Consider the following 144179-nt stretch of genomic DNA (forward strand, 5'->3'; position numbering starts at 1 on the left):
TTAGGGTATAGAACATTTCTAATAATGTACATGCAAATTTTCATATCTTTGACCATGTACTCCGTCCATCAACTTATTCGGCACGTTTAAAGAAATAAATCTATATGCAATGTTTTAAAATTACAGTAAGTCTAAATTACAGCGTCGTACCGTTTTTTTTCTGCACATTATTGCCATGCTAAAATGGTTTTTCTCATAACTTTATCAGTATTAGGAAGAATACAAGTTTGTTGTCAGGTTTTTTAATTATTTACATAGAAATTAATAAATAAAATTTAAGAAAAAAGTATGTATTTGCAGTATTATATTATTGCAAGTAATCTGTAAGAAGTTTGATGATTTTGTCAAACTGTGGACGACCTCGTTGTAATCAACATTTATGTCATTCTCAAAATTCATCAAAATAAGTGATTTGAGGTGTTCTTCACCCAAAAGACTACGATGGAGATTTTTCACAACCTTCAACTTTGAAAAAAACTCGCTCACACTTGACTTGTGTGCAAGGGAGACAATGCCATTTTTTATGCAACATACATATTGGAATATGCAGAACAATGTAAACTGTAGCAATGGAGAAAACGAAAAACGTAACTCCAACATCTGTTGCAGTCTTTTTTGGAGGAGCATTTCTCTGATTCAGTTTAATCAGCCTTACTAACTAATTGAAAATTAGTTGCAAGTGATGTCATCTCTATGCACAGTGTTTCCCTCTGTATACCAGCAAGATTAACTAAATCATGAAACATATAGTCGTTAAAATGGTCACGTAAAGATGGAAAGTTTTGAGGATCCAGACAAGCAATATCTCTAAAGATACCAACATTATTTTCTTTGAAAAGGTCTTTGATTGCTGTAGTGGCAGTATTCACAATAAAATAAAATACATTAATTTTAAACCGCTTTACTGGATCTTGAAATTCTTGCCTGTATTCATCATTAGCATTTTTACCAGGCATCTGCTTTTTTTGTCGAGCTAATGTTTGTGAGAGCTCAATTTCAAAAGATTTTTTTTTGTTAGCTTTAGATATGATATTATTAGCTAATTTTGCAAATGATTCAGCTTTCATTAGAATATCAGTAAATTTTTTACGGACTGCATTGAAGCGGTTTGATCTGGAAACTACCATCTTCATGGCAACTAGAAGATCTAAGCTATTCTTTTGTAAATATTTTAAAACAGATGTGCATATATTGAAAATCTGCGAATAAACAATTGCAGTCAATACCGTTTCAAATTTCATCCAGTTTTTCATTAAACTCAAAAACTCGTAATCAAATTTGGTCTCAAATTCGTTGCATAATGCAATAAGATGCAATAAACGAATCAGAAGTACAAATTGATTTTTATGTAACAATATAAACTTCCTATTACACCTTCCAGAACTTTATCCTTTGATGTCCATTGTGTATCACCGATCATCTGCAACCTCCTGACTTTATCTTCTCCAAAACCTTTTTGCTTCCATTAACCCATCGATGTTCCTAGACTGAATAGTGCAACATATTGAATTCGTTGTCAGTAGGTTGAATCTGTGTGCATAACAGTCTAAAAATAGGCAAAAGAGCATCTTTTTTAAAAAAGTCTGGACTCCTTTATACTGTCCTGCTATATTTTCAGCACCATCATTTAATTGACCAATGGCAATCTTCAACTCTAAACCGAGTGCAACTAGTTCAGAAGATATTTTATTATGTAAATTTTTACAAATGGATGAAGTGGAGTCAACCATGCTTACAAATCTCTGTATTACAACTCCATTTTTTACATAGTAAAATGACATTGCTAGCTAATAAACAACACCAACACCCTGGCTTGAGTCAACTTGAATTCCAAACTTTCCAGACTCTTGAACTTTTTTAACAATAGATTTCTTAATAAGTTCTCCAATAATAAGAATGATTCTGTTAACAGTTGTCTTGCTCAGATAAGTAACCAGTGAACCCTTTTATTCATGCTTTTTCTACTAACTTCTTCTAGATGAGTTTTTATGATAAAATCATGTTTGCTGAGTAACATCACAAGTGCCATTATATCAAATTCAGTGTTTCAAATAAATTTAAAATTAAAATTACTTTTATCTATATTAATTTTAACAATATTTTTTTTTAACCCAACTTTTAAATTTAATTCAAACTACTTAAATATCATACCATCTCATCAGTAGGTATGCAAGAAGTGAACTTGAGTCAAGTTCAACTTAAACTTTACATTGTAACCAATAGCGGCAGAGTATGGGTTTCCCCTCAAAAATTACTATGCCGCTATTGGTTACAATGTAAAGTTCAAGTCGAACTTGACTCAAGTTCGCTTCTTGCATTCCACCCTTAGTCATAATGTATTTGAATGTATCTACATTATCAAATAATTCATTATTATTGCAAGCAGCCGTGGCGCAGAAGTAAGAGTTCTTATTCGGAACCCAGAGATCCGAGGTTCGACCGAGGTGTTAGTCGAGACCGAGGTTTTAGTCCAGAATAAACGGAGGGGAGGGGGGTTAATAAAGGGGGGTGGGGGTGAGAATTTTTTTCAAAACACGCATAAAACTATTTAATTTTAGAGTGGCTTGCAGTAAAATGCGTAATTTCTAACAGCAATTTCGATAGGATTTAATATGCTGATATAGGTTTTATACTATGGTGAGAAATAAACCAAAAGCTCATTTTTGACAAATCAAGATTTACTAAGTTGGCGATTTTTTTATTAAGGACCCTTTTTATTAAGGACTCGAGAGTAGTTTATGAAGATTCGTATAGTATTGGCACCAAACCTTTTTTAACAGCATCTAAAAGTTGAAGAATGTGTTCCAAAAAGCCGGTAGACATATAAGCTGAAATTGATTTCCATAGAAAGTATAAGTTTCAAAAAGTTTTTCTACTTTATAGATGATTAGTAAAAATTAAAAATACAAAAGTAGTTCAACCTCTCACGCCATTCAATTAATGTACCCACCTTTTTTTGTTTGTATTTTTTTTTTTACCCACATAATTTATTTTATATTTTTAAAGTGTTTTTGTCAATGTCTTCATATCTTACTTATTTCGACCGAAATAAAATGCCGTGAAAATCAACGCTTTGTTTTATAATTATCTAAATATAAACAAACGCAAAAACGCGGAAAGTATAAATATGAAATCTGCTAAGTCTGATGGTAAACTTTTTTTTTCTAAAGTTATACTTTAAAGCAACAACTAAATAATACTCATAAGGTTCATGTTAGAATGATATTTTACATTTTTTACGTCTAGAAGAAAAAAAGAGAAATTCGATCTTTGAAAATATATCTGCAGAAAAAAATGTATTTGCTGCAAATCTATCAAGCACAAAAACAAAACATTTAATCACTGTCATCGAAAAAGAAAGAAGATTTTATGTTGGAGGTCATAATGGTAAACAGATGTACGAGTTTAATTATTAACCTGAATTAATTAGAACCAGAATTATCAACCAATTTTTATGCTTCTCTAATTTTACCACTTTATATTTAATTAACAAACAAATTTTAAGTTGTAAATATATATATATATATATATATATATATATTTAAAATCCTGCAGTGTTAAATAAGGTGTGTAAAATAATTTTGTTTTTCGCTATTGTGCTCTTGTCAGTGGAGGTTTTTTAAATACATAAAAGAAAAAAGATTGCTGCCACATGCCAAACCCTCTGTCGATGTAGCAGGACTTTCTTGTAGCATCAGGATATAAGATAGTCGATGTAGCAACACTCCCTTGTAGCAGCAGGCTAATAGATAGTCGATGTATGTACTGTAGCCAATAAATATTCTTTATTTTTATATTAAAAACTTTAAGCAAGTCTCCACATGAGATTGCAACAAGCGAAAAAATAAAACTATTTTACACCTTGTAACTGCAGGTTTACCACCATTTTTTTTATAAACACTTAAATTTTAATGATCTGAGAAAAATCTAAAGAAGTGTCTTGAAAAGAAATGTTTATCTGTTATCCGGGACTACTATAACAGTAGTAAAGTAAAGTAGCAGTTTTGATGAACCCACTAGCAGATCTTGAACTCAACCAGAGGCAGAACTGGGTTTTTGGTGCCCTTTTGATGTAACATTGTCAAATTTCAGCCTTACAAAATTTTCAATTGTTAGAATTCTAAGGCATGAGAACTTTCAAAGGTTGTAAAACATTTGATTCTTTATTAAGTATTTTCCTATTCAGAATGATTTCTGATTGCATAATTAAGTGTGAAATAAGTGTGAAAAGAAATTGGATTAAGTGTGTTTAGCACTTAAGTAGTGCTAATATTTCTTAGCATTTGTATCAGAGACATTTTCTCTGTTAAAAACATTAGGTGATTTCCTTTAAATTTTTGCTAATATCAATATATTGCTCAAGTATTTATCATATTGATATATAGATTCTTTAATATTTAATCACCTAAAATTTGAACTAAATTAAATGCTTAAATAATGTTTTAGCTGGGAGTTTAAAGTTGATAATGATTAGGAAAAACTTGGAACTTCCTGAAAACAACAATTTTAGCAAGTAAATAACTTCCAATAATGCGCAACTGCAAATCTTGGATAAATAATTGCCTTGCTAGGTGATTTGCTAGATTAAAGTTCTTTAATTTTTACAGTCAAAAATTCAATAAAAGCAGATACACAATGGTGCATTAGAGCTTTTCAAGTTTTTAAAAAGACAAGCGTTGGCTTTTATTGTTTATGTTAATTAAAATTGTTTTGGTTAAGTTTTATTAAGGTAGCTATAAAAAGATTCCCCTGATGGTATTTAGACATTTTAGGATTATGATGACCTTCCTTATATTTATTGGACCTCAGTTTAGAAGACATTTAGTAAAATTGCTTATTTAGTAAGTTGATAAACTTGTGAAGATGTTGAAAATTTTTGTTTATTATGTTTCCATGCATTAGTAGAGAATGTTCCTTTTCCAAACCTTTTTTATCTTTACTTTTACTGATAATATGTTTTATTAAATAGTGTTATTTTGTAGGAATTCCATTTTATGAGAGCATATGCTGCTTGATATTTCCAAAGATGAACTTATGTGAGCTTTTATTTGTTTTTCATCTTTTTTGGTCATTCATCTTTTTTGACTCTTTTTCTGATTGTTTGATTTTCATTGCAGTAAAAAAATACTTTGCTTTGTTTTAGAATTTGTTTTCCTTATGGTACACAAAATTTTAACCAGCATCTTTATGATTTGCAGATTTATTCTGAATATTTAAAAAAATATGTAGTATTAAACAATCTGTTTACAAAAGCATATAAAAATGTTAAAATTAAAGAATTGACCTGTCAAAAAAAAAAGCACTGCTTATTGGTAGCAGTAAGTTTTTATACATAGGATTATGCTTGCTAAAATCTATTAGTTTTAACTGTAAGTTAGTAGATCATTGGTCTTCTAATCTGAAAGATCTCGGTGTAAATCTGGATTCTCGCCTTAATTTTTTTGTTTTTTTTTGTTATTCATCTCCTTAAGGCCGATAAAGCCACTACAGATGAGGAGGTTACTTAATAGTGGTTATAACCCTCTCTCAACTCTATAACTCCGAAATACAAACCTTGACAAACAAGGCCGCTGCACGGAGAAACAATTATAAAAACATATTTCAAACATTATCCATGCAGGTTATACTAGAGCATATATTATGTTGGATAGCATATATAAATGGTAGCATAATGATAGCATGTATAAATGATAGCATATATAAATGGTAATGATAGTATATATAAATGATAGCATTAATGATAACAAACAAAATGATAGCATATGATAGCATAGCATATGATAGCATTAATGATAACAAACAAAATGATAACAAACAAAATGATAGCATATATAAATGGTCTCTTAATCTTAGTAGGAATCTTAGTATTTTTGTAGGTGTCTTCACTACATATTAGAGAAAGTGTATTCACTGCATATTATAGTAGGTGTCTTCACTACATATCGTAGTAGGTGTCTTCACAATTTTGTCTAGATATTCACAAATAATGTTACTCCTACTAAGTTATTAACATTTTGAATCAGTTGCTTTTTGATTTTGTAAATGTCAATAATATCAACATCTTCGAGAGTAAAATTAACTCATACAATTTAGTTATATATAATCATAACTTAATCTTAATGTTAATCTAGTCTGTAATTTCAATTTAATTTCATATTTTATTTAACTTAATTTGAAACAACTTTTTATTAAACAGATTAATTAATTTTAATTTCAACAGATTTGTGACCTTTAAATTAAATTTTTTAAGGATCTGCAATTTTTTTCTTTTACTTGTTTTTTAATTTTAAATTTTTTGTGAGATTCGAGTCAATCAGATATTATAATTAAAATTATTGCATATAAAAATAAAAATAAAAGTATTTGTCAATTAAAATAAAGTCAGGTCAAAGCTAAAATAAACTATGAGTTTTTTTTAGTTTTTCAAAATAATCTCAATGAGAAATGAAATTAAAAATTCATTCAGACTATTTGCAAATTCTTAAGTATAGATAAATGAAAAATCAGTAAATAAAAAAGTTGAATTTTAAAACACAAAATGGAAAAAGACTGCTTCAAGAAAGAAGAAAAAGAATTGCTTCAAAAAGCTTTATCAAAAGCTGCTTCAATAGAGCTTTTTCAAAAAATAAAAACAACTGAAAAGTATGATTATGCAAAGAAGATCAATAATGAAGTCAGGAAAGAGTGAAGAAGAGAGAAGAATAATGAAATAAAGAATTTAGATAAGTGGGTTCTATTAGGTTATGGTTGGTTTATGCTATAAAATTAATAAGAAATAGTTTAGTTGAGGTTTTTAGTGTGATTTAACAGTTTTTTCTTTTATAAAATATTTTAGCAAATGATTGCTAAAACTTTGTGATTTAGCTTTTTTCAAGCAAAACCTGATGACTTAAAGCTTATTGAAGAAGTATGTGGATCAAAAAATCTAGTCAAAAATTATCTGAAATTGCAAATAAAACACTCAGGATGAGGGTAAATTATTCAGGACTTTCCAATAGTGGAATTTCAATCAATTGCTTAATAAACAATTACTTCAAAAAAATTTTAGATGGAGATTTATTTTGTAAAGTAGTAGAAGAAAAAGTTGCCAACAAACAAATAAAGATAAAGCTATTTTTATAGTTGTAAAGCAAATAGTAGCAAGAACCAGCCTACAATATAACTGAATATTATCTTCCCATTTAATGTTTAAATTGTGTACTAAAAATAAAAGTGTTATTAAAACATATCAGATGATTTTTGTTTTTACAATAGTTAATGCAACTAATAATGAACAAGACTGAACTTCAGACCACAAAGTTGATTTGTATGCTGGAATATATTTTGCATATGTGCATGGTTATAAGTTATGTAAGTAACACTATGACGGCCATTTCATAAAAATTTTTATTAACACTAGTTAATAAAAATTTTTCGAAATTTTGAAGTTCAATTGTTGAATTTACTATTTCACTTGATAATTTATTACATTTGATAAATTATTTTAAATTTAAATTTATTTTGGAGTTCAACTTTATATATTTCTCTTAAATCGTATTTATATAATATATCAATACATATTTCTCTTAAATCATACTGCAATTATTATTATGATTTTTTTTAGTTTTTATTGAAATTTTTAACAAAAAAAAAAAAAAAACAGGTTTTAAAAACAAAATTTCAACAGAAAAGATTACTATTATTTTGAGGAAAATGATCTTATTTTTGTTTTTTTTGTAATTGAGATTTATTTCAACATTGCTTGAGTTAAAAATTTATATAGTAGAAACTGTAAACTTTTTTATATAAAAATTTAGTTGTTTTAAGTTTGATTTTTAACTTCTTTATTTCAAAAAACATAAAAATGCAAAGGTTTTAGAGATGTTAGGGGTCATCTACAAATTACGTCATGTAACTTTTGATCGCACTTTTAGACCCCTTTCTCCCCCCTCATCACAACATCGTAACTCTTTAGTAACAAGTTCCATATGAGTCGTCACAAAATCACTACTCCCATCCTTCCCCCTAAAGCACGACATAATTTATGGAAGGCCCTCTTAGCTATATAAAAAATTTAAATTGGTAGATTTTGAGATCGGAAATATTTTGATAGAAAGTTTAAGTTTAATTAGCTCAGCAACCACAAATTTCTTATTTCTTCTTAAAAAAAAAAGATGCTTCTCAAAGATTAAAAATTTAATAAATATACTATTCATTAGGGCAATTTTTGGTTCTTAATAGAACTAAAATAGACCTAATTTTAATATTTGGAGACTAGAGTTTTTTTTAGAGAATTCTAACTTCTATAATTTTTATTATTTTAGTTTTAATTGGGTCAATTGTTACAAAATTAGTGGGAAATAATGTCTACCATCCATCTTTTTATGCAATAGTTTTTAATTTTTATTCTGTAGTCTACCTTGATTGATGTATCCATGAAGTACATATATATATATGTATATATGTAATACAAGGGAGGAGGGTTAGCCAAAAACAAACAATATTATACAAGGGGAGGTGGGGAGGGGTGTTTAAAACAATGAGTAAGATTTAATTATATTTCTCATGAATTTTTCATGAAATGGTTTCTTTTTTCATTCATTTTTTTTTTAATTATTTTTTTTTCCCCTGATAATATTCTATTTAACTTTTTTTGTGCAAATTATGCCATTAAAAAAGTTTTCATGCAATTCATTGATCTATTAACAACAAGCAATTTAGACCAAAATTTTTCTCCTTCACTACTCTATTACAATACATACAACTCAGCACTAGAAATGATTATTTAAATTTTAATTATTTTTGCTGATCAACACTGATCGACTGAAATGAAAAATATCGAAAAATAGACGATCCACTTTAATTGTTGTAATTTTTACCTAACTTTTGTAACCATAACACTTAATGCATCACACCTTTTGAGTTTTGAATTTTATAGGGTCATATTGTTGAAAAGTCTGATAATGCACAAAAAAACTCTGATTTAAAAAACAATTAAAGTGGATCGTCTATTTTTCGATATTTTTCATTTCAGTTGATCAGTGTTGATCAGCAAAAATAATTAAAATTTAAATAATCATTTCTAGTGCTGAGTTGTACGTATTGTAATAGAGTAGTGAAGAAGAAAAATTTTGGTCTAAATTGCTTGTTGTTAATAGATCAATGAATTGCATGAAAACTTTTTTAAACGGCATAATCTGATTTAAAAAAAAATTATTATTTATTATTTATAAATATTTAAGATTAATCTTTTAATAAAATACAATATAAATTTTTACATTTTGATTTTAACTCTCTCTATATTTTTTCACTTACAACCATACAGCTGTTTTAATATATTATTTTTAATTGCCCAAAACAAATGATAGTTTTTTAACCACCCCTTAAATAAAAACTATGGTTTACTTTTTTCTTAAAAAAATCTTTACTTTTGACTAAAACACTTTGTTTTTTCTCAGCTGGTGGTTTAGTTACTGATTTCTTATTAAAACTTTTTTTCTGGCGGGTCTTCTCTTTGTGAAAGAAAATTGGAATTAAAAAGAGCTATTAGATGAAAGTATCATTTTTGCTAAACAACTATCATTTGTTTTGGGTGATTTGAAATAATATGAAGAGATGATTATCATACTGAGAACAAAGTTAAAAGTTTTACTTTTTCTTTGTGGGTGATTCAGATACTAATGTCTTATTAAATGAAATAATTGTCAGTTGTATTTTTAATTTATATATAATTTTATCTTTATTTTATGATTTTAATTATTTTATACTTTCTATTTAATTAATTTTAATACTTAAAACAAAGACTATTACATTGTTTTGACATTTAATGATCTCAAACTATTGAGATTATTCAAAAATTTAAGTAAATAACTATTTTTCTTAAATTTTTATGATTGCTATATTTATTATTCGGACTTTAAAAGAAAACATTAATAGTTATTATTTCAAGTTAATCTCATTCAAAAATATTCAAATCATTCATAAAAGTTCATTAATATTTAATTAACTAATTAAGTTTTTTTGTCAGACTTTTAAGTCTGATAAAAAAATAAAATTCAAACTCCGTTTATCAAAAATATGTTGTAATTTTTATCATTCTGTTTTTTTGCTTATTCAATAATATTTTTTACGTTTTTTTTATAATGTAAACTAAAGATTGTTATGGTCTCAAAACTATTTTTATTCCAATAATACAAAAATTTCAACTTTCTGTTTTTGAAAATATTTAAATTTTTTATTATTAAGTTTGCCTTGCAATACTTGTTGATCGATTTTAATCAGCCAGAATTGTAAGATCAAAATATCATTTTTTTTCAAAAGTAGACACTCATTGATTGTTAATTACAATCAGTCATTATTTCCAGTGCTGCTACATGAACCTGATTTGATGAATGTTGTCAGACATTCAGCTTTATTAAAGTATCCCAGTCTTTTAAATTAAGAGTTTTTTTAATTACCAGCCTTTTAAAGTCTCTTTGTTTTAACAATATATTGTTAAAACAATAGACTTTTAAAGTTTATTGTTTTAAAAATAGCTTTGCTTGAACTCTGAGTCAGCACAACTTTTAAAATTCTCTTCACTCTTAGCAAACTTAGTCGATATTATAAAGTTATATTTAAAACGTGCATTTTTGTTCCTATTAATATTCTTCTATTCAAAAATCTTTTTAGAACTGTTATTCACAAGAGAAACCAGATGATATTATATAATAGAATATCTTTTGCTATTATAATATTTATATTGTAATAGCAGAAGATATTCCAAATTGTGATGGCTTTAGTCATGAGCATGTCTTTTTGAATATTTTCTGAAAAAAAGTGAAATAGTATCTGTTTTAACTTTACTAAAAAACTAGAGAGTATCTTTGAGGAATTATTTAATTTTGCAATTTAGGATTTAGTATGTTTAGCTGCCAATGAGTTAATAGCGTTGTACTGAAACAGCCATCAGCAGGAGTTACAGTACATCAACTGAGGAATTGGTTTGGAGCACTCTTGAAAGAGTGAAGCAAAATATTTTTGTCTGGGATTGAAGTCACCATTTCAAAAATTAAAAGCAGCAGAGTATATAAGTACCATGAAAGTATTAATAACAATAATAATAATAATAATAATAATAATTATTATTATTATTATAACAACAACAGCAACAATAATGACAAATAATAATTAATAATTATCTGGTTAATATTTTAGATTAGAAAATGCATTAACAAAACTTGGGATGAAGTTAACTGATGATAGTAATAATTTCTTCATTAAATGGGTTGAATGCAAAAAATCTATTAACTACGATAAATTTAAAGAAGGTAAAATATTTTACAATGCACATATTTATTCTTACATCAAAATTCGTTCTTACTCAACCAATTTACATCCAAACTCATTCTTACATCCAAACTCATTCTTACATCCAAACTCATTCTTACATCCAAACTCATTCTTACATCCAAAATCATTCTTACATCCAAACTCATTCTTACATCCAAACTCATTCTTATATCCAAACTCATTCTTACATCCAAGCTCATTCTTACATAAGCTTGGGGTGGGTGGAAAAATTTTCCAAAAAGTAATAAACGTCCCCTCCTGTGTATTAAGCAGTAACAAGTACTTTTCAAATACTGAGAAAATGACATCCATAAAATGCAGATCCAAGTCCATTTTTCTTTAACCAATTCAAATTTATATCCATTTATATTCGACTAATGCACATATAATCCAATTCTAATGGAACTAAAATAGTTTATTTTCCTTTTATTCTTATAACCTTTATTTTTTATTTCAGGGTATCAAATTGTTAATCATATCCAAAATGCATCTTGTTTAACAACAAAAATTGGATTGTTAAAAACATTAAGAGATTATGAAAAACATCAAAAGTTACTTAGGTAATGTTTTATTTTAAACTTGTGTTTAATTATAAAAAATAGCAAAGTTTTGCAAGTATTTTATAGAAATTTATAGTTCACTTATATTTTCTTTTTGTTTAATTATTAAATTCACCTCTCCTGCATTCAGAGAACTAGGAGGCTACCTTTTTTTTCAATTTTATTTGAAACTCTTTCTCAAACTTAAATTCTGAAACAGGAATCTTGTTAAATATTGCTACTGCAAGTAAAAGCAGGTTGATATTTAATTGATTTATGATATTTAGACATTCAAATGAATATTCACTTCAGATTCAGACATTCACTTGAATGTGAATTCAGTGAATTGAAATGATTCATCAAGTGTAATGATAGGGAGGGTCCAAAATTAACTTTTTTTGGATTTTGTGTAGGTTGATCACTATTTTTAACCACTATAGTTATGCTAATTTCAAATTACTTAATACTTTTTTTCATTATAAATATTTGGCCTTCTACTTCAATTTCAATAAAAGTGATTATTTTGACAAAACAGTCAATTGTTAAATTTAATTTTTTTTGGGAAGAGGATGTTTTTTACCTTTAAACATTTTTTCACCTTTTTACCACCCTTTTAACATATAACGATTCATTTGTAACAAATACTAGTGAAATTGCAAAATAACTTCATTGCAACTGTGGTACAGTGATTTGATTTCTTTCTTAGAATCAAGAGGTCTGAGGTTCGATGTTGGCTCTGACCATATAAGTGACATTGGTAAGGAAGGAGGTGCAAACTTAATTAGTTAAATTCTCTTCCGCGGTGCTTTGTGATAAGACACTTAGTTCTTCTTGGAGCAGCTTAACAACTAAAATAAAAGAATCATTGTAGGTTATTGTAGGTTGTTGTGAGGACTTTCCAAGTTAAGTAGAAACTTTAAAATATTGGTTTATTTTTCTGTAAACATAAGACAGTGTTTTTTTGTATTTTTATCAACAATTGTGGTTTTAAATAAAGTGGAACTTTGCTGCATTGATCCACTATTTTTTGATTATTACTAAAGTAAAATTCCCATTCATCAATCATTTTTGACATTTAACAGATCTTTCTCTTTTTCAATATATTTGTTGACATCTACAAGTAAATGCCTTGTAATTTTAAACAAGTTAAGATATAATATTTCTTGGACGCCTAACGTAAATTGCAGTTATTGCATCATTGTATCTTTTTCCAAACCCATAATACTTTCTTATTTTCTGTCAAAGAAATATAGCTAAATTTTGCTAAACTATTTGCAAGGATGATATAATCATCCAAGTTTTTTGATGCGTATATACGAACTGCTTCTGTGACTACTGAGTAGTCAATCTTATTTAATGAAAATTTCCAAAAGATAATTTATTGTTGACTTTATTAAAGACAAGTACAAAAACAACCCTGTGTAACTTTGTATGATAAAATTTGTCAATTACTGGGAGATTTCTAAAAAAGTTTATTAGTTCTGATTTAATTGTTTACGAGCTGATGATTTTAATTGTCGAGAAGATGAAGATACTGCAAAAAACTCTTAGAGCTGCTAATTCCAATGGAGTTCATGAAGGGCAAACCTAATATGCCTGTAATCACACTGTCTACAACACAATCATATGATATATTTATTAGCGGTTTGGATATTAGTACCCATAATAAATAATTTTAAATACTTTAAACCTTAAAATACTTTTATACTTTTCTGAATTATCATAAAATTCTCAATCATATTAATCATGACAAATATAAGGGAATGGAGGAGAAACTCCAGTAGCTCCTATAGTTGGTCCTGCAAAACTAAAATTTTCTGAAAAAAGGTCGCAAAAACCGGTACAAACTTGCTGAATTCCGCCACTAAAAAAAGCATAAAAAATAGTGTTTGCGATTTTGGTGTTATGTTTATTAAAAAAAAGTTTAATTTTATTGCAACAGTTAGAAGTGTTTTTATTTTTTGTTTAATATATTCAATAGGGTAAAACTGCTGACGCCAAGCAGACAGATTCTGTCAGATAATTGGGTAAAACCAATCAATTTTAAAACTTTAGACAACTTTAAATATAAAAAAGTTTTACAAATATAGTACAAAATAGATTTTTTACTTGCAATACAGAAATAAAAATAGATTTAAGTTCTGTATTTTTTACATCCAAATAATCCAGAATTAAAAATCTTTTTGGCAAACACCTTTTTTTACAGAGTCAATTATTTGGAATTTCATTGTTTACTCTTTCAAGTGTGTCATTTTGACAATGACACATTTGGAAGAGCAGAAGTGATGTAACAGGTCTATATGATGACAGTAATAGCTAAGTGATTGACAATGAGTTTGACAATGTCGATGGATTAAATGTTTTTGAGATAACTGTTGCTTGATCATTGATGCTGTTTTTGTTGAGTTAAATATTGTTGATAACCAGAAGCATAGTAGTCTTAAATAAAAATTAATTGGTAATAATAATAATGGAAAGTCCATTAAGTTTATACATATCTAATTATAGAAAATTAAACTGGTTAAAAATTGTTAATTGAGTGAATGGTTTTATTAGAAAATAATAGTTTTTAGAATATTTAAACTTATAAACTAATATGTTAGATTAGTTGTAGATATGTTGTAGATATATACTCAAACAATCAAAAAATCCACTTTATAAACAATCAAAAGGTTCAAGATTCCACCTTATGTCTCTGGAAGTACAGCTCTTAATCTGTAAGCTTGCACAGCTTGTTTAACAAGTTTTTTATGTCAAGGTATGTGTTTTAGAGCTTAATGTTGAGAGTTACAAATAGTAAAAAAATTAGCTCAGCCTCCTCAGCTGAAGTGACTGTTGACTGTACTATGGAGCTTGGAAAGGTGAATAAAAAAAACATTTATAAAAAAAAATTTTATTTTATAAAAAAGTCAAAAGTTAAGTTTTGATAATAATTTATAAAATTTCATTCTCAGTTTCTTTCACATCTTTGTCATCACTTTGATTATCTCAAAGTTCACTGTCACTTTATCAATAATATCTGGGTCTTTCCACCAGCTAATTTTAACTAATGGATGTTTTTTCCCTAGAATGTGAAAAGTACATGGTTATTAGGCAAAAAAAGAAAAATATAAATTGTTTCATGACATAAAGTATTGCATTTTTTATATGTCATGAAACTGTAATGTAATAATCTTGTAAAAGTAAAAGTTGTAAAAAGTATATATATATATATATATATTTAAAATAAATTATTTTCACACTCTTTAATATTTAATCAATTAGTTTAGATATCATCCGGCAAAACATTTTTATATCATTTTGTAATAAATTGTTTTTACATTATTGATGAGTTCTTTTAAGGTCACCAGCAGATTTAAGACTGGTAATTGGTGTAATTGTTGGCTGTTTTGTTTTCAATCAGCTAACAATTTATTAAAATCTTTATGTAGCTGTTTTTCTGTTAATTTTATTGACATTAAATATATTTCATCATGTGGAAATTTTATAATGCTTTCTTAGATTTTTTTTCACAGGATCTTCAGCGTCAAGAGTAATGTTGATAGAAGAGAACTGGTCCATATCGAAACTCTTTAAATTGGTGAATTGTACTAGTTTCAGATTAAAAATATCAACTTCTCTAAATTGCAAAAAACTTTGGATGATAATATCTTTTGGATGAGAACATATTTCAACAACATTATTAAAGTAATATTCAAAGATATTATTATTCAAACTCAAAGTTGAGGATATCTCTTTAATATCTTTATGAGCTATCTAACTTTTATCTTAAGATTTTATTATAATTTTTTCCTTATTTCTACTGAGTTAATGAGCACCTCCATTCATCATGAAAACCATCATTCAACAAGCAAATCCTACTGAGGTTCATACTTAAATAACAAAATAATATCCAAAAACATAGAACTTAAAGCATTAAATAATCTTGCCACTTTGAAAAAAGATATATACTTTGTTATTTATACTTTTAAGTATAAACAACAAAGTTAAGTATAACTTTGTTGGTTATACTTTGTTAAACTTGTTAAATTATGTTATATTAAGTTATTTTACAGAACTATGGAGTACTGTATACTAAATTGGTAGTGGTGTAATAATAGATTTGACATTAGTGACAGTGCTTGACTGCATCATCTGCATTACTTTTTTTCAAAAGTTTCTCATTGGTTTTAATTTAAACAGCTTTTGAGGACAATGTTTCATCATTGCTGTCACCTAAAGTGCCACTTTTTCTGGACACATTAGTACAATCAGGGACAGAGGTTTCTTTTTTGCACAATATAAATGTTTGCAACTGATTTAAAAGACAAAATATATTTTGAACATTTTAGTAGCAAGATCTATATACAGCTGTAGAATGTGGTGTATAGGGTAGGTGCTGGTTTCTGAAACATAAAATGATCTTTGTCATGATTCTGATGAGAGAATAAGGAGACTAGTGCTAACCTCTTTGAAACAACAATGTGACAATCATACTCTTGAGGAGAAAATCACTTTTGACATTTATTTAAGATATTTGATTTCAGCACCTTTGTATTTTTACATTTTTGTTATCTAATCTATCTTATTTCCTTTTCCTTTTTTTTTCTGCATTATGATTATTCCAAAAAGGATAGTGATGATTTAAAGTAACAAACTATTTGAATAAAAACAGTAGAACCCATAGATGTTACAAAATGATTCAACTTCTTTTTAATATGCTTGTTATAAAATAATTAAACTTTTTTATTAAGTCAAGTTTTTATAATTAAGTAAAAAAGATATATATTTTTTAAATATATTTAGTTTTAAATATGTTTAGTTTGAAAAAATGCTTCTGTCAAGAGTTTTAAGCTTCTTTTTTTTTTGCTGATCATAAAACCACTAATTATGGCTTCTTGTTGATATCCTAAAAATTTTCTTTAATATAGATTATGCTACTCAAATTAGCTTAAATTTAGTTTGTTTCTTTAAAAATACAATATATTTAGGCTAATATTTAAAAGCTATAACCAACCTTATATTTTTTAAAAGCTTATGGCAAATTTTTTATTAATTAAATTCTAATCTTGGCTATATTTGATAATTTGTTCTCACATTTAATAATATTTAGAGGTATATTTAGTTTTTATTGTTAGGATATGTAAGTTTTTAATGGTATGAATTCCATAATTTTAATGGTAACATTTGTAAAAATTTTATTGCTAGGCAATAAAATAATAAATAATATAAAGTCATAAAAAAATAAAATTCAGATATAAAACCGATTTCTTTTTTTCAGGAAAAGATTTTCAGTTAATAACTTTTATATGGAAACTTATTTAGTTGATTCTTCACATGAGAGTCAGATGTTTTTTCAAATATTTAAAAGTAAGTCTAATATTTATTTAACATAATAACAATATATATATATATATATATATATATATATATATATATATATATATATATATATATATATATATATATATATATATATATATATATATATATATATTAATTTGGTCTATAAATAACTTTTTTTTTAAATGTCTGCTCTCACCCTCTAAATGTGTTCTATATAATAAAATAATATTAAAATTAAAAAATTTTCGGAAAAAATTTTTATTAGGGGTAGCACAAGACCCTTAAACATCAGACAGGTCCATAATTATCAAAAAAAAGTTTAATCAAAAGTATATTATGTTGGTTCTCATAAGAAGCGAAATTATATTAAAAATTCAAAAATAATCATCATTTTGTAAAAAAAATTATTATTTTAGATTTCACTGCCTATAAAATGACACTTTTAAGCTTAATACTAATATATGCATTTTTACAAAAAATTTTTGTTATAATTTTTTTCTTAATGTTTTTTATAAAAAAATGATTATTATTAAAATTTTTATATAATTTAGCTTCTTTTACACATACACATACACACACATATATATATATGCATGTATATATATACATATATGTATGCACACACATACACACACACACACACACACGCACACACACATATAGTTTTTTTTTTTTTTTTTTGTAAATGCAAAACTCTTGTAAGTATAGAGTGCTCAATAATAAATAAATATGATTTAATTTATCTAACAACGCATTATATATTATTATTATAAAAAACTAATACTCACTCTCGAAACCCTGTTTAAATAAAAAAAATCAAAGTTTATTGTTGTTCATGTGCTGTAGTTACCCTATGCAAATAATTTAAACCCAATTTTATATTAGTTGTCCAGCATTTAGTTTATGCTTTAGTCTGTTTCCTATTTAGTTGTATTGAGGAGTAGAGGCTGCTTAATTCTGTATTTTAAAAACAGATAATACACATTATTAATCTTCTTATGAAAGATAGAGTAAGAGTTTACATTTAAATAGAAATATGTTGCGGTACAAAACGGTTACATTATCAACCATCATTAATTGTGTTGGTAAACTTATGTTTATAAATCAAAGATTTGAAAAATGTTGCTAAAACAAATTGAAGTATATAAAGTAGTTTTTAAGTTTTTAGCAACAATTCATCAACTTTGTCACATGATTGCTACACATAAATGTACCAAAATCTTTGAAATATGTTGCAGTACAAAAAGGTTACATTATCATTATCTTATATCATTATCATTATATCGTTATCATCATTAATTATCATAATTAACTCATAGTTTACAAAAAAAGTTTGCATTCCAGTTTCTTTTGTGGCATTTACAATTCACAGTGAAATTCTAAAAATTGTCATCAAGAAGATGTCACCAAGATCTTGACTGTTAATCTCTACATCAACTTTTATTGTTTAATAGAAATCATAACTTAAAATTGACCAGATTTTTTGTGTCAACCTGATATGTATATTATTATATTATAAATTTTAAAATTTGATAACCATATATATACAGTATCACCCAAAGATTTGCGGACAGGCTAAATAAAAATGAATTTTACTAATATTTCAGCACTTAGTTCACTAAATCTAATATATTATGTACCAAATGAAAGATTTTCATGTTTATTGTTATGTTTTGAAAGAATAATGATAATTTAATTTAATTGTACTTTATTTGATTTAAAAATTAATAATTTTTAATTTTTAATTAGTGTACATACTGAAGCATTTTTCATTTTTTTCAAAAAATTACTAGTTTATTGATGTTATAAACACTTTATAGAAATAATTAAAAAGTTTCATTTATAAGTGATTGAGGTCACGTGATACAAGAAAAGTATAATATCTCCAGTGAAACAATTGATTGTGAGTTCAAATGGAGCATCAGTTTAAATGGAAATTCGTTTCGTAAGACATCGCAATTTTAAGGAGCCGGTAAGTCTACTGATAGACAAATTCTAAAATAATATGAACTTGCGGGATTCACAAAGATTCCAAATAAATCAGGAAGACCATGCAAAATAACATAATATCAGGAAAAAATGCTTGTGATACTAAGCATTAAAAACCCCCATTTAACAGATATTGATTTAAATGAACAATAGAAATATTTTTATAAAATGAATTATAACATTTCTACTACAAAATATTGTTTGCAACATGCAAATGTGTTTGGAAAATGCCCAGCCATTAATTTACCTGAAAAACTGAAACACCAAAGAAGAAGACATCTAAACTGGAGTAGTCAACATTTGGTCAATGAATCTTTTTAGGGATGTAAACAAGTTTACGCAGTTTAGATCAGATGGAATCAAGTTTGTTTGACATCCATTAGTTACAAATACAATCCCAAATTCTAACTGCTTACTGCAAAACATGGAGGAGCTAATGTAATAGTTTTTGGGTGTTTTAGTCAGGATGGTGTTGATACACTCCATTAATGAACTATTGATCAAGAAATATACAAAGAAATGTAAGAGCATTGTTACCTCATGTGAAGGACAAAATATATCATGGATGGATTTGACATTAGGCAAAATGATCCAAACCATATGGGCAAATCAATTCAAGAATTCTTCAAAAATAGTTTGATATCCTAATCAACTGAAATAAGATGCCATTGATTATTTATGGCAATATGTTGATTGTCAAATATTAGACATCAAGCTTTCAAATTAATTTATTTAGAAAAATCAAAGAAATATTGCACTCAATTACCATTGATGTTTTCATTAAATTATTTGACTTTACACCTTGTGGATACAAAGCCGTTCCTGATTGTAAAGATTGTCCTACAAAATATTAATGTGATTTTGCATTTCTAATAAATTTTGATCAAATATCGTTAAAAAGTTTTTTAACAATATTTGATCAAAATTTATTAGAAATGCAAAATCACATTAATATTTTGCTTTTTTGAATATAAATTTTGATGAATTTAAAAAATTTGCTTTGTCTGCAAATTTTTGAACTCATCAAAAATTGTTTTTATTTTAATCAATTAAAATGCGCTGATTAAATTATTAATATTCATTCAAAACATATCAGTAAAGATAAAATTCTTTTAATTGGTATATAATATGTTGACTTTAGTAAAGTATGTGCTGAAATATTGGTAAAACTTAAATTTTTTTACCAAGTTTGCAGTTTGCTACTTAAAAACCACTAAAATTTTTTAATTTAATAAATAGTTTTTTATATTTTTGAATATTCAATTAATTTACTTTAAGTTTTACTTAAGTAAAACCTTTATATCTTTCAAGAATACCTTTTAAAATGCTGTAATCTCAAGAATAGATAAGTTATATTCCTAAAATCCTGGTATTGAAATTATATTAGAGAGTAAACAGAGTAGATAAAATACAGAAAATAACATAATAAAAACAAAATATATGGGAAGTGATGCACATATTCAAATTATGAAAAATAAAAAAAATACAGAGTAGCAAAATTTGATAATGATAAAAAAGTTGTTATTTTTGAAATCATAAATAAAGAATTTTGTCAAAATGTATTTTTTAAATAGTTTTCAAACAATTTGTTTTTCTGTTATAATATTTTTTGACTAAAACATATTAGGGGTATAAAAAGGCTTTACACTGTCATTACCCATGTTAGAAACTTTAGGAAAAAAGTTTCAAATTATTGATGGTAGGTCTTATTTAAGTTACTTATTAATTATTGTTTAGTTATTTATTCTAGAAAAATCTCAAAAATGTGCCTCAATAAAGTCAACATTGTAAAAGACCAAATCATCATCAATTCAGAAAAATATGGATATAAACTTATGGAACTTTTATTTTGAAACTAAAATTTTATTTCTTATTAAGCTTTATTTGTAGCTTAAAACTTTGAAAGTTACTTTTATGTACTCAAGTTAGGTTATATATATCAATTATAGCATGATATACTTAAAATCTAAGGTTCAATACTTAAAATATAGCATTATATACTGAAAACATATAGTATAGAAAATATTATCAAAATATAAAATAGATAATTAGAATTTGTTAAGGTGGGTTTAATTTTCAAGATTCTAATTTTCTTTCATAAAAATTCAGTTATAAAAATTAAAAAAGTTATAAAAAGTGTGTATTATTCTCAATGAGTTTTACCTTCAATTAAAAGTACATATCAGATGCAATTTTTCATTGTTTCATTATTTTTTTATTTTTTTATTATTATTTATATAAGTAGTAAGAGGTTTTTTCCATTAAAAGATTATGTAAAATAATTTATAATAGCTATAATTTATGCTATAAAATATCTCTGGATCTGGACAGGTCTAGAATTATAGAAATAAGTTCAGCATAATTGTTAAGTTTGGTGGGTTTAGACCCAGTGATACCAAGTTTATTAGCATAATATTAAATCAAGCTATGCTTTGCTTTTAATGTAGATTACAATATATAAATAGTTTATAATTACAGAAGGTGAGTTATGGATATGCAAACCTTCATCCAGAAATCAAGGAAAAGGAATCTTTTTAGTGGATGACTTAAGTGAGTTTAAGAAAAAAATCATTAATGAAAAACTTTCATCAGTTTTTTCTAAACCATGTTGGATTATTCAGAGGTAAATAAAAAAGAGAATGAATAAATTCAATGTCTTTTTTTTCTTTAATTAAAAAAATTGTCAATTGACTTGTTTTCAATAAATGCAGTTAACTTGTTTTTAAGAGAAGTCTTATTAACTTGTTTCAGAAAAAAGAAATTTTTTTATTATTATTACCAGATACCTCATGAACCCTCTTTTAATTCATGGCTGTAAATTTGATGTTCGTGTGTACATGCTTATTGCTAGTGTTCAACCTTGTCTTGCATTTTACCACACAGGATATGCACGTGTTACTTGTGTACCTTACACTAATGAAAACTTAGATCTTAATGTACATTTGACAAATCAGGTATTTTTCATTAATTTATAAATTTTATTCTCTTGTTAAGTTTCTTTGCTTTTTTTTGTTTGCAATAAATATAATAAAGTCAGGCTTGAGTGTTTTAGTACATCTATATTATGATATTATATTTTTAATTTAACATTTATGTTATTAGGGGTATTAAGGGGTAAACAGATTCTATCTATTGACTCAGTTGGCACCACTTCTTCTTCTATTAGGCTGGCGTAGATGTATTTATAATATATTATTTCCAGATAAGGATGTTGAATGTTGAATCTTCTTGACTCAATGCATGCTTTCTGCTTGTGTCTTTGTTTTTATGACTTGGCAACTCATTCTATTATTTCTTAACAAGGGTACAGCTCTAAAACTCAGTTTTATGGTTCTGAGGCCGGCTGGTAATCAGGTTTCCCAAACTCTGTGGTAGCTCTTAGAGAGGTTAAGTATCAGAGTACTATTAGTGCCATGTTGCGCATGGGTAGTGTTCCTGTTTGTTCTTTTCGTATTCATTGTTGAGGCCACATTTGGAGCCCTTTGTTATTGCTTAGGGTTTATTAATAGTAATGAGGCAATTGCTTGGACTATTAAATAGTGTACTGAGTGCTATCTATGCTTTAAGTCAAGTTCTTTAACAAGTTTAAACATGACCAAATATTTTTGCTTTTCTCAATCTCTAATACAAAAAGTCAACTTTCCAACTCGCTTTCCAGACAATCTGAATCATTTACCTTCTCTAGTTAACTTATATCTTGTTTCTGATCCTAATCAGCGCTCAGTTTCTCCACATTCACCCTTAATGCTTCTGAGCACAGTTTGATCTCTCTAGAACTATTATCTCATTCTTCTTCATAATCAGAATCCCCCAATCATTATACCTCTTACAACTACCTCAAAGCTGACTGGGATTCTTTTTGTGATTTTCTTTGCGATGGCCTTTGGGTAGAAATCTTCCATCTTCCTGCTGAAAAATGTGCTTCTTATGTAACTTCTTGGATTCAGGCTGTTTGGAACATTTTATTCCCTCTCAACAATTTCAAGTCAAGCCTCACTCTTCTCCATAGTTTTTCACTCATTGTGCTGCTACAATTTTCAATCATAACCATTACTTTCATATCTATTGCCAAAACAGTTCTCCAGAAAACAGATGTCTGTTTACTATTGCTAAAAACCATTGTTTTCAAGCATTGGTAACAGTAAACAGTAAAAATTAGGCTCCTGAGACTTCTGGAGAATCTTTAACAGTGTCTATAATAAAGGCAAATCTGTTATTTCACCTCTCATGCATGGCGAGATTTTGTTACCTCACCTAAAGACAAAGCTGAATTGTTTGATAAGAACTTTCCATCAATCTCATCCTTGATTCCTCTTATCACATCTTACCCGATTGATCCATTACTTGATATTTGTATTACTCCAGCTTCTGTATCTAAAGTGATTTCCTGCTTTTACAGCTTGTGGTCCGGACAACATACCAGTTATAGTCTTACAGTGTTCTTCAGAGTTGTCGTCTATACTTTCAAAGCTATTTAACAAGTGCTTATCAGAGTCTTGTTTTTCTGCTGGAAAGTGGCATCTGGTATCCTTATTTTAAATTTTTTAAAATTTGGTACCCCAATAGATTTTTAATAGAGGAATCCAAAAATAGCACCCTCAAGACTTGATTGTCTCAAGAAATGCCTCGTTTATCAAATTTTGTTCAAAATTATTGGCTTGTAAATTAATGATTTTTGGAGGTGAAACGAAGAATGTGGCCCAAAATCCCAAGTAATAAGTTTAATTGTATATCATTATTTCATCTTAGGTCTACTGAAAAAAATTAAATTCATCAATTGTCTCTCTAATACTTGATCAAAATTTGTATTTAAAAATGGTATCTTTAAACAAAAATTTAAATTTTGCAAGGAAACCAATTGAAATGTTATTTAAAACATTTATTTAAATAAAACACCAAATAGTGTTATTTAGTGACTATTTTAGGACATTTATATTCATATGTAAAAGAAGGGCCAGGGGGACAAACAATTTATTTTTATTATTTCAAATGGGTGAATGCTTACATCCTATAATATCAAAAACAGGCATAATTTTGTTTTGTTCTTTTTAAAGGTTATACTTTCCTTGTTTGTATTTTCTTAAAGAATGTGAATTTTATTGTTTTTATATTTTTTGGCAGGTAATAGTATAAATAATAAACATATTCAATATGGAGAAATGTGACATTAGAAAAAGTCTTAACATTCATTGCCACAAAACTGGATTTTCTAGAAAACAAGGTTTTGTTCAATTCAAAGATCTTTCTTGTGAAAAACAAGAAAAAATAATATGGCAAGCAAATTTCAGGGGAAAATATTGTTCAATAAGAACTATATGTTATCATGAGCAGTTCCATGGGAAATATTTTGAGAGAAAAATTACAATGTTTTGCAATCCTTTTGGAACACACAAGGAAAGTAAAAAAATTGCTATAAAAGGTAATCTAACATTAATTACAACAGAATTGATATGAAAATTAAAAGAAATAGAATTTATTATTTATAACAGTTTTTTTATTTTTAGTTATTTAAAAAACTCAAAACTAAATTTATTTCTTAGGTAATATAAAGATTTCCCTAGACTTGGCAAAATTTTTGCAAGAAAATAATGTTAGTGTAACCCCAGGTTGGAAATTCTGCAGTAAATGTTACAAAAAAGCAGTAGAAACTGATAAAGATTTAAATTCACAAGAAGAATGGTAATCAAAAAGTGAGAAAAATTAAGTTAGATTCTATTATAGAATTGCTTGGAATTTCACCAGTCAAACTAAAAAGTCTTTCAAAACACAGCAAATTGCCTGCAGCAAGACAAAAGTTTGAGAACACTATTGACAGAGTTTCAAAAATGGTCTCAATAGCATATAATATTAAAGAAACTTCTTTAACAACAGAAATAAAAAGCCCAATTTCAAACAAAAACATTAACCATGACCATGATCTAGACATTTTAATGTATGAAATAAAATAAAAAATTTCAGAAACTGACTCTTATCGCCATAAAGTGCAAATGTTAACACTCGCACCAAAATCATGGGCGCATACAAAGATATCAAGCTACTTTGAAGTATCTGAGCATCTTGTTCAAATTGCAAGAAAAGTTAAACATGAGCATGAAATTCTATCATTGCCCGAAAAAAAAACTGGAAACCCACTTTTACCAGAAACAGTTAATTTAGTGATTAACTTTTATTAAAGTAATGAATTTTCAAGAATGATGCCAGGAAAAAAAGATTTTGTAAGTGTTAAGAAAAATGTTCAAAAAAGATTATTGCTACTTAATCATAATGACTTTGATTTAAGTGCTGAATGGGTATTTTTTGCTACCAGTCATGGTAAATCCCCCTGTGATGGTATTGGTGGGGCTGTTAAAAGCGTAGTATGTCAAGAAAGTCTAAAACAAATAACTACTGGGTAGATTTTAGATGTTAATTTAATGTACTCCTTTTGTAAAGCCAAGATAAATGAAATTTGTTTTAGATTATTTTCCAAAGATGAAATCGACCAAACAAGAGTTCAATTAGAAAAAAGATACTTAGGTGGAAGAACAGTTCCCAACACAAGGATGTATCATCACTTTATTCCAATTGCTTTAAACAATATAAGTTATAAAAAAACAAGTATTGATAAATGTATTGGAACATTTGATATCATTCGAACAAGCAAACATAATAGAGAGATTTCATTAAACATAAAAAAAAAGGATTATATTGCATGTTTTTATGATGGATTTTGGTGGGTAGGGAATGCTGAAGATGTAAGTGACCTTCATATAAAAGTCAGATTCATGCATCCACATGGACCAGGTAAAAACTTCTTTTGGCCAATGAGAAATGACGAGTGTTGGATGCTCAATTCTGAAGTTTTATGCCTAATTTCTACACCCACAACAATATCAGGTCATACGTACAACATATCTGATTTAGATTTGGAGAATATATGCAGTTAGTTACAAAAAAAAATTAACTGCATTTAAAATTATTTTGTTGTAATTTTATTTACCTGTTTTGCATTTAAAATTTGTCTTTTTTTTTTCTTTTTTTCAAATCCTTGGATGTAAGGCTGAAAAGGAGGGGAAGTTTAAATAATTCCCTCATAATGTCAATGACTATATTAGTCTTAAACTACTAAATAATACCATAAAAATATTAATATAAATAAAAATGTTTAAAAACATTTCAGTATCTTTGGTTTTAAAATTAAAGGTTTTTAAAATTGTGAAAAGATCTCAGTTTTGAGTGCTTATTTTGAAATAAGAGGTAAGTATTTATCGATTTGAAATAATGAAAATAAATTATAGAGTTTATAAAGTTTCTCAAACTTAAACTAAAAAAAAAATATATCTATGTTTTTAAATTATATTTTAATAATTATTAATTCAGTTTATGTAAAAAAAAATATAGGGAGATTGGGGGGAGAGTCAGAGTCTCCTTGGCCCTCCCTTGGCATATGAATATAAATGTCCTAAAATAGTCACTAAATAACACTATTTGGTGTTTTATTTAAATAAATGTTTTAAAAAACATTTCAATTGTTTTTGTTACAATATTTAAATTTTTCTAAATAGATACCATTTTTAAATGCAAATTTTGATCAAGTATTAAAGAGACAATAGATAAATCTAATTTTTTTCAGTAGACCTAAGATAAAATAATGATATACAATTAAACTTTTTACTCGGGATTTTGGGCCACATTCTTCATTTCACCTCCAAAAATCATTAATTTACAAGCCAATAATTTTGAACAAGTTTGGATAAATGAAGCATTTCTTGAGACAATCAAGTTTTGAGGGTGCTATTTTTGGATTTCTATAATAAAAATCTATTGGGGTACCAAATTTTAAGAAATTTCCCCAAGCCATTAGGAAGATACTATATGTCAAAGTTGCTTTGTAGTTGCTTCAGATAATCACTCAAATGATAAGTCAGCATTATTTCATGTGATCATATCTCTGGAAGATATGTGTATTTTTAACTAAAATTTTTACAGTTGTTATTTTTTTAATATGGACTGCAAGTGAGGTAAAAATGAACAAATTCTGAGATGTAAGGGTGTCGAGAATGTTTTTTTTGGATGATTTCATATAGATTTACCCTCATGGTTCTCTCCTTGGCTCTATACTTTTTTCAATTAACATTAACCATCTCCCTAAAATTCTCACTTCTAAGGTTTGTTTGTTGATGATACTACCTTTTATTCTTGTCTTGATATAAAGCCAACACTCTCTGATTGCTTGGAGAAAGCATTTGAGTTTGAATTGAATCTCACTTCTGCTAGAGCATGGGGCTCTTAGTGGCCGCTGAACTTTAGCTCAGATATTTATTTTGGCTAGTTGTTATCGCAACAGTCTAGACCTTCCTATATTTATGAACAGTAATGTACTCAATGAGTCATCTTTCCTTCGTCTTCTAGGATTAACTCTTACTTCTGATCTTTCTTTGAAACCATATATCAAATCTATTGCAAAATTAGCATCTGCTAAAGTTACATCTCTTCATTGTGCTCACCACTTTCTTACTCCGGATTCTATTCTTCATCTCTATCTCAAATCTTGTATGGAATACTGTTACCATATCTGGGGCCGATCTTCCAATGATGTCCTTTCTCTCTTATACGATGCCCTTTCTCTCTTAAGTGCAAAAACGCATTGTAAATATAGTTGGACCTGCTCTTGCAGCTAACCTCCAACCATTATCTCATCGTCATAATGTTGCTTCTCTTTCTCTTTTCTATAAATACTATAATTGGCACGAGCTAGTGTCTCTTGTACCATCTACTAAAGTTTATTCTTGTGTTACTTATCATTCTATTAAGTCTCATCCTTTTTCTGTGACAGTGCTCTAAAAGTTCTTTTTTGTCTAGTTTTTTTCTTTGAACATCAGTTCTTTGGAATTCACTCCATTTATCTTGTTTTCTTGGTTTATATAATTTGCATCCTACACTTTATCTTATCTCTTCCAATAACTTTCAACTCTAATAGTGGTTGCTTTTATTTTTAAACATCTTTAATTTGCCAATAATTTGCCAACCCTAATCTTTTAGAGGTCAGCATCTGGTTGGCTACAAAAAATTTGATACAAAGGTTTTACCATAAAACAAGTTTGGCAATTTTTTTCCAACCTCAAACACTTCTAGTTTGGCAGTTAGGTCGACATTGCCAAATGCTGACTCTAATTTCAAGGACTGTATATGTATGTGCATATATAAATATAGTCATTCAGGCTTCAATAAAAATAAATGACTTTATTTAAAATTAATCTAAAACAGACTTTGAGGGCTAGGTGAGCTGTCCACCCTGATAGATTTTTTGTATTGCTTATCAACATTTGCACAGATTTTTTTATATATTTTTGATAAAGGTTTTTGATAAATAAAATGTTTTTGATTAGGTTCTAATAATAGTTTTTCATAGTTGCAATCAACAAACATGCAAATGTTTCAAAAAACAATTACTAACTTTTCTATTTCAATTTTATATATTTTTATACTTTTGTTTGATAAAATTAATGGATTAAATTATAATTTTTTATTATACTCACACAATTATTTATCCTGTACTCACGCAATTGTTTTGCATTTATCCTGTACTCACGCAATTATTTTGCTTCTCTAATTTTTTGTGAATAAAAATTTTACTGAATTTTCAAAATCTGACTGAAATAACTCCAAGAGAAAACAAATTATTCAAATCATGGCTCTAATTGAGTGTATTGTGATTTTTCTCAGCTTCGCAATTTTGCTTTTTCTCAAACAATTTTCGCATTTTGAAACAAAGAAATGCTTTTGGAACGCAATGGATTGATCATAAGTATAAATCAATGAAAATTTCTTTAAAAAATTATAGAGTATTTATGACACAAATTGAATCATTGGCTACAATAGACAGTTAAAGTTTATTTTGTCCCTATTTATCTTGATGTTTTATCTTCCCTTAGGCATTTGAGTTTAAGTTTTCAAACGAATATTCACGAATATCCAGTAAAAATAGTAAAAAGAATTCAAGAATTGACAAATGGACAAAGTCCTAACTGCAAATTCTTCTTGACGATTCCGTTGAAAATTTGCTTGATGGCAGAAGTTTCATGTCTTACCATAGAAACCTGTAAAAAGATATTGTTATATAAACGTTCCCAAATATTTCACTCACTTTTCCAAAAAAAAAACATTCCCAATATACAAGTTATGCTTGAACAGTACAAAATTAAAAATATTCCCATAAGTTTGGAATTGTACTTTCAATTACTCCAAAAATCACTATTATTCTTGCATTTATCTTTACTTGATGTTTTTAAATGGCCATTAAATGCAAACAATGGTACTTTTAGCAAAAAAGCTATTGGTAAAATCATTGATCATTTGTTGATCAAAAGGTTTTAAAGATTTAATTATAGTTGGTGATTTTAATATTCCTGGAAACTAGTTGGTCCGATGGTCTAATAAACTTCATTAAAGGATCATCAGACATTATGCATGTTTTCTAGCAAATAAAAAATGGCAATTACCCAAGCTTGTAAACCTACCAACAATTCAAACAACAAATCTGCTGAAAATATTTTATATTTAATTTTCACCACTCAGTCATCAAATAAAATTGTTATTAAATTTGTTAGTAAATTTGCCAGTCATTGTTAATAAATTTGTCAGTCATCAAATATAAGTGCTGTTATACTGAAAGAGTATGTAACTCATATGTACCTATAAATACCTCATGCATAAGTTTATCATCAAAGAAACTGTTGCTTAACAAAGACCTTATCTCACTTATTGGAGAAAGACAGAATTTATGGTTTAGAAATTGTTCAAGAAAATTGAAAATTGAAATCTTTGTAGCCAATATAAACAGTTATCAAAGAGTTTCATTTGAAATTTTGATATCAAGACAAAAATATGAATTAATGATTGTGGATAAAGTTAAAAAGAACTCAAATATGATATATGAGTTCACAACAATATGTAAAAGACTCTATAAAAGTTCTGGAACAACCATGTGGTAAAATAACTTAAGATCCAGATGAGCTGTTCTACAAAATACAAATTTTCAAAAATTTTTGTTGAAGAAGATGAAAAATGCACTCCATTTTTAAAGTTCTGAAAATGTTCTTGAAAGGCTAAATAATCTTGATCAAAACAAAACATATGGAGTTGACAAGTTACATCCATTTAAAAACTGTGTTACTATTAAGTAACCCTGATGAAGTCAATAAAAAAAAGTAAGTGAGGGAGTAACCCAGAGAGTCAATAGAAAAAAGTCAACTACCAAATCAATTTATTCCAAAAATATAAGTGCAACATCTAAAAAAGTTGACAAGATTGATTTTGTAAATTATAGCCTCCATGTATTATTTTTTAAATACTTCAAGGCATAATAAAAAACAAGTTTGAAAAATGTCTTTTATAATATTATTTTCATAAAAATATTATAAAAATAGTATTATAGCTAATCAACAGTAGGGGTTAAAAACAGGTATGATGAATTTACTTAAAACTCTGGATTATATTACAAGAAATGTTGCCTAAAGAATTTCTGTTGATGTAGTTTTATTTGATTTTGAAAAAGTATTTGATTTATATTCACTCCACATCAAAGGCTTATCCCAAAATTTGAAGCATATGGTGTTAGTGGCTTGGCACTTAATTGGTTTAAAGCTTTCTTATCTAATAGAAATCAGAAAGTAGTTATGGAAGATTATGTTTTAACTTGGACTGAGGTGTACAGTGGAGTTCCTCAAGGCTTTGTATTGGGTCCACTACTTTTTATAATATATAAACAATCTTCTTGAGTCTCTAAAATATATTTCAAAATTGTATACTGATGACAAAATCAATTAGTTCTTCTGATGATTTGCATAATAAGCTATAAGTTTAGTTTTTTGATTTAATCTTACTTGTTTGATTGGTTTGATTGTTTGTGTTTTTGCCAAAAATGTTATCATCATCAAGTTTATTTTAAATAGTGAAAATGATACCACCATTTTTTTTTAAACATTAAATTATTGTGTTTTTATATTTAATTTTTTGAGTGATAACAATTTGACAGAAGGATTTTAAAAACATGTTATAACTACAAATATGACATATTTTAGACTACAGCCAAAAGATAATCTCCAAAAACTGTCTTAATCCATTGTCATTACAGTTAAAATGCTGAATGTTTAATTTACATTTTGTTAATTATTAATCGTTTTAGAGTGTTTAATGATATTACTTCATTTTGGATAGAACTTTATGTATAAATATATTATTCTAATGAGTTGGTTACAAAAAAAATCAATTAATAAGTAATTATGATATTTTAGATAAGAATGAAACTATTCAAAGGGAATGTGACCATCATATGGAATGTGACCATCAAATGGAAATATGTGACCATCAAATTGCCTCATCTTTTTTTGAAAATTTTTCTGAATTAGTATGCAATACTAATTCAATAGTCTGAAATACAATTAAAATATTAGGAAAAAGACTGATTTTAAAATGATTACATTAAAGATTTATTTTAGTGGATTCTATTAAAAAAGACATTTGAAAGACAAAAAAATTGCAAAAAAAAGTTCAAATAGTTTAAGCAAAGATAGTTTTGAAAACAAACTTGTTTTTACATTAATTGGATATTGACAGTGCTAATAATATTGTTATGGTTACAGTTAATTGTAATGAACCTGCAGAACCTTGGCGACCAATAAATTTTTATAGAGAATAGATAGCTAATAATGGTTTAAGTTAAAATACTCAAACATTTATATAAGTAATTTTTTTTTTATAATTTTAATCAACATTTGATGAACAAAACACAGTTTACAGTTAAAACATTCTATGCAACAAACCACTAAAAAATTGAATGTTATACAAAGATCATAGTGTTTATAATATAAAAAAATCTTGTCATAACTTAGCTTAAAAATTTTCTAAAAGTATAGAATGTTCCAAGACACTCAAAGCTGAATGTTCATACTTTAGAGAATTTTTATGCAAACAAACTTATTAGAAAGTTGTAATATATCACCTGTATGTCTTATGATGAAGTTTATCAAAAATGAAACTTTAGAAGAGTGTTTCTAATTTTAGAATGAGAAGTTATTTATTTGTTGCTTTGGCAAATTGTACTTGGAAGCATTTCTTTTCTGTTCAAAAAGTAAAAAATTACATTAGCTGTCAAATGTTTCTATATATAATAATACAAAGATTATTAGCTTCGTCAAATATTGAAAAATATCTTTCAAAATCTTAAAATATGAAAAAAATTATGTATTTGCTAAAACAAAAATCTAAAAAAAAAACCTTTTATAGTATGACTGTATGTTTTAATACAAAAAATGATTATTTTATTTTAACTGTTTATTTTACATATTTTAGTACAAAAAATTTTTTATTCAAACCTTATGTTTATTTTACATGTTTTATTTTACAAATATTTTTTTATTCAAACTTAAACTTTGATAAAGGTGTTAATTTTATTTGAATGTGTAAAAAAAATGTTTTATTAAACAAGCTGATGCTTCTGCATTTGGGGGTTCCTGGAATATCATGCCTATTTTAAAATTTTAATTTAATCTGGTCTTGATGCTAATTGTTCAACTCATATTACTGTTTCTCAAATCTGAGGAACTTATAATGATTTTCAAGTTAGTAAAGGGAGCAACAATACAGACTGATATTTATGTTTGAAAAAGCTGTTTAAAAAAATAAAAGCTTTGTGATACACTAAGTGTTATTTGCTGTTACAGTGTAACACTCAGAGTTATATGCTGTTATTGTTTCTAAGCTCATTATGCTCAACTCCATTTGTTTTTGTTATACTTTGCTGTTCTGATACATTTTTAATTTTAATGTGTTAATCAATGTAATTCAATGCTTTGGTTCTCATTCTCTGAGGAATGAGAACCAAAGCATAACTAACAATTTTCAAGTTAGTAAGGGGAACAATAATACAGACTGACAATTGCCATTTGAAAAAACTGTTAAATTTTATTCTCTATTATATACATTGTATAGTTGCATTTTATCAAGTTTACTTTTTTTAAATACATTTCTTTAAAAATATAAAAGTACTTTTAGGCTATGTTAAAATAAATATTAATATAAAAAATAAATTAATATATTGCACATTCAATTTTTTGTTGTTCATTCAAAGTTTGTTGTTTTTAAATTAAATTGTAAAACAGTTAAAAAAAATTTTAATTTGAAAAATTATTTCAAAATTTTATTTTAAAGCTCTTTTAAAAGAATTTTATTTTGAAAAGTCTGTCTTAGTGGTCTTTTCTGGAGATTCAGAAAAAGACATATAAGACAGACCAGAAAAAATCTATTGTACTGTTTTCTATTCATTGCTTTTCTATTCATTTTATGTTGTAGTTCTGTGGGTTATTCTAAATGTTCATTTTTTTTTAATTTTTTATTTTATTCTGATTCACTCCCAACAGAGCTGCAAGCAACTACAATTAAGTTGAGAGTTACTAGAAAAAAAAGAATAGAGTTATAGAGTGAGAAAATGGTTGCAGAAGACTTAAAAAGATGAAGGTTGTATGAGTTATGAAAACATGAAGGTGTGAGAAAATTCCAAAGGGTTGAAGTGTGGGGAAAAAGCTAGGCGAATAAAAGTCTTTGGAGCATGCAGGGACAGATACAATAAATGAATGAGACTTTGATGAATGACAAGTCAAGCGAGAATGAGTTTTGGTTGATGGAACTAAAATGATGGAGATAAAAGCTCCTTTGAGCAGCAGCCATGGTAGTATTTCTAGAAAAGAGAAAGAGATGCAACTTTACGACGATGGGAAAGAGGCTCAAACTTAGCAGATAAACCGGGTCCAACTACGTTTACAATGCGTTTTTGGACTTTGTCTAGAATAGAAAGAGCATCATTAGAAGAACCAGCCCAAATATCATAACAGTATTCCATACAGGAATGATTAAGAGATTTGTAGAGGTAGAGAATTGAGAGAAAGAAAATGATGAGCACAATAAAGAGAAACAACCTAAGCAGATGCTAATTTAGCAATCGATTGTATATATGGTTTCCATGAAGGGTCAGTAGTAAATGATAATCCAAGAAGACGTAAAGAAGAGGACTCTGTAAGAGGGTTGCTATTTATCAATATAGGAATGTCGACAGTACTGCGATAGTTATTTGCAGTAAATAACTGAGTTTTGTTGGAGTTAAAATTTACAAGTCACTGAGCCCCAATCAGTTATAGAAGTGAGATCAGATTCAAGATCGGCTGCCTGTTCTAAGCAATTGAAAAGAGAAGACTTTTTGACGAAACAAGCTTATGGAGAAGACCAAAATGCCAAACTTTGTCAAAAGCCTTAGATATGTCAAGAGCAATAGCCCTAAACTCTCTCTCTCCATCTAATGCGCGCTAGAATCTTTCAGTCACAGCAGTTAGCAAGTCAGCCGTAGAGCGAGAGGATCGAAAACCGTATTGATTGTCTGACAGCAAGTTATTTGACTTAAGATGGGATGTGAGAAATTTCTTGATCAAAGACTCAAAGGCCTTGCTAATAACCAAAAGAAGACTGATTGGACGATAATTGGAGGGGTCTGAATGTTCACCAGAGTTTTTAAAAATTGGAACAACAGATGACATTTTCCAGCAGGCAGGAAAACAAAACAAGCCTGTTTAATTGGAATGGAAAGAAGAGAATGAGCATAAGATTCCAGAGTTGAATTATAGAAATTCTTTGCAAATAGTTCAGTCTTATCATTGGGAGAGATAATAAGATCAGTCTCATGAATGAAAGATGGTATGTTGGACCATCCTTTGTTAACACTGTTGAAGATTTTCCAAAAGTCTCTAGAGCATAACTTCTGAGAAATACAAGATTTAGTGAACTGAGAATAATGGAACTTAACATTTGACAGCACCTTTTTACATCGATTTCTTGCAATAATAAATAGCTTTTTGTTCTCAAGAGAGTTGTTCTTTTGAAAAAGATTTTAAAAATGATTACGATTAGATATAGCAGCTGCACAAGAGGGTGAAAACCATGGAGTAGAATGAGGCTTGACTTGGAACCGACAAAGAAATAAAAGCATCCATTCCTGCCTGAATCCAGGAGGTTATGTAGGAGGCACACTTTTCAGCTGAGAGGGAAAAGACATCAGCCCAAGGACCATCACAATGAAAATCACAAAAAGAGTCCCAATCAGCTTTAGGGTAGTTGTAAGTAGTGTGATGATAGAGTGAGTCCAAAAATGAAGTACGAGATGAAAGATTAGAGATCATTGCATGGTCAGAGCCACCTAAGGGAAAAAAAGGAGAAGCTGAACACAAGCTAGAATCAGAGACCAGACATAAATCAAGGAGTGAAGGTAAATGATTAGGGTTGACAGTAAAACAAGTCACAAAGTTAACTATCTGACTAAGAGATTGAGAATGCAGAAGTTATAGGCTTTTGTGCCGGCAGGTTCAGTGGCATTAGAGCCAAGCTATTCAGTGTGATGAGCATTAAAGTCACCAATAACAATAATATTAGCAGAGGGGTAAAGAGAGAGAGCATGGTCAATTATATCAGTAGTTATATCTAAAAGAGTGCAGTCTTGATAAGAAGGAGAATGATAAAGAAGAAAGAGAAAGGTGATAGAGTGAAGAGGTGCTAAGTGGAAGCACATAAAGCAATGGTAAAAGGAATTGAACCTGATTTCATAACAAATAGGTGAATTGATGCGTATGTATACCCCTAAGCCAAGCATGTGACTATTGGAATCTTTGCGAATCAAAGGGTAGTACCTATCAACATTTAGATCAGAAGAAGGAATAGCAAAATTTAGATTAGTCTTACTAAGAGCTAGCAAGTCTAGTGAATTTTGCAAGAGGTAAGATTGATGACGTAAGGTTGCTTCGCAGACCACGAATATTAGTAAAAGATATATTAAAACAGTTAGCTGATGGGGATGGTTTTTTATGTTTAATATTTTGATTTAGTTTTGACATATTTAAGTTTAAAGAGAACTTGACTCATTTATAGATAGAGCACGGCCTCCCAAGCAATGAGCTATGCAATTTTCTCAATCTTGTTAATTAACCTTAAGTCATAACATAGGACTCCTTATGCGGCCTCAACAATGCGTACCAAAAGCATTAACAAGGACACCTTCCATGTGCAACATGGAACTGTTAATACTCTGATATTTTGCAGCTGTTGAAGGAATCAGCCTCTCTGAGAGCTACCACAGAGTTCGGGAAACCTTACTACCAGCCGGCCTCAGAACCATTAAACTAAGTTTAAGAGCTGTACCCTCATTAGGAGATAACAGGAAGAGTTGGATAGCCACTATCAAGGAGGCACAAACAAAACCCTATGAGAAAAGTCAAAAAGGAAACAGTGTAACACTGGTTTACATCTATGCCAGCCTAATAGATGAAGAAGGGGTTCAAGGCTGGTCAACAGAATTATTTTGCTTACCCCTAAGCAAAATAATTCTGCAGGGTGATCATGATGATCCTGAACCTGACCAGACCAGAAGTAATTAAAAGGAACTACTTTTTGCAAACAGTACCTTAAAGCATTGGGTATGATATTTTGGAAATGCACTAAAAATATTACACCCAACAAAATACTAGAGATAAGAGTGAGCGTAAGTTTAATGGTCTAGTTAGTTAATGAGCTCACACTGAATCAAAACAGATTTAAACATTTAAATAGAACATTTAAACATTTAAACAGAAAACATGCATACATAAAGTAACTTATGAGTGAGTAAACACCGCACCAGAGGTCAGACAGAACACAAACATACAGATAGAAACTTATGGGTGAGTCAACACTGCACCAGAGGTTTAGGCAGAACACAAACATACATATAAAGTAGATTACAAGTGAGCTAAAACAGTAACTAAGGCACCTCATACATAAGACACACACACACGAAAATATATATATATATATATATATATATATATATATATATATATATATATATATATATATATATATATATATATATGTAGTTCTGTAGAATATTTTTTCATTTTTTTTAAATTCTGATTCACTCCCAACAAGGCTGCAAACAACCACTATTAAGTTGAGAGTTACTAGAAAAAAAGAATAGAATTATAGAGCAAAAAAAAAGGTTGCAGAAGATATATATATATATATAATATATATAATATATATATATAATATATATATATATATATATATATATATATATATATATATATATATATATATATATATATATATATATATATATATATATATATATATATGATATATATAATTCTTAGTACATACACTTTTATTACATTGGTTTCTATAATTGAATAAATTTATTTAATTTTAATTCATTTTCTCAAGAAAAATTAAACCAATTAACTTTTTCAAAAGTGCTTACATAAAATTTTATAATCAAAATTTTTTCTAGGTTTCAATAAAAAACAAAATTTTCAATAAAAAAAGATGAAATTTTAGTTTGGTTAGGGTTAAAGCATGTGGCTAATTTTGGTCTTGGGGCTAATTTAGTCTTGACTTATGATTATTATTATAACTGATTTAGGTTATATCATGAATAAACTTACATTATTATTAATAAAGTTACATATCACAAATAAACTTAAAAACTTACAAATTTTAAAATTAAAAAAAGTACAAATATCAGGGTAAATTATCTATTTTATGGCCGGATCTATTAATGAGTCATATTTTATATATATCAGAAACAATTTTTCCCAATAAAAACTGATGTACCCTTATACCATTTTCGTATCATTAATGTCAAGTTGATAAAGTGAGTACAACCAAATAACAGATTATTTACTTAATATGCATAACACTTAATTGGTTATAACACTTTTTAAATATAAATTAAAGAATCATTTTACAGAACTTGAAGTTGTATTTAGGATAAGTAATGCTGAATATAAAATTAATTTTGACAAAAGTACAGTATCTTAATAAAATTATTAAAAACAAGCATTATATGTTAAAGTTCTGTGGATAGTTTTAGAAGTTCATTTCATTTGAAAAATATAAAGCATCTCAATTTTTTTTAAGCATGAAGTATATCTATGTAATCTATTGTCTATCTATGTAAAAATTTTATCATGTGATGTAAATTTGACAAGTTTCTACATAATAACTAAATAAACAAAATATATAACTTAATAAATAAATCAACAAAATATATAACTTTTTTTACAAAAACTGGCTTTTATTTGACTGCGTAAATTAGCTTACACTGGCATGGAGGCAGGCATGTTGGTTAATAATTTTTTTTTCTTTAAATCCTTTTTTTTTTTTCCTACAATTTTTGTTTCTTCCCATTTTATCTTAAAACCAAAGTGGACTATTTGTTTGTCTATATCATAGTTGTACTGTTTTAAAAATATATATTTAATATATATATATTTTTTGTTTATACAATTCTTTTTTTTTTTCAGTATGTTCAAAAAAAGAATCTTTTGTATAAAGAAATGAAGGAGCAGACTGTTCTAAGCTTTGATCAGCTCAATAAATATATCAATGAAAATGTAAAAGAAAGCAAACAATTGCCAAATGACTGGGTACTAAGTGGTTTTCAAGTAAGACAAAAGTATAGGTAACATTTGAAATGTTTATTTATAAAAAGTTATGGTGATGTATATTAATATTACTTTTTTATTTTTATGTTTTTTCCAGTTTATATTTTTATTTATCATAATGGTGTGTTGTATTATTATTGTTTTGCCGTATAAACCTCAGGCTGAAGAACCTTAGCCTGAGGAGATGAATACAGTTCACTATAGTCGAGGAGGCTGTTCTTTTTTTTAGTTGTTTTTACAACCCTCTCCCAATCCTTTAACTCTAAAATACGAGTCTTGAAAAACACGGTTGTTGCGAAGAAAAACTAATTGATTATACATGGCAGTGCATATTATTAAATATAGTGGTGTGTATTATTTAAAATGCTTGTGTCTATTGTTAAATAAGGCGTTGTGTATTGTTAAATATTGTGGTGTGTATTGTTAACCATGGTGGTGTGTGTTACTAAACATTGTGTTGCGTATTGCTAAAGATAGTGGTGTGTGTTACTAAACATTGTAATGTGTATTGTTAAACATGGTGGTGTGTATTTTTGGACCTGATGTATGATTTTTAAAAATTAAACATAATTATTTATTACATGAAATTAGATAGGGCTTAAGATGGTACATACCTCATTTAAATAGTTTAATGTTTTTAGGATTCAATGAAAGTTATAATGGTTGACTGTTTAAAAGCTTCACTCGATAAATTAGATAAAAAGAAAGGTTGTTTTGATTTATTGGGCTTTGATTTTATTATTGATGAAAACATGAAGGTATGTGGAAAAACTTCTTTAAATCGATATATATATGTGTGTGTGTGTGTGTGTGTGTGTGTTATTTAAGTTATTTTTGGTTTAAAAATAGCCAATTTATTATTTTTATTTTAGAGTCTTTTATTTGAACCCTTTCGTGACGAGTGACCCGTACAGCGGTTCATAAAATTTGCTTCTAAATGACGAGTGACCCGCATGGCGGTACATAAACAATTTTAAATATTTCAAAACATCTATAGCTATTGGGGAAAACTTTAAACTTATCCTTGAAATGTGAATAATATCTTAAGTTAATGCTTCAAACCGTTTGTTAATTGCTCAAAAATCAATTTAAAAAAATGACAAAAGTAGATAAAAATAAACAGTCATAAATGAGATCCTTGATATTTTTTTCAATGATATTGGTGGAGATTTTTTTTGTTTGATCACCACTATAAATGCCTCATTTATTTAATATCAAAACAATATGTTTATGTATTTCTTCTTTATTTGTTTAAGGTTACATAAAGAAATCATATATTTTTCTTAATTTCAACATAATATATTTAGATCACGTTACTAATATAAAAAAAATTTTTAAGTTTTTAATTTTCTAAAAGCCAATTCTTTGACAAAAAAAACAAGGTCTTTTTTGTAAAATTCTGACAAGTAGTTTTTTATTCATGATATTCATATGAACTCCAAACGTCCGCAAAACTTTGTATCCGCCATGATGGGTGGCAAAAAAATGTAAACAAATATTTGATACAAAAAGCCAATCTGTTGTAATTTATTTAAATTCTTCTTTGCTTACAATTATGCGATCGCAGTATTACTAGAGTCTTAATTTGGAAGCAAAAAAGAGATACGAAGAAAAATTATCAGTTCTAGAGATTATTTTTGACCCGTATTCTTTATCAGAAAAAGACTGTGAACTAACTAATAACGTAGACGAATGGCCTAATTTAACTTTTGCTGATATATACAGCTATCTAATCAACTTTCCTAGTCAGTTTACAAGTTCTAGTTTAAAATCTTACAAAGGTCTTGAGTCTTACAACTATGTAACTAGTGGTCTTGTTCACAACGTTCTTGTAAAGTTCATTCATGGTGTAAAGTCTATTTATATTGTTACCAGTCGTGTAAGACATGGTCAGAGCATTTTTTCTAAAACTCCAACAAGGGTATGGGTTAGCATTCAAGGAGATGGTGAAGTTATAAATGCACATTGCACATGTATGGCAGGTTTAGGCGAAGTCTGTTCTCATATTGGAGTAACATTTTATTTAATGTTAACATCTGATTATCGGAAAAGAAATAACGATGATGCTTGTACATCTCAATTATGTGCTTGGTTGCCGCCAAACCTTAAGGAAGTTACTTATTTGCCACTTTCACAAATTAATTTTACCGATCCTAAAAAAAAATTTGAAGCAAAAGTAAAGAACAAAACACGAGCAAAACCTTATATCGAAAAAGCCTCATCCGTTCCATTTCCAAGTAAATCAGAAATTGCTAACTTTTACAGTAAAATATCATATAATGCAAGAAATAGTGTAATTCTTCGTATAATTCCTGAATATAGTTATAAATATATACCTTTAGTTGTAAAACTTAATACAATCATTTTTAACTTTTACAAAAGAGAATATGAACAATTAAAGTATCATGAACTCGTGCAACTTTCAAATAAAACTTTTTTAGATATAAAAATAACTGAAGATGAAATTAAATTGATTTCAGATCATACAAAAAATCAATCCCAATCAAGTTTATGGTTTAGAGCACGTGCTGGGGTTATAACAGCTAGTAAATTTAAAGCTTGTTGTCATTCAAATATAGCCATGCCTTCTAAAAATTTAATAATGCAAATATGTTATCCACCCCAAAATAAATTTATTACCAAAGCAACAAAGTATGGTTGTGATAATGAAATTGTAGCTAAAAATTATTTAAAATCGCATCTATTAACAACTCGCAAAAATGTTGAAATTTTTGATTGTGGATTGCTTATAACACCCAGATGGCCATACCTCGGAGCAACTCCTGATGGTATTATGAAATGTACATGCTGTTCTCATGAATACATAGTTGAGATAAAATGTCCATTTAAATGCACAAAAAGAAATGCCTTTGAACTGGCAAATAATGATAAAGAGTTTTGCATGGAAATAAAGGATGGAAAACACTATTTAAAAAGAAATCATCAATACTACTATCAAGTTCAGCTACAAATGTTAATTTCAATTATTCCGATTTGTTATTTTATTGTGTATAATGGTGAAGCTAGTCTAATTGAAAAAATTTATGTTGATAAAGAATTCCTCACTGAAAACTTAAACAAAGCAAGAGATTTTTTTATCTTAGCGATATTGCCTGAACTCCTTGCTAAATGGTATTCTAGAAATCATAATACTTTTGTAAATATTGGGGAATTAAAACAAAGTAACAATTTTGAAACAATATGTACTTGCGGTGAAATCAAAGAGAGTATTATAATTAAATGTTTCGATTTAACTTGCGTTATAAAAACCTATCATCTTAATTGTCTTGGACTCACAAGCAAACCCATTGGAAAATGGTTTTGCCCATATTGTTGCCACAAGAAAACCAGAATTAAAAAAAAAAAGGTTTAAATGAATAAATAAACATAACACTACATTTATGTATTTTTTTATATATTAAAATAAAAGTCAATCAATAGGGACTACTCCACAACAAAGGTTACATAAAGCAGAACAAACAGTTAAAATATCATTTAGTTTACATATTCCATCATCTGTTCGACTGATTAGTTTATTAGGAAGTATTCCTTGCAAAGTTGTGTATTTATTTCTTAAGAGCCCAATTAAACGTTCAACGTGTATTTGTACACGGGCAATCTCTCGAGTCCAATCAACTTCTATTTGAGATAACTGAGACTTTCCTCGTGTAAAAGCAGGAAGTTTTAATTCTGCACAATATAAACCAACGGAATCTGCAATTGTAAAACCTCTGTCTGCTAACACCTGATCTCCAATAAGTAAATTATTTAATATTCCAGAATTTTCTGTAATATAAACGTCAGATACTCTTCCACCCCAAGCTTCTGAAACAAATGATATTGAGCCTTGTGGAGTAATGCCAATTAAAACTTTAACAGTATTATGGTGCTTATATTTAGAAAAAGTTTGAGCTCTAGCTGTCAGATCTTTTGGTTTTTCAATAAAAATCTCAAAACAGTCAATAATAACAATACATTTAGGAAAAAATTCTCGAAAACAAGTTGACATTGTTCTCCTTAATATATCTCTCTCTGGCCATTTTATTAAAAAGGATAGTCTGCGTGCCATTACAAGAAGCCATTTTTCAAAGATTCGTGATACGGTTGGTTGACTTATCCCAAATCTATACGCTATATCTTGTTCCAGCAAATTAAGACGCAGTTTCATTAAAACAATACAAAATTCTTGCAACTTTGTCATAGTTGAAGCATTATTAGCTGGCACGTAGTTTTCAATTAAGTTAAAAACATGTTTAAAAACATGTATATTAGGAAGACCTGTATAAAATTGAACTTTCTTTTTGTCTTTTATTAGTTTAAAAGTAGCCTCATCAATTTGATTTTTCAATTTTTTGTTTTTCTTGACGAGTGCAGTATTTACATTTTTTAATTTTTGTATAATATAATTAGATTTCATATTTTCCTTTTGAAGAAGTTCAATTTCTGCTTTACTGTCTTCTTTTAGTTTTTTAATTGAATTTTTAAACTTCTCGTTTTCTTCTCTTAACTCTCTTATAATTTTGATAGTTTCGGATTCTTCAACAATTTCTTCTTGAAAACAACTGTTAATACTATTTTCTTCAATAAGCACTTTTTCAGCATTCCTCTTCTTTAAACGATTTGATCTTTCTGAATATATTTTCCTTGATGAATGACATGACATGTCATTAAATTCAATAGGTATACCTTTATTGTTTCTGTTAACATTTTTAATGGAAGGAACAAAGTCAACATGATTTTTATCATCATTTTTTCTTCCTAAAAAATAAACATATATATGTTTATTATAAAAAATAAATAAATATATATATTGTTGTATATAAATATATATACCTATATATGCATGTATTTATATGTAAATTTATAAGTGCTCATGTGTTAATGTATTTAACATTTAATAAATTCATACAAAAAGACTTGACTTACCAGTAATAAAATGTTCATCGCAAATGTAAGCAAACTCCAAATTCGGCAAAATCTTTCTCTTTAAGAAAGCAATCCATAACCTCCTTCGCTCTACTTCTTTCGGAAACCTATGAAAAGAAATTGTGCTACCTTTAATTTTTCTGTTTCCACAGTATGGTGCGCAACAGCTTTTTACCATTTTTACTTTTGTTTACATATTTTTGCCACCCATCATGGCGGATATAAAATTTTGCGGACGTTCGGCGCTCATATGAATATCATGAATACTTTTTTAATTGATCACGACCTTAGTTCGTTATTTTACGCGCAGTCATATAGCGTTTTTAACTCAGTCGCGAAAGGGTTAAAAATAGTTGATCTCTTACTGTCAAAAAAAAAAGACTATTGTTATCAATTATTTCCTTCTAAAATACTTTGCTATTAAGGCTTGCAGCGTTAGAACCATTATTTGATGAGTCTCATTTAATTATTTGATAAGTCTCATTTATTTATTTGATGAGTCTTATTCAATGTTTTAGTTTATAAAAATAAAAACTATATATGTATCAACTGCAGTAATGCGTTTTAGTATTTTGGCTAAAAGTTTTTCACTTTTATTTGCTAAAAACTTTGTAATGAATAAACAAATGTGTAGTTTTGTCTTTATTTATTATTTGTTTTTTTTATTTATTGACTTAAGCATTTATTCTGACATGAGCATATGTTTTGATGCCAGAATATAGCATTGATATTTAAAAAAGGCAACCTTTTTCTAGGTGTGGTTAATTGAAATCAATACAAATCCTGCACTGCATACAAATTGTTCTGTTTTAAACAATCTCTTGCCACCAATGATAGACGAAGTGCTGAGTAAGTCTTCATGCACTCTATGCTTTATTATATAGTATAAAAAATGTTTCTAGCAAAATAACCCAATAATAATCAAAAACATAACTCTGTTAACTTTTTTGTTTAATATAAAGTTAACTTTATTCTTTAATATTTAGTCTATTTTATGATTTCTCGATCAAACAGTTTGACGGAAAGTCAAAAATCTTTATTTGACTTTTTTCAAAATTTATGTTATAAGACAGACCAGAAACAATCGATTGTACTGTTTTCTATTCATTGCTAAACCAAAATTCATTTTTATTTCTAAACTATGTTTTCTGTTATAGTTCTGTGGATTATTCTAAAAGTTCTGTGAATACCAAACGTTTGATCATGTTTATTTCTTACTGAATCGATTTTTATTTGCTCTGTTAAGTTGGCTTTCATTACCTTAAATAGCCAGCGTTTGTTTAAAAAATATGTAAAATTTAAAACAATGATATGACTTAAGGTTTTCATTGACGTCAGTGATTTTGCTAAAGATCAGAATGACAAGTCTTACCTCTTTAAATTTTCCAACAAGGCTTATCTATTATACTAAATCTTTTGTTTTAGTCCTTTCTGATTAATAATATTAAAAATAATGAAATATATATAAAGTTGGTTATAACTATTTATACATTTTACATTTATAAATATTGCAGTTACGGTCCTTACGTTATTTTTTAAGTGGTAAATATAATTTGGTTTATTTCTTTTTAGGTATTGTAATAGAATTGTTTAACACCAACTTGGTCGGTGAGCTAAAGAGTTTGTTAAACTTTCAACCAATTTTTAATTCTTCTACTAGATATCAGTTCCAAACTAAATAAAGTGCGAACATTTTAATGCTTAATTGGGTGGTTTATATTTCAAACGTTGCAGACGGTAGTTGTATTTGAGGCTTATTAATTTATTTCTAAATTAGTAATTCAGTTGTTTTTTCTTTATTTTTGAAATTAATTTAGTTTTAATTTGGCCTTAATTGAAAAGTTTTTAAAATACTAAAATTTATTCATTTGTTTTCAAGCGTATATTAGAAAATTTTCTTAGCCATAATAGAAAAAAGTTATAAAAAACTTGATAAAATTCTTAATTGTAAAAACATGTTAATAAATCATTTTTTTATTTAGTTTCAAATAAAAAAAGTGCATATTTAAACATAAGAGCGTTTAAGAAAGTTTGCTGATCTTGCACACAAATAATAATACAAAATATTACCACTTTTAAAATTCAAGATATCAGTGTTTTCTAAGTATTGAATATTTTTATTTGTGGTTTTAAATTAAATCTTTTTGGTTTAAATTATATAAATTATTATTGAAGTCTGCTTCAAAAATTATTTAATTTAGTGAAGTCTGTTTGAAGGATTATGATTTATTGAAATCTGCTGTAATAGTTACCTACTTTATTGAACCAATTCTGCTTCAAAAATGATCTATTTTACTAAACTAAATCTGCTTCCAAAATTATCTACTTTTGAAATAGAAGCCTTTTTTTCTCTTTAATAGCTTTTGTTAGGCAATTAATAACTTTAATTTCAATTAAATAAAAAAATAAAAAAAATTATTTCCAAAGACGAACTCAAAATTATTATCTAAATTGCTCTTTTTTAAAGGTTTTAGTTTAAGTTATTTTTACTTCGTATTTTTTTTAAACCGTTCCATTCTTGACTAGAAATATAAGCCATTGTCATTTGAAACATTGCACAGTGAATCGTTTCATACAATCTAGCTGGACAAAAATATTTTGTTCGCGAGTTCCATTGTTCTAGTCATGAAAGGTTGAAATAAATAATATTTTGTTGTTTTTTTGAATAATTACCTTGGTTTTAATAACTTGGAAGTTTTTTTGCGGAGGATAGGGGGAAAACCCCTCGCCTACAATCCCCCTCATCCCCCCTCTTTGCAACAACTGTTATAATAAAAAAAAATGAAGTAAAAAAGAAAAAATATACTTATGAAACAAGGATACATAATATTATACAATAAATTTTATATTTTATATAAAATTTATATAAATTTATAAAAAATTTTATATAAAGTTATCAGAAAACTCGTCGTTTGTATCCACCAAACACTCATCACTTAAATCTTCAGATGACTCATTATTTGATTCATCGGACAAGTTACAATTTCTTATTGGAGCCAGAGCAATCAGTTTCAAAACCTCTACTGGCAATTTTTTGCTTCTTTTTTCATGCAGTTCTCTATGTGAATTGATAACAGGGTCAGAGGTTATTAAGGCATATTCAGCAAATCCATAATTGTAAAAATACGTGACTTTTTCCTAGCATGATGTTCTCGAAATCTCCTACAATCTTTATTTCGTGCTTCTTGAGATTCTTCTGAGAGCTGGCCAATCGGAAGAATACACGACTTTTTAACTTCCGTGTTATGCATTAAAATTTTATGCACTGTAACAGGCATGAAATACCACGAATATAAATGTTTTTCAAATTTGACCCAATCAATGTCATGGCCAGAAGATAGCGTTCTTAATAAAACACTAAATTCTTTAATTAATTCGACGTCTAATCCTGTAATCTCTCCAATCTTTTCTGGATTTAAAAAAAAAACCTGCGAGCTGTGCTGTCATCATTTGTATTGTCATAATGAGGTTTCGGTCTATCCACAATAGGTCCCAATTGTTTTCTAAACTTTTGCCTAATCTCTTCCGAACGTTCTCTGATACGAAATTTATCCTCATTGCCTCTAACTTGCCACTTTTTAATGTCTAAACGGTAGCTAATGTGTAGCAAGCATTCAAAAGTACGTATCCAAGCATGCAAGGTAGACAGACCAAAATTGTAATTTTCTTTTTTATCAACCATGCCTTTTAATTCACCATTCATCATTTTTGGAGTAGCACCACAAATATAACATTTTTGTGTAGAGCGCGTATCGGTTTAAGCATTGCATACTTTTCCGTCTGTCATTGTAAGTAACAGATTGTGTTTCACAAAAAAATTAAATTCACCAACAGTACACAGTATTGGAAGAAGTTCAGATGTTTCTTTTAAAACTTTGTCAGTTTCTATTACAGTAAATTCCTGTGTTTCTTTTGAAAATATTAATTTAATTGGCCGGCAATAGTGTTGACGATGGCCGAGGGTTTTGCCAAATAATAGTAATAGAGTCATCACTCAATCTTAACGGGACAAACGCAAAAACAAACAGAAACTCATCATTAGCATCGGAGTTCTCAAATCTTTGTTTATAGGTACTGTGGCCAGAATTTCCGTCACATCCCCATTTTCTTATTAATGTAAGCGATAAATTAGAGGATGCATTTTTGGGAAATTGATTTAGTATTTCAATTAAACGTTCATTTGTTTTATTCAATATGGCTTGAAGTTTAATTTCAGCTCGTGTTTCTGAGATATAAATAAATTCTTCTGGAGAGTAACACAACCTTTTGGATTTACATAAATTATAGTAAGACGGAAACACTTCATGCCCTGCTTTCATCGACCACTTTCTTGTTTGTTTATAAGAGTGACTACTACACTTGGAATCTACATAATAAAAAAGAGCCTCATTGCTACTCAACTGCCTGCTACTACAAATAAAATCAGTAGATTTTATTCGCTCTAAGGTTTTTGTATTTTTTCTAATAGAAGTAGCTACGTTTTTTTGACCCGACAAACGATGTGCTACTTCAGCAGCTTTTATTAATTCGTTGGCACTCCGCGATTGCAATAAAGTCTTCAACTCTACGTCTTTTGGTTTGTAAAGGTAAGTCTTCAAAGTTTTTCTTTATCCGATCTTGAGGCCGACTTCCTTAAGATGTTGTGGAAGCACGGGACCGATGAAAACTTATTTTAAATTCTAAATTGTTGCCCTCTAACCAACTTTTATTTTTATTTAAAGAATGATCCATATTTCTATTGGCTGCATTCCACTTTTGCGCATATTTAGCGGATATGCTTGCCATTTTTAACTGTATTTTTTTTTTTGAAATCACTAGTAACATGTTCTTTAGTATGGTCTTCTTTAGTATAGTCTTTCAAAATAAAGTCACACAAAAGAGAATTTCGTTCTTCCTTTGTATGTTTTTGCCATTTTTCAAATAACTTCAATTTTGTAATAGAATATACTCGGTCTGAAAAAAATTAAAAAAGAAACGGGCAGACGCGGGCAGCCAAATTTTTATATTTAGACGCCTTATTGTTGTGGTTATAATATATAAAAAAATCAGCCTGGATATATTTGGATAAAATTAGTTACACGCTTTGAAAATTAAAAAACGAAGAAGAAATTGCAATTTTAACATAGTCTTTTTAAATCTACAGAACATCATTTATGCCAATTATTTTAAATAAGTTTTCGATAAAATACAAAGTACATACCCTCTAATGTAAAATTCATCACAGCAGAGTTAATTATTATTCACAATAAATTAGTTATACGTTATTGTTACACAGCAAAATTGCAGCTATTTTTTTACAAAATTATGTTTATCTTTAAGTGACATTTGAGCGCTAATGATTTAACACTTAAAAACGCGTGCACTAATTAAAATTTTGAAATTTCCTCTAGGGAGTATTTAGTAATATCATGGGAATATCTACTAATTGATTCCTTGAATTGACTTTTGTCCAGCTAGATTGTATGAGTCGATTCACTAAGCATTAATAGAAACCGTTAGTATGAGATATAAATCGTTAAAAACGAATAAAAATTTTTCTTTTTTTTAATCTTTTACTGAAAACTGTAAAACGTTCGAAAATCAATGGGGCTTATAACTTTATATTCCCGTACCTTTAGAGTGCTAATATATGTTTTGATAAATTTTTAAATCTATTTACTAATTATTTTTTCAAAATCTGTGTAGAATGAAAAAAAAAATGGTCCGCCGTAACTGATACTAAGCATGCATAAAACTCGAATTAAAAACTCAAAAAAATGAAATTTTGTTTTGTAGTTATTTAGTTATTCCAAAAAGACCTAATGTCACAAAACATCGTGGTTAAGCATTTAACAACAAAGTTTGAATTATCAAACAAAGACTGGAACAAAAGGTTTTTATAAGGATCTTTTTATTTTATATTTTAAAAAGAAGGTTTTTAGAAGGTTTAAAATCAATTTAAATTTTTAGAACATATATAAAAGTGTTAAAACTTATTAAATTGGTTTTTAAGAAGCTTAGTAAAGAAAAAATAACGGTTTTACACAGTGATGGTGATTCACGTGTTTTGTTAAAAAATCTTTATGAGCAATTGTCTAATTTTAGTGTAATGATGCTAGATTCACTCAAAAAGCGATATGATGATTGACGCAATAAGGACCTAATATCGCTAATAGTATAATTGCAACAATCCAACTCAAATATCTTACAAAATAATAATGACATCAAATTTTGTTAGTATTTAAGTATTTATATACTCTATTGTAGAATATTCTTTCAACAATAGTCTACAATAGAATTTCTCTACAGCTAACATGTCGATAAAAAGATCTCTTTATTTAAGTTATTTCGTTAGTTAACTTTAAACAAAGGAATCCAAAAAGCATATCAAAATATATTGTAAAAAAAAACAGCCTTTTATTTGGTTTCGGTTTCACTTTCTTCTCAACCTATTATTCAGAAAATTGCTGACAAAATTAAAGTAGTTTATGACTATGAATTAGGTCTTTAGAAAAGTGGATGCAAGTAACTCTTAGAGATGAAAACAACTTTGAATACCGTAAACCGGGTTTTCTTTAAAGGTTTTGGAGATATTTTTACTTGCTTCACTATTGACAATATTTAAAATTTAACAAAACGAATATAGGGGCTAAGATTGACTCTTCCATAATTGAAATTCAAAAGAATATTTAAATAAAAAGGTTTTGCATAATATTAATTTAATTAGTCATTCAAAGTTACCCCACAAATAGGGTAGCTTTGAATGCGTTTTTTGTAAAAGCAAAATCTATTCAAAAACTCATTGTTTTGTTTTAAAATTTAATAAAAACTAGTTTTATATGAATTTATTATTGCTTAAATAATGTAATATTATTTCAGACCAAACACTTATTTGGTTTTTTGTTTTGTTTTAATGGGTATGCTTTAAGAGGATTAGCATAAAAAGTCTCATATACATCAGTTTCACTTACAGACAATGCAATATTTTTTAGAAAATCCATAAAATGCAACATCAAGAGGTTGCAATAAATCGGTAGAGTTACCAGTTATAGAACAAGATACTGTTTTCTTCACAATCAAATACTATTTTCTTCAGTTAATTTAAGTACCTTTCACTGAAAACATTGCTTAGAATATAAATGATAAGAACTTTAGTTCCTGCAATTTGATAAAAAACAATAACAAACCAGTCAAAAAAGCGAATAGAATCAAACCGCTCGGACTTTGATTGTACATTAGGTTGAATTTCAGTTCTTGTTGCTCATAAATGGTCAGCTTTATAAACATAAACAGAGGCTCTGACCAGATTTGATTTGACCAAAGTATGTTATGCTAAATATGGTTGACGTAACATAACATATGTTATGTTAAAAAAAAATTAATAGATGTTTACGAGGTACAAATTTTCACTTCGTATAATAAGGTTTAAAATCTTAATCCGAAAACACATAGTTTTTACAAACATGCAAAATTTAACATTCATACAACATATGTTGTATGAATGTTAAATTTTGCATATTTTTATCTCATTAACATCTATTAATTTTTTTTTGGTAAACCACTACTGTTACCATAAAATTTAAACTGATACTTAAAATTTATTTGTGGTCTGCAAAAAAAGGATGTACACACAGACACACACAAACAAAAAATGTGTGTGCATGTGCATGTCTTTATAGACATGATATATTAATTTTGACTCATAATAATGTTATTTATAATGCATGTATGATAAAGGAAATCTTTAAATTGTTTCACTTTTCTGACAATTTATGTAGTGGAGTTTCTTTAAACGTTATTCAAAGTATGCAAAAAAATGTGTACCACAAAGTCTGCTATGCTATTCCAATGGAACATAACTATACTAGGCTAACAAACTTCTTTAGATTTTAAATGCCTGATAAATTTATAAACAAAAACTAACTTAAACAACAAGCTGCATGTTGAGGCAGTGTACTAAGTATTTTGACTAATTTTTTTGAGAAAAATATCCGAAATATTTTATTCATTTTGTAAGGAACAATAAAAACCAATGAATAAAGTAAAATTTCAAATATATAAAATATAGACTACTTTTAATACTTTGATGTTTAAGGTTTGAAAAGTTTCATATAAATTATTGTCAAAATTACCACTTGAAAAAAAAAGATTTCTATTCAAGGTTACCCCGCTATTCAAAGTATTTATAAAGTAACGTTTAAAAATAAATATTAATAAAGCTAAAAAATTTATATTTGAAAAGTATAGCTTTCCCAATGCTGCAATGTGAATCTTAATGGGAGTGTTGGTGTTTGGAGCTGCTTTAATTTTAACAAAAAAAGGTTTGTAACATTAATATAAAATCAATAAAAACGTCTATATAAAGTCGGTATAGAGCTGCATTGTTCTAACAATAGACAAACCGATTGATTTAATGGAATAATGGCGTCTGCCCACGCAGCACAAATGTTTGGTAATTCGTGTGGCTCTCTAGGTTTTTTCTTCGCAATCTTTTTAACAATTTGGAAATGTATTTGGAAGTTCTGACTTATTTATAATTGTAGTTATTGATTATGTTAAGTGATGTACACAGAGACGGCTCATTAGCATTTCTTAGTGTTTGCGAATAAAAATTCCCGCCCTTAATAATGATCAAATTTTATCAGAACGACGTCTTTATTTGATTAAATAAATAATCAACAACAAAGCAAATAAAATGGTTATATTTAAAACAACAAAACTAATAAAGTGGTTATGTTCGACAAAATAAATAATCAGTAAGATCGTGACGTGATATTTATTTCGAATCCTATGGACATTTTTGTTTGCAAGATTTGTTTGGAATAACTTCAGTGATATGATTAATGCTAGCCGTAAACGACATAACAGAATAATAAAGTTAAAAAAAAAGTTCTAAGTTCATCTATTTTCCTTACGATATCTTCTCTCTCTCTCTCTCTCTCTCTCTCTCTCTCTCTCTCTCTCTCTCTCTCTCTCTCTCTCTCTCTCTCTCTCTCTATATATATATATATATATATATATATATATATATATATATATATATATATATATATATATATATATATATATATACATTTATATATATATATATATATATATATATATATATATCCTCGCAGTCGAAAAACCACGTGGTTTACGCGAATTTTCAATAGCGCGAATAGTTACCATCTTGGATGGGGGAAAACAAATGACTTGTTAAGTTAATAAAGCAGGAATATTCGTACGTAAAAGTGAATTAAAGAGTTTAAAAAAAAAAAAATCGGTTTATAAATACGGTATATGAACAAACTTGCTATCCTTGGAATCAACGAAGTCCATGTTTAAACAATTGTTCATGGAAACTGTTAAAACCATTGGAATCAACCAAGTCCATAAATAAAAACTTTGATCGTACAAGTTTTTTGCAAATACTTGGAAAAATTAACTGAACGGGGTAATCCTACAACTCCTCAGTCTAAAATAATTATATTTTTTTGCTTATTGCGCTCTCGTCGGTAGAACGTTTTAAACAAAAAGTAACATTTATTGGCTTCAATACATAAGAGGCTACTATAGTAGCTATCCAAATAGCGTGTTTTTGATTTATTGAGAAAAATAGATCGAGATTTTGAGTTTTCAGTTTTAAAAGAATAAGAGAGATTGTTACGTGCTCTGGTGCACTGATGTTTAATTGATTCGCTGCTGAATTGTATTGCCCTGGTATTTTCTACAACGGTATTGTTGCATAAAAAGGTTCTTGGGAAGTAAGAATGTTTGTTACATATTTGAAAGAAAAAGTTCTTGAAAGATATTGAAAGTTTATTAAAAATATAATCTCATACAAATAAACAATTTAATTGAGCAATATCGTCGTTCAGCTTAAAAGTTTTTGATAATTTATATAGCGGAGAGGAATCGTCAAATAAGTAGTTTTGAAAGTGAATAGTTTTAAGGGCTTTGGTTTGAAGAAAAACTAGTTGGTTTAAGGATTGTTTTTTTTTTTACTGACACGCGTACCTTAGTTGCGATTGAAATATGGCTTAATAAATGGTCATAAGTGTTTCGAAATTTACAAAATGTCTGATCTTGGGCATCATTCCATTGACTTAGCTTGAGCTTAACTTGGTCTGTAAGTAATTAAGTGAGGCTTAATAGAAAGGTTCTCATTAAGCAAAACTCCTAAGTACTTCATAGTTTTTAAGGAAGTTAATATTTTTCCATTTATGTTAAAAGTGCATTGCTTTTTGTTTTTTTTGTTTTTTGTTTTAAAGACAAGTGTTTTAGTTTTTGTAGCGTTTAGTCAAATTTTATTTTCACTAGGCCAATTACTAACAGAAAATATAGCTTCATTAGTTTTTAACTGCATTTTTTCAAGCGAATTTTCAACTATTAACAGGTTAGTGTCATCGGCAAAATATATGTATATGTTCATAGGGGAGAACTGCCTTGATTAAAACAGCGCCTTAATTGAAACACTTGCATTTATTTTGGAAAAAAAATGAATTATTGCTATACTTTGCATTTTTCTAGTAAAACGTCTTATTTTCTACGTTTCGACAGAAGTTATCTCTCAAAAAGCGCATTCTTGATTAGATCTATAAAGTTTCCCTTACTTAATCAGTGATTTTCTCTTACTTAATCAGTGATAAAACCAAAGGGGAATTCAAGCGCAATTTAAAAATATTAAATAACAACCATAAACTTCAAAAATAATACATTATTTATTGCTTTCATACAACTATTTGTTTGTAGAATTTATGTTTGCCAGGGTAATATTAATAAATAATTATAAGTTTTGAATGAATTACTTAAATTGTTACTATAAAGATAAAAATAATTTTTAATTGATTTTTTTTGTCTTTTTTAAAAAGAAACAACATGTTCCGATTAAGGAATCAAAGTGTTCCAATTTAGGAAACCGGTTGCCTGGATTGAAACAACATGGTATGTACACAAAAACATCACAAAACACATAAATTCTTGGGCATTTTAAAGTGTTCTTTTGTTAATGCCAGTGTATTTATTAAATTTTTTTTGTCAGAAAAAATTCATTCATTATACAGTGCCGGTTTTAGCACTACCAACGCCCTGGGCGAGATTTCTACGGCGCCCCTAGCTCAATTTAACCCCATTCAAAAAAAGGCAAAGGGTAAAATAACCAATTAGTTTCGCCCCTTTATTTTCGGCGCCCTGGGCCATCGCCCAACCAGGCCCTACCCTAACGCCGCCACTGTAAATACAGTATTGGACAAAACATTTGCAACCAACATCGAACAATGCTAAAAAGTGTTCTTAATTTTACATGTCTTAAAAACGAAACGAACTATACTACCACAGCAAACAGTTCAGGAGTCTGGAGTCATAGCATGCCATGACATGAGCAATCAGCTGACAGGTGACAGCACACAGGCAGAATTTCGTTAACAAGTGCCATTTTGCAGCGGACAAAACAAGTGCAACTTTTTTGGTTTGTTTCATTTTCTTAAGTATGGTCCGTGTCAACGTCACGGAAGTTTTTTAATAATTAAAGGAAGTATCCAGAAGTTTCCAGAAGCATGCAGAAGTTTCCAGAAATTTCCAGAAGAAGCATCTGGAAGCATCCAGTAGCATCCAGAAATATCCAAAAACATTCAGAAGCATCCAGACGCATCCAGAAGCTTCCAGAAGCATCAAAAAGAAGCATCTAGAATCTTCCAGAACAGGTTCACACAGATTCATTTTACTATATAAGAGACATGTAAATCGACATGTAATTCAGTCAGTATATGGAAGTCAATCAGTCAGTATTATCAAGACAGTTTATCGAAGTGAGTTTTATCAAAGTGTTTTATCGAAGAACATCAATACAAGAAGTGAAATACAACAAGTGTTTCATTACACCAATACAGTACACATCTAACCAAGACGCTGTCTTTCACAGAGCATTATTGTATCATCACAAGGAATATATAACACGGTAAGCCTTGAGAAGCGTGATTATTTATTTTTATTATTTTTATGACTTCAAGTGCAAAAATGGCTCCTTAGAACTTAGAAAGAAAATTATTGGCGATTACGTAAGTGGAATGTCACAAAAAAGTATTTGTGATAAATATCGCGTGAAAAAATGGACCGTATCAAGACTATGTTCCAAATATCGTTCTACGGGGAAGTTGGCAGCAGATACCAAAGGTGGAAGACCGCGTTCCACCACTTCTAGAGAGGATTCTATGATCGTCAGATCCGTCAAGAAGAATCCCTGGATATTATCAGTCGAGATACAAAAGCAATTAGAGCTGCCTGTATCGGACCGAACAATCAGACGACGTGCTGTTGAAGCCGGATTGTTTTCTCAACGCCCTGCAAAGAAACCGCTGATTTCACTAAAAAACCAGAAGAAAAGACTACTGTTTGCTACATCTCATATTGAATGGAATGTGCAGAAATGGCGAACTGTCCTGTTTAGTGATGAATCGAAGTTCAACATCATTGGGAGCGATGGCATTTGCCGTGTACGTCGACCGGCCGGAAAACGCCTCGATTTACGTTACTGCCATAAGACCGTGAAGCATGATGGAGGCAATGTAATGGTCTGGGGGTGTATTTCTGCTAACGGTTTAGGTCTTATACATAGAAACGATGGAATAATGGACCGTTTCATGTATAAAAATATCCTGAAAGATGTTTTGTTACCTCATGCTGAATGGAATATGCCAATAAAACGGGTTTTTCAGCAAGACAAAGATCCGAAACACACTGCAAAAGTAGTCAAGCAGTGGTTTTGAGACAACCACCTATCGGTGATGGATTGGCCACCTCAATCTCCGGATCTCAACCCTATCGAGAACCTGTGGGAGATCGTCAACTGCAGAATTAACCATGAAGGTGTTCGTAATAAGGATCAACTGCTTGAACAAATCCAAAAGGCCTGGGCAGCGATTCCACAAAGTTTCATTGATCACCTGATCGAATTTATGCCTCGAAGATGCATGGCTGTGATCGACAACAAAGGATTCGCCACAAAATATTGATAGTGAAATACAGCTTGGTCAACATTTTGTCGAGTTGCACTTGTTTTGTCCAGAAGGAAATCAACTTTTTTTAATACTTTTGATTAATTTATTAATTTTCGTGTACAAATAATAAACTTTGTGATGAATAAAACTTGAAGAACTTTGTCTCTAAACATTTACATAGTTATTTCTCTAAATTGAAAAAATGCAGCACTTTTATATAAAGAAACTAAACTAGCATTATTTGGTTGCACTCGTTTTGTCCGATACTGTATATATATATATATATATATATATATATATATATATATATATATATATATATATATATATATATATATATATATATATATATATATATATATGTATGTATATATTATTTTAAAAAACGTATATATATATACATATATATACTAGCTATATATTATTATAAAAGAGTAGTTAAGCGAAACAACAAAATTCAAATAATAAATGAACTTTTTTTAACAAAAAATTTTTTTTCTTTAAAATGTTAATAAGAAAATAGTAAATAGTACAAGAGGTCTTTCAGTATTTTCATCAGTAGTATTATTCTCTCAATATCTGTTATCAGTAGTCTTTGTTTTTTCTCAGATATCTTTGACATTTTTTATGATTCTTCATGTAACGCCATTTTTATTACTAAACTTACATTTACTAAATCATCTTTGATTATTTTGAAAAACGAAGAATTAAAACCTTCAATATAAGTTTTAATAGCTCGAAAACAAATAAGGAAAGTAAATATATATATATATATATATATATATATATATATATATATATAATATATATATATATATATATATATATATATATATATATATATATATATATATATATATATATATATATATATATATATATATATATATATATATATATATATATATATATATATATATAAACTAAATCGATACAACAATCTAATTGTTTTGTCTATTTTTGATTCATGTGGGAAATATAATATCACTTTAAAAATTCTTATGTTACTTTGTTTGTAATTAACTGAGCGATTAGGTTATTTAAGTGGTAGGTTTATTTTTAATGTTTTTTTCTAAAACAATGTATATTGAGTTTTATCTACGTTTATTAGGTATTTGTTAGTTCTGAACCAATGACTTATATACTACACCTAATATTTTGTTATTTTTTAGTGATTCAACTCTTTTTTTATACACACCACAATGGCATCATAATTTTCTATAGTAACCCGATATAAAGACATACATTAAATTTTAGGTACTAATCAGTCAATTTAGGTACTAATTAGCCCAGGTTTGGTTCAAGATCTACAGGATCACCCTGCTACTGTTATCATGTAACCCAATACTACCTGCCCCATGCCTTTCTGTCTTGTTAATTTGTGAGTTGTTTTCTTTTAGGTGGTTCCAACTATGCAATAGCCTCTATAAGTATTTCATTTTGTATTTCTCACCCTATCATTGCACAACTTTTCTTTCTTTCCTAAAGCTGAATGGAATTCTTTTTTTGATTTTTTTGGTGACGATCCTTGGGCTGATGTCTTTTCTCTCTCCGCTAATAAATGCGACTTTTATATAACTTACTGGATTCAAGCAAGAATGGAAGCTCTTATTCCTTCTTGTCCGTTTAAGTCAAGTCTCATTCAATTTGACGGTTTTTGATTTCTTGTGCAACTTCTATATCTAGTTGTAATCAACTTTTTCATTTCTTTTAAGAAAAAATCTGGAGAACAAACGCCTATTTATTAATCCAAGAAATCAATGTAAAAAGGTACTATCTGATGCCAAGCTTTATTATTTCCAGTTCTAAATCTCGTATCGTATTTCAGAAGTTAACCTCTTGAGACATTTGAAAAATTTACTTGTTATTAACAATTGTAAGTCAAACATTCCATCTCTAATTTATAGGATTGATCATATTACTTCTCTTAAGGATAAGGTGGAACTATTTACAAAGAATTTTTCTTCTGTTTCAACTCTTGAATATTATAGCCACACTCTTACTGCCATTCCAGTTAAAAAGGTTAATTCATTGTTAGACATTCAAGTTACTGTAAAAATTTAAAGACTTGGCCTACGCAAAGTATGGCTTGATGTAGAGAGTGTATTAGTGTTTATATTAGATGTTTTGTGCAAAAATAAAGATTGCTATGTGATTAAAATGCTGCAGTATGTGCTTGACTCGTTATTCAGCAAAGTTGCATTTTTTTTAATTGTATCTGTCCCTTTATGCACTAAGAATTTTTATTTGATTAGTTTTTTTACTCGCACTTCAACCCTTTGGAACTCTCCCCCATCTTCATATTTTTCTGACTCAAACAACCTACAACTTTTCAAGTTTTCTGTCAACCGTTTCTTTAGCTCTCTAACTCTTATTATCTAATAATAATGGTATGCAGCCTTGTTGCAAGCGAACTTGAATTAAATATGAAAATATATTCAAAATAGTGTTTGACAGCAATAAAAATAACTATGCATATTTATTATATAATAAATATATAAAATCTATATTAAAAACATATATTTTAAAAAGTAATAGTTTATACTCTAAAGCCTTTGTTTATCATTTACACCTCTGTTAATAACACTGTTTATAGCTTTGCTTAATAGCGATATAAGTTTTGCTGAGACACAATTTCCTGTCTAGGGTGTGGTTGATAAAAATTTTTATTTAATCTAAATATAAATTTCATAAGCATATCGTCGTCATTAACTATTGAGCTTATTTTTCATCCAGAATAATTTAATTGCTTTTTGACAGCAAAACTCTTGGATACAAGACCAAGCGTCAAAATTATATAATTTACTTTTTAATTATTTATTAAACCGCAGCTAAAGCATTGTCATAGCATCGTTCCTATATTGTTGTATAGAATTGAATGGATTGAATTAATATTATTTTTTCATGCTAAAAATGATTGCTTCAAAAACCTGTCAATTCTAACTACTGATACCTTAGTATTTTGTGAACCTCCTAGAAACAAAACACCAAAACAATTTTCTCTTTAATTCACCCGCGTCATTTTCTGTAAAAAAAGCATTCAGTATGGATTGAATTCTTTTTGTATCAAAATAGGTTTTCTATATTTTTCTGTACTGTGCTATAAAATTCTTAAAAAACATTTTTAAATTGTAAAAAGAATCCTATGTATATAAGTCCAGTATTTTAAAATAAAATAGTTTGAAACAATTAACCTTATTGTTATTAATAAGTTTGTTTGTAAAGTTTGTCTAAATGCTACACAATACTATGTGTCAAAACTTTTATAATATTTCCGTCATTTTGTGATATTTCTGGTGTTAAACAGTTAAATTTGTGAGTACATTACTTTGATAAAGAAACAAACGTTGTAAGGGAAGACTATCTAGAATTTGGTCTAGTGGCAGATGTGCAAATGGCAAAGGATTAGTGAAAATATTGTTGGATACTCTGCAAAGTATATTTGTTTACGCAGTTAATATTTACTGACGACTATGCAGCTTTCAGGAAACTTTTTGAAGTTATAGAAATAAAAAGTTAAAATAAAAACTATATAATATTTTGCAACTGCCCTAGGTGAAGGTAATGAAAAGATACATCAATCGATATATACAGATTTTAAGTTATATTAGCTTCTTTGCCAGTTACTTATACAAAAATCATTTTTGACTTCTTCGGGGTTGAAAACATAACTGAGAAATACAATAAACAAAAACTAACTTAATGAGTTAACATTACTAAACATTTACATTGGCACATAAGTATTTTTGAAGAAATTCTTGAAAATAAAACTAGAAAGAGTAGCCGTACGGCTACTCTTTCTAGCTTTTCAAATTTTGAAAATAGTGTTTAAATCAGTCTAACACGTGTTAGACTGATATAAACACTATTTTCAAAATTTGAGTTATACATATTTATGAAAAAGTAAAATAGTTTATTTTAAATAATTATTTGGAAAATTAATTACGGAACTCAGTATACAATGTCACGCATGTTCCATCAAACCAAAAGCCACAACTTTTTGGGGTGTAAGTTGTAAGACAAATTTCTATTCTGGTTTACGCAGAGCACCCAATTTTTAACTTATATAATAATTGGGTCAAGCAAGTTAGCGGAGATGTACTTGATTCACAAGTGATTAAAACGATGATTTATTTTAGCCGTTTTTAATTGATACGAAGATATACTACCCTCCCCTGACCCCGTAAATCAAGTATTGAGCAGCCGTGGCGCAGTGTTAGCGCACTTGCCTCAGAAACAATGGATCCCTGGTTCGAACTCCACCTCTGGGAAAGTTTTGCAACATTGGTTAGGAAGGAGGCGTGAACTTCCTATTAAATGCTCTTCTACGTTGCTCTGTGATAAGACCGTAAGGACTTCTTGGGGCACCTAAAAAAAAAATTAAAAAAAAATATTTAAAAAAAGTACACCTTTGCCGCAAGGTAAACAATTTAACATAATACAACAAATTATAAAGATGTCCGCTTAATAATCTAGTTGACTAGCGTTTTAATGCATTGCCGTATATGATTTTTTGAGTTGTCCATTTTTTTGCAACATACAGTAGTTGCAAAGCAGAAATTTTAAATGGCATGATAGTTGTTTCACGCCATATATATAATCAAATTGTGAAAACTGCAAGTAGCTTCCAAAACTTTCTAGTAGTTTTCAGAGAAGTTTTTTTTTTTTAATCAACCAATATTTTATTACTTTTTGGCTTAATACACTCAGTGGAATTATAACTGCTTATGCTAATAATATATATGCTTTTGATACTAGATTTCTAGTGGAATTTAAATGGAAAAAATGACATGGAAAAAATCAACATAAGCAAGTATGAAATATTTTGCACAAATTAAGTTGTTTGCGCACTCAAGCTTTCATTGAGACAGTTTTTGTGGGCTCAGATTGATACAACAGGAAGTTAGTGTTTGGTAAAATTCAGAAAACTGCGTTGTGTTATCGATCAATAGTAGAATAGTAATAATTTTTTTAATAAAAAGTGTAAAGCCGATCATTCGCCGACTAAATCCCTTCTTTTTAATGAGAGTTATCGTTTCTTAAAAGAACAAACAGTTGTAAGCATTGTCAAGACATTAAAAATAAGATTTTAAGATATTTTTTTTGTCATTGGTTTGGCTTTTTTTTTTCATGCGCTATTTTAAAATTTTTCACTCAATTGAATTATTTTGCACGATGAAATTCATAGAGGATTTTTCAGAGTTTTCAGAGGTAAAACAAACGTTTTACCACTTTTTCTGGCTTTCAAACTATTGCATTATGCTCTCTTGTGAAGTAATGAATAAATTTTGAATTTTATTCTTCTGCGGGGTAGGTAAAAGACAGGGTCAGATGCAGGTGTGTAACACACGTTACACATTTTGACAAAAAAAACGTGTTACTCCTCTCAATCGCTAAAAAATAACTTATCAATTTTGCGGTTGCTTTAGTAATTATATATATATATATATATATATATATATATATATATATATATATATATATATATATATATATATATATATATATATATATATATATATATATATATATATATATATATATATATATATATATATATATTCTTTCAATATTAATATTGGTTAATTGTATCTATTATTTTTTGATTTAGACTTGCAGGATCCTTTTTAGTGAATTAAAGAAAATGTTATGAGGTGCTATAGAGCTAAGTTAAGGCGCTATGATTGGCTTCCGAACTTAACTACCGCTTAAACGAATAACGTTCCTGACTAACAGGTAGCATACAGGCGTTTTCTTAAATAAATCTTAGAAAACAATCTTAATAATAATATATCTAAAGTTGGTTTTTGAAATAAAAGTGGTTTGTGAGAAACAATCTGAATATCTATTTAATACGCTATTTAAAAATTATCAAATACTTTTGTATATCAAAAGTTTTTAATTCTCATTGATATTTTATTTTTATTTACCTTTTCTTTATGATTTTTTATTATTGACATTTTCATTGTTGTGTTGCGAAAAAGCTAATAATAGTATAGCATATTATATGAAATTTAATTATCATTTGGCATGATATATATGTATATATATATATATATATATATATATATATATATATATATATATATATATATATATATATATATATATATATATGTGTGTGTGTGTGTGTATATGTATATATATGTATAAATATATATATATATATATATACATATATATATATATATATATATATATATATATATATATATATATATATATATATATATATATATATATATATATATATATATATTTGTATGCAAATTCTGTTTACTTATTTTAGGTTCATTCAATTTTATGATATTTGAAGTAGCAATTAAAGTCTCTGAATTGTTTTTGTATGCAACTTAAAGATCTATTATGATATTAAAATTTGACATAAAATGCTATACAGTTGTTGATTTTTGTTAATACTATTATTATTATTATTATTATTATTATTATTATTATTATTATTATTATTATTATTATTATTATTATTAATATTATTATTATAATTAATTATTATTATTAAAATTGTTGTTATTATCAATATATTTATATAAAACTAGTTTTGATCAAAGCATATATTTAAAGATTTTTTGAAAATTAATTTTAGCAATAAAAAGATTTAAAAGTGTTAACTTATATAGGTGTTTACAACTTTCATGGTTTCAAATTTTGTATAGTTATAAAAACTTCATTAAAATAAATTTTAGTTACTAGAATGACTAAGGGTAAGAAAAGACTACGCAAAAAAGATATAGGGTTGCCACAAAATTTTCAGCATCAGTTTCATATGACATATGATAACAGAGTTGGCAATTTTGTTGGTGTTCCTCCTCAATGGAAAAAATTTCTCGGCAAAGAGTTTGAACGCCCTCAACCAATTATAGACCCTATGTATGTTACAGATATTGAACCAGGAACATTAGTATTACAATCACAGTCAAGCAGCAAAATAAATCATATACCAAATCCAGGTAGAATTAATATAGCACGTTCTAACTCGTTACGTCAACTCTCTATAAAAAACAAAATAAAGGAAGAGACTAAAGTTAATGATGTTTCGCAAGAACAAAAAAATGAAAGTATAGATTTTGATAGAAATCAAGCTTCATATAAAAGTCTACCAAAAAACATTTATTCTACTCAACGAAAAGAATATTTGGACTCTAAGAGAAGTAACGATTTAGTTGATAGTAGAATAGAGCACAATTCCTCCAAACCTAATATTAGTAATGATACCCAAAGTGTTTTGCCACGAGACGATGTCTTTATTTCTCATGATGAGTTTCGAGAAGCTTTAGAATTAGTTGTTTGTAGAGATGATCCGAAGCTTTTTTTTGAAAACTTCGTAAAAATTGGTGAAGGCTCTACTGGTATTGTTTGTATAGCTAAAGATAAAAGATCTGGAAAACAAGTAGCCGTCAAAAAGATGGATCTCAAAAAGCAACAACGAAGAGAGCTGTTATTTAATGAGGTATTTAAAAAGAATTTTCAACATGCTAAATTATTAATAAATAATTTTAGTATAATGCTTTTTTTTTTTTTTTTTTTAAAAAAAAATTTTTATTGGTGAAAACCTTTTAACAATACTATTGTATCTATCAGATTATTGATTTTTGTTATATTATTTGGTTTACTGTTTTTTATTTATTGTTTGCTCTCACTTTGTAGAATAATAACTTAATATACCCTAACCACCCCCACCCCTCCCCTATGATTTAAGGTTTACATTAAATAATTATATTAGATTATAGGATTTTAGTTTTTTCGGTAGTATGATTTTTAGTAGCATGATTTTTAATTCTTTGTTTAAATTCTTTGGTTTGAAAATAAGTAAGTTAAAGAATTTTAAGTTTTTGGGGGTTTTAGAAATTTCAATTAAAAGATTGATTTAAATAAATTGTTGGTTGTCTCCTATAAGTTATTTAATTATCTTCTAATTTTGTTGTTAGCATGTGTTGTCTTATATTGGAATATATAAACTTTTCTGAAATTAAATCTAGTTTGGTCTTGTAGTTATTTTAGATTTTTTTTGTATACACAAAGAGTACACCACAGTTGGTGGTGGGTGAGTATTACTGAAATTCCAACATTGGAATTTTATTAATGTTATATAATGGAAGCATTTGTTTAATGAAATTTTGTTTTTGGTGTTCAGACTAACACCAACTATATACTTTGTTAAAAATTTATTGTAGTGAGACTGCACAGGCTATTGTAGCCCATAAGTCACTGAGGAAAGATGTTGTAACCAAGTTGAAGATGTTGTTTTGTGTTGATTTTGAATAATGTGAAAAAGATGTAATGCTAATAAACACTGGCTTATGTCTGATTGAGGGTGGATAATTTCATTAAAAATAAACCTATCAATGACCTTAGTGAAATTGCTTTTGTTGTTCTGTTGCTGTTCCTCTTAATGGTACCACCTATACCATCAAAATAAATATTCCCATATTGCTAAAAATACCCAATCAACTCACATTAATCAAATGTTTGTGGTTTAGATTTAAAATTTTTTATTGTTTCTAAAATGAACAAAATATCCATTAGAGGAATAGTAAATTTTATTGATATCAGTTAAATAATATTAACGTGATCTTCTTTTAAAATTTATGTACAAAGCATGCATCACAGTCATTATGATCACTTGAAAAATAGAAGGACTAGTGCTGTATATCTGGTTTAGAAACTTTCCCAAAGATTAAGTTAATATTTTCTGTTTCCTCAATCTCACATAATTCCTTATCTAAAGTTTTTTTTTAAATGTTATTCACCCCCCGAATGCCAAGCAGGCCATTACAGTCAAGGAGGCTACCTTATTGTGATTACAATCCTTGTTCAACTTCTTAACTTCAAAATATCAATTGACAAACAAAATTGCTATTCGAAGTTAGTTAAGCACAGTATACCAGGGACATGGTGAGGTACTGAGGTACCAATCTTAGTACTTCTTGGTTATGAAGCAAGTGCTCTACCACTACAGCATAATCTTTAGGCGGTCAAAACTTGGAAGTTTTGCACATCTATGAACCATGAATTTGTTTTTGTTTGTATCAAATACTAATTTTGCAATTAAATCTTTATATGTACCATTTGATAGCATTTACAAGCAGTGTTAAGTTTTTATTTGGGGCAACCAATGGGTATAGCAATAGTCTTATTTTTGTTTTTTAAGTCTTCTAGAGATATTATATTAGATGTTGAGAAACTTTATAATATTTCGCAGATTTCTGACACCAAAAATTATGTGTAAGAATTAATGTTTTTTTAGTGTAACCAAACTTTAAATTTTTCTGTTATTAAAACTTTCAATTGATCAAGAATCATTTGTGTTTATTGGTAGGATGACTAAAAAAATTGGGACTAAACCAAAATTATCAATATATACAAGGGTGGTTCAAAAAACAACTTTTTTAAAAATAGTCTGCTACACTTAACTAAATGTGTTCTATATAATACAAAAACACTAGGTTTAAAATTTTTTTGAATAAAAAATATTTTTAGGGGTGTCTCAAGACCCTTAAAAATTCGACAGGTCTCTAATATTTTGAAGAAAAAAAAGTTTTTTTAAAGTATGTCAACCTGGTACTATTAAAAAAAAACTTAAAAATATTGACTTTTTTTATTTTCATCTTAAAAGCAAAACTTTTATGTAAATTGATTATTATTTTTTAAGTTTTTATATAATTTCGCTTCTTTTGAGTACCAGGTTGACATGCTTTTTGTTCCTCATATTTTGAAAAACTTTTTTTTTCAAAATATTAGGGACCTGTCAAATTTTTAAGGGTCTTGAGACACCCCTAAAAATATTTTTTATTCAAAAAAATTTTAAACCTAGTGTTTTTGTATTATATAGAACACATTTAGTTAAGTGCAGCAGACTATTTTTAAAAAAATTCTTTTTTGAACCACCCTAGTATATACTCCATAGATAATTACTATTCCTTTTTCCATTTTTCATGTAGACTTCAACAAATTTACAACATGCAGACCAGAAAGACCTATCCTTAAAAACCTATAAAAAGTGTGACATTCTTAAATTTGTTGCTTCCTTCATCTTGCTTTCCTGATTTATATAATTTGCAATCTTTTAAGTCGTCTGTCAATCGTTATTTTGCTCTACAAATTTATCTTTTCTCTTTCAGTAACTTCCAACTCTTATAGTGGTTGCTTGCAGCCTTGTTGGAAGCAAAGATGTAAAAAAATAAATTTTTTCATACATAAAATAATTGTTTTTTATTCAAAAAGTAATATATATATATTTTTAGAATATAAGGGGCGGCTGGGACACCCTAATATATATATATATATATATATATATATATATATATATATATATATATATATATATATATATATATATATATATATATATATATATTATTTTGTAATTAACTAATTTATTATTTTTCTGCTCTTTTAAGAAGAAATATATATGTATAATTTTGTAATTAACTAATTTATTATTTTTCTGCTTTTTTAAGAACATCGAGCACTCTATTTTGTAGAACACATTATATATATATATATATATATATATATATATATATAAAATATATATATATATATATATATATATATATATATATATATATATATATATATATATATATATATATATATATATACTATATATATATATATAGTAATGGTATATGAGTTGCAAATAGGATACAAATCCTATTAAAGTCATATAATGACTATAGGCAACTATCTATTGAATTGTCAAGCTTTCGTTTGAATTCATTCATTGAAGAACAGTTAGTTATTGCATCATTAAGTGCATTTCAATGCATAGCAACACGATTACAAAAAAAATGATATTGTGGATCACAATTTCTGTTAAATTCGCGTACAAATTATTCTTGTTTACCACATCGAGCTGGGCGAATGACAGGTTTAGTGTGCCAAGTAATGATGGTAAGACATTTATCAATTTTAAACTTTTGAATTAAGTCTCCTCTTATTCTATGATCCTCTAGTTTTTGAATTTAAAACATGATGCATCTCTCTGTGTAACATATTCCATGTTAGGTCTGACATATGTTTTGTATAAATTGGTTCATAACACTAAATCCATTGATACAAATGTTTTTTTTTAACATATTGAGCGTTCTGTTAGCTTTATTACTAGCATGGATAACTTGATGAGAATATTTAGCATCTCTTGAAACGAATATACCAAGACTTTTTTCTACATCTGATTTTTCCAAATCATAATTTAAATTGATTGTATCTTTGAAGTGAATAGTTTGTGGGTTGTTTCTATCCATATGCATAACTTTACATTTTTATAGGTTCAGCTTCATTAACCAAACTTTTGTCCATTCAGTGATTTTATTTAAATCTATTTGAATGTCAGTGATATCATTAGAAATACTTTTTACTCGTAGCTCATTCATTAACTTACAATCATCTGCATATAGTTTACTGACACATTGTCAGGCAAATCGTTGATATAAATTATTAAAAGTATTGGGCCTAAAACTAAGCCTTGTGGGACGCCGCTAGTAACGTGAGCTCAATCAGATGTGTGTTCTCCAAGTACTACTCTCTGTTTTCTATTAGTGAAAAAGTCTTTAATTCAATCAAGAAGATCTCCAACTATTCCATAAGTTTTCAGCTTGAGAATTAATGTGTGAGAGATTGTGTCAAAAGCTTTTGAAAAGTTCAGATATATCACATCTACTGCATTTTTGTTAGCTAGCCATTTTGTAACATAATCATTGGATTCTAATAAGTTTGTAACATGCTTTATTCTTTACAAAACCATATTGAGATTGAGACAATAAATTTACAAAATCATGTTGAGACAATAAATTTAGTTTTGAGAGATGATTTACAATGTTATTGATTACTAAGCATTAATTTACATGGAATAGATGTAAGAGAAACTGGTCTATAATTACTTGGTTAATTGGTATCACCGTTTTTAATTATTGGAGTGACATTTGCATTACACCATGCATGAGGAATCGATCTTTCTGATAGTGATTGGTTGAATATAATTGTTAGAGGTTCAGATAATACATTGGCACATTGTTTTAATATCATTGGGTGGATGTTGTCTGGTCCGGATGTTTCATTTGGGTTGAAGTTTTTTAATTTATTTCTGATCTCATCTATTGAAAAATAAAGACTTGATAAACCCTCAGCTGTACAATCTGAAAGTAGTGGAGAATCTTTGTTAACTGAATAGTTATTGAAGACTGATTTGAATTGATTATTTAATGTGTCAGCAATGAATCTACCATCTGTACCAGTAACTCCACGTTTATTACGAATTGACTTGATACTTTGTCTGATTTTACATAAACTTTTAGCATAACTAAACAAATGTTTGGGATTTTTTGTGTCAAAAGCTAAACTATGTTCAAATTTTTTGATAGCTAATCTTTTTTGTATTTGTAGAGAAGATTTTAGTTTTTTATACTGTTCGACAAGCTCTGGTATTTTCCACTTTGAGTTGATTTTTATGCCATAATTTTTTTATTTTATTTACGAGCATTAAAAGTGTACGATTGAAGAAGGTTTGTTTTTATTTTTACGCATCACTTTTGGTACAAACGTCATTGTTGGTATTTGTTATGTAGTTATAATGATTCAATAATAAGTTGTAACTGTCATTTATATTTAAGTTGCTTAACTCTTTTAACCAATCTATATTTTGAAAATATTTAGTGATAGAATTGAAATCACTTTTATGGTAATTGGACTTGAATGTTAAATAATTAGTTTTATCTTCATTACATGATAAATTATGATTAAATTTTAGTACCAAATGGCCTTGACTAGCTAATCCAAGTGGTGATAAATTTTCTTTATGTATTTGATTTGGTCTGATGAAACAAAGATTCAATATATTCTTAGGCATTTTATTTTCTTGGATGAATGTTGAAGACGTTACATTTTGAATGATATTTATATTGTTAATAAGATCTACAACTCAAGCACCAATGCTGTTTTTATTACCATTAACTTGAACAGAACCATCTCCATACCATTTGATGTATGGAAAATTGAAATCACCACATATAAGTATACCGGTGTATATTTTTTTGTTTAAATCATTTTTTGCTGTTTGTATACATTGAGTTATTTCATCATCAGCTTTGTTTGACATTTCAATGTTAGTGTTAGTGTTTTGGCATTGTAAATAACTTTTGATTTTGACGGTGGACGATAAATACAGCCAAGTTTAATAGTTTCAACTCCATACTTGATAAGGCACCAAATTTGTTCAGATTTTGTAATTTTCACAGATGAGTCTTTAATTTCAAATGATGATGTAATGTCATTACTATATATTGCTACACCACCGCCATTATTTCTATTTGAAATATTGTTGTTTCTGTTAAATTTGTGTAAACAATAATTTTCAATATTCACTAAAGAATCTTCTATAAACCAAGTTTGGGTGATAAATATAATGAGGTTTGTATGTTGAAGCTAATAATGATAATTCAATTACTTTATCTGAATTTAATGAGGTGGCATTTGTATAAAGGCACTTTAATTGGTTACTATTTTTTTCCTCAAATATTTGATTTGTTTGACATATATTATTTTTATTACTATTCGAAAATGTATATTTGAGATTTATTTTGTTTTTTTGAGCTTAATATTAATCTGCTACTACTCTTATTGGGATGGGTGGTAATCAGTTTGTCTAAGTTCCTCCTTTCAGAACCATTAACTACATTAGGAAGTTCCTTATTTTTATTATTTCTTTCTTCTCTTAGTGTATGTTCAAATGCTCGCTCAGTTGGTGTTTTGTCCATGTTTAAATACATTTAATTGTACTTTTCGAATCTTTTTAGATTTTTTGCATTTAAAAGGGCACACTTTTTAGTTTCTTGATAGAGTAATCATATGTAAAAGTTCCAACTAATGCATTAACACTAGCGCAATACAACTGCTTTAATGATTTTTTAAATTAAAGTATTGATGTATCATTTACAGTAGCACTTTGTTTTACATTTGCCAATGCATTTATAATAACTTTTATATTTTAAATGCATGTTGAAATTACTAAATTAATTCTTTTTTTTTGCTTAAATATTTTACTTTTTTTTAATTTGTGTACAACACTACTTAGTACCTTTGACAACCAAATTAATAACCTATTAAAACATATTAGTTCAAAATTTTTAAACTTTCTTGGAGCTTAAGAACAATATATGGCTTCTTTTTATAAGGGAACTACTTACAATATATTTTTCTTTGACAAATAGAACAAACAATGTAAGACTAAATTACTACATGATATAGATTAAGATATATACTTATATACTTATCAAAAATAAAATGTTAATTTGCTATGGGCTGGATCTTTTAGCAGCCTTTTTCTAAAGACAAGATGCAAAAACACATTTTAAACTTAGTTTAAGTTTAGCTGCTAGAACAGGTTGTTTTTTTTTGACATGGCAGCCAAATATGAACTTTTTATTTAACTCATACTTTACTTAAAAGATATTTTTAGTTAAAATAGATCTTTATGTTTATTTTTAGAAAACATTTTTAGAGGTTATTGTAAAAGTTTTAGTAAGTTAAAGAAGTAGATCTCTTTTAACGCTTTAACTCTTTGATTAGAAGTGACATTAGTAGTTGACGTAAGACCACCAGTACTAGCATAGTGATTGAGATTATTATTTTTTTAATTTTATTTTGTATTCACCTCTCAAAAGCCCACTTTAGTTGAGGAGGCTTTGCTTATTTTTATTATTAATTCACTTAATTGTTGTTATACACTCCCTCACCCTTTGCATTTCAAACACAAACCTTGGTAAATAAGGCTATTATGCAGATAAACATGTTAAGTGTTTCATTAATAGTAGATAAATATGTATATATAGTAATATAATAAATATATGTTATGCATATTAGAGACTTTTGTAGAATCTTTAATGTGTCATTAACAAAGGTAAGTCTAGTATTACTTTAATACATGGCTCAATCTTATTATCTCTCCCAAAGGTAAGGTACTCTCAGGGACATGGGTTTGAACTTTGTATTTTTTGCTTATGAAGCTAACATTCTTCTACTACACCATCACTATGTTAAGTATGGTATTTAAAATACTGATTGGCATAATTATAATTGATATATCACCACTAGTTATTGACATAACGTGATTGGTACCAGGCCTTCTCATAAGTGTGTGTGCTTGAACACCTTATATGACACTGCACACAGTATTTTGTTTTGACAATTTGGCCACAACACTTTGCATGTTTTGATAATTTTCATGTTTTAAAAATGCACTGAAAAAAACCAAACTAAACTGTAGAAAAAATTAAAAATAAACAAACCATAAACTGAAAAGAGAAACTAAATCTTAAAAATATTAAAACAAATGAAAAATAAACCAGTAAAAATAATAACATAAAATTAATATACTTTTTTAATTTAGTAACGTCTCAATTAATAGTTAAAACATCATAATTTTTTAAATTTAAAAACATCTCAATTAAAAGTTTAAAGTTAATAACTTTTCCTATAAAACAACGTTAGTGTAGCACTCAGGATGATGTTATGATTATAAGGATAATGTTATGATTATGAGATGCAACTGGTAATTTGGTATTAGATGCAGGTTCACGTCCATTTAACTGATAGTTTTTTTAAATGTGTTATTTGTTTAGTAGACATTAGAAAATATCAAAGTTTCAAGTTTTTAAATAGTTAAGTTTCGAAGTAATTAAGCTTGGATTAACTTTAAAACTTCAATCTTTTCTAAATTCTATGAAGTGAAATACTTTTAAATTGAAATAAAGACCTATATTTTAATTTTTAATTTTAGTTTAAGTTTACATTTGTTTATACAGCACATTTTTTAAACGCTCTAATTTGCAAAACTTGTGAAGAGTTGTGGCCAAGTTGTCAAAAAATGTATATATATGCGTGGGTACAAAAGGCCTCTGTCTGCACGTTTCTTATGAAAAGTATTGGTAATGGTGCTATAGTGGTTGATAACCACTGTAATAGTAGTACAACTATGTAAACTTAAAATCATTTGGTTATAAAAAATATTCTTTTATTAGGCTAAAATCAGATTAAAAATTTAAGTTAAAAACTCTTTTAAAATTAGTCTTAAACAATATACACATACTTTATTGATAAATACATTTTCTTGTTAGGTTGTTACTATGAAAAACTATCGTCATTTAAACATCATTGAGCTGTATGATGCATACTTAGTTGGTGATGAACTTTGGGTTGTAATGGAATACCTAGATGGTGGAGCCTTAACTGATATTGTTACTTATAAGAGGTTAAGTATAAAATTTTTTTTTTTTCATTAATAAGAGAGAGAGAAAGAGAGAGAGACAGTTGCAAAATAACATGTTTTTTCTTCTTTTTTTTAGGGTTTTTTTTTTTTTTTGGGCATAAATTTTGGAAAAGTTTTCTTTTATTCTAGTATATTTTTCATTTATAAACACCAGTTTAACTTATTTTTAATAAAATGGCGTTACTGTATGGAAATGTTTATTTGTCATATTGTACTTCTTAACAACTGTGATACATAATTTTGATAATGTAAATATATTAGTATATAATACCATGCAGGCCTTGTTACGAGATTTTGCTGCGTAATGAAAACGCTTAACGCATTTTAAAGTAACTCAACTCAGCAAGTATATTTTGTATTGTTAGAAGTTAAATTGCGTCACTAGTGTCTTTTCAAGTACCACATTGTAATTAAAGTTATTTTCTTAACGCGTCATTCAGAAATCATTCAGACAGTTTTTTTTTCTTACTATAACAAAAGTTACAAATAAAATCAAAGTTCCTATTTGAAAAATCATTTTTAACATTTTTTTCTAGTAGGAACTAAATTTTATTTTGAAAAAAATATTTTTTCATAAAATGTAATATTTGTTTATTTTCTTATAATTTCAGTTGGTTTTTGGTTATTTTATTAACTGTTGATAAATTTTTCCTATCTATTTTATGAACTCTTTTTAATAATGTTTTTAAACAATAAAGAGTTTTATCAGTAACCGTTAACATACTTGTGATCATAATTTATTTTCATAAATTAAACGAACGTCATATCTTATTAATAAAACATTTAAAATAAATCGTGCATTTCTCAAACTATTATGACAAAAACTAATTTATATATTTAAAAGAAATTTATATATTTAATTCCTTAAGATTGTCTACTTGCATATCATCTTCGCCATCAGTATAGGAGAGGGGGGACACGTACCTGCTCCCCCGCCCAACCACCACTTTTCTTTAGAGGCCCTTTTTTTTAAGAAATTGATCTATAAATAGACGATTTTTTTTTCATATAAGTGAGTGTGTCAAGCCCCCTCCCCCATACCCACTTCGAAAACTGCGTCCTCCGCCTTGACCCTAATGTAAGTTTTAAGTTATCTCACGCCATTTTGGCTTGAAATTATAAGAAATAAAAGGATCTTTTTTTCTTTCTCTCTAATAGTAGTTACAAGTTTCAATTATTTACATAATATAATTATAGTTTCATACTACTTTACAGTTTTAATCAGTGCTTAAACAAAGCAAAAAATTTATCAAACAATTTTTTTTAAAGAACTTGACTAGCAAGTATTAGCCTACTGCTCATAAAATATTTCATCATTTCTAATCGACATTATTTCTAAGATCAAACTAAAAAATGAATGATAATGGAAACATGTATGCAAAAAAGAAACTTCGACACTAAAAAATCATTTACTTCTAAAATTGGTAAATATTTAAAAAAAAAATTTGAACAACTAAATTCTTTAATGTATCATTACTGACAAGTCCAGCCAGGGGCAATTTTATGAATGAAACAAGGAGAGTGAATGCTTCAAAAGGGCCTAATGTCTCAAAAAAATATAATTTAACTTTTAGTCGAATGTTAATTCCCCTCTTTTTATATGGGGGGGGGGGGCAACAAACCCTTTCCCATACGACTCATGAAATCGCACCTGGGTCTTGACAATTGATGATGAGGAAATATTTTAATAAACAGCTCATCATTAGCATTTTTTAAAAAAATAATTGTTTTAAACTATATAAATAAACAAAAATCATTACATGTAAAATGAACATTAAATTGTGAATGAAAGTTTATAAACTTATGAAATATAAAACTTAAAATTAAATATGATGAAAAGTTTAAACTTAAAACACTTTATTTTCTTTAACTAATTTTTAACAACAACAACAAAAATTATTAAACAAACTGTTTCTTTAACAAAAAATCTATTAGTTTACAATTGCAGTTAAATGCTTTTACTTACGACTTTATTTCTTCTGAATAAACGTCACATAAACAATATCAAAAGATAATTTAAATATTCTAAAAGGTAAAAGTTTTTGCGTAACGCAAAACTGCTAAACGCTTAGGCAAATCGCCTTTTAGCAGGTAAAATGCGAGCTGCTTAACGCTTCTTAACAAGGTTTGCCATGCCAATTTAATATCAGACTTCAAATGCTCAAAGAAATTAGCAATCTATCGAAACTATTTTTTTGAGCATTTGTTGTAAATTTGCATTATTTGTTTGTTATATTTGTCAAAAAAATATATATTGCTAGTAGGCCCTTATTTAAAAAAGCCCTATACTGTACTTATTTTCAAGAAAAATTTAAAAATTTTGACTTATTCTTATTTATTGAGTTTTCCAGACCACATTCATCTGATGATTCGTAGTTTATTTATTCATAATTTATTTTTTTGTCCGCATTTTTATTACATATATATTTTTTTATATAGGGGTTGTTCATAAAGTATGTATGCCAAAACTTTTGAAATTTGACCCCCTCCCCCCTGTTACTATGCATACTTTAAAGTTCCTCCCCCCTTTCCCATCCCCCCTAAAAAAGTACATACAAATTTGAAATCCCCCCCCCCCTTACCTTTTTTTTTTCAATAAAAAAGTTTATTCAAAAAAAAGGTGGTGGGGGTACCTTAGATACTTTATACAACCATAAAGCCCTTGTTTTTGGCACTGGATCCCAATTTAAAAGACATAATGTCTTTAAATATATAAACAAATATTTATTTTAATTAAGTTAAATAACATCTAATATGTGTTCGTTTGGCCGAGAGGTTAAAGCTACAGACTCCATCGGCGAAGAGATCATGTCTCAGCTGAGTCATAATGTGCTTTTTTTTGTTTTAATGGCTAATCAAATAAATTTAAGCTATACTTAGGGCAGACGTTTTTTTCAGGCACCCCTTTTAAGTCCGTAAAAAATGAGTCATACACGAGATCAGTAATATTGAAAACAAAGCTTAAAACCCAATGCACCCATATCCCTTATTTGGGGGGGGGGGAAGACCTTGCAAATTTAGGGGCACTTTTGCAAATTTAAGGAGCTTTTTATTTTAGCAATACATAGTAGTAAAATTTGGAAGATTTTGAGACCCTAATGGCACGTTTTTTTTGAGGGGCTTCCAACCTATTAGCTACAGCACTGCTAAAACCAGTTTTTTGCAGACTCAAAAATGAGGTTGCCTGAAATACGCCCTACTTAGGGCCAGTATATAATAGGTGGCATGTGTGTGCATAGAGGGTAACTATACCCTCGACTCACTCTATACTATACATCTTATTATGTTGGCAAACTAGGGTCTTTAGTCAGAATTTTAACTACTGGTTAGCTGGTTAATTGTGATAAATTAGAAAAACAAAGTACATACTTTTATTGAATTCTGTTCTTGGTTTTGTTTTGTTTGTTATCTACATTAATGATCTTTTTGACAACCTTACACCTAAAGAGCCCTTTTCTGCTGATGACTCAACTTTTACTCCTGTCTTAACAAAAAGTCTTCTCTTTTTAATCCCTTAGAGCAGGCAGCCAATCTTGAATCTGATCTCACTTCTGTAACAGATTGGGGTTCGCAGTGGTTTATAAATTTTAACTCCAACAAAACTCAGATATTTACTGCAAACAATTATTGCAATACTATCGACTTTTCTTTATTAATGAATGGCAACCGGGTCACTGAGCCCTCTTCTTTACGTTTTCTTGTATTATTGTTTACTACTGACCTTTCATTTAAGCCATATATACAATCGATTGCTAAATTAGCATCCACTAAGGTTGCTTCTCTTTAATGTGCTCACCATTTTCTTACCCTTGATTCTATTCTCTACCTCTACAAATCTCTTATTTGTCCCTGTATGTCATAATTCTGTTGTCATATTTGGGCCGGTTCTTCTAATGATGCTCTTTCTCATTTAGGCAAGCTCTAAAAACACTTTGTAAACGTAGTTGGACCCACTCTATCTGCTAAGCTTGAGCCTCTTCCCATCGTCGTAAAGTTGCATCTCTTTTTATTTTCTACATATCATGGTCGCTGCTCAAAGGAGTTATCACCTCTAGTTCCATTAACTAAAACTCATTCTAGCTTCACTTGTCATTCAGCTGAGTCTCATTAATTTACTGTATCTGTCCCTGCATGCTCCAAAAACTTTTGTCTAATTTTTTTCCCGGCTTTTCCTCTCCCATCTCATACCCTCTCCCATCTTCATGTTTTCCAGACTCATACAATCTACAGCTCTTTAAGTCTTCTGTCAACCGTTTACTTGCTAGTAACACCCAACTTATTGTTAACTTATTGTTTATTGTGTCAATATAACACTAAAACCAATGAAGATAAAGTTGTCTAAGAAGTTTTTATACAGGACTGCTCAAGAACTTCAGTAAATTTTAATATTAATTTAATATAAAAATTACAATATTACAATTAATATTGTAATATATATGTAAGATATTGCCATTTAGTTAAATTTAGTAATTTTTAAATATTTCCCAAAAGAAGCAAAAAAATGTGTCACATCTCTCTCTCTCTTCCTATATATATATATATATATATATATATATATATATATATATATATATATATATATATATATATATATATATATATATATATATATATATATATATATATATATATATATATATATATGTATATATATATATATATATATATATATATATATATATATATATATATATATATATATATATATATATATATACACACACACACATAGGAGCTATTTTAAAACAATAATTTAGGCGATGGTATCGCTTTACCAACATCCGAACCCTTTTTACTTTTTTTTAGTCAGATAGACATAGTACATAAAAAATATATAACATATTTAAGATAAAAGTGTTACATTTTCAGTATATGTTAGTATTAATTAACAGGTAATGCTAATAATATTTCATTATTATAAAAGTTATAATAAGGAATATTTTATATTATAATTAAGGTTTGAAATTTCTGGTAAAGTTTTTTTTTTTTTATATATATATTAGAAAATAATTAACAAAAAAGAAAAGAAATTTTTGTAAATGCATTTAAATAAAGTTAAAATATATTCTTATGTTGTCGCTCTCATACATTGACTTGAGATGTTTACTGTATACATATCATTAAGTAGTCATATCATCAAAAAAGAGTTCAGTCTTGAGATGTTTACTGTATATCATCAATGAGAGTTCAGTCTTGTTTATTTAGGACATATTAATATAAGTTATGTAAAATAGATTATATTGGAGTTTTGCCTAAGTTGGAGTTGCCTAAACCGGCACTTAAATATATTGAACGCTGTCAAAAATCTTCCTTTCCTTGCATTTCTTTTACATTTTCAGCTTACTTTTTGAGAATCGCTAATTATCGGAGCATTCTATTGTTAGTTAAATTTTTTTACTTCTTTACATTCTTCCGTCCATCAGACATAATTAGACTAATCAGACTAATTGAAATTTGATTTGTTGAATCAAGCAATAGTATTCTATCAAACAAACTTTGTAACAATTATTTTGTGAAGTTTTTTTATAATATCATATATAATATTATCATTTTTCTCAGTACAAATTATTCTTGTTGGTCTAATTTTGATTTTTTATGCAGTTGTCTATAATTATTAAGTATTCATCTTTTTGGTTAGAATATTAGAATTTATTATTTTCTCTTTAATATATTTATAGGTTTTTTAAATCCTTAGTGATTAGATATTTAACAACTTTAAAAATTATAATCTTCATATTGGAGATTATAATTTATAAAGTATAAAAAAGTATATTTATACTTTTTTATTAAATGTATTATATTTAGATTTTAACAACTATTTGGGTAATGTTCATTATATAATAAATACATAGGTGTTAAATTTTTATTATAAATATAGTTATAGAAATGAATTTTATTTATATAATAAAATAATAAATTATTTAGTTATTTTTTGACACTTCATAACCATCATTTAGATTAAAAGAAGAAGAAATTGCTTACTTTAGCAAGAGTTGCTTAAAGGGTTTGGAATACTTACATTCCCAAGGTGTTATTCATCGAGACATAAAAAGTGACAGTATACTTATGTCTAAAGATGGACAAGTAAGTTTTAATTATTATTTATAGACTTGTTTTTATTTTAAAAGTATTACATATTATTTGATGGTGATTATGACGATAATGATGATGATGATGATGATGATGATGATGATGATGATGATGATGATGATGATGATGATGATGATGATGATGATGATGATGATGATGATGATGATGATGATGATGATGATGATGATGATGATGATGATGATGATGATGATGATGATGATGATGATGATGATGATGATGATGATGATGATGATGATGATGATGAGAAGGAGCAGGAGGAGGAAAAAGAGGAAAAAAACAATGACAGTAATTTTTTTTTTTTTTTGTCCTCTGTAAAAATATCTTAATATAAAGTTATCTCATTATCTCTAAAAATTGTTAAAATGCTATTTATCTTACTACCTTTTGAGGCCACGTGAGCAACCCTTTATAATTATGTTAGGTTAATTAGCAGGACTAGCGCATAGCTCATTGCTTAAGGTGGCATGCTCTATGATTGATTCAAGTTCTCTTTAAATTAAAACATGACTAAATTACCAAAAAATATTTTAACTAAAAAACCATCACCATTACCTAATTGTTTCAATCTATCTTTTACAAATATTCGTGGTCTTCCAAATAGTTTTTCATCAGTTGAATTTTACTTTTTGCAAAACTCATCAGACTTACTTGCTCTATGTGAGATTAATATAGATTCAGCTGTTTCATCTTCAGATCTCGATGTTGATGGCTATTGTTCTTTTATTCCCAAAGACTCCAATAGTCACATGCTTGTCAATAATCACATGCTTGTCAATAGTCACAAGATTGTTAATAGTCACGCGCTTGTCAATAGTCACATACTTGTCAATAGTCACATGCATGTCATGCTTGGTCACAAGTTTGAATCCTCTGACTATTATTTTATGTGCTTCATTTTTGACTTCAACATCTCTTTACTCAATTTCCTTCTTAAGACTACACTATTTTAGATCTAGTTTCTGATCAAATTGATAAAGTTCTTTCTCTTTATCCCTTAGCCAATGTTGTTGTTATTGGTGACTTCAATGCTCATCACACTAAATCGCTTGGCTCCAACAACACTGACCCTACTGGCACTAAAGCTAATAACTTCTGTATTTCTCAATCTCTTATTCAGATAGTTGATTTTGTGACTCTTTTTCTTGACAACAGTAATAGCTTACCTTAACTCCTTTTGTCTCTGATTGTAGCTTGTGTTTAGTTGTGTTGGTTCTAATCCTAGCTTGTGTTTTCAATGGCTTTTATTTCTTCCCTTTGGTTTGAAATCTAATTTTATCCCATGATTGATATTCTACTCCATGATTTTCATCTTCTTGTGCAACTGCTATTTCTAATTATAATAATTTTTTCATCTTTTTTTCACAAGAGCAAGTCTTAATTCTCTAAATTGAACTTTGTTAATTCTTTCTTTTCGAGTCAAACCTTATTCTATGCAATGATTTTCACCTTCTAGTAAAATGCTATCTCTAAGCATAATCATTTTTTCATCTTTTCTAAAACATCAAAGAACAAATGTTTTTTTATTATTGCTAGAAATCAATGTAAAAAAGTACTGTCTGATGTTAAGCTCCAATATTCTCAATTTACTAAATTTTGGATCTTATCTTAGAAGTTAAGTTCTAGAGACTTTTATAAAATCTTTAACAGTGTCATTAACAAAGCCAAGTCTAATATTCCATTTTAAATAAATTAATACGTGGGTCTGATTTTATTACCTCTCCCAATGGTAAGTCAGAAGTATTTGTAAAATACTTTTTTGTTTTTTGATTTGCTTTACCTCTAATTCATCTTTTGATTTAAATGCTTACACACTTCCTGCCAATTTCACTCAAACAGGTTAACCCATTGTTAGACGTCAAAATCACTCCGGTTTCTGTGTCTAAAGTCATTTCTCAATTAAACTCTTCTACAGATCCAGACAACAGTCCTTTTATATCATTACTAAAGTGTTCTTCAAAGTGTTCTTAATCTTACAAAAGTGTTCTTCAAAGTGTTCCTCTTAGTCTTACAAAACTCGTTAAAACTCTCTTCAACACTCTTAAACTATTTTATCTCTGAATCTTGCCTCCTGGAAAATGACATTTTTAAATGGCATTAGTGATTACAGTTTTTAAAAACTCTCAACACATTGGCCCCTATAATTTATGTCCTATCACAACCAATACGAGTTTCGATCTTCTTGTTCTTCATTTTTGACTCACATTATCATCATTTCCATCATTATACACCAACACCACATTCTCGCCATTTCCAACATAATACACCAACATCATTCACAGCATTTTCATCATTATACATCAACACCACATTCACACCATTTCCATCATACACCCACATCACATTCACGCTATTTCCATCATTATTAGGTTTTTAAAAATTTGTAAAATTTTAATTGAAACTTTAATTTTTTTAATTAAATATTCAAAAACCATGTTACTTTTTTATCACGACTATTATCGGAAAAAAAATCCTAATCTAAAAATTCTAAAATATAACTAAAAAAGTAAGTTCTTATTCTCTTGAGAAAAATTGTACTAGCATGCAAATCAAAAATGTTTTTCAAACCTATTTTACTCTTACAAGACAATGCAAATGGTCAGAATTATAATCCTGTTAATTGTGATGTTCCCAAAAATATATTTACTTAATTTCAGGGAATTTTTTTTCATTTAAAAAAAAAATTTGAAAAGTTGTTCATTTTTTATTTGAAATTTGTAAAACTTTTTTTTTAATCTTGTTTTGTTTGTCTAAATTTTTTTAAAGGAATTATTTAAAAAAATAAAGTTTAAGGAAATATGTTTATAAGTAAAAATACATTTATGGCTAAAAAAGATCCTAATATTTATAGCGAAAAACTGCGCTGTATAGCATACATTTTTATTACTAAAAATGTTTGTTGCCCTGTTGTACATGAAAATATCAAACTTTCTAATTTGAATCTAAATGCTGTTCTTCAAAATTTCCAAATATTTTGTGAAATTGACCTTCTTATAGAAGGTGTAAACCAGCATGACCGTTGGCAGTGATTGCACCCGAAGTCATAACTGTCAGACATTTCATTGACAAACATTAACTTTGAGTCAATGTTTGTTGCTGCATCTGAGAACAGGGCTTGCCATCACATTTTAACAGTTCAATTTTTATGTTCTTTGCAAAATTTTTGGTGATCTCAAATTTTTTTTGAGAAAGGTGCTCTAATGCAAAACAATTTGATCAAAGATTGAAATCCTTGACAAGGCATCATGAAACAGTATGGGCACTAACATTTACCCTATTGGTGATTGATTAAAAATTTGTGAGTTTAAAATCTGTATGTCATTCACAGCCAAACAGCGTATCATACTGTCAGTTGTTGGGGTGGTAATTCTTGGTCTTCCACAGGATATTCCTGGATTAATGTTATCTGTTGACTTGACGCTATAAGTGTTATCATAAACAGTTAAATTAAATATATTCAAACATGTAGCAATCATTTGTTATGACATGCTGTCTTTTTTTTTTAAAGGTTGTTAACAGTTTTACTTGTGCAACTTTTGCTAGTGATGTTGTAACCGTACTCTAAGACAATAAGAATTGAACATCACATAGTTGTATATGGAGCATATAAGATATTATCCTATGAATTGATAATTCTGCATTCACTCACACAACAAATGATTGCTTTAATAAATTATGCTAATTATGATAGTTATAAAGGTAATATTTCTCCTATTTAATAATAGCAACAACAAATGATTGCTTTTAGTGTGTTGCCAGGATGAGCATTTTGCATTTATAAGTAATTATCTATAATAATTATAAGTGACTGGATTTTTTTGGCCATAAAAGTTCAATATTTTGTTATAAACTTATATAGAATGTTAAAAACATACCCTTAGCAACCAACCCCCAACTTACCTCATCCCACCTTAAATAAAACTGGCAGAGGCCGACTGATTAATTATCCTCACTTAACATGAAGATTTGTAATAACTTTTAGGTTTTGTTTTTGCTTTTATGGTGTTTTTTTTTCAAAATTATTTTTGCAGGTTTTATGATGGTTTTTGGGAGTGGTTTGTGATAAAACTGAAAGCACAGTTGTCAAAATAACTAATTAGTTTTAATGTATTTGTAATTTCTGAATCTAATATAAAAAAAGGATGATTTAGGAGGATTAGCTTAAGAGTACATGGCGAAGATAGTGGCGGCAATGATTTTCAATTATGATACTATGCAAAACTTCAAAATAAAATTGTTTAGGTAAAAATATCTGACTTTGGCTTTTGCGCTCAAATAAGCAATGAAATTCCTAAGAGAAAATCGCTAGTTGGAACTCCATATTGGATGGCTCCAGAGATAATATCAAGAGATTCCTATGGCACTGAGGTTAATAATCTTTTTTTTTTTTTGGTAATTGAAATATTTAGTTATTAATAAAACAGTATTAAGGTGATAAAAAAAATTAATCTGTGAAGTTTTGTTCTGTTCTGTTTTACATGTTTTGAATGCAGTTTACAAGATATTCTTATTTAATAATTTTAAGTCTTTAAATTAATATAGTAAAGACAATGTCTTTTAAAATAATAAAACAACAATTATTAATAAATATAATTTTAAGTCTTTAAATTAATATAGAAAAGACAATGTCTTTTAAAATAATAAAACAACAATTATTAATAAATAAAAAATAATTGAAATAATAATAGTTTTGTAAAAATAAATTTTGTAAAAATAAAGTAAATTTTGTAAAAATAATAAAATTGTAATCTTATTTTTCAAAAAAAGTCACAAATTATAATTTTTACAGAAGTATATCTGTGGAAGTTTTTTTGTGACATCTGTAAATATCAAACAATTTTTGAATAATTCATTTTGAGCTGTTGGCTATTTTTTATTGCTCATTTAATCAGCTTTTATATTATCTAACAAGGTTACTTATTAATCTAGGTTGATATTTGGTCATTTGGAGTCATGGTGGTTGAAATGGTTGATTCAGAGCCACCTTATTTCAGTGAGACACCATTATTGGCCATGAAAAAAATACGTGACCAAGATGCACCTCAAGTTAAAGATATTGAAAAAGTACTCATTTGAAAGATTATAAAAGCATTTAAACATTTTTTTATGGTTTATTACAAACTACTAATATTTTTTTTTTTTTTTTCAATACATTTTTTTGCATTATTCTTTTATAAAAAAATGTATATTGTTTAGATATCACCTCAGCTAAAATCATTTATAGAATCTTGTTTGCAAAAAGACCCATTGCAAAGGTCATCTGCATCAGATCTTCTCAAACATCCTTTTTTACGCAACATCTGTTCTACTGCAAATATTGTTTCCCTTATTAAAGAATATTTACATACAGAGAAGAATAGTTCATGTTGATTCATAGTATAGCCTGATGTATGTCATGGTAAATTTTTTTTTATATAATATAATAAAAATTATAGTTGTTAACATAAATAATATTATTTTTATGTTCATGCTACTTTATATTAAAGATAATGAATTTAATTTAAACAAAAATTCTTAGTTAATATCAAACACACACACACACACACACACACACACACACACACACACACACACACACACACACATTTAGTTGTGCATTAAAATTTGACTTGATGTCATAATGAAGTAGTTATCATGGTTTCAGTACATACATTGACTGTGAGTTTTAGTTTGGTGGGAACAAAATTTGTCACACTCTAGTTGGTTGAAAGAAAGATATTCATCTTATCTAATGAAAAAATTTTCAAAAATTGACAAAATTTTCAAAACACTTGTGTTATCAAGAAGTTTTGAACACCATTCTCCCTTAAACTTCCCATCATGAATCTTTGGTCTTTTAAAGACCAGTTTCACATTCCACTCCTCTGTTTTAAAAGAAAATCCTATAGATTTTATATACATAGCATACAATTAAAAGATTGTTAGTGTTTCCTCTGAGAAAATGTAGCTCTATGAGAGCAAGAACTTTTATTTGGTAGATCTAAAAGTGGTTTTATGTGGTAGATCTACCAAATAAAAGTTCTTTTAGATCTACCAAATAAAACCACTTAGATCTACCAAATAAAACCACTTTTAGATCTACCAAATAAAACCACTTTTAGATCTACTAAATAAAACCACTTTTAGACACTTCTAAAAGTAGTTTTATTTGGTCATGATAAGATGCAGCTGATAATTTTGATTTTTTAATTTTGTTTCTCCAAGCTTGTTATTACTAGCTGACAATCAAATTGTTCCAGGCATTCTATGTTCACCTTGAAATTCATCAAGGAAACACTAGTTTCCAGGCATTCTATGTTCATGTTAAAATTCATCAAGGAAACACTAGTTTCCAGACATTCTATGTTCACCTTGAAATTCAAAATTTTGAAATTCATCAAGGAAAGGGATGAGTTGACACTAGTTTTTGTAGTAGTAGTAGTAGTAGTAGTAGTAGATGCTGTAGCCGCCCGAAGACGAAGAGTGTGTGTATTAATAACACACTTAGACAGCCGTGTCAGTATTAATTTTATTTAAAAGGAGCCAATTGTCTAATTGTGCTTTAAAACTGTTTACTGGTTTTGCATTAACTACATCTTTAGGTAGTTTATTCCATGGTTTTGTTATTCTGTTAGTAAAGAATGAGTGTCTTAAGTTGCACTTTGTTTTTTTGCGTTCAAACCTGACACCGTTTCCTCTAGATAATTGAAAATCGTTAGGCTTGAAACCGTTTAAAAAGTCCACATTTTCAATCTTATTTAATAACTTATAAGTCTGGATCAAATCTCCACAAAGTCTGCGTTCACATAATGGGCTGAGGCCAAGAATCTCCAATCTTTCCTAATATTTCATTTTTGCCAGAGTCGGATTGAGTCTCGTAGCCCTGTGTTGAACTTTCTCGAGCAGTTCTATTTCTCCTTTAAGCTGAGGGGACCACACTGGAACCGCGAATTCAATTATTGGGTGAACAAACGTCACGTATAAGACTTTAAGAGTCTGCACATCCATTTTCACAAATGTGTTTTTAATCATTCCCAGCATTTTATTTGCCTTCGAGCTGCAAGATATAATTTGCTGTCTCCATTTCATGTTTGCTGAGAATAATACGTCTAGATCTTTTTGAATAGTAGTTTGTCCTAGGACAACATTATCCATAGAATAATCGTGTTTTGGATTGTTACTTCCATAATGTATTATTTCGCATTTTTCTTTATTGAATTTCACTAACCATTCTTTAGGCCAGTCCCAAGCACTGTTTATATCTCGTTGAAGACTGTTTATTTTCTCTATTGAGTTCACATCGATCATTATTTTGGTGTCATCTGCATAGAGCTTGGCTACATTTTGTATTCTATCCGGCAGGTCATTTATGAACAAAACAAACAATATCGGGCCAATTACCGATCCCTGCGGAACTCCGCTGTAGATATCGCGCCAGCTCGAAACAGTATCACCGTTGACTACGCGTTGCTTTCTATCTTTTAAAAATTCCTCTAACCACTTTAGCAGCTTTCCTGTAATTCCATACGCTTTTAATTTTAAAACGAGTCTTTTGTGTGGCACTGTGTCGAAAGCTTTCGCAAAGTCTAAATAAACCACATCTACCGGACGATTCAGTGCGATATTTTTTGTTAAATAATCCACAGTTTCCATGAGATTTGTCGTGCATGATCTAGATTTAACAAATCCATGTTGACACTTCGATACAAATTTATTGTTTGTAAAATGTGCCAAAAGTGAGTCTTTTATTATGCTTTCCAGAATTTTACACGGCACAGAAGTCAGTGATACTGGTCGATAATTATTCGCTTCTACCTTACTGCCTTTGTTCTTAAAGATTGGGGTAATGTTCGAAAATTTCCATTGCTTAGGTAGTTCGCTCTTATCAATCGAAGACATAAATATCAATGTGATTGGAATTGCTAGTCCTTCAGCGCAATTTTTTAAAATGATAGTACTCAATTGATCAACTCCACATGATTTCTCAATGGATAATTTGCTTAATCTTGTTGCTACGTCACTGTAATTAATTGCACTCTCGTCAAAATCTAAATATTTACTCCCACATCTCGATCCGAATTCTGGTAATACTTGGTCGCCCTCTCTAGTGAAAGAGTTTTGAAAATTTTCGTTTAAAATGTCAACAATCTCACTAGCCGTATTTGTAACATTTCCTTCGACGTTTTTTATCGCTTTAATTGAGCTCTTTACATTTTGTTGATCGTTCACATATTTAAATAGTATCTTCTTGTTTCTAATCGATTTGTAGACCAGTTCGCGTTCGTATTTTTTTCTGGCTTTTCTCGTTTCAATTTTAACTGTTTTACACAATGCTTTGTATTCGTTTACCATATTTTTGTTTTTCCAATTTGTGCAACAGTTTAAATGTCTCATTCGTCTTTTGTTCTTCACAAGTTCTTTTAGTTCATTGTCAATCCAAAAAATTCTTTTACGAGTCCTGTTGTTTTTTAAATCGCACAATCTCATTTCCACGAATCGCATATCGAAAGGGCGAGTTGGCGTCAAGCTTCGAATTTAAGTCGTTTCGTTTCTTCCTCAACTCAAAGTCCTGTAGTCTCTCAGCCTCTGTCAAGTCTGGGCATATATAGACTTCTTTAAAATCTTGCTTTTCTCTTAGCTTTTTTGACGCGAGTAAGAGAGGATTTCTTTCGCCTTCGGATAACTCGAGTAGAATCCGGCCTGGTTTGGCAGCGATTTTTGATTTGAATCTCCTTAAATGTATCGGTTAAACAAATTTAAATTTTTATAAAAATGTCCAACTTTTTCTAGAGAAGAAGTTATACATTAAATGTACAAAAAAAGTTAGAAATTAAATTTTATACACTTTTTATAACATTACAATTTTAAATTAGTAAAATTAAATTTTAATAGGAGTTCGATTACCTAAGTAATATTATTTATGTTTATCTAATTGTCTAGTTCAACTATATAGTTGTTTCAATAGGTTTACTCTTCTCTCTGCAATACAACAGGTGTGTGTATTCTGTGTAATTCTTATCAATAATAATAAAACATTCTTTACAAACTTTAATATATATAAATTTAAATATATATATATATATATATATATATATACATATATATATATATATATATATATATATATATATATATATATATATATATATATATATATATATATATATATATATATATATATATATAAGTATTTTTTTGACAAAAATTAAAAATAAATATTACAGACCTGAATTTTATTATCATTATTTGATAGACTGCCTGCCCGAACCAAACCCTCAGTCGATGTAGCAGCACTCCCTTGTGAGTCAGGCTATAAGATAGTCGATGTAGCAACACTACGTGCATGATTTACAGTAAAAAAAAATAAAAATTAAAACATTTTTTTAAAAAAAATAAAAATAAAAACATTGTTTATATTATTAAAAACATTCAGAATGTTTTAAAAACATTCTGGTCAATTAAGTTTTTGTTTTTGCGGTTTTTAAAAAAAATGATTAATTTGTAATTAAATTAATGGTTTTTACTTTCTGACAACACGAAAATGTTGGACGAAAGTCAAAAGTAATTAAAAGTGATGTATTTGTTGGCATAAGGATCATTTTTTCCTTCCCTACTCCCAAATGCAACAATCTATATATATATATATATATATATATATATATATATATATATATATATATATATATATATATATATATATATATATATACTTTTTTTTTTTTGTTATTCACCTCTACAAGGCCACTACAGATGAGGAGGCTACGTAATAGTGGTTATAACCCTCTCTCAACTCTATAACTCCGAAACACGAACCTTGACAAACAAGGATGCTGCACGGAGAAACAAGTTGAGCGCGGTACTATTAGGGACGTGGTGGGGATCGAACTTTGAACCTCTCGCTTATGAAGCAAGCGCTTTACCATTACACCACTACCGCATTATATATATATAAATATATATATATATATATATATATATATATATATATATATATATATATATATATATATATATATATATATATATTAAAAGCCCATTTTAAGAGGCTTCTTTATAATTTAAATAGTGGCTGTTAAAATGCGCAGCTTTAGTCATAATGTATTACATCAAATCTGGACTTAATAGGACTTATATATATATATATATATATATAAGTCCTATTAAGTCCAGACTTAATAGGACTATATATATATATATATATATATATATATATATATATATATATATATGTATATATATATATATGTATATATATATATATATATATATATATATATATATATATATATATATATATATATCTTTATCTTTTTCTTTTATTCCACAAATAAAATATTTACAAAAAATTAAACCATACAATAAGATATTTATACAATGAGATAAATTATAACAAAGGTTTATATTTTTACCACTTAAGACCTTTCAAAAAATTAGCAGTAGTGCTATTATTGTATTCATAATAAGAAAAGAAAGTTTAAAAATCTTTTTAAAACAAGACGTGATTATTATTTATTGTAGCTGATAGTAACTATGGTAATCTATTTGTCATAATTATAAAAGGAAATGTCAATTAAAAGTATCATATTTTTTGTCGTAATCAATCAAATTTCTTTATTCGTCATTCAAATACTTTCCCCATTCTCTATGTGAATTGCAAGTAAACCTTTTACATTGTTTGCTTCACTTGCATAATATTAATAACAATAAAACTAAGCTTGATACATCTTTGATATTAGCATCTTGTTTAATTGATAAATTTGAAATATCTAAGACTGCAAAACATCCACATATGAAATCTGTATGTGAAAGTAAAGCTAAAGTAAGTCCGTCTTTTGAAAGTAGATATGAACAAATAGTTGATTGCATCTGTAGTAAGCAGATTTGAAAATTGATTTAAAAAAGCAAATGCATTGGTTTGCAATCATTGCATTTTTTTTTTTTTAATCAGTTTCTTTGTTTCATAACCAGCAGTTGTTGTTGAAACTTTTTCTGTTTTAAGTGAAAGACTTGATTCAGATATCTTGTTTGAGTCTAAATCTAATGTCAGTAATTCATTACTTGTTGAGTTATTATGGTCATTCTTTGAATTTTCTTCCCAAAAATTTTCATTCTCCATTGTTAAAGACCAAAAAGCTAAAATAATTTTTGAATGTTGAACTTCAAGTAATCTAATTAAAGATCAATCACCACTCATTGATACTGACAAAATCTATGCTCTATAGCGTCACTTAGAAGTTGTGAAGTAAGCACATACAAATGATAAGTAATACAAATCGTGAAGATACAAATATTCTTCAATAAGCTCATCTATAAGGTTTGTTTGAAAATCTAGAGTTGTAATAAGAGCAGATGATATTTGTTTTAATAATGTAAAAAATTGAGATTTCTGCCAAAGTTTAATCAAAATAAGTGGTTTCCTAAAAAGTGTTGTGTTACCAAGTTTATTTGGACTAAGTTGTTTTGAATTTGAAACAGTCCACCATTTTTGAAAAATGCTAAGAAAGTCAGAAGTGTCTTTTCAATTTGAAAAACAACTTCCAAGACTTGCTTTAAATTGCGTGTTTTAAAAATTAAAATGCACAAAGTGTATTAGAAATTGGCATTCTTAGATATAAATTATACATAAATACATACATACGTGCATATACCACAAGGTTCCATCTTTGGTCTTATGTTGTTACTCATTTAAATTCTTCCAGACAATCCTTAAAGTATTTCCTGATAAAAAAAACCTATTATGCTACTAACTTAAACCCCTCTAATTTACGTTTTCTTAGACTTCTACTACTGACTTCTCATATCAAATATCCAACCCATTAAAGTTTAGCACCTGTTAAGGTTAACTCTTTCTTATCAAGCCTGCTATTTTTCTACTCCTGATTCCATTTTTTACCTCTAGAAATTTTTTAATTTTGCTTGTATGGAATACTGTATTTACAATAGGACTGGTTCATCTAGTGATACTCTTTTTCCTTTAAAAAAAGGTCTAAACACACACTTGAAAATGTAGTTTGACTTGTTTTAGCTGCTAAACTTTGTCTAATTGTTCTAAAGTTACATCTTTTTCTCTCACTAATACTACCATGATTGCTGCTTAAACAGTATTTTCATTGTTGATACTATTTTTAGTGTTGTTACGACTTTTAAATAATTCGACTGTCAACTAAATTGACTAATAAATTTTATGACTAATAAATTTTAGTCAATTTAGTTAATTTTAAAAATGTATAAGTTGATTTTATTGACTAAAATCAACTTGTGCATTTTTTTTTATTGACTAAAATCAACTTGTACATTTTTAAAATTAACTAAAGTGACTAAAAGACGGTTTAGTTGAAATATGAAATAAATTTTTTTTCAAATAAGTTGTAATAAAAAAAATAAATTAATTTATATTCATTTTGTAATTTTTTAACGTCGTATCAGTTAAATAATAATGGAGAAAAACAAAATAAGAGTAAGACCGCTTCAACAACAGGATAATTTATTCCCAGAACCTAATGATTTAGGTTAATATATATATATATATATATATATATATATATATATATATATATATATATATATATATATATATATATATATATATATATATATATATATATATATATATATATGTATATATATATATATATATGTATATATATATATATATATATATATATATATATATATATATATATATATATATATTTACGTCGCTAATTTTTTTATAAAATGAGCTTTTTAAAACCACATTATTTCGAAATGGGGCAAGTTGGGACAGCTAACTTTTTTAGTTTCTTATAGAATAATACAAACTCTCTTTAAAAAAAGAATCAGCTTCGCGATGGAAGTCTAAGGTAAAAAGTCCTAGCACTATAAAAATCAGTTTAAACTTGTTACAATTGCATTTTTAAAATGCATTTCTTACAACATGTATAAAAACATATTTCAAATATTTTCATAATTTAAGATAAAGTTATCTATTATCTTTGTATATATAGAAAATTAAATTGAAAGGTTTTGTATTTAAGGAGAAAATCAAAATTTAAAAATGATAAAATTTTATTGATAAAAAGAAGCTGTTTTCGGTCACTTTCAAACATAAATTAACGTTTGAATCTTTTATTTCAGTACTTATTTTTTTATACCGTTAAAATCATAAGAAACTGTAGAAAATAGTTAGCTAATAACATTATTTAAATTGCGCCACTCAAAAAACTGTATTTTGGCCAAATTTTAAGGGTTTCTAAATCACTGTGCATGGCCATGAGCTAGCTCAGAATGGCCTTGTATGAAAATATTTATGAAAATCATAACCATCAAGTTACCAAAAAAAATGAAATGAAATATATAACCGAAAGTTTCTTTAGGTATAAATATGGCTTACATGCTATAAATTGGATAAAACTTTGAGAGAGTAAACAAAAACAGTACATAATAGTTTTATTAGTACTTGCTATTGTTATTAAATGAACAAACATTAAAATCGAAAAAATTAATCGAATAAAAAGGTATATAATAAGGTACTCCTACTAATCGACTTTTAGTCATTTAATAAGAAATCCATAGTCAATTAAATTGGCTATTCAATTTAGTAAATTGACTAGTTGACTAATTGAAAGTCGAACTAATTTTGACTTTCAACTAGTCAACTTTTAGTTAATTTAGTCAAAGTTGACAACAACACTATTTTTAAAGTTTTTGAGTAGTTTTAATTATTTTGTTGAGTGGTTTGCGTAAGCAGCGCCGTACTATCGCAAGTGGAACAAGTGCAATCGCACTGGGCCCCCTATTAAATAAATTTGAAAAACTTCCCAATACCATAAATTACTACGAATTAAAAGGAAAAAAATTTTTTTTTAGTTTCTACACAGGGCCCCCAAAAGTTACAGCACGGCGCTGTGCATAAGTAATATAGTTAATTTTATTTTTTATTAAGTTTTATGAATAGTTATTTTGAAAAACTTTTAGTAGCTGTTGTAAATGATAAAATTATAACAGGTTAAAGGGTTTTTTAATAATTTGTTATTTTTTGTTGAATCAAATCACTAGATGATGAACTAAACTAATAATAAATCTTTACCTTTGATTTTTTGCAACTGAGTATTTTTATTGTGATAATGCCACTAGGAAAATTACCACTCAAGTTTTACAAACACCCTCCATATATATATATATACATACATATATATATATATATATATATATATATATATATATATATATATATATATATATATATATATATATATATATATATATATATATATATATATATATATATATATATATCTGTGTGTGTGTATACACGATTTTTCACATTCATTAACAACACGTGATAAAAAAGTATCCGTAATAAGTAAAATACAAACTTAAACCGAAAAAAATACTTTAAAATATCTGTTTAGTTTTGTAGATTGTATTCATAATTTGCTGTTTATGTGACCACTGGACCATTTAAAATTAGCACAAAATAAGTATGTATATTAGCGTGACTTCAAGTATCAAGCATGATTAATCTGAGGGAGAAATTGTGTACCATTTTGGGTTACATTACCTTTTTTCTAATAAATCTACTATCAGCTAAACTTCTTCATTTCTCAAACATAATGGAAGTTATTTTAAAATGAAAATCTTCAAGGTTTGTTTATGAGATGTCACACACGAACAACAAAATTAGTTAAAACGAAATTTTAGTTATTTAACACAAATATTCAGTGTTTCATCCCTCCCCTGTTGTTCATAATTGATATATATGTACACTTATTTTCCCATGTACCCGTGTTCATATGTTTGTCACCTTTTTAACACACTTAAGTTATATTTTTTTTAATTTATTAAAAGAGGCACTGCATTAGAGGAGGCTCGTCATCTTTTTTTTAATTGTTGTTGCATTGCTTTCTTTAATCTATTATTCTGAAATAAGTTTGTGTTTGATAATGCCACACTTTTTTATTTCAAATAGTTACGTGAGTGTTTATTAAGTATATAAACGTATAAATGTAACAAACTTGGTTTAGTTTAACAATCTATTTTTAGCACTTCACTTAAAAACTGCTTATGTATTAGATATTTTAGTACTTCACTTAAAAACTACTTATGTATTAGATATTTTAGTACTTTACTTAAAAATTACTTATGTATTAGAATAACCAATTTTTAAGTATACAAATGATAAATTTGAAAAAATTAAAAAACATAAAATAATTGTTTGAAATTTTTTTAGGTATTATGTTTCTTAGTGCCCATGTGTTGTTTCAGACGCATGAAATGTTTATACTCGCCCATTTTTCATGCAACGCTTGATAGTTGCTGAGCAATTATTTATTTATGAAAATATACTTTCAACTTTTTTTAAAAAAATCTTTGCGTTTTGTTCGTTTTTTAGTTTGTGACTTTTTTTTTTTTTTTACTTGTCTAAAAATGTAAAAATATTTCAAAATTTTATTTGCAGTAATTCTTGATATGATTTATTATCATCTTAATTAATTCATACTAATGTTTAACTAAATTAAGAGTGTAGCTGCGTTTTTTTGTTTATTAGACTAATTATTAAATGAACTTTTTTTAGTTTGTATTTTGTTTTAGTTTATTTTGGTTTTGATGTTTTATTTGTAAATATTAGAATTTTTTTTTTAGATATTCTTTGTGTCACGCAATAATTTTAAATAAACTCTTAAATCGTTTTTTATCTGACGGTCTTTGAAAAATTCCAAAAAAACAAAACATTCTCTAGCTTACCTTTGCGCTTGGGTTGATCACGTTGAAATTTTTTTCTGGTTTCAAATTAAAACTTTTAATTATGTTTTTTACTTTGTCGGTTGTTAATATTCTTATAGTTGATGATCTGTAAAAGGACTTTTACAATGTATTGAGTAGCAACAGGAGTAGCAAACGCAGGAGGTTTGCAGTGTATTGAGAGGCAGGAGTAGCAAACGCATTGAAATCAAACCTGGAAATGGGTATTTGAAATTTACTGGTTTTTTAATAATTTTAAATTAAAATTTATATTTAAGAATTAAGAACAGTTATGCATATTAGTTATGTATATTAAAATAGAGTAAATTTAATTAAAAATTTAAAAATTAAACGCTTTGTTACTTATACCATAATATGTATACTTATGTATACATATTATGGTATAAGTATAGTATAACCTAAAGTTCAATAACAGCTATTTACTTCACCCTGTTTCACGTGTTTTCTAAATACGGTTTTTATATATACCAAATTAAAAAAAGTTTTTTTCAGCAGGTAGGAAAACAAGATTCAGTTAAGCACTTATTAAATAAATTAAAGAGTGTTGAAGAGAGTTCTAAAGAACATTTGTGAAAAAAATGACAAAAATGTTTTCTGGGCCACAATCAACAGTAAGAAATAGAAGAGTTTAAGTGAGAAATAACTTTAACAACATACCAACGTGGTTTTAATGTCTAACAATCAATTAACCTGTTTTTCTGAAATGATAAGAAAAGTATGCTATTAGATTTGAAAGTCAAATTAGAGGAAAGGTTTTTTGCAAATAGTTCTGTTTTGTTCTAGGAAGAGGTGATAAGATCAAACCAATGTAAACCTTTGTTAATAACTCTGTTAAAGATTTCCTTAAAAACTAACTCTTGAGATAAAATACGAAATTTACTCAACTGACAACATTGGAGCTTAAAAAAGTAAAAAAGCACTTTTTTACATTGATTTCTTGCAATAATAAACTGACGTTTGTACTCAAGAGAGCTGCTCTTGTAAAAAGATGAAAAAATGATTATAACTGCTCAGTTCACTAGAAGGTAAAAACCATTGGAATAAGGTTGAATAACTTGAAAACCATTGGATAGAATAAGGTTGAATAACTTGAAAATGGCAAGAATAAAAGGAGTAAAGAAAAGTGATAAAGGTTATCTAGGAAACGAGTCGCAAAGTTAAATATCTGAGTAAAAGATTTAGAAATACAAAAGTTTTGAGTTTTAGTGCTACCAGGTTCAGTGGAGCTACAGCCAAGCCATTCAGAGTGATGAACATTAAACCAATAAAAATAATTGGCTGACGGTTAAAAAGAGAGGGCTCGGTCAAATTAATCAAAAATAACATCAAAAAGAGTGTAATCTTAAGAAACCCAATATGTTTACCTTCTTTACTTTCAAAACTATTTTTTTCAAAATGTTTCTTAACATATTGAAGAATTACATTATTCTTATTTATAAAAGTATTGTCCACTTAAACGATCATTCCACTATACACCAATTTATCTTAATTGCGAATACTATTTACAACATGTTTACGCATCTATTAATCCAAAATCAAGTCTTGTCAGACATTTTGTTTACAAACACCGCGGCTTAAAACGACCAAACAGATTCTTTAGTTTTAAAATAAAGATAAACCTTGTATACTTAACGATTGTTGATTGGATTCCTACTCTTCTCCATACTCTAAACTTTTTAACACACACATCTGTATCTCTTTTTATAAATAAATTTATCTATTTGTTTACATTTTTGAAAAGCAAAATATTCATTAAGATTAACCTTTAACCTCCGTGTCTACTATTGATTTTGCTACCGTATTATTAGTTTGTGGATAAATAATAGACAATCCGCTAATTGCTTCGTTGATCAGGTGCAAGGTTGCTTAAAGCACTAGCTCCTGCACTCGTTTCCTTGCGTTTTCTAACATTTCATACCTATGTATCTTTCTTTATCTCATTTAAAACACCAAAAGGTCTTCTTCAAAGTTAAATTCTTTGCAAACAAACAGTTCTTTACAATTTAGTTTAACCTCTTGCAGTTAGCATAGTATCAAGACGTCGTGAAAGTAGAATAAAGCACTTAAAACTCCTATATAGGTCCTGCTATAGAATGTTTGCTAGATCTAAACTTGTCTAATACATTAGAGTCAACTTATGTAATGAAAATTTTTTACCGTCTAGTTAAAAAACGAAGTTTGTTTACAAGGAGTACTTTGATGACGAAGACCATCATACAAAATAATTTTTGATTCTAATGACTGTAAAATTATTATTTGTTAAAGTACTGACCCAATTATACTGAGTGTATAAGACATGTGCAAAAAAAAAAAAGGAAACCTTTGTAAAATGTTCAAAATAAAAAATCTCCGTCTGATCATGGTAAGCTGACAGATAAAAGCTCTTTTTTCGATCCCGGCCAATGGGAAAGAAAAAAATACTGCTGAGGCTTGTTTCTTGTAATTTTTAAGATTTCAATTTATTCAAATGATTTTTATCGTTTAAAATTTATTCTGTGTTTTAAGAACTTTTTGGTTTTTTTTTGCTTCTCCGAAACTTAAAATCTCGTAACCTAGAAAAAACTTTTTGATTTAAATTTTGAGAGTTTTTGAGTTTAATTATAAAGATCGCGGAATTTAAATTTTTGTTGTTTTTTTGAATATTACGCCTTGCCGGTGGGAAATGAACTAGCGACAAGCTAGCAACTAGCTTTATAGCAATTTTTGAACGATTTTCTTTTTCTCACATTGCTCTTTCATTTTGCCTTGTACGTTTTAAAAAATTCGGTTTTTAAAATTAGATTTAATATATTTAGGATAATAATTTAACCTTAATGCAGCCGTGGCGCAGTGTTTAAAGTTCTGGCTCAGAACTAAGAGGTCCGGGGTTCAACGCTGGCTCTAACCTAATTAGCGAAATTGGTAAGAAAGGAGGAGTTAACTTCCAAGTTAAATGCTATTTCGCGGTGCTCTGTGATTAGACTGTAAGGACTTTTAGGAGCACCTTAATAACTACAAAAAAAAAAAATAATTTGGGAGCATCCCTAAGGTATGTACAAAGTAAAACAACCCCATCCACACCTCTTTCTTCATACATTCGCACTATTTATTATAAAATTTTTCTTTCCCCTGTTTCTTTCCCAAACGCATACATTTTTTAAAACATTCAAAACAAAAAGACTTTTAGTTAATTCAACATTTGTCTGTTACATAATGTAATATTGCTTTCTTAAACTCGCAGCTTTGTTGATAGCAATACTAATGCAATATATCGATAGCTACATATCAAAGGCATGCTGCTAACTACAAGACAACAATAAATTAAAAGCTAATTAATGGTGTCATATAGCTACATCGATATGTATTCGCATCGCGTGTTTTTAGTTACCGTAAAACTTATTAAGCTAGAAAATGGGGTGACTTTGATAGGTTTTTGAGCATTTTTGCAAAAAAACTCTTTGTTGAAACATTTTTTCTGATTTTTTTTGCTAATATAACATTATACTTTTTCTTTATAGGATTTCATTATACTTTTTTGAAGTAAAAATGTTATCAACCCCTTCGTTGGGGTGACTTTGGTAATCTATTAATTGCTTATTAATTTAACCCTCTTCACAAGTGTCATTAACACTCTTTTTTTAATTTTTTCTAAATTAGAACACAAAATACAAGCAAACATATTACTGGTAAAATTATCAATTTAGAAAATAAGTTTGGTTATCGAATATATCCATAAAATGGACAAAAAAAACAAACAACTTTATGTTAAAATGCTAAACATAGCAATTTAATATTTTATATAAATATGATTATAATATAAATGTTTGAAATACTAGATGGTACAAGATATACTAGATGGTCTATCTGTTGATAGCATAGCTGATACTCTTAGCACATTTTATCGACATTTTTCACATTTGAAAACTGCAGCTGATATCTATCTATGTCTTTGGTGGTTAAAGATGTTGCAATATGTTTGAGAAAAGTACAGCAAAAATAATGTCTTCTGCAATTGGATATTTAAACAGATTTTTGGATCCTTCAATTATCTTTAGGAACCTCATATTAAGTATTTTGGGTCTAGAAAAAACCTCAACAATCTGTCCAATGTAATTCAAGTTTGCACTTTTCTTGGTTTTTCCTAGGTAGACTACGACAAGCCAACTCCCTGTTGTTAGAAAATTGTTTACTTTATATTCTTCTTGATCAGACTCGTTTAAATAAACATCTGTTTTGACATTACTTTCACTGGAAGAACCACTACAACTGACTTCAATGTCTTCTGATTTAGACAATAAAGATTCAACATCCTTTGAAGTTGGTTTTTTTTTTTTGCCTTCTATTTATTGGTTCTTTGATTTTTTCTGTTTTGATATTTGTCCATCATCAATGTCATCTGCTGTGATTAATTTGCCTGGTGAGATTTATTTGTCTCTTTTTCTCTTGTTTTTTTTTTTTGCTGCATTATTGCCACTGTACTTCTTAAGAATATCTATTATACCTTCATTGAATATTTCTTTTATGGTTTCACCGCCATGATCTTTGTTAGAAGCCGTTTTAACACTTTCAATGGATATATACTTAAAGCTTCGAATCCGGTTGTTAAATTCTCTGCTTTTAGAGTATTCTGCAACTTTGTCAAGAGTGTTGGGAAACGTTTTTTTGCAATTGAACCCTTGATTCTTGATTCTCTTTGCAATGTTTGTAAAATCTTCTTCCACTCGACATTCAACAATCTAAAAGCAGCAATATCAAGCGGTTGCAGCAGATGTGTGGCATTTGGGATTAAACGTGTATAGCGGATATTATTTTCAGAGCATGATTTGATGACATTCGTTAAAAAATGTGAAGCCTAATTATCTCCGGTAACAACGTTTATTCCTGTCAGAGATGCTGTTTCAGGAATAAAAACTTCTGTGGACCAACGTTCAAATGTTCTAGAGTCGAACCAACCAGATTTTAAATTGTTGAGTATACTTCCAGGTGGGCCACCACGAGTTCATTCTATGTAACAGTTTGCAGCTTTATAAACAACTGTGGGAGAAAGAAACTGACAGGCTGCATTCTCAAAGTACATAACACTATCAACTCCTTTGGAATGCTGCATTTTTCTTTCTATACGTTTAAGGCCACGTTTACAAATTATTGCAATAGAGCCTGGGTTATCTCTCACAGTTGTTTCATCATAGTTGAATATATGAGTACTAGGATTGTTTTGTAGTGTAATGGATAATTCATCAAAATATAAACAAACTGAATTTTGATCAATTTCAGCTCTTGCTGGTTTTACGTTGTCAGCAATTCAAGAAATCAGAACTATGAAAAATTTCATCCAATCAGGGCTAGGCATGTGTCTGCTTACTCCTGCTGTACAGAGTCCCATATGCTATACCATATAACTTTGATGCCTTGAAGATTGACATTCTTTTTGTTGAGATATCCAACAAGGCATTTTATTTTTGTTGTTTGAGTCAGGTTAATCCCAGCACATTAGCACGAGTTAGAATTACTTCACAATCATTATAATTTAAAAAATATACGCAGAATATAATTAAATAACAGAAAAAGAAATACCATTGATTGTTTATTTTGCAATTACATTTTAAGGCCGAGACTTTTGTAACTAACGGAAAATTATCACCTCCATTATAAAAGTCACCCCAGTTTACGGTATCCATTTTAAAACAATATGTTAAAAGCTTCATATTGAAACTTTGAAGCTTGCTAAATTATAAATAATAAAAATAATAAGATAAATAAAAAATGATAAAACCGACTAAATAATAGCGCGCACTGTGTCAAATTGGTTTACAAAACCGTCTGCAACTATCGTAATTAAATAAAATGAAAGTAATGATGAACAGAATATCGCATAAACATGAATAGATAATAAATAAAAAATATTATATATTGAGAATTTTTGCCAGCTAATTGTTACGTTATATAGTTAGCGATCATCGTGACCAAATTGTTGTCTTTATCATTTCGAATAGTTGTCTTTATTGTAACAAAATTTGCAAGCAAGGTGGTAACCTAGGCTAGCTAGGTGCAAACCGCGCACTGGATCATTTCAAATTTTTTCGGTCCCTCAACCTTTGCTGAAATAAGATTTAAATATATTTCGTCTATAATTTTTAAAAAAAATTTTAAGTTTCATAAACCAGCAAAAGCACGCAAAGTTGTATACGAACCGTTGCAATTTCTTGTATCAAAATGTTTAGATTACCTAGATAGATTTAGATTACCTAGATAAAATCTAGAATATCTGAACAATCAAACTGGTTACTTTTCAGATTACAAAGACAAATCTTTTGTAATCCGAAAGGTAACCAGCTCGGTACCACAAGTTTTCATCAAAAAGATTATATTTTTTTCTCACTTTTAATAATGATCCTCGTGACAATCTTTCCTCTAAAGTATCTCTATTGCTGATAATATCATACATTCATCACCGGCTTCTGGGGGTGACAAAGTTGTGCATCGCGCAAAGGCCGCATACGTTTAACTAATGGTTTACTAAATGGTTTTTTAACCTATTAAGTAATATTTAAAAAGAGTCTGCACTTAGTTTTCATTTTCTTTGAGCATTTTTCAAATGTTCTTTGAGAATTTTAAAACTTCAAATTCAAGAAGGTAGTTTGACAGTGATTTAGAATACCTTCTTGAATTTGCTTCTATTTTGGTAATTTGAATAGAACCAACTTGAAGTTGGTTCTGTTTAAATTACCAATAAGTTTAAATTAATTTACTATGAGGGTAGCAATATTTTTTAGTATTTACTAAAGTTTGCATACAGAGAAACCTTTTGCCGTAGTTGGCTGTTTTATTCAGATTCTAAAAACTCCGTATTAAGTCAAAATTTATTAATTTTTTTATTTATAGATTGTCAATTATATATTTGACATTTCTTGAAAAGAACAATTTTTTTAAACCGATCACAAGGTCGAGTTTTTTTTTTTGAAAATACCAAAAACATGGTTTAGTAACCTTCAGAGATAGTTCACTCTCAGTTTCTGTGAATCTATGAAAAACCTTTATTAATCAGTCTAAAATTTTATGTTTTATTTTTTTTTGTGATACGTAGCAGAAATAAGTTGTGTTTAAGTTGTTCGATATTAATTTGGTGATATAGATGAGACTTTAATAGGATTGTTAGAAATTGGAGGATATGATTACGAAGCTGCTTAAATGTTGTTTTTTTGTTAGTAAATTAAACATTTCATTGCAATCTGTTACTTTTAAGTTAAATTGTTATAACTTTTTGTGTAATAAACCAGCAAAGTTATAAAATTGTCAGGTGGCGGCTCTAAAAATTTTGCACTGGGACGGCAAAATGGTTGATGCATAGACTACTAATTTATAAAATATTTGTAATATTTGATTGACATATATAACCATTCAAGATTGACTACTTATACTTAGTAGTCAATCTTGAATAGCTATATATGACAGCTCGGACTTCACAGTGGCTGGTTAAATTTAACCTGAACGAAATTCTTTTTTTCCTGCTAATCATTAATAATGATATATCTTTATTGATGAATATTAATACTCTAACTCAGGGCCGGCTCAAGGGTTCATGGCGCCTTTGGCCATTTTTAAATTGGCACCGCCCCTCGCCCCCTCCTTCCCCCGTATAAAATAAAAAAATTTATTATGGACATTCGTGGTAAACTTTCAATACTTATTTACAATTTAACGTTTCTTGCTTTTACAATAGCAAATAATTTAATCATATCTTTTAAGTCCAATTCTTTTGCAATTGCTTGTTCTATTGATAACATTGCCAGACCATCCATTCTATCCTGTGTCATTGCTGAGCGAATATACGTTTTGATTAACTTCATCTTGGAAAAGCTTCTCTCTGCTGTTGCAACAGACACAGGTAGAGTTAAAAGTGTTCTGAGAGAGATAAATAAGTTTCCCAAAGCTGCATTTAAACTGTTTGAACAAATAAAGTCTAAAATATTTCTTGGAGAGTAGTTTCACTTATAATGATTTCGCAAATATTTCATCTCGTCAAACAAGTCAGTTCCAGAAACATCTTTGAACTCATTGCAAGATAATAATTTTTCTAAACCCATACATCTTTTTAGAAATTCATCTTCAGTAATGTCCTTAGCATTTAAACTGTAAAGAAAGTTGAACTGATTATTATGCTGCATAAGCATTTCAAACCGATCCTGCAAAGATCCCATAGCGTGATCTAAAATGCTGTTGAAGAAGTTATTCTTAAAATTGTTTTCTTCAGTCATTGATTCCTCTTGACTTTCATAAGCAAACATTCTTTTTTTGGTACAACCACGCTTTTTTTCAAATTCGGGCTCAATATCTAGCTCAACAGACAATTTTCTTGCAGTTTCTAACATCTTTTGAAGTTGTTCATCAGTTCTATAATCTTTAACATACTCCAAAGTGTTAGAAGTTAATTAAACAGCCTGAGGAATATTTAAATTGACTTCTTGAAGAGATTTGCTTGTTATCTCAATCTGACTCAGCACATCATACCAAGTGATTAGGCAGCAAACATATTTAAAGTCAACTTTCTGCAGTAGTGCTCCGGACTCAGATTTGTTTTTGGTTGCTGTTACTGAAGACACAGGTAATTCGATATTCCAGAAGCTTTCTAAAGCTTGTATTATCTCTCTCAGTTGATGTCTTAATGGTTTTAATGCATCAATTCAAATTGCCCATCTGGTTTCACAAAGTCCTTTCAAAGTTAAACCTTTGACAAATTGACGTAAAACGTTCCATCGCTGAGAAAAATACAAACAAATGTGGCACAATGTCAAAGAATGTTACTGCGTCTAAACAGCTTCCAACAGCATCATTGACAACTAAATTCAGTGAATGAGATGAGCAAGGAACATAAAAGGCTCGTGAATTAAGATGAAGGATCTTGGCTTGAACTCCGTTTTGTATGCCTCGCATGTTCGATCCATTATCATACCCTTGTCCTCTTAAATCTTGCATAGAAATTCCATGAGAATCCAAAGTTTCTATTATTTTTTCAGTCATTCCAGCTTCTGTAGTATCAATAATGTCAATAAAGCTTAAAAAATGCTCTCTTATATCAACGTAGCTTTCCTTTTCATCTGGAGTGGGCAGTATTGACACAAAACGTAGAATTATTGTCAACTGTTCAGTATGGGAAATATCTGGAGTACAGTCAATAATAGTTGATTAGTATTTGCTTGCCTTCAAATCAACTACTATTTTTTCTTTGACTGCTTTAGATAAAATTTGAATAAAGTCATTTTGAATATTTTTACCCAAGTAATGACTGTAAATTTCTTTGCTTTTTATTCTCCTGATATGCTCTTTCATCACAGGATCAAATTTGGCAAGCAGTTCCACTATTTTCAAAAAGCAACCATTATTGTCATCATAAAGTTTATCTGAAGTCCCTCGCAAAGCTACATTTCGGGACCCATGAAATTTTATAATGGAAAAAAGTTGCTCTAGGACATGCCGCCAGTGTTTTGTAGTTTCGTCCATTTGTCTCTGCTGAACTGCATCAATTGTAGATGATCCTTTGAACCTTTTAATAAGATCATGCCAGGTCATTTAACAATTCAAATGATCTAAACTTGTCTTGTGAGCATTCAATCTGTTATTTAAGTTTTTCCATTTTGATACGCCTTCACCAGAAACCTCAGTAATCTTTTCAGAAAAGAGCTTGCAACAGAAGCAAAAGCCATTTTTTGTCTTTTGTTTTAGAATAACGTCTTTTGTTTTAGAATAAACTACCCACTCACGTTTATACTTTTCCCCATTTGGTAGCTTCCAAAAATAATGACTTATGTTAAATCTTCGTTTTCTTCCTTCTTGACTAGTGAAAGTCAAAATCCATTATTTGAATTGGACCAATTTTGACCAGTAGATCTGTCAATGACACAGTATTTTTAGGCCAGCTTCCAACATCCAAGTAATTATCGGAGATTTCTGGTTCAACTGCGCATGTTGTAGACTCAATGACGGCGTCCATTTGGTTGCTTGCTTCAGAATGATTACAATTGAGATCATTTTGGCTAGTTGATGGCTCACACTGTAATCAAATTTTTAAATATTACTCAAGTTTTTAATATATTATTGTCAAATTTAATATGTGATGAATTGTTAAATGTTTGATTTTCTTACCTAAATGTTTTGAATACTTTTAGAATTAATAGATGGTACTGATTCAACTTCTGAGCAAGTTTTTGAATACTTCTCCAAACTTCCCTTATACTTTGACAGGGAAACACCTTTTTTTTGTTTTCGTTTTAGGTTTTGAGCTCCTGATAACTTTTTCTTTCCAAACATGATGGTTGTTTTTATATCCTCTTTTGAAACATTTTTTTGTTCACTTAAATTTGTAAAGAGTAAAAAATGTAACATGCATTGTACTGAGTTAGCTTCATATGCAAAAACTTGTTCAATGTGGAATATACCAGTAGTACTGTATAAACTGGTTTTTTAGAAAAATTTTTTATAAAATTGAAATCTTAATCTAAAAACTATTTTACTTTTAATTTATACTTATTTTTAATTTTTTTTGTTTTTGAATTTTAAATTTTTTATTTTTTTGGCGCCCCATTTTTAAGCAGCGCCGGTGTGCTAATTTTATTTTCTACTTTTATAAATATTATACTCGTTTTGCATGGAATACTGTTGTCGTAAATTGTCTGTTGTCATAGAGATCATCGTAAATTTTTTGATGATGCTATTCAACCTTTAGAAAAGATGTTTAAAGTTATAAATGTAGTTGGAACTGCTTTAGCAACTAAGTTTTTAACACTCTTTTATTTAGCGAAGTTTTTAACTTTGGCTAGAAACTACTAATTTACAAAGTATTTACTTGCAGCCTTGTTGTTAGTGAATTTGTTTAAAACAAACAATGTTACAAAGTACAAAAAGAAAAAGATTATGTTCAAGTGTTCGCTTGTTAAATCTGTCTTTGTTTGCTTTTAGTGTTTACTAGTTAAATCTGTTTTTGTTTGCTCACAGTGTTTACTTGCAAAATCTGTCGTTTCTTTCTCACAGTAATTGCTTGTTAAATCTAAATTTGGATGCCTTCAGCGTTTATAAGTTAAAAATATCTTTGCTTGGTCACAGTCTTTACCCGGTGGTGGTGGTGGTGGTGGTGGTGGTGGTGGGAAATGAGCTAGCGACTAGCTAGTTTTATAGCGATTTTCAAGCGATTTTTTTTCTTGTTTAATTTTTTCCTAATGTCTTTAACATCTTTAAAAATTCGATTTTTAGTGATGAGTCTATTATAATTATGAGAATAATTGAATTTTAAACATAGCAATTTTGTTGCAATGTATTGCTAGCTACATATCGTAGCTTTGTAGCTAGCTACAAAATATCTACATATATATAGCTGGTTGATAGTTACATATCAAAATTTTATAGACAGCGATTTTATTACGATATGACGCTAGCTACAATAGCCAGTGGGTCTATAGCTTATTAAACTAGCAATCTTCGTAGTCAAATCGCTGTTTTTATCTTTACAAATATCGATAGCTTTTCGCTAACTTAAAAAAGCTAGCGATCCTCGTGGCCAAAACGCTGTCTTTATCGTTACGATTATAGCTTGCCGATTTCCCACCATGTACTTGTTAAATCTGTCGCGCTTGCTTACAGTGATTGCTAGTAAAATTTTTGTCATTGCTGCTTGCAGTGTTTTATACTAAAATTCTGTTAATGCTTGAAATTCATTGGTTTTTAAAAATAATATAACAAAGTCTGTTCTAATCATCATCTCTATCCTTACCTTTTTCATCTTTAAATTCAAAACTAAATATAAATATTCAAAACAGACTAATCAATAAGAAATAGTTAAACTTCACTATAAAGTTAAACAAAATATGTTTGACCACGTCTTTATTTAAAAAATTAAGGTTGTATTTTATACAACCTCTTTGTATAAAATATAACCGTTGAATCGTTACTATTTTACACGATTTTAAATTTACAAATTTGAAAAGATTTTTGAAATTTTATATATTAACTATTTAACCTAATTTAAGGCAAAAAAACTTTTAAAAAGTTAAATGGAAATTATATTTTAGAAGGGAAGAAATATTACGTGTTTTTATTTCAAAATTTTAAATCAATGCGATGTTTTGTAAATATGGTATTTCAAAACATTATGTATACATAATATCAGTAATAGGGCAAAAATATATCACACAAACTATCAATAATTATAGCTCATTATCTTCATTAAAAAAAGTTATTAGGATTTATGAATCTAATATAAAATGTCAATTTTAACAGATTTGCGGTACTCAGACACCTAAACTAATATAAATGAAACTTCCTCCTTTTATTTAAAATTTTAAAAGGTCTCCCTCCCCCTTTTTTTACGAAACTCTTCTCCCCCCCGCCCGAGCAAGCTAAAAGTTTCTAAAACTTCTCATCCCCCCGTCATTTGGCACCTGAGAGTAATTTGAGTCGTAAAAACAAAAAAGAATGCTGCAGCACTCAGAAACACTTAGAATTAGCCATCATTTATGATGCATTTCACAAATTTTCACTCAAATGGTGTTTAAAATTTGAGCTCAATTATTACAATTAAATGTTGTTTCTAAGTTCATATTGTTGATTAATGTTTTTTATTTATTATTAATAATATTTTTTATGTTAATTCATTTTTATTACCAATTATGTTTTACTGTAGTTATTTTAAATATCAATTTTGCTTGTTAGTTTTTTTTTAAATTTGCAGAGGTGTTTACACATCTTATATTCTTTTTTTTTTGTTCAAAATTCTGAATATACACTTGTGAATACAAATCATTTGTATTTACAATTATAGAAACCATATTAAATGAATTAAATTTTGTTGATTTTTAGTGATTTAGAGTCAAGTTTTGCAGTTCAATGAAGTTTTAAGGGTTTGCCTCTATATTAACAATAAATACATAAGTTGTAATATATCTGTTTCTGCCCTCTAGAATGGGTAAAAATGACCGAATGATTGGATGGTTTTAGAAATATGGGCCATGCTCAATCAGCTGCTTTTAACGATAAAAATCAGTCAAAATCTTCAGATTTAATTTTACCACATGATGATTCAAGCAAATTGGTTGAGAAAGAAAAGAAAAAACAAAGCAAAAAGTTTTCAAAACAGGGGTCAATAAGGAAAAAACTTTCTAGAACATTGAGACCAATAAAAAGTTCTCTCTATAGCAAACAAATTCGAGATTTAGTACAATCTTGGTCAATTACTGAGATTCAATTATTGTTAAAAAAATATGAGACATTAGAAGCTGTTAGAGAACTAAAGTTTTTGTCAGATTCAGCTCGTAGCATAAACGGAAGACTTCAAAATGATTTTTATCAACTTTTTTATAGCAAGCACCAAGCAGACACAATAATTGAGTACAAAGACGCATTATTTCATGTTCATAAAATAGTTCTAATATCAAGATGTCAGTACTTTCGAAGTATTCTTGTAGATATAAACCATAGTCATGTTAAAATTGATTGTGATGTTTTAGATGTAAATATTTCTGATTTTATAGATTTAATCTCTTATATATATTGTGGTTATACAAATAGCAATGAAATACTTAAAACTATCAGTGAGCTTGAAGAAAAATTTGGTTTACTCAACACTTTAGAGAATGATATGCAAAAGCTTTTCAATTCAAAGGAAAGAACTGATTTAGTTATAAGCTACAGAAATGGTCAGAAAAACATGTTCTGTGAATATTCTGAAGTATTAAAACCATTTGATGCAACACTTAAAGTTGATTGTCATCTTTCTATTGTATGTTCTCGTTCGCCTTTTTTAAAGAGATTATTCGAAACAAAGTATTGTAATCAAACTGAACTCACAATACCATTGCTATTAGAAATTAATGATGACATTGTCCCCCAACCTTTTCTTCATGTTGTAATGGAGTGTATTTATTTTGATCAAGTTAGTTTTAACTCAATCTTTAATGAAAAATTTAATGAGTCTTGTAACAACAATAATCTAGTGTATGTTGAAATTGCAATGAAGGTTTTTGAAATTGGACAATTTTTAGAAATACCATCCTTGATGAGAGGTATATGTTTTTCCTTTTATTTAAAAAAAAAACTTGCATTCTCATTAAAGTAATATTAGGTCAAAATGTAAAACAACAAAAAATAGTAAGAAAGTGATCATACATATCTACTATATATATATCTACTATAGCATATTTATGTGAGCATTTGCTCACTTTTTTTGCATATCTAAATCAATACAGGTTTTTTAGAAAAAGTAGAAAAAAACGAAGAATAATGAAAGAAAAGATTGCTGCCCTATGCCAAACCCTCAGTCAATGTAGCAGCACTCCACTGCAAGTCAGGCTATTTGTCCGTCGATGTATGTACTGAAACCCCCGGCAGCAGGCTATTTCAGTATGACGTCAAACTGCTCATCAAAATCAGCAGTATGGGATATATAAATAAACATGATTACTTATATACTTTATTTTTTAGTATTTCATATGAGCCAAGAGAAAGATTTTTGAATACAGGAGATTAAAAGTTCAAAACTAAAAATAAGAGCATTAGAAACACAGGGATTAAAAATTCTTATAACCATTACGTTAATAGTTTTTTTTTCCATTATATTAGTAAAAGATATATGTATGGTCATCATATGTATGTATATTATTATAAGTTAGGATATACCAGTGCTTGTGATAAGTTACCAAGCATGAAATTTTGCACTCATAAAACTAAGATACGTTGTCATTATTATGCATTATTATGAGCAATTTTTAGTACTGTCAAATAATAGTAACAGCCCTTGTAAATTCTGTTTTATTATAAGCACTGGTATTCATAAACAAGTATACTAATTTTTTTCTTAGTGCGTTTGTTAATCATAAATCATTTATAAAATTTATATATATATGTATATATATATATATATATATATATATATATATATATATATATATATATATATATATATATAAATTTAAAAACTTAATGTACTACCGCAATAATTTAATTGTTTTAACTTTAAGTTGGCATTAAGATGTAGCTTATTTGTTGAAGTTGTTAAAATGTTGTTGAAAGAGACTTTTTTTACTATAAAAGTCTCTTTTGACTAAGAGATAAGGATATATATATATATATATATATATATATATATATATATATATATATATATATATATATATATATATATATATATATATATATATATATATATATATATATATATATATATATATATATATATATATATAAATATATAGAACCCTTAGATGTTGTCCGAAAGTTTTTTCGATATTTTGTTGACAAAAAGTAAAAATTAAAATGCAAGACCGGAATTTTTTTTTTTTAATAATAATAGACTGCCTGCCCCAACCAAACCCTCAGTCGATGTAGCAGCACTCCCTTGCGGATCAGGCTATTTGTCAGTCGATGTAGCAGCACTCCCTTGCGAGTCAGGCTATTTGTCAGTCGATGTAGCAGCACTCCCTTGCGAGTCAGGCTATTTGTCAGTCGATGTAGCAGCACTCCCTTGCGAGTCAGGCTATAAGATAGTCGATGTAGCAACACTCCGCGCATGATTTACAGTAAAAAAAATAAAAATAAAAACATTTTATTAAAAAAAATAAAAATAAAAACATTTTATTAAAAAAAATTAAAATAAAAACATTGTTTATATTGTTAAAAACATTCAAAATGTTTTAAAAACATTCAGAATGTTTTTAAAAACATTCTGGTCAATTAAATTTGCGTTTTTGTGGTTTTTTTAAAAAACGATTAATTTGTAATTAAATTAATGGTTTTTACTTTCGTCCAACACGGAAATGTTGGACGAAAGTTAAAAGTAATTAAAAGTGACGTATATGTTAGCTTAAGAATCACTTTTTTCCTTCCGCTCTTCCCAAAGCCAACAAACTTTAGATCTATATATATATATATATATATATATATATATATATATATATATATATATATATATATATATTCTTATTAAATAATAGGTGTACAACTTGAGGCACATATTTAAAATATAATTTTTATATTTTAAAATTTATACTTGATCTTATAAAATTGTTTTTGTTTACTTTCAAAAAATGGTAAGCGTTTTTTCAGAACTTTTATTTTTTTATTTCAATTTTTATCCAATTATTTTGTGTAATATGTCATATGGTTCATATTGTAGAGTATGATAAGTTACTTTAAAACAATACTTCTAAACACTGTCAATGATTGGTTAATGAAAAAATACTTTGTCAATGTGTTAAGTCACATGATTTGTTTTAATGTTTTTAATTAGTTGAAACATATTTAAAATAGATTTAAACACCTGAGTTCTAAATAAAATTAAGAAAAATATTTTAATTAATCAATCAATATTTTACTTATATTTATATTTTTACTTAAATAACTGCATATATATACAATAGTGTAGAACAATAACAAACATTTAAAAACTGATGAGGCATAAGGACTTTAAAACAACATAATTGTCCCTTCATGAATCCATGCAGATTTATATAGCTTGATTGTTTGCCAACATTGGGTTTCTACAATCAGATTTTGTACAAGTTTATGGCCAGGTCCAAGTCAAAACTATAGTTTACTAAAGTATAGTTTAATTTATAGTTGTAAATAATTCAGTGATGTAGTTGATTATTACATATTTTATTACTATAAAAAAGGTCTAGTTTTATAAATATACTTGTTATTTATTGTCATTTACAAAAAATTAAATATTTATATTTCCAATTATATCTGTTTTATGGAGTTTATTGATATTTTTGTTTATACTATTTTTTTTTAATTATTTCTTTTATCCTTAAAATTTGTCATTTACTTTATTTCCCATAGTTTTTAATAAAAATGAATTAAAACTCAAACAATCCTAAGGGGTTTCTAGATAAGTATTTTTCAATTGATAAAAGTACAAAACTGGCTACATATAAGATTACAGAAAAGATAAATGATAAAGTGATTTCATGCGGCATGCAAGTAAATAAAATCAAAAGTTTACAGTAGGAAACAGCATTTGGAAAGATCACATCTATCATAATATAAAATTGATGACTCAGAAATTAGCCTAATGGCTAAAACAAAGTTTCATTGAGTCATTTTTATCAATTCACAAGATTTCAATACTAAAAAAATTAAACAGACTACTTTAGATTCTTTTGCTATCACTAGTAATAGAACAATAAATCAAGTTAATACTAAAACTTTTAGAATAGGAATTATTAAAATGGTAGTGAATAATGGAGTTTCATTGAAAACATTTGCGGATTAAGGATTTCAGATAAATCAAGAACTAATTGTCGAAGACATTTTAAAATAAATGCAGAAGCGAGATCAAAAACCTTTTGGTAATGATATATTTCTAGCTGCAGTTTATGTTGATGCTAGATATAGAATACTGTTGGAAGAAAACCAGATAATATGAGTAAAAATACAATAAAAGTTCAAGAAATAAGAAATACTGCTAAGCCTTCTACATCATATCTTTCAGTTTTAAGTGAATCTAATCCTGAAAGGAAGATGAGTTTGAAAGGAAGCTTGATAAAAAAGAAAAAAAAGGCGTGACCAAAGTTAATTTTAATGATAAAAGTACTTTAATACTAATTTTATGGACAACGTCTATGTCACAAGCAAGTGTAGATAGGCTAATTCCTGTGTTTAAGTTTTTATCGAGCAATCAAGTATCAAGATTTTGATTAATGAAATATTAATAGACTCAAGTTACTGTCATAAAACATTAAAAAAATTTTTTGATTTTTTTGCGGAGCTGCTCCAAAAATTCTTATGGAGCTGGAGCCAATTTTTAGACCTTGTTTCCAAAGCCCTGATCAACAGGTTACACTTTTTTTTATTATAAAATGAAATACAGTGAAGGTAAATATAAAAAGTTAAAAACTTTTTATAAACTAACCATTGTTTTATATTAGGGTATTAAAAAAATACTTATTACTATTATAAATTACATTTAAAATGGAAATATGATTTTTTTTTCCTGATTTTTTTTAAATGTAGGATGTGAAGACATCATCGTAAGTAATTTAAATGCTACATCATTAATTAAAATCCTTGAATGGAGCAGTGTTGACTCCAAATATGTATATCGGCAAGCAATTCACTTTTTGCGAGAGGAGTTTATTCCGTTATGCAAATCTAGTTTTTTTCTTGCTAACTTATCCCAGATGCATTTAGTGAAGGTTCTTGAAAGTGATTTTCTGCAGGTAAATTTCTTCTTTTTTTTTTTTCTTCTTTTAAATTTTCTAACAGTTTTTTTATAAATCATATCTGATATATTTTTTATATTTTAATATAAAACTATTTTCAGGAGTTTTCTATTACCAAGAATTTATGAATTATAATTAAAAGGTTTATTATGGTTTATTTTTTTATAAGTTTCATTATTATTTCCTTTTAACAATGGCTATTGTTCTAAAAATAAAATGGTGTTTTTTATACTGCACAAACCACGCGAGCCATGCACCCTTTAAGATTTTTCATGAACTCTTTTTACCATGAAGTTTTCAATAAAGTATTAAAAACACTTCAGACCTTTGCGTAAGAGGCGTGTGAACTCACACCTTATATGATAACACATATAATACTTTGTTTTGACAACTTGGCTTCAGCTCTTTGCAGGTTTTGATAATTAGCTCGTTTAAAAAATGCGCTAAAAAAACAAGCAAACTTAAAATAAACAATCCATTAACTGAAAAGAAAATAAAATATAAAAAAAAAAATAATACAAAAATTAAACTAAAAAAGTAAAAATCTTTAAGAATGACAAAATAAATAAGTGAAAAACCAGAAAAAAATAAAAACATTTGTTATTTAATGTTAACTTAATTGTAAGCAAAAGTTTTTAATCACAGCATCAATATTTATCATTCCCTCCCATAAATAGGTACGGCAGATCCATAGGACATAGATAGATAGAGCAAATCCCCCCCCCCCCCATAAATAGATACAAGGGCAGATCCATAGGGAGGGGGAGGGCTATCAGGGTATCTGCCCGCCTCCCCCGCCAGATTTTTTATTTATTTTTTTAGAAATCAATATATATTTAACACGGCATGATGTTTAAAAATGTAAGTAAATTAGGCTGTTTAAAAGTGCCATGAAATTTAATAAAATGTTGTGGTGCAAATTTTAAATTTTTATATAAAGTTATTATGATAGTTAAAAAATGGTCAGCAGATGCGATTATTTCGAAATTTTGTGCGTAATCATTGTAATTTTTTTGTTTTGTTATATATAGGGTGCTTTTTTCAGCAACAATATTCGATGCAAGCCAAAGAACAAACACAGATGTTAATGAAATTTTAAAGCAATTTTTCATTTTGTATTATAATCTGTATTACAATAAAAATTAGACAAACTTAAGGAAACAAATTTTCATCCAAGCTTCCAATTGTGTATATACATTTTTAGATCAAACAATGTGATTTTTAATTTAATTGATTCCATATTTACAATTAAACTGCTGCAAAATTTCTCAAGTACTTTATTGCAATGTAATAAAAGGCATTGAAAAAAATAATCAAATTAAAGTTTAAGGTACAAGATAAGAAATAAGTACATAAGCTATCAAAAAATCATTGCAAATGGTTTTATTGTGGAAATATAATTTCAATTTGTTACATTACAAATACATAAATATATTTTACAAATAGACTTTTAAAAATTTCAGACACAGACTGTTTCGTTCCTTACAATAATCTTAAATTTCGCATCCGCGAATTTCAAGATTATTGTAATTATTTTTTGGGATAGGAGGAGGGGCGGGCAAGCGCCTTCATGCCCTCACCCACCCTATGAATCTGCCCTTGTATTACCATATTTATTCATGGAAGGGAATGATAACGGTTGATAAAACTGTGATAAATTTTTTTAACTTTTGCTTACAATTAAGTTTACATTAAATAATAAATGTTTTTTATTTTTTTTTGGTTTTTCTTCTATTAATTTTGTCATTCTTTTAGATTTTTTATAGTTTAATTTTTGTATTATTTTTTTTTAAAGATTTTATTCTCTTTTCAGTTTATGAATTGTTTATTTTAAATAAAGTTTGCCATGATTTTTTAGTACATTTCTTAAACGTGCTAATTATCAAAACATACAAAGAGCTGTGGCCAAGTTGTCAAAACAAAGTACTATATCCATAGTCTTATAAGGCCTGCAATCTCACACTACTTACATTTCTTAAACGTGCTAATTATCAAAACATAGAAGGAGCGGTGGCCAAGTTGTTAAAACAAAGTATTATATGTGCATATAAAGCGTGAGATTAAATGCTACTTACTCGAAGGCATACATTTTTTTATATTACTTTGTTTATTTGTTCATTTAGAAAAAAATAAATAATTTTTTTATATTGTTTTTAAGCAATGAACTTTTTTCGCAAGTTTTTTTTATAAATCTTTTTTTTGCAAATAAACTTTCGGTTATAGACATAAGTTATAAGTTGATAATTTGTTAATTATTATATAATTTTTTTTTTTTTTTTTTTTTTATAATTCACCTCCCCAAGGCCGAGAAGGCCACTACAGATGAGGAGGCTACTTGTGGTTATAACCCTCTCTCAATTCTTTAACTCCGAAACACGAACCTTGACGAACAAGGTCGCTGCGCGGAGAAACAAGTTGATATAAATGAATATTTAAATAGTATTAAAAGTGGATAATACTGGGATGCTGTTGATGTTTTTTTTTTTTTGATTTTTATTCTGATTCACTCTCTGCAAAGCTGCAAGCAACCACTATTAAGTTTGGAGTTACTAGAAGAAGAAAAAAAGAAGTGAGTTATAAAAGTTGTAAGATGTATGAGTAAGGAAAATATAAAGATGGGAGAAAGTTCCAAAGGGTTAAAGTGCGGTGCAAAAAACTAGACAAATAAAAGTTTTTAGAGCACACAGGGACAGATACAGTAAAAAAATGAGGCTTTGCTAATGATAAGTCAATCGAAAATGAGTTTTAGTTGATGAAACTAGAGATGATAGCTCCTTTGAGCAGCGACCGTGATAATATTTGTATAAAAGAGATACAGCTTTACGACGATGGGAGAAAGGCTTAAACTTGGCAGATAGAATGGGTTAAATGCATTTTTGGACCTTGTCTAGAAGAAAAAGAGCATCGTTAGAAGAACCAGCCCAAATATGACAACTGTATTCCATACAGGAATGAATAAGAGATTTTTAGAGGTAGAGGATGGAATCAGGAGTAAGTAAGTAGCGAGCATGATTAAAAAAAAGCAAGCTAAGCAGATGCTATTTTAGCAATTAATTATATATATGGTTTCCATGAAAGGTCAGTAGTGAGCGATAATCCAAGAAGATGTTAAGAAGAGGACTTAGTGAGAGGGTTGCCATTCATTAATATAGAAATGTCCATTTTTATGTCTATGTATTACAATAGTTGTTTGTTGTAAATAACTGAATTTCATTGAAGTTAAAATTTGTAAGCCACTGCAAGTCTCAATCTGTTACAGAAGTGAGATCAGACACAAGATCGGCTGCTTGTTCTAAGCGATCGAAAAGAAAAGACTTTTTGTCAATACAGGAGTATAAAATTGAGTCAAAAAGCAAAAAGAGCTACTTTAGATGTAAGGTTATCAGGAAGATCATTATGTAGATAAAAAAGAAAACAAGGCCAAGGATTTCATTTCCAGTAACATCTGGGGTACCTTGAGGTTTCATCATCATTGAGGTTTCAATCATTTCCAGTAACTTTTGGGGTACCTTGAGATACCCCAGAAGTTACTGAAAATGAAGAAAAGTGTTGGTCTTTGAGAAGGACTTTAATAAAGCGTTTAGAATGGAACGATTTTATGATCTTAAATACTTTTCCAGATACACCATATGAAACAAGCTTATGGAGAAGACCAGCATGCCAAACTTGTGGAAAACTAATTCACAATAAAATTTTTCAGTCACAGCAGTTAGCAATTGGCCTTAGAGCAAGAGGGTTTAAAACTGTATTATTTGACAGTAAATGATTTGACTCAAAATGGGATATGTGGAATTTGTTGATCAAAGGCCTAGCTAATAACAGAAAGAAGACTGATTAGATGATAATTGGGGGATCAGAGTATTCTCTGGAGTTTTTGAAAATTGGAACAACAGATGCCATTTTCCAGCATGCAGAAAAACAAGAGTTAGTCAAGCACTTATTAAATAGTTTAGAGAGAATTAAGAAGAGTTCTGAAGAACACTTTTGTAAGACTTTAGAATAGCTATAAGATGAAGATTTGAATTAGAAGAAAAGTTCTTTGCAAATAGTTCTGCCCTATCCTTTGAAAAGGTAATAAGATTAGTCCCATGAATGAGAGATGGAATGTAAGACCTACCCTTGATGGTAATGCTGTTGAAGATTTTCCAAAAGTCTCTAGAGCTTAACTTCTTAGATAAGATATGAGATTTAATGAACTGAGAATAATGGAGCTTAGCATCAGACAGCATCTTTTTACATCGATTTTTTGCAGAGTTGTTCTTCTAAAAAAGATGAAAAAAATGATTATGATTAGATATAGCTGCTGCAAATAAGAAAACCATGAATTAGAATGCAGCTTAATTTGGTTCTATTCCTGCTTGAACCCATGAGGTTACATAGGAGGTGCGTTTATCAGCTGAGAGAGAAAAGTTATCAGCCCAAGGACTGTCACAAAGAAAATCATGAAAAGAATCCCAGTCAGCTTAAGGGTAGTAGTAAGTAGTGCAATGATAGGATAAGTTTGAAGAAGAAGTACAAGATGAAAGAGTTATAGAGATCATTGCATGGTCAGAACCACCTAGGGAAGAAGAAATTGAACACAAGTAGTGAAGGTAATTGATTAGGGTTGTCATAAAAACAAGCCACAAAGTTAACTATCTGAGTAAGAGATTGAGAATGCAGAAGTTATAGGCTTTTGTGCCAGCAGGTTCAGTGGAGTTACAGCCAAGCCATTCAGTGTAATGAGCATTAAAGTCACCAATAACAACAATATTGGTAGAGAGGTAAAGAAAAATGGCATGGTCAATTTGATAAGAAATTACACCTAAAAGAGTGCAGTCTTGGAAAGAAAGAGATTGATAAAGAACAAAGAGAAAGGTGATAGATTGATGGTGCTAAGCAGAAGCTCATAAAAGAATGATTAAAGGATTTAAACCTGATTTCATGACAAATAAGTGAATTAATGCGTTTGTATACTTCCAAGCGAAGCTTGTATTTATTGGATTCTTTGCGAATCAAAGGATAGTACCTATCAACACTGAGATCTAAAAAAAGGAATAGCAGAATTTAGATTAGTCTCATTAAGAGCAAACAAGTCTGGTGAATTTTGCGAGAGGTAAGATTTAACTGATGAATGGTTGCTTTGCAGACCACGAATATTAGTAAAAGATATTTTAAAACAGTTAGGCAGTGGGCAAGGTTTTTTATGTTTAATATTTTGGGTTTCTTTTGGCATGATTTAAGTTTAAAGAGAAATTTCCTCATTCCTACATAGAGCACAGTCTCCTAAGAAAAGAGCTATGCAGTTGTCTCCTAAGAAAAGAGCTATGCAGTTGTCTCCTAAGAAAAGAGCTATGCAGTTGTCCTATTAAATATAATCCAAAGTTATAACTTAGGGTTCCTTATGTGACCTCGACAATGCGCATGAAAAACATTAACAGGAACATTATCCATGTGCAATATGGCACTTTTAATATTCTGATATTTTACAGCTGTTAATGGAATCAGTATCTCTGAGAGCTACCACAGAGTTTGGGAAACCTTATTACCAGCCAGCCTTAGGACCATTAAAGTTTTAGAGCTATACCCCCATTAGAGTTTTAGAGCTATACCCCCATTAGGAGATAACAGGATGAGTTGCATATTCACTATGAAAGAGGCACAATCTATGGCAACATCTAATATCTATCACAATCTATGGCAACATCTAATATACAGGCAAAAATCTATGTCTGTACTAAGTTAACATCTGTCCAAGATGAGTATTTTTATCGAGACACCATCTCTAGACTTTACTCAACTAAGAGCCAAGAAAAATTAGCATTGTTTTTGTAGTGTAGCTTTTTTAACTTTTCTCAATTCTATTTTTTAATTTTTTCCTGTTCTATTTTAGTATCTCTGCTTTTCAGTTGTAGAAATAAAGCACTTTGTTGTATAAACTGTTAAGTTATTTCATTAACATAAATAAAAAATAAAATTTTAAATTTTAATAATCATGAACACTATATTTTGTACAAAAATTACTTTTAAAGTTTGCATCAGTATTTCAATCCATTTTGTATTCATATTAACTAATTAATAATTGTTAAGTACAATGTATTTAAAATTTATTAATACACATTTTTTGAACAGTTTTTTCAAAATTGTAATGTTAACAACTATAATTTTTTTACAGTTTAATTAAAAGTTTAAAACTAAAATTTTTTGTTTAATAATTAGAGTTCTAATGCAAATATTAAGAATGGACTTGATAAATAATTATAAAGATTGTTAAATATAATTATAACTTAATGATAAGTTGATTCAATGTTTACTTTTTAATATTATAGTAAACTTTTTAATATCTTAGTAAACTACAAGTAAAATGTATAAAATAGCGAACGTAATTTTTTTTCATTAATCGTTAATTTTTATTTATATCTTTAGCATCAGTGGATTATCCAGGGGTTGGATTCAGTGTTTTGTGAGCTCTACTGTTTAGTTACTCTATTATCTAACCTTATATATTATTTTCTTGTTTACATATATATATACTTTTTTTTGACTTAATGATAATAAATATATACAAGAATTTCTTAGAAAAAATATGAATATAAGCTACAATGATTTAAAAAGATAAGTATCTGCTGATGATGTTAGAAAGATAAGTATCTGCTGATGATGTTAGAAAATTGAGTATCTGTTGAAGATTTTAGAAAGATAAGTGTCTGTTGATGATGATAGAAAGATAAGTATCTGCTGATGATGTTAGAATAATAAGTGTCTGTTGAAGATGTTAGAAAAATGAGTGTCTGTTAAAGATGTTAGAAAGATGAGTATCTGTTAAAGTTGTTAGAAAGATGAGTGTCTGTTGATGGTGTTAGAAAGGTGAGTATCTGCTAGTGATGTTAGAAAGATGATTGTCTGTTAAAGGTTTTAGAAAAATAAGTATCTTTTGATAATGTAAGAAAGATGAGTATCTATGCTAGTGGGCTCTATAGTCATTACTGAACACAGGCCTGAAGAATAAATAATTAGATTATGGGTCTAATGAACAATAAATGGTAGACCATTATCTTTATTTTTGAGATAAAATAATGCAATAAGAAGATGCATAAATCTGCTAAAAATCATTTGCAGGTTTTAATTTAGAGGCTTTAGTATTAGTTAAAATCGTTTTTAACAATTTTTGGCTACCGTAATTATAGGCTTGTTCTTAGGTAAACTTTTTGATACAATAGCTTTACATAGCATATATTTAAAAACGGAGAATAAAAGATGATTCAAGATAACGATAGACTCTTTTTTTTTTTTGATGGATGTTCTTTTTTTCGTATAACCTCAAGGGGACTATAGGTATTATAGGTCCTATGTTGTTTTCAATTTTCATTATTTTTTTAATTTTCAGTTTTAGTTCAGCGTTCCCATTCCTCCTTAAAATCTTAAATATCCTTGAAAAATAAAAACCTTAAATGTTCTTAAATTACCTTAAAAAAAGTTTAAATTTGACTGTTCTCCTTAATTTCTCCTATTAATAATATTATTATTATTTTTTATCATCTTGGAAATTTTATTAAAGTGAATGGATTATACTTACTAATAATTAAGAAAATATATAGTTCTGCAAACCTATATTTTTCTTATATATATATATATATATATATATATATATATATATATATATATATATATATATATATATATATATATATATATATATATATATATATATATATATATATATAAAGTAATATATGGGTTTATAATAATTTCTCTTTTTATATTTAAAATTTATGGAAAAAAATAAGATTCTGTTTTTAATGTATTCATTTTCTCATTAATTCTCCTTACTTTTTCTTTCAAAAAATTATCGTTTGGGACCAAATCTCCTTAAATATCAGGAGAATATCTCCTTAAATCTCCCTAAAATCCTTATTTTTAGCTTCAGTTTTAAAAGTAGAACCCTGTAGTTTGCTATTTTATAATTGGGATCTTTTAAGATATGGAGTATACGTTCCAAGAACCTCATCCAGAAATGTAAAGTTGAAACATCATGTCTGATGTTGTCTTCTAGAGTTTGTTTTAAAACTACTAAAAATATATTGTTTATTTTGAGTGAAGGTGCACAAAACATTTGATACACAAACAACATCGATAAGAGTTGCTTGGTGTGGGAATATTGATTTGAATTATTCTATTATTGTTAAATTTACAATTTATTATACTACAATGTTCAATGTTCATTGATAGAATGGAAGCAATGGATATTGTTAAATTTTGACAAAAAATTTTTTACATAAAGAAGTTAAACTTGTTTTTTCTGCTAACTGTAACTAAATTTGCTGCCACTCCACATTAGTTGTTATTGGTTCAAATGTTTACAGTGAGTGCTCTGAAGTAACTAGAAAGTGATAAAATAAAAAAAATATATTGTTATATTTTTTTAATTAAATATTAGTGTTCAAGTTGTTTCAGAAGTAATAATTAAACCTGGAAGTTCTTCAATTTTTTTTTCGATATATAAATTTTTTTAAATTATATATTATATTCATGTAAGTTTTTTAAACATTAAGGCATGTTTTTAAAAGCTCCACTAATTTGCTTTTTGTTATTATTTTTGTTGCTATTAGCAGTTTAATGCCATTAATGGTTGTATTGTTGAGTGAGTTAATTAGTGAATTGTTTTTTATTTCTGTTCTGTCTTTGAATTTTGTCAATTGGAAGTAAGAGTTTCTAATATATTAAAAAGAGATGTTTTTACAGTCAGATTTCCAACACTAATTGCGCTTATCATTACCATTTATCTTCCGTATTGAGGCAATAACTCTATACCTCTAAAAAATTTAAACAACTTTAAACATGATTTTGTTTATCAAAATCTAGATAAATAAGAGTGTTTTGTAGTATGTGGTGACATAAATGATCTCGGTACTACAATGGTTTTCTTATTACTAATTCGCTCAGTCTACTCGTAATATTCTCCACACATGGATTTTAAACAGTCATTATCATTCTCACTAATATTCCAGAACTCTAAACAATAAAAGTATAAAAAAAAGCATAACAAAAAAGCTCAGCCCACTGGCTGCTTTGATTACTGTACAATCACTCTGGAGTCTACTAAGGCATTGCCACCTTAATTATGGAAAGTTTTATAAGCGAATTCAATGTTAACACTGTGTAAAGTGCTATTTTTTATAATACCTTACTAAGAATAAACTGGTCAACATTGTTTCAAAGATGGCTAACTACATGATTTCTTATTTTAGCAAGTATTTTTATTATGTGATTGAAAAGTGTTTTTCTCTGTATTCCACTAAAATGAGAATCAACATTTTTTATGAATAACTTTTTGTATTAAAATCTTAATGACGGAAAAAGACAATTACCAAAAAAAATATCAACACATAGATTGCTCTGAAAATATAAACTCGATACGGCAATAGTAACCTCTAAGCAGTTGTTTAGTTATAAAAACCTAAAGTAAATGGTATCAAGAAAAAATGAAATGTTATTGACAATATTATTAGGTTATCTCAACAAACTAAAACTTTCACTCTATGAGAAGCCTTTGATATAAATAGTACCTTTGTAAAGGTGAGACAAAGGATGTAGATAAACTCATTATCACTAACAACAATTATGATCCTGCTACTTTCTATTCTTCTATTAAATATTTTGTCAACCAAAAGTTAAAAAAAATTAATCATTATATAGTGTACTGGATGGTAACCCAGTAACTATTATAAATGATTGTGCCACTATTTTAGCTGCTCCCATAATGCTAATTACAATCATAGCTTTGTACACCTTTAGTTTCCATTTGCATGGAAAAAAATTTGTGTCATATAACAGCACCGCTAACACTTTTTACAATGATGGTCATTTGAAATTTAAATCCTCAGGTGGTTAAGTTCATTGTTATTGTTTTAATTTTTAAAAAGCATTTAATAAAATCTCTCATTTAGTTGTCCTTTTTGTATCAAAAAATGAATTTAATTTGCTTGACACAGTTACAACTTGGATAAAGTTATATTTTAGTCACCGTCCAGAGTCTGAGAGACAGAGTCCTGACACCTTAAACGAAAGGTCATTGTTTAGGTGTCAGGACTCTGTCTCTCAGACCAATATAACAAGTGGAGTTTAACAGGGGTTGGTGCTATAATAGAATCAATAGGTCAATAGAATGTTGGTCCTTTACTAATCCACAAGTCTCTTAAATTTGAAGGGTTAAATTTAAAGATGCGCTATTACATCAGGAACTTGCAGGAAAAAGTGATTAATTTGCTAAGCTGGTCATTAAGTGCAAAAATGCATGTTAACAAAGCAAAAGCTCGATTGATTTCTCCAATACAAGAGTTTGACAATAATTGTTGCTAGCAATAAACATTAAAGTTAGAAACCCTATCATATAAAATATAAAATATAAAATAATCATTAAAGTTAGAAACCCAATCCAACTGCTTGACAGTTGGATTGGGTTTCTAACTTTAATGATTTTATGTGGGTTTCTAATTAAATGATTTTATGTGGGGCACTCCAAAAACCTCTATCAGAAATGTTGCGTAAAAATGTTGGCCATTGATTGCCTGGTATCATTATTAACTGGTATCATTATTAACTTATAATGGAAACCATATCTTGTCTTGTTTTTTTGGATGTCTTATGCTTAGCCTGTGTTTTGTAATATCTCTTGCACTTAACTTACATTCTCTAATAAACAAACACACTTTACATTTAATAATGAAGTTTTTGATCAAATTGATGAGATGGCAATGGGGTCTCTTCTAGCTCCTACTTTAGTAAACTTATTTTTAAGTCATCATGAAAACATATGGCTACAAAATGATTATTGTAAAAAGTTGTTTTAATGAAAAATATGTAAATAATATCTTTTGCACTTTTAAAAAGAATAAAGACACACAAAACTTCCACAACAATCAACATCCCATCATTAATCAACATCCCAACATTAACAATCAGTCAACATTAACAATCAATCAACATTAACAATCAATTAACATTAACAATTAATCAACATCCCAACATTAACAATCAACATCCCAACCTTAAGTTCACTAAAGAAGAAATAAATTACAAATTTAATTTCCTTGATGCTTTGATTAGTTTCCGAAATCGAAAATTTAATACATCAACCTTTTATGAAAAACTAACATTAGTCTAACTAATTTTCATAGCTTCACCAGAATTAATTATAAATTAGGACACTTTAAATTACTTTTTCAAAATTAACAGCAATTAGATAAACTTTCTTTTAGATGTTGTAAAAAACTAAACAAATATTTCAAAACAATTCTTTTTCTCTCAACTTGAGAGAACTGTTGAAAAAACTTTATAATCTAAACAAACTCATCTCCTAATAAATATAAAAAATTTCAAAAATAATAAATTTCAATATTTTTTTATTTATATATATATATACACACAGATATATATATGTATATATATATATATGTGTGTGTGTGTGTGTGTTTGTGTGTGTGTGTGTGTGTGTGTGTGTGTGTGTGTGTGTGTGTGTGTGTGTGTGTGTGTGTGTGTGTGTGTAATATTTGTTAAAGTTTTGCAATGAAAACTTGTAAAGAAAAATTTATTGGAAGTATGTTTTAAAATAGGCAGACGAAGAAACTATTTTAGATTCAATAATCACATGGTGTGAATGGGAAATAGCAAAATCAGGAAATCCAAGTAAAAGTTTTTTGTTTTTGTTGTTATTGTTGTTAAAAGTAGTTTTGAAAAGTATTTATAGTAGTATAATTATTTTTAAAATTAGTTGTAGTAATAAAATATTTTTTATAATAAATATTGTTATTAATAAAATATAATAAATATTGTTATTATATGTGTCATCATATATTATTACTGTTTATTATAATGCTTATTATAAACTTAGCCATCATTTTAACCAAATCACTACCAAGACACCCATGTCCAAAGCGATACAATGTTACAAATGACACATTGCGTGAAATGGTTTCAAGTTTAGTGGGATGTGTACGATTATCCCATATCCTTGCGCAAAATTCTGTTATTTTATCGAATGCCTGTCAACAAGGTTTGTTACAAATGCCATTTACAGCATGTGATGTTGTATCTTCCGAAAAGAAATTATCATCTACAGTTTATTGGATTGAAGAAATGCATCATCCAAATTATGTCAAACCAAGATTTTTTATTCCTTATTTTAATGAAATCAAGGTAAACTAATGTTTTGTTGAAATCCAGCTAGTTTAATGTCTTAAAAAGATCAAAGTAATTTAATGTATAAATCAAGTTAAGGTAGTTAAATGTTTTAATTAAGTCACAGTCTAATGTTTTATGTAATATAGAAACTATAATGGATTCTTTTTTCTAACAAGATTAAAATAGCTTGAATTTAAAAAAAAAATTAATTTTTTTATTTGAAAAAACAAAAACAAAGTGAGAAAATTTAACAAATTGAACTAGTAAATGTTGTAAAAATTGATAAGCAAATATAACAGATGTTCACTATTTTTTTTGTACTAACATTAAATAAGTGATTTTTTCAAGAAAATTTAATTCAGCAAAGAGTTTTAAAAAATATGCTAAATTCTGAGAAAAATCTTATAAATACAATTCTTTTTCTAATGTTTTATGATTAAGCCCTGTGTTGTTGCTTTATCATGTTCAGAGAAGCATTTTTGTACTTTCAGATGAAATAAGATTTTCAATCATGTAGTCTAAAATGGATAATGCATAATGTGAGCCTAAAAGATCTGGCCAAAATATACAATTGGATTACTTGAATGATACTTTGGAATGTGAAACAGTGAAACACTCATATATTCACTCTATGTATTTTCACACTCAAAACACTCTATAAATATTCTGATTGATTACATTTCTACTTTTACAGTATACAGTTCCAATTAGGGCTGTTAATAGGCCCAGACTCAACTTGACTCAATGCGTTTGAACCAGATCTGGGTCTCGTTATTATGGACCCGAAACCTCCTAGATATATAAGACCCATTAACCAAACGGATTGGGTGTGGGTCTTATAATATCCAGGATCGTTGTACCCAGACACGACCTACATTTTCATAACTAATGCCTTTAAAAAATTTCAAATGTCGCAAATTTTCTGATCTTATTTTCTATTTTATTATTTGCCATGGTGTAGTGGTTGAAGTTTAGAACTGGAAGTCCGTGGTTCAAAGCTGGCTCGTACCATATATGTATCAGTGTTATGGAAGGAGGCATGAACTTCCCAGTTAAATGCTGTTCTATGGTGCTTTGCGATAAGAATGTTAGAATTTCTTGGAGCACCTGAAAAATTTATAAAAAGTTATTAGGCATAAATACTGATAAAAACAAAGGTTGCTTTCAATTGTTAGAACTTTGAAATCAAGATGTCAGAGATTGGATTCTTGGTGTGATTGTTTTCATTTTTAAAAACAAAGTATGAAAAGCTTTGAAATCGTGCTTATATGATTTTAAAAGATCATGCAGATTTTAAATCTTTTTACAGTTTTGAATTTGCATTCAAAATGGAGGAGCAAAACTTATTTAAAGCTTGTGCAAAAACTTAGAACACCTGTTAACTATTCATTTTTTGGTGTTATGACAATCCATATACCAAAATTATTTAGTATGTGTATATAACATACAAAAATTACTTACTTGTATGTTAAATTTTTCTATTATGTACCTTTATATATTGGATATAGTTTAATCATTTGTAAACTATAGCCAACTAGTGCTACGTGTGGTATTGATACCGCAGTACTAATATTTCTGGTCTTTTTCAAGTACAGAAATACTAGTATTAGGTTGGTTCAATAATGGTACTTCGGTTATTGGATATATAAAAAATATTTAAAACTTTTTTCTAATTTTGCTTTAAATAATGTAAAAATAATAAAGCACATTATAATAAGTAAAGCATATATTAAGTACATGGGGGATATTATTAAGTACAGGGTGGTGGGATTTTATTAAGTACAGGGGGAGGGGGGATATTATAAATATTAGTTAAGATGTTTATCTTTATTGTTCAAATATTTTTCTTGCAATTAAAATTATTAAGTATGGGAGGGGGGGGGGGAAATTTTTAAATATTAGTTAAGATGTTTATCTTTTTATGTTCAAAATTTTTCTTGCAATTAAACAAAATTTAGTTCATTATCTTCAAAAGTTTTATTTTAGTTTCAAAAACCTTCAGCTAGCTTTAAGCAACAAAATCTTAATCCACCTATTCTTTTAAAAAGCACTGTATATGGTTCTTAAAAACAATTATTTTAAAAAGCTGCATCAACCACCTTAATATGTTCTGTAAAATAAAACTGAATTTTAAAAGTTAGCATGTTAAAATTATTGTCAGAGGTTGGTCAATACCACTGAATAATTGAAAATTTTTAATACTATCAAAAAAAAACTATTTAAAAGTAATTCAAGCTGATACTCAAAAGAAACAAAATTACATAAAAATTTAAAAATATTCATTTTTTGTTTCTCTTTTAGCTTATTTATCAAGAGCGTTTGACTGAAAATGAAAATACCTGTGATGTTGAAAATTTACCAAGCACATTGGTTGAAATCCCATTATCAATAACAACTTATGCAACATCAGATAAACAACAATCAATGCCTTTACTGGATATATTTAAATTATCCGAGGATGTTATTAAAAATATGGTGACACGTCAAAAAGAATTGATGTCAAGTGAACAAGTTTTGAAATATTTAACTTTAGCACCCGGTAATTTCTTGATTTGATCATTCTTATCATCTTGATGTTTTTTTAAATAAAACAACTTTTTAAAAATAGTTTTTGTTATCTATTGACTTATTTTTAACAAATAATAATGACTATATTTAATGTTTACATTTTACAATAGGTTCTGTCCTACATGTTTGTATATCTTTATATTCATGTGTATCATATATTCCTGTACACAACACAACACAAAAGTGTGTTGTCTAGTCTTAAATGTCAGTTATGTTATGTTTCATTAATTTAATGGCATTTAATTACATTCAATTATTAAGTTTTAACAATCTTTTAATTATTTTATAAGTTTTAAAATGTAAAAATGGTTTTATAAAAAGAAACATAAATATAAAATAGATTTCAAAATTCAGACTGCTTACTTTTAAAATTTTTAGAAGGGAGGTCTTTATTTTGTTTAAAAAGTCTCCTCCATTTATGCTATTTGTTATCCGTAGTTACTAATTTTTTTTCCAAACTTCTTATTCTTCCTAACTGTCACTAATCTTCCCCAAAAGCATGTGAAAAGGAGAAAAAGTTCTAGTTGTGTAAGAATTTTTTCGCTTTTTTACAAAAGTTTTTTTTTTTGTGTAAAAGCATGTAGTTTTATCAAAAAGTGGTATGTGAAGACATGCAGATTTTTAAAATGTTGGCTGGGAACCCTGTATTCACCTCCCCACATTCAATGAGGTTTCTTATTTTTTATTTTATATATTTAATGTTATTTTTATGTTATATATCAGAATTTATTGTGACAATTTTTTTTAAAAGTTTTTAAATACTGTTTTTAAAATTCATCCTATTACACTAATGGTGTACATCAAACTGAACACCGTTTTAAAATTTCAATTATTTCACTTTTTATTACTTAAGTTTTTTCAAATTTTTCTTCACAGTTTTTTGCCACTATTATTATTTTTATAAAAGTGTTTTGCTATTTTATATAAGTATGCTATGCTATAAAATATAATAATAATATATAAGTATGCAATGTTTTGCTTTAAAAGTTTTATTTCCAAATAGGACAATGACAGAGTTTTTAAAACAATCAGAATTGAAATTCCAAATCAGAATTTAAGAGAAAAAAAGTTATACCTAAACATGAACTTTTTATAGAATTTAAACATTTTTCTGTATGTTTTTAATTATTTTTACATTTTCTGTCATAACAAAGTAGCACAATCTTTTACTTAGCATATTTTTGAAAGCTGCTTTGAAAGCTGGACAAAAGTATAAAAACCAAAATCAGAATTTTGATGCCTAATTGGTGTAGAACCTATATAGAGACATTATAAAACAATTTAAAACCGTTTATATACACTTAAAGTTTTAATGAATATACTAATATTGTGGTTGAAGTAGACGCAAATGTAAATTAGAAAAAAAAATTATAAAGAGAAAAATGTTGTTTAAAAAATCGATGGAAATAAATAAAATTTACATAAAATATTGCGCTTTTTAAAATATTATATTATAACTCTATATATTATCTAGATTTTAAAAGTTGTTAGACTAAAATTGGTATGTAATTAACATATTTATAGCAAATTTAAATATGCTTAATTTGTTATATTTTAATGTCTAACTTTTGCTTTTAATTGACAATATATTTTTTTTATTGCTAGATCTTGCTTTTATACTCAGATATTTTAAAGCTTATATATGTTTGCTTTAATAATTTCATAAATCTGGCTGCCACTAGGCGCCACTTAGGTTTTCTTTTACGTTTGAACTCTTTTACCTAATAAAAAATCTGTAATTGCACTCAAAAAATTTTATTTGCACAAAATTTTAAAAAAGTTGGAAAACATATAATACGGTCTTAGTCATACAAAACGTATTACTGAACAATAGTATATATATATATATATATATATATATATATATATATATATATATATATATATATATATCCTAATTTAAATTTTGTTTTTATTTATTTAGCGCTTGTCAAACCAAATTGATTTAATAATCTATTTTGGTTGCTTTGGTTGTGGCTATTCATTTTAGATGTTAAAATGCTGTTTTTATTAAGGCTTCATGAGTGTCACAAGAAGCAAAATTCACTAATTTATTTGACTCAACAGTTTTTTGTTTATTTATTTTGATTATGTTAAGAGATGGATTCAAAGTAAACTAACCTGTGCAAGGTTTATTATAAAGAATTCAGCTTGGCTTGAAAATGATTTTAATTCCACATTAATGAAGGGTAGTAAAAATAAACAACTCGGCAGACCTACGTTATCATTTCAAGAATCATCATTAAAAACAAAGAAAAGTTGCAACTTTGTCAACTTCAAATTCTTGTGAATTATTGTTTGCTAAGCTTGTACTACTTATAGATTACATTGTCAAAGATTTTTGATGATTGTGAAAGCATGGGAACAATATAAACATACAAATTTTAAAAATTCTGTAGACGCTCATAAAATTTGTTAATTAGAAAAACTAATTAATTAAGCTAGAATACAATTTTTTTCTACAGGAAAACAAGTTTATCTAGCAACGTGTAATCATATTAAACTTAATAAGTTTTGCTTTTCACGAGCAAGGGTCTCATAATAAAACAGGTGCTAAATAGTGTACATAGCGCAAATAAAACATATGCAACTAATTAAAGTTAGTTGCTGCTAAGCAAAATTAGGTGTCCATAGCAACTAAATAAAAAATATATTCACATTTTTAAAAAGCGCGACCTCATATTGGTACTTATATAAAATTTGGTAAACATAGCACTCGTAAAAATATCTGCAAATACCAAAACTAGATTTTTGCTATCCGAAATTTAGTATCCATAGCAACGTATTAAAAAAATAACACCTTCATAAGTAGCGCAGACATCATATTACTACTCATCCTAATTTTAGTCAATATAGCCCTAATATTAAATTAGTTATGAATTTTGTCCAAATTTTGAAAAACTTATCTTACTTTAGTTTTTTTTTCCATACAGCTTAGGCTCGACCTTTTGTGATAAAGGGTTGCTCAATTGACTGATCACTCTCTTAGAGAATTGCTTTATTCAAAAATATTGTGTAAAATCTGTTACACCCAAATTCTGAGTAGTTAAACTAATTAATACAAATTTTAAACAAGTTTTGTGTTTTCTCAAAAATGCGAAAATACTTCATACTTACATGAGTTATGATAAGTTATGAGGAAGTATTAATATTATAATTAATATTGTTATTTCCTTTATTGTAGTTGTTATTATCATATATAGTATATTTTATATTATTTTTTATAATTATTATGCTGTTATTTTATAAACATTTATATAGTACAAAAAAGTTTTTTATTCTACTGCTATAAATATCGTATTTTTTTGTGAGATGCATTCGGCATTATTCAATAAAAGAAAAAGATTTGTAAATGTTATTTTAAAAATATATTAGATGATATGATGCCATAAAAATATTTAGAAATAGTAAATAAATCATTTATTATTGTTGCGTCAACATTTCAACTTGTTTGCATAAACTACAACAACATAAATTTGAAAAAATTTAAACTGCAAATAGGTTTTGATAAATTATAATTAACAACTTTTTAAAATGCTTACATATATACTGAAGCTATTTTTTTTCTATAGATAATGTTGAAATTATTGCAGAGGTACAACTTCGTGTTGTTCGTGAGTTTGATTATCCAGACGAATTAGCAAATGAAATTTTTCAGCAATATCCTGATCTAGTTGAAAATTTTACTAACATTTCTACGAAGAGAAACACTCTCTCAATGGTATTTTGTAGTTTGTTTTTTGTTGTGTGTTCATTTATTTTTTATTTCATGGAATATTATATATATATATATATATATATATATATATATATATATATATATATATATATATATAATATATATATATATATATATATATATATATATATATATATATATATATACACACACACACTACTGGTCAAAAGTTTACGATCACCTTCAAGTTCAAATTTAAGTAACATCGATAACTAGCGATACTTTAATTTTTTAATAGTAAATACTTTAGAATAAAAGAAGTATAACTTTGCAAAAAAAACATAAAAAGTATATTCAATAAAAATTAAGTATTAGTTTGTTTATTTTTTTCCGATTTTGGATTTTTTCTAAGTAACTTCTAGGCCTTAAAACTGCTGCACAAAATTTCAACGTTCTTTCCACCAATTTTTTCAATGTAAGTGGTAAGGTTTTATTTCAACACTGTTGCAAGTATTCCCAGAGTTGTTTCTGATTGGTTGGTTGCATGTGTTAGACATCATTTTATTTAGATTATCCCATAAAAACTCAATTGGGATTTTAATCTGTTGACTGAGGAAGCCAATCCGTGTATGTTAATATTCTATTGATTAAAGGTAATTTTTATGCAATTTTTATCTCTGTTTAGGGTTATTATCTAAAAATTAATCTTTTTTTATTCTAAAAATTACCAGTCTTCAATTCTTAGTCCAGATGGAAAAGCGTGTTGCTGAAGTTTGCTGGGATAACAAGTTTTAACAAGAATTCGCTCAATTCTGACAAAGTCACTTACTTTATGACCAGCAAAGCAACCATAAAAAGAATCATCTTTGCTATGCATCTTTTTGACTCATAATTTTGAAGATGGTGTTGCACAGTTGACACCGATGTTGGTTTTTGGCAAATAGAACTTTATTCCTCATGGATATCTGCAAAAATTTTTTTACTAGGCTCATATTTTTGATGATTGTGGTGATCATATTTTATTTAAGTATTCAAATAATGATTGAAAACTTTTGACTGGTAGTGTAAATATATATATATATATATATATATATATATATACACACACACACACACATATATACAGGGTGCGGGAAAAGTTTGGAAACTTTTTAATAAAGGATTGTATTACAGTTTTATTAGTCGAAAAAAATATAATAACCTAAGAACATCAAAAAATATATACAATTTTAATTACAAAAGTTCATTTGCCTCCTTTTTTTGCAAACCTTTGCCTCTAGAATCCCCCAGATGACGTAGTCGAGTGGGTTCAAGTCGGGCGAATACGGCGGCCATTGCTGAGGCGACCAAAATGCCGGAAAATTGTTTTTACAAAAAATTATAGACGTACGAATGTTTTCACGTTCGATAGACATCTGAAAATAAAACATTTAAGAACGTTTAATACATCATTCAAGAGAGAATTGAAATGCTCAAGTGTCTTGAGGACCCAAATGCTCAAGTGTCTTGAGGCTTCCAAGTGTTATTTTATCATATAAAATACATTAAAGTGTTTTATGAATCTCCCTAATGCACAGTGGGCCAGGTGGTGGACAAAACCTAAAAAATAAATGTTTATTATATTCAAAACCATATAATAAAACATATTTCTAATACTCTCATTTAAAGTTTTGAAAATTGTTTTGAGTATAATAGTATCTTTTAAAACCACAAAAATTAGTTGCGGTTTCATGTATAATAGAAATTTTTTTTTTTTTTTAAATCGTGAAATTTTTTTTTTTTTTATACATAGCTATAGTAAACAGTAACTTTTCAAATTTTATAAGCTTTCAGGATTAGTTTATATATTTAAAATACTTAACAGTAAAGCTTTTCGAAAAAAAATATCAAGTAAAGATCAGTCTTTATAATACACTTATAATCTGGCTTTAAAATAACGAGGTAAATTTTTAACATTTATTACTTTTATTTTGTACAAAAACTTGCCCTTTTAGGTTTCTTTAATATTTTAAAACAATGACTTGTAGTTTCTGTTATTTGCTTGAAATCAACTTTTATTTCTCGTAAACAAAAATACATGTTATTTTGTTTGTTATTTAGTTCAATAAAAATTGCACTGTTAACCTAACAATTTTTTTGTTTTTTTGTTTTGTAATGAAATAAAAATTGGTGACATTTACGGACTTATACAACAAAATAAACTAGTTCCTAATGATATACCATTCTTTTCATTGAAATTAGCGGTTCTAGTTTCTGCAGATATTAAACTAGAGGATTCTGAGTGAAAAACTTTATAAAGTTATAAAGTAAAAAGTCAATAGCTGCAAACAATGATAATACTCATTTTGAGAGAAGTAATGAAAACTGGCTGGCTCAAGATTTTCAATACACTTACGGTACTTTAAATGCTGCGTCATCAGTTAATGAAGTTGGGAAACCGTGTTGCTCTTTTGAAAAAGCTTGTAACAGAACAAAAAGAATAAGCCTAACAATGTTAGTAATATTTTATTTAGCCATAAATTACTTCATGCAATAAAATCGAAACTAAGAAGTGAGTTTAAGTACAAAACTAACACAAAAATTTCTGAAGTTTGAAATAAAAACCCTATTAAACCTGCTTAGATATATTCACTTGATGAAACTTTATCATTAACTATTAGTGGTGGTATATCAAAATCAACATAACAGCTTCAAAGAAATGATGCTGAAAAAAACGGCTGCCACATCCTTTATATAATGTATAAGATCTTCAAAAGCTAAATGCTATCCCAAATATATTCGAATAGATGGCTAGCCAGTACAAATTCTGCTAAAAGATCTTCTAAAACACACTCTTAAAAAGCTATGTGACATACAAACAACTGTGCTAATCACAATGCTAAGGAATTAACTAAACTGACGTTTAGATAAAAATAGTGACGAGTGAAGAGTGCCTGTTGCTTATTTGTTTAGTACTTTTAAAACTCAGTAGACTTAATAATTATAAAAACATTGTAATATCATTCACCAAGAATCTGCGGTCAATAGATTAAAAATAAAAATGATACATTATCATCTAAAGAGATGATAAATAAACTACACACTTATTCAAAACGTCGTAAAACATGTAATAATATCAATAATAGAGTTTGAAATCTATATATTTATTTATATTTTCTATATATTTATCTATATATTTCAAATCTATTATAAAATAATATCGATAATAGAGTTTCAAATCTAATGATGAATTTTCATTTTTTCTGAAGTGCGCATTTTTATCTTTAAGTTTTGTTGCATCAATTTTTATTTTAAGTTTATTCCACCAGAAGAGTTAGTTATTCAGTTTCAAGATTTTAAGAAGTTATGATTTGAAAGTAGAAAAATTCAAATCCGCGTTTTTAAAGTTTTATAAAGTTTGTTAAATAATTTTTAATATTAGCTACTATTTGATTAAAATTTATAATAAAAGTAAATATATCTTAATAAAAAGTGATTCTTTGAACATATAAAGGGTTTTAGTAAAAACAAAAAATCAAAATAATTTTGTCAACCATATGTTTATTACCCGGCCCACTGTGTAATATATATATATATATATATATATATATATATATATATATATATATATATATATATATATATATATATATATATATATATATATATATATATATATATATATATATATATATATAAATAAATCTGGTCAGCCTACTTATAACATAAACCATTACGATAAAAGTATATAGTTATAATCTAATTTGTGAAATATTATATATAACAAATTATATTAAGTATTATATAATAATAACAAAATATTATAATACGTTACATATTAATATTAAGCCATCCAAAATCATATAATCTAATTTTTGAATTAACAAATATTCTGTAAGCTGAGCTCGTGCAAGCCGACAATAAGTGTTTAAAAAACTCGTTATGACGTAAGGGGACTATGGCTAGTGAAAAATTGCGCTTTTCTAAATACTTTTTTTTAATTTTACGTACCGCAGTCCGTTATCTAGTTTGAATGCGTCGATTTAATAACTCTTTTTAAATTAACGTAATGCTTAGTTAGATTTATGGACTATTTTGTTACCCAATAAGCTACAAACGAACTCTGTTATGATTAAAAATGACTCGTTTTTAGAGTGTATTAATATATATATATATATATTTTTTTTTTCCTAAAATGTTTATATTTTTGTCTTCAATTATTATTATGAAATTTGTTTAAGGTTGGTGATATAAAGCCCTCAATTTTTCGTAACAGCACTGACGCAAGTAATTCAGAAAATATGCAATGGAGTCCTAATGCAGAATTTAAAATAACAGTTGGCAATAAAGAACGTACTGATAAAGAACAACATCTTTTGCAAATTTTAAAACATTCTTCACTCGTTGATGAATGTCCTTTAGATTTACCTATTAATGCGACATTAAACTGAATAATTTTTCAGCTTAGATGTTTTTTGACGTGTTTAAAATTCCATCCAGTAGTAAGTTTATGATTTTTAACTGTTACTTAATAACTATCTTTTTGATTTAATTTTGAGTTTGTTTCTCACTGGTTGTTTTTATTTTATTTTATTGATTTTGGGTATTTTTGTATGATATATTTTCTAAAGTGAAGGTTATTCATTTTAGCCTTACGTAAGCAAATTTATTTTTAACATACTAGCCTGACTGCAAACTATTTTTATTAGTGACTGTATTTCTCAAGGAGCTTTAATAAACAGGAGACGCCGTAGTACTTTATATAAAACGCCGGTTTTAAAATTAAACATGAACATAAATAAAAACAAATATATTAAATATACATATCTATCTTTCAATCTCTTTCTTGTTATGTGTGTATATATATATATATATATATATATATATATATATATATATATATATATATATATATATATATATATATATATATATATATATATATATATATATATATATATATATATATATATATATATGCTATAATATTTTGTATAGCTTTATGTTCATTATAGTATAATGAAAATGAACCCTAATATTAAAACAAGTTAAACGTTTCGATCTTTAGAATTTGTTTAATATAGTTTTCAGTAAATGTTTAAGTTCGGTGAAATGCTTTGTATTAATCAAGAAAAAGAGTCACGTGACACCGTCTCCTGTTTATTAAAGCTCCTTGGTATTTCTATTCAACTATAACGAAAATAAGGTTTAATGATACTTAATAAAGTGGCAAACTTTGACAGTAATTAGACGGCTACTTTTTTGTTTGTTTACCAGAAAGTCTTTTTTTTTTTTTTTCTAGTTTTAGCGGTTTTCACAGATTGGTTATTCATTTTTTAACTTAAGGTGATGTAAATATTTATATAGAGTTTATGAAAAGATCATACACTAATGAGTGAGTTGGTCTATAATATTTATATTCTTTGAATATATTTTAATATTTATTTAAAGATATGTTAAAATATAAATAGTTGTTATTAATAATGCAGGAATATTTAGTTCTATAGCAATTTCAGATAATAACAGATACATACTGTTGCTGGAATTTTATTACACTTGCTATGATAAAGAACGTTGCTACTCCACTCCTGTTTTTAATTTGTATATAAAATATTTTTTCATTAGAATTTTATTATGCATTATTAAATCCAATTTTAATCAAGTTCGCTGATTATATTCGATTATTCTTACTAACAATCTTATACATATTGAATGGTATAATACAGAGGTATACATACTGAATGGTATAATACAGAGGTATACATATTGAATGGTATAATACAGAAGTATACATATTGAGTTGAATATAGTAAAAGGTTCTTATTATTCTATATTATATAAATAAGCGACATTGTTCTATATTATATATATAAAGTAAATGGTTCTTATTTAAAAATAAATAAAGGAATATTTTCATAAAAATTACAAGAGAGAAGCCTTACTCTCTAATTACCTAATCCTAAAAAAACAAGTCAGTATAAAATTCTTAAAAAAAAATTGTTGATAAAATGTATCTTCACTTCCCAAAACAAGATTATCTCAGTCAAAATTATATGTATTATGTATAAAATTTGTTCATACATCAATTTTTTTTTAAAGTAATATTTTTTGGCCTAATTGATTGCCTCAATATGTTTTTAAATATTTCAGAACACAATCATAAAAATTTGAGTTAATTGTTTACGAAAAATGCAAGCATAATCATTATTTGCATAAAGATGTGAAAATGCCAAAAATAAACCTATAGTGAAAGATATAAAAAATAGATACCTATAGTAAAGCTATAGTGAAAGTTATTTTTAAAAAACTTAATTCTCATGTATTGATATTAACGACCGGCGAGTATTCGTTAAAATTCGGATTACGAAGTTTACTGAAAGGCGAAGTTGACCAACTTCAGTGCCGAATTTGAAAAAAAAAAAAATCGGCCTTCAGTTAAATTTGGTAACAATTGCAAAATTTAATTTAACTTTTAGTTAAATTCGAAAATTTTTAACTTTTATCAACTATAAAAAAATACCAATTACAAATTATAGGTATTATAAATAAAACTGTCTTAGAGAATCATTAACGAAAAATCTTCACTAGGCACGAAATCTTATTTATCGCTTACAAAATCTTATGTATCGTTTTCAAAAAATCCATCAGGTGAATACTTAGCATCATATTCTATAATACCTTTTCTTTTATAAAATTGATGTTCATAATTTTTCAACGAAAGTTATTTTATGTTACTTTTGTTAATGTTCTTTTAAGAACGTTATTAGTTGTTGTAAAAGTTGTTGCTGTAAAGATTGCATAACTTGATTTCTCATTACTGTTGCATTTTTAGATTTTCGTTTTAGACGTAAATTGTCTTCGTTTTTCGTCATGTTTTGAAAAATGGAAAATGAAAAGTTGAGAAATTACGAGCTTTCCATTTAAACAATAATAATTTTGGTTTATAAGAAACGATTCTTCGAAAATTTTCATTTTTCTTATCAAAGTAATAAGTTTATTTTATGTTAAGTAAGTTTTTTTGACAACAAAAAAAATTAGTCGTCCATGTAGGTTTTTTTTTAATTTTCAAGTTTTCGTTAATTTAATATACATTTGATTATTAATATTATAAACATAACTATAATATACATAGAATACTGTTTTCTGTTATCACTTCAAGTTTTTTTTTTTTTAAATGCTTATTCATTTTATGGTTATTCATTTTTATTTGCGCGTATATTCATTTTTATAAGCGTGTTTATTCATTCTAATATGCGTATTTATTCATTCTTATATGCAATTTAAAATAGCACAGTTTTTTTCAAAACAAATTGTTCTTGTTTCCTGGTAAACTAGGTTAAAAATACTTAAGACGAAGACTCTTTACATTCGATGATGGTTTATTTTAGTTACAAATGACCCTCTTTTTTTTACTTAATTTAGTATTAGGTCTTTGTTTAATTTTATCATTAAATTATTGATTGATTAAATTATTATTTATCTAATTATTCATTTATCTAGATTTGAATTTAGTTATTTATAATTATTATTAGTACACAAATTTAGAAAGAGATAATAGCAGTACCAATAGAAAAACAAGGGGAAATGTTACAAAAGAGTACATCAAAGTGCTTGAAATCCAGCCGAAAGAAATGTCACAAAAGAGCACATCAAAACGCCCAAAATTTAGTCGAAAGAAATGTTACAAAAGAGCACATCAAAATGCTTAAAATTTAGTTGAAAGAAATGTTACAAAAGAGCACATTGAAGTGCTTAAAATTTAGTTGAAAGAATCTACAAAAAGCTATTTTTACTTCTTTTAATTTATCTAAGCGCACATTCAAAATCTTGTCGTTGAGTTAAACAGAGGAGAATTTGACGATATGACTGCATTTAAGTCGTTTTCTGATTTAAAAAAAAAACGCTCAAATAAAAAAATTATTGAATTATGCGTACAAGAAAACAATCTTTGTGCGCAAGAAGCAATAAAAGAAGATCTTATCAAGAAAACGTGTTGTGGATGTTCCCGAAGAACGAAATTCAACACTAGTTATTGATGCAGGCTATAGATTTGTAAGCGAAATTAACGAAATTTTAAATGAAAAACTTATTTGGATGAAACTGGATATAATGTGCACACCAACAGCACATATGGTTATTCGCTAAGAGGTGGGCCAGATATTTTACCGCTCATAGCATAGCTGTTAAGTATCTGCCAGCATACACGCCTCGGCTTAATCCAATAGAAGAATTTTTTTCTTCTTTAAAGCATACTTACAAACAAGCAGAAAGTCCTCGAAATACGGATGGATTAATCAGGAAACTTAAAAATATTATGGATACTACAGAGTTTAATTTAATTCATTTTATAACCATATACGTAGTTACATAAATCCAGCGCTAGCTCGCCATTTTTTAAATAAATAGTAGTGGCAACAACCTAATTTATATTTTGAATATATCTATATAAAAACCAAAATTATTTATATAGTATATATTATTTAATATAAAATATTTAATATAAAAAAAAATAAATCTATATATTTATTGTTTATGTAAAATTATAATTTTTATGGGTAGTTGACTCGCATATAAACGTGCATATAAGAATGAATAAACACCCATATAAAAATGAATAGATGCGCATATGAAAATGAATAACCCTTAAGATGCTCCCTAAATTCTATACGGTCTTATAGAGCACTGCGAAAGAGTATTTAACTACGAAGTTCATATATTGCTTATGATATTCTTATTTCTAATATAATGTTACTTTTGATTTTTCTAAACTTCTGATTTTTTTTTTTTTATTATTATTATAAATTTGTCGTTTAAGATAATTACAACTCTCGTATTTGTATAATATATAAATGGCGGGAGCAAGAAGAAGACAAAATAGTCTTTTTAATTATAAATGAACACAAAGCAAAAATAAAAAACAAACAAATATAACAGTTTTCAATTATTTCGATTTAGAATTCCGAATTAAGTAATATAATGAAAAGAATTGAAAATTATAAGAGAATTTTTAAGTTTTATTTCATAAGAAAATATAAAACAAAAAAAAAAGAATTTTTTAAAGAGCTGAATTTTACAAATAAAATGAAAATATACTATACAATATTTTAAAGGCGAATTATAAAATAATTAAATATAGCTCTAGAAGAAGTCCTCTATGTTTTGATTGATTAAAATAATTTCTTTTGGTTTTGATTTTAAAATACTTATGATTGGAAGCGTTTTGATATCGTTTCTGATCTCTATACTCCATAATTAGGGGCCTCTGGCTGTGATAGAAAACTTAGTGGCTTTAAAGTAGAGGTGTCCCGGATAACCTTTTTTTATTATCCAACCGGATAATTAAAGATTATCCGGCCGGATAATGTAATTTAAATCCTAAAATAAGTATAATCTTCGAAAAACGAGTTTTGTTTGGAAGCTTTTCAAAATTAATGAAAGCTGTGATATCAGCAATTTGCTTTCCATCAAAACAGATAAGCAAGGGATGTGATAAATCTGGTCAGATGTCATTTTCCACAATTCCACTGCATAATCACGCGAAATAATTTCATTACAAATTGTATGAAGAAGAAGAAAAAAAATTATTATTGAATCTTCTTCATTTGCACAAGGAAGTTCAAAATTGTATTGAATTCTGATCTAGTCTCTTGTAAAAGCCGCTAAAGGAGTCGATGTTTTCTTTAACCACTCAATTTTAGAAAAAAAATAATGACGTTTTAAATTATTCGAAACATGAATAGAAGTTTTAACTGCTAAAAGAATTAGCACTTAAGTTACTAGGACCACCTGCATCCGTTGTATTTTCGGAAGATTGTTCTCATTATTTATGGGAAAAAACGATCAAGGCTTCCTTAACGTGGACAAATATTAGTTTCTCTACGTTAAGATAAAAAAATATAAATAAGTGATAAACTGATGAATTTAGAAAACTTTAGTAGTATTATATAACTTTAGTAGTAAACAAACCATTAACATTAGATCATTTAAAAATATAACATTTTTTCAATATAAGATTTCTTTCAATTTTCAAACGACATAAACATGAAATATCCTGTATATAATAAACGGAAAAGGTTATTATTCGGCCGGATATCGGATACCTAATATTATACAAATATGGAAATTTCAATTAAAAACATAGAAAAAATAATTACCAACAAATTAGAAGAACAAAAGTAATCTATTCTGAAAGAAACAGAGAAGTTGTTAAAAGAACAAGAAAAAGTTTGCATCGATTGAGTGCAAACTTAAAAATGTTAACGGACAGAATTGAAATGCTAGAAGTTTATGGTAAACAATAACAAATCTAATGTGATGAATATTCAAAAAGGTATAAGTGATCTTAAAACAACTCTAAACTTCCAAGAAACAAACCTAATGGAAAAGATCGTACAAATTAAAAATTGTTATGATAAGGATTTAAATATTTTACACAAAAAAACAATCGATTTAGAAAACAGATCTCGTCGAAATAATCTGCGAATAGATGGAGTTGAAGAAAAACCTAACGAAACATGGAGTGACTGTGAAAATACAGTAAAAAATATTTTCAAAAAACAACTGAAAATTGACAGTGAAGTGGTTGTGGAAAGAGCGCATCGAGTGGGCAAATTAAGAGGTAGTAAACTACCAAGAACAATAGTTTTGAAGCTATTAAATTACCAAGACAAAAACAAAATTCTAAACGCCGTGAAAAACTTGCGTGGAACTGGTGTATTTATTAATGAAGATTTTGCAAAGGAAACTATAGAGAAAAAAGTTACGGGAGGAAGTAAAAAGACTACGCAGTGAAGGCAAGTATGGTGTTATAAAATACGATAGAATTTTGCAGGGAATTTAGAAACCTAAACATTACGTTTTAAAAAAAAAATTTTTCTAAAAATAAATGCCACTTAAAAATAAAAAATAAAAAAAAATGGCTGGGACTAGTGATTTTAAATCCATAAGTTTCAACTTTTAATGAAAAATATAAAACCCGACGTAAATTTTTTCCACGACACGCTAACTTTGCGACAAAAATTTAAATAAAATTAGAATTCTCCACGTAAACATTCGAATCCTTAATAATAAATCTTGAAAAACTTTTCAATTTTTTAGAGGAAAAAAAAATTGTTGTAATATAATTTGTTTGACTGAAACGTGGATTTCGAATTATTTAAATAATTCTTTAAACTTTTATATTCCTCGTTTTAAATTAATTTCTCTTTAAAGGCAAATAAATAAACGCGGCGGAGGAGTTCTTATAAATGTAAATGAAAACATTGTTAGGAATATATATGTAAATGAAAACATTGTTAGGAATAATTTAAGTCTGATGGCGATAAAAAAATTTTAACTATTGAAATTATAAATAATGAATCAAAAACTTATTATTAAGGAGTAATTCCACGTCAAAACAACTAATTTTTTTTTTAAATGCAACCCTATGTCCTTAGATTTTTTTTATATTTTTACCATAGTTAGTACATTATAAAATAAGATAAATCCCAAAATTTCAAGGTCTAACTCCCAACGGTTCGTGAGTAATGGTTGTTTTAATTTTAGCTACTATTATTGATTTGGTCATTTTGCGCCATTTTTAATTTTACATTTCTGTTTATAAAACCATGCCTTAAAAACGTGTGAGTTCTAAAAATAAGTGACTTAGTTAATCTCAAGGTGAGGAATTTAAATATATAAATAAAAAACTCATTTTATAATTAAAAAGTACCTAAATATCAATTATAAATGTTAAAACACCTGCCACTGTAAAATTTTTAGGTGTGCAGTAAATTTTTTAAGCCTAAAATTTCAAATTAGATCATTGTATGTTTGAAGAACATTGTGTGAAAAAATCATTTCTGCCAAATACATAGTTTAGAAATTAAATGAAAAATATTACAAAAAAAGCAAATATAGCATATTTCGATTATCGTAGTATTCAAAATAAATAAAAATGATGCATACTTGAACTGATATACAATTTTTTATAATATATCCATTAAAAATTATTGATTTACAAATATATACTTATTAATTTTGTTAAAATCTTTTTTTGAAAGTTCATATTTGTCTGATATTATTGTTGGTGCACTTATTAATGTTATTACATTGGTGATTGGTATCCAACAATAATTATTCCTTTTCGGCCAGAAAAACTGTTCAGATGGACCGTGTGGATGCATAAACTTTATTTTTATATCATTATATTCTTCATCTTTTTCTTCAACTACTGCGATTCACCAAAACGAGTCATATGTACATGCGTAATATTTGTATTTCTGCATTAGCTCAAAATTTATTAAACTTAAATTTTGGTAATTTGATTTTTTAGTTATATTAATAGATTTTGGATTTATATTGTTACTAGTTTTTTTTAATAATATAGATACTTTGGAAACTGGTATGCAATGGTAAAATCCTCGACTTCCTGGTATTGTTTTTCCCTTCTCAAATCGTTTGTTTTATGTAGCTCTAACATTAACCATAGTTCCTTTATCAATTTTAAAGAACTTTATTGTGAGCGTTTTTTGAGTGCAAAATTCAATCATTGCATCAATTGTTAGTATTTGATTTTTCTTTGGACGTTTTTTTGCTGTTGTTCGTTTTACTGTATCACCTATTGCATCACAAGAAGATTTGCCATGACTGGTTGCAAAAAATATCTATTCAGCTTTCAATAAAAAATCTTCTGAGTGATGGCATAGATTTTGAAAATTTTTATACTGTCCTCCACATCCATCAGAAAAGTAATACAATTTGAGAACGAAAGAAGGGTTTCTTTGATATAATTACATAAAAAATATTTTAAATCAAATTACCTTTCATTTTTTTTTATGCACTTTATAAACATTACAATAATTGCCATTTTTCTTTTCAAATCTTTTTCCAAAGTAGTGAAAATGGTGATTACAAATGCTGAATAGTTCTTCACAAGCACGCAACTTAGATCTCCATAAAATGTTTT

At 27.7% G+C, this 144179-nt stretch overlaps 3 protein-coding genes across 7 annotated transcripts; all 3 read left to right on the plus strand.

Moving 5' to 3' along the window:
- Positions 1 to 3096: 3096 nt before the first annotated feature.
- Positions 3097 to 45371, plus strand: LOC105845188 (protein polyglycylase TTLL10). Its single transcript, XM_065800271.1, has 11 exons — positions 3097 to 3149; positions 3247 to 3397; positions 11176 to 11288; positions 11768 to 11870; positions 17110 to 17198; positions 21642 to 21786; positions 21946 to 22117; positions 38525 to 38665; positions 39307 to 39423; positions 44347 to 44440; positions 45164 to 45371. The coding sequence occupies exons 1-11, from the start codon at positions 3128 to 3130 to the stop codon at positions 45271 to 45273; spliced, it is 1257 nt and encodes a 418-aa protein (XP_065656343.1). The 5' UTR covers positions 3097 to 3127; the 3' UTR covers positions 45274 to 45371.
- A 16259-nt stretch (positions 45372 to 61630) lies between these two features.
- On the plus strand, positions 61631 to 94585 carry LOC100200367 (serine/threonine-protein kinase PAK 6). Of its 4 annotated transcripts, XM_065800273.1 has the most exons (10): positions 61653 to 61758; positions 62159 to 62283; positions 62837 to 62891; positions 63252 to 64015; positions 72681 to 72814; positions 78790 to 78916; positions 83183 to 83308; positions 83870 to 84004; positions 84137 to 84328; positions 94131 to 94585. In XM_065800273.1, exons 4-9 carry the CDS (start codon positions 63260 to 63262, stop codon positions 84308 to 84310), a joined length of 1452 nt encoding a protein of 483 aa, XP_065656345.1. In that variant the 5' UTR covers positions 61653 to 61758; positions 62159 to 62283; positions 62837 to 62891; positions 63252 to 63259; the 3' UTR covers positions 84311 to 84328; positions 94131 to 94585. The 4 variants fall into 4 exon arrangements, with proteins under 4 accessions (XP_065656344.1, XP_065656345.1, XP_065656346.1 ...); XM_065800272.1 differs by lacking the exon at positions 62837 to 62891 and having other exon boundaries at positions 61631 to 61758; XM_065800274.1 differs by lacking the exon at positions 62837 to 62891 and having other exon boundaries at positions 84137 to 84338.
- A 12859-nt stretch (positions 94586 to 107444) lies between these two features.
- Positions 107445 to 135888, plus strand: LOC100211077 (BTB/POZ domain-containing protein 7). 2 transcript variants are annotated; one of them, XM_065800276.1, is made up of 7 exons: positions 107445 to 108690; positions 112640 to 112845; positions 124440 to 124512; positions 124718 to 125022; positions 127309 to 127546; positions 131148 to 131296; positions 135475 to 135888. In XM_065800276.1, exons 1-7 carry the CDS (start codon positions 107631 to 107633, stop codon positions 135682 to 135684), a joined length of 2241 nt encoding a protein of 746 aa, XP_065656348.1. In that variant the 5' UTR covers positions 107445 to 107630; the 3' UTR covers positions 135685 to 135888. The 2 variants fall into 2 exon arrangements, with proteins under 2 accessions (XP_065656348.1, XP_065656349.1); XM_065800277.1 differs by lacking the exon at positions 135475 to 135888 and adding an exon at positions 128153 to 128245 and having other exon boundaries at positions 131148 to 131286.
- Positions 135889 to 144179: the final 8291 nt, after the last annotated feature.

The sequence above is a fragment of the Hydra vulgaris genome, chromosome 06 (genome assembly GCF_038396675.1).
Source record: "Hydra vulgaris chromosome 06, alternate assembly HydraT2T_AEP".
NCBI lineage: Eukaryota > Metazoa > Cnidaria > Hydrozoa > Anthoathecata > Hydridae > Hydra > Hydra vulgaris.

Bases quoted from the DNA above. Each gene is read 5' to 3' on its own strand.
- LOC100200367 (XM_065800272.1), top strand. From the start codon at position 63,260: ATGACTAAGGGTAAGAAAAGACTACGCAAAAAAGATATAGGGTTGCCA. The intron at 64,016-72,680 runs GTATTTAAAAAG...TTTTCTTGTTAG, and splicing joins GAGAGCTGTTATTTAATGAG to GTTGTTACTATGAAAAACTA. The intron at 83,309-83,869 runs GTTAATAATCTT...TTATTAATCTAG, and splicing joins GAGATTCCTATGGCACTGAG to GTTGATATTTGGTCATTTGG.
- LOC105845188 (XM_065800271.1), top strand. From the start codon at position 3,128: ATGAAATCTGCTAAGTCTGATG. The intron at 3,398-11,175 runs GTACGAGTTTAA...TTAATATTTTAG, and splicing joins GGTCATAATGGTAAACAGAT to ATTAGAAAATGCATTAACAA. The intron at 44,441-45,163 runs GTAAGTCTTCAT...ATTTCTTTTTAG, and splicing joins AATGATAGACGAAGTGCTGA to GTATTGTAATAGAATTGTTT.
- LOC100211077 (XM_065800276.1), top strand. From the start codon at position 107,631: ATGGGCCATGCTCAATCAGCTGCTTTTAACGATAAAAATCAGTCAAAA. The intron at 124,513-124,717 runs GTAAAAGTTTTT...TTATAAACTTAG, and splicing joins AGCAAAATCAGGAAATCCAA to CCATCATTTTAACCAAATCA. The intron at 127,547-131,147 runs GTAATTTCTTGA...TTTTTTCTATAG, and splicing joins ATATTTAACTTTAGCACCCG to ATAATGTTGAAATTATTGCA.